The 144,179-nt window shown below is 33.0% G+C and overlaps 3 protein-coding genes across 6 annotated transcripts; 2 read left to right on the top strand and 1 right to left on the bottom strand.

The window, feature by feature from the left end:
• The first annotated feature begins 4,237 nt into the window (after positions 1–4,237).
• Positions 4,238–6,651, top strand: LOC143066254 (uncharacterized). The gene is made up of 3 exons (XM_076239246.1): positions 4,238–4,424; positions 5,331–5,461; positions 5,852–6,651. The coding sequence occupies exons 1-3, from the start codon at positions 4,264–4,266 to the stop codon at positions 6,649–6,651; spliced, it is 1,092 nt and encodes a 363-aa protein (XP_076095361.1). The 5' UTR covers positions 4,238–4,263.
• A 60,179-nt stretch (positions 6,652–66,830) lies between these two features.
• On the top strand, positions 66,831–88,595 carry LOC143067917 (neo-calmodulin-like). The gene is made up of 5 exons (XM_076241544.1): positions 66,831–67,306; positions 80,256–80,286; positions 82,542–82,685; positions 87,290–87,532; positions 88,264–88,595. The coding sequence occupies exons 1-5, from the start codon at positions 67,304–67,306 to the stop codon at positions 88,293–88,295; spliced, it is 453 nt and encodes a 150-aa protein (XP_076097659.1). The 5' UTR covers positions 66,831–67,303; the 3' UTR covers positions 88,296–88,595.
• Positions 88,596–105,871: 17,276 nt separating this feature from the next.
• LOC143067915 (uncharacterized) lies at positions 105,872–138,989 on the bottom strand. Of its 4 annotated transcripts, none has more exons than XM_076241543.1 (5): positions 138,751–138,989; positions 114,998–115,028; positions 113,561–113,704; positions 108,721–108,885; positions 105,872–106,456 (listed from the first exon to the last, which is right to left on the bottom strand). In XM_076241543.1, the coding sequence occupies exons 1-5, from the start codon at positions 138,832–138,834 to the stop codon at positions 106,416–106,418; spliced, it is 465 nt and encodes a 154-aa protein (XP_076097658.1). In that variant the 5' UTR covers positions 138,835–138,989; the 3' UTR covers positions 105,872–106,415. The 4 variants fall into 4 exon arrangements, with proteins under 4 accessions (XP_076097658.1, XP_076097655.1, XP_076097656.1 ...); XM_076241540.1 differs by having other exon boundaries at positions 108,640–108,885; positions 138,751–138,984; XM_076241541.1 differs by lacking the exon at positions 138,751–138,989 and adding an exon at positions 125,901–126,068 and having other exon boundaries at positions 108,640–108,885.
• Between the last annotated feature and the right edge of the window lie 5,190 nt (positions 138,990–144,179).

Below are 144,179 nucleotides of genomic sequence, written 5' to 3'. Positions count from 1 at the left end.
TATTTATAACTTATATAGGACAATGCTGTTGATTAAAAAAACTAAATTGTCAAATTGTTACCTATTGTAGTCTTTTAATCAGTAAGACTTTCTAAGATAACAATACGAATACTAAAAATCAGGACTAAAAATAAGGCGTATAGGTACAGTTTTCAATTTGTTAGTGGGTATGAAGTAAAACAGCGAAGCAAAGAATTCAACTTTATTTATAACTTATATAGGACAATGCTGTTGATTAAAAAATACTCCATTCCTATTTATAACTTATATAGGACAATGCTGTTGATTAAAAAATACTCCATTCCAGGACCTTTTGTTTTCCAAATAATTAATATTATTGTTTCAGTTCGACGGGTTCAAACAGAAAGACTTGAAAGCAGAGAAAAACTGTGTATCTTATAATCGGCATGACTTTATCAGATGACAATACTAATACTAAAATAAGGCTTGCGCATAGTTATATTCTTTAATTCAGTCACGGACCCGTGATATCACGGGTGTGTTCTAGTATGACTTAATTATATACTTAATTATTCTGTTTAAATATCAATCATACTTATGTAGAGATGGTTTTTTTCGACACCGTAAAGTTTAATTTAACAAAAGGATGGTACAATTATTACCTACATTAAGATACATACATATTTACAAGAGAAACAAGTCCAGCTCTCTAGATCTGTTATTCTAAGTCATAAAACTCTATAAAGATGATGAATATTTTATTGCTTTTTTTATCTGATTGAGCACAAGGTTATCTGCGAGGAGAGGTTACTTGTTTATATTTGTGACCCTCGCATTCTCGAGGTTGGGTTGACAGGATTGCTTCCCTTAGAACATGTGTTAGATACTTAGTCCGCCTTAGTCGAATAACGCGCTGCCTTATCACACAGAGGTCCCGGTAGAGACAAAGATGATTTTGTAAGATGAATCATTTTCTCCGGTTACATTTCGTGATGGTGTCAATAAAATTAACGGAGTCCTCCTCAAAGCTTTGTTGGAACAAGCAGTTTCTGTGTAAGGAGCACACTCCTGCATATTAAGTCCGTATAAGTGTGAACATGCACGAGTTTAACGTATCTATTGAGATATGCAATCACTACAAGACGGAGCAGGGGATATATTAGTACTGAGAACTGGAAAATTGATAATAGGGAAGTTGAAATCACCCGTTTGTCATAGATTTGAGTGTAAAGTCGTCCAACTGTGTTAATTTATTGGGAAAAAGATCAAGATATGAAGCAGTCCTTCAAGAATCAGTAGTATCCTTAATTTCTATAATAGGTTATTTGCGATGTAACTACTGACTTAAATATGGGTTTTTCAGTAAAAGGACATCATAATATATCTGAATGAATATCTAAATACTTTTCGTCTCCTTGAGGGTTCCAAATGAATTCTGCTTCATCAAAAAATCGCCCACAAGGGATGCACAGTAAGTAACCATTGGAATACAGACTAGAATAATCAATTCTTCTTGTAGATCTTTACAGCAGTGTGTTAAATCCATTCAGGTTTGAGAAGAGATGCTTTAAATTTTACCAGGTAAAGATGGCCGTATAATTATTCCTACACACTTTACCCACCCATTCAAAACGGAGTGTCCATAATCATATAGCCAAGTCAAAAGCTCACCACATCAAACGATTTGACACAACTGTCACATGCGGGACTCGGTACAGGCATTTTCTAATGTAGAAAAAGGTGGATCTAACCTGGTTTATAGCTAGCTTAAACTAGTATGACTGTCCCATTAAATTCCATTGTATTGTCAACGATGTGTGAACAAAGCAAACGGTAATAATAGTTAAATTTGTGAAAAATAGGGGTACAGTTGTCAACATTGTGTTGTCATCTTTATTGCTATAAACACAAACAAACATTTACCATGCCACAACGACGGGATGTATAAATACATAGCCACGTCATATGTGACCACGAAACATAAAAAGGCATATAGACCAAGCATATTAGTAACTATGGTCCGGTGTCGCTCACATTGTATTTTTATTTACATTTGATGCATGACATCATGCAACCGTTATACTTTTAATCTAGTTTCAGAGATAAAAGTCAAAACCTGCATCTTCCCCTAATGTTCTATTTGAGCCATATCTGCCATTTTGATTGATTGATTGATTGATTGTTGGTTGCTTAACGTCCAGTGGCAAATATTTCCTGCATATTCAGGACGAGAACAAGTTCACAATAAATACAATAGGTAGGTTGTTGTAATAGAGGCCATCTAGGATGATGGTCGGGGAAATTTGGACTGCCACTGGAAAATGAGGGTATATTGGATTGGGACAGAAATTTTGCCTTGCAACAAGCCACCTACGGACCCCTAAAAGAGTTGTTGCAAGGGTTCTTAACGTGCAAAGAGCGTGGCACTCTCTTTACACGAGGCATCCGATTAACGTCCCCTTCTGACGGACGTGACTGCGAACTTGATACATCTTGCACAGCCAAACGGACGCCCAACTTCAGCAAGCGTTTTACTGCCGGTCGGGAGAAGACCAAGTGACCATATTTCTATACCCCAGTCACCCTTGGGGTGTCTGCCATTTTGATTGGCAGGCAGGGTAATCGGACACATTTTGAAATACTAACTATCCTAATGCTACTTTGTGTTCAAGTTTGGGTTAAGGTCAAGTAACAGTAAATGAACGCCGTCTAGCGGATTCCGCGAAATGTTGCGACGTTATGTACGAGTTACGTCCCTTTGGCCAGATTTTGCAATGTTGAAACCGGCGACTTTCCGACGGGACAACGGCAAATTTGATGGGAAGTATGTAACGTCTAGAAAAATGAATTTGTTTCCTAAAATTCAAGATGAAGAAATGGAACAGAATTTTGTAAATGAATGGGAAAATAGTCCTGTTGACGATCTTCAAAATGACAATCAGGAACTTGACTGGCGTCAGGGCCGTAGGGTGGTAGAGCTTGGATACCTTGCTGACCAGTTAAAAACAATGTAAAAATTGTAGCTCACCACTATTTCTACATAATTGTGATGAGGAAAAACAGTGTGGTCTAGGCAGTATACTATATGTAGTTTGTCAGAACTGTCCGTACAGAAACCAAATTTTCACTGGGAAAAGACACCGTCCAACAGAAAATAAGAAGAAGGGGATGCAAGTTTGGGACATAAATACTAAACTTAGTCTTGGTAAGATATCCCCTTTTTTTTGAAAATTACCACACCAGTCGGAATTAGCAAGAATATTTTCAAATTCAAGAAATGGAAATGAACCACAAGTCCACATTATTTCTCAGCTGCGTCAGTCAGTCTTGAAACAGAGAACACAAAACTATATCATAAATATATTTACATTAACCTTCTACACGGTTGCAACACTAATTTAATATTTATCCATCATCAGTTTTTAGACTGTAACAAAGAAATCATAACAAAAATGATGTTTCACAACAATTTAGATACATCGCTGCATTTTGTATTCTAACGTTTTTTTTTTTTATTATGGTGCTTTCTTTCACGTCCGCAATTTTTCTAAAAATAGCTTACAAATCTTTAAGTGGATGCATGTATAAATAGTTTATGGTTTGAAGAGTTATTTACGTGGTATATTCTCCTACGAAAAGAACGTACAGTGGATTTTTAATGAATTTGCTGAGTATTGATTCGTATAGTTGTCTCCCCAAAGGAAATTGTTATATATGGTTAAAACATTAACAGAATAAATTATTTTATTTTTTTTCATTTAAAAGTTGCATTTCAAATATGGAACAGAACTTTTCAATTCTATTTAATCATAATACTTAAAAAGGGAGAACGAGATTCTATCGAGTATGTCGATATCACACTGCTATAAAGTATATACATGTACAAATGTATCTACTAAATAAAATTATATACACACACACTTTCAGTACCTAAAGTAAAAAAAAAATCCCGGAAGTAGTCAGTCCTTCAATAAGACAGCAATCAGACAACAACACTAGGTCATAAACAAAGTAAAAGTAAAAGCAATCTGATGAAAATTTAAGCTTTTGTGGAGATAAGACTTGATCAAAAGACAAAATTCGCAGTCATGTCTCAGCCTCAGCCTGTGTGCGACAGTTATTTGTTGTTGAATTATAGTAGGCATATTAAACATATTATATATACATGTACATCTGTTTTTATGTCATGTCTCAACCTTTGCTTGGTTTTCTAGCAAATGTTTTACACGATATATGTTAATTATTAACTCGAAAACGTAATGAGAAACATCATATCTTCATTTAGCCTTTGTAGATGCAGGAATGGGCCCAGTCCAAACTGTGAACTTTATAACTGCTCTCAACTTACCTGCTGTCAGTATTACCACTTTAAAATCCAGAGAGAGAGAAATTGGAAAAACCCTTGAAGAATACGCTAAATGGTCATGTCAGAAAGCTTTAGAAAAAGAAATAGCACTGAGCAAGTACGTAAAATATGTCATTATGAGTAAATGGCGTTACACAATCTATAAAACCAAATATAACACTGACACCAAATACATGTATATATATATATATATATTAAATAAAAAGCAATCGCTCACACATGTATGAGTGAAAATAATCAGGGACGTATCTATCCAGTTACAAAGTGGGGGTCCTTACCCATTATTAAAGGTGGTGTTCCAACTATAAGTCCCCATGCATTCAACATGCATTTATCGTTAACAATAATATGGGGTTCCAAACCCCGGACCCCCTCCTGGTTCCGCCACTGATAATGATTACAAAACTTACAAAGTATGTACTTTAACAGAAGGAATTGGGTGAACACTTGCATTGGGCATTTGAGCGGGTTGGGATGGGGATGCAAATAAAGTCATAGGGGCAAAATTCACTGGATTAGCCTTACCTGGATTTTGAAAAAGGATTATTAGGGGAAATTCCCTGTGATCTTTTTATATGAATTGATAAAATATTTTTAAAAAGTAAGAAAAACTGAGTTTTCAAAAATATATGTACTCCAATTTTACAACCGAGAAATTTGACCTTTTTTATATATAGTGTTCCATTTCGCTCTGCGAGACAATCCCAATTTCGTGGTCCAATGAACATAGAAAATGATAGTGCGAGTGAGGCATCCGTGTATTATGGACACATTCTTGTTTTTGTTTTTTTTTTGTTTTATATTGTATTATTTTGTAAACACATTCAATGGAAAATAGAACAAAATATTCTTCCTTTTCAATACTGCAACCTGCGATGGTCCATTATCGGATTGAATCCGTGTAAAAGAATTATCCAGTTGTCATCACAATAAAATTAGTGATGTTAGAAGGTATCTATTATTATATTAACATAAACCTAAGTTTAAAGTCTTTCTCAATTAGAATACCAGAAACCACTGCTAATATCGGAGGTGATGAGGAAACTGAAGTAGACGGTCAAGATGTAATACATGTATCGTTTGATGGTGCGTGGCAAAAACGTGGTAGTGGTAGATGTTATAACAGTCTCACAGGTACTTTAAATCATAAGTCAGAATAATTTAATGATTTCGAATTTAAATGCATGTACATAAATATAGGAAGATGTGTTATGAGTGCCAATGGGACAACTCTCCATCCAAGTAGCAATTTATGAAAGTAAACCATTAAAGGTCAAGGTACGGCCTTCAACACCGAACACCAAACTATAAAGGGCCCCACAAATGACTAGAGTAAAACCATTCAAACGAGAAAACTAACGGTCTAATATATGTAAAAACGAGAAACGAGAAACACGTATACATAAAAATACGACAATTATTCATTCATCGCATTTATTCTTATTCATGCCGTATACAAAGCAATTAAACTATTTTCTGTTCAAGACGATTCAATGAGTAATTTAATCATTTTTATTTCATAAGGACATGCAACGTTACTAGGGGAGACGACTGGAAAATGTGTAAACTTTGGTCTGAAGTATGGGGATTGCAGGAAATGTGACCGTGTAGATGAAAAAGGAGATTGCCATGATTGCAGAATAAATCACCAAGGAAGTGCAAAATCAATGGAATCTGAGCTAGCTGTACAAATGGTGAAGGAAATACAGAAAACAGGCTGTGAAGTAAGCAGCATTACTATGGATGATGACAGTACAACAATTGCAAGGCTGCGCAAAGAGGTTAATGCTGAAATAATGAAATTTAGTGACAGAAACCATGTTAGGAAAAAAGTGTCGCGAGATCTCATAGGACTGCAGGAAAAGCACAGAATGTCGATGAATGTTGTAAACTACCTTACAAAAGACTTTTCATATGCTCTCTCTCAAAACAAAGGAAATCCAGAAAATCTAAGAAAAGTGTTGAAATCCATCATCCCCCATGCTTTTGGAGACCATATATTGTGTGATAAAACGTGGTGTCAATATCACAAAAATCCTGACACGTACAAACATAAAAGTCTACCATACGGTAAAGAACTGAGGAACGAGCTTAACCAACTGTTCGATATATATGCATCCAACTCTGAAAAGTTGTCTCATTTAGGTAGTTCTCAAGGAAATGAGTCGTTGAATAATATGATCGCTTTGAAGGCACCAAAAGCGAAACATTTCGGCGGAAGTGAGTCTTTAGCGTTTCGTGTTGCCTCTGGTGTTGCCCAGAGAACGAGGGTCGCTCATATATTAGAGGCAAGTAATGCTATAAAGATAAATGAAATAAAATAATGGATTTCTTTTGTATTTTTTGCATAATCAAATTTATTTTTTATTTTATTCTTTTTTTAAAAGAAAAATAAAACATTTCTCCGTGTTTCTACATAGGCAATGTTACGCTGTGCATCAAATATAAATTTACTTGACACCGTCAGGATTTTTTACTTGTATGTAGACCTTTTGCAAAGGGAATTGTTACTATAAATAGATTTCAGTATCATTCTTATTAAAAAGAAAACAAGTTTTATACATGATTTAAATGCGTGCATAATTCTAAAATGAAATTTTGCTTTTATCTAAAATTAACAAAAATATGATACATATATATAAAAGAGGCGCAAAAGATACCAGAGGGACAGCCAACATCATAAATCCAAAATAAACCCGACAACGCCATTGCTATTGCTAAAATAGGAAAAGACAAACACAAATATTAGTACACAAGAAAAAACATAAAAGCAACACGAATCCCACCATAAACTGGGGGTTGATCTGAAGGAAAAAAATAAATTAATGCGTCAAAAATACAAAATTAGATTGATTGTTTAGTTGCTTTACGCCGCATTAGCATACCAAATTAGAATATTATTGTTTAAATCAAACTTTATTTTATTGCTTTCTTTCAATGTAAAACAATGTGATCTATACTTACTCAGGTGAATGAAATGCACCATCTGTCTCCTGGAAAATATACTGTATTACAAAGACAACGTCTTGAGAGGAAGCGAAAATCAGAGAGAGAAAAAGAGACCACAAGAACGGCTAAGTTGAAAAGATTGTCGAAAAAGGGCAGAAAAATCAAGAAAGAAAAATCAAAAGAAATAAGAGAAGGGAAAACTTACGAATCAGGCGTATCATCGGCTACTAGCTTTACAAACACTGATGACAATATCATTGAGTTTATACCCCCACCTGAACTAGAAGCTGAAGCTTGGCCCATACCATTAAAAGAAACGACATGTGTCTACCTTGACCTAGAAACAACAGGATTCGGTAAGATAATTCGCAATATCATATGTTGGTTTTTTAGGAATTATCAATACACGAAGAATTATAACTTATTGTACGGAGCGTCTAATTGCAGATAAAACTAAAGACAAATATTCTCGGTCAATACGCTTTTCAAGAGCTTGATTAATCGATCATAATTATTTTATTGAAAATAAGGCCGTTAGGTATCTTGTCTCCATTTTTTCACATTTATTATATACCCGCCATAACTTTGACATGTGGTCAGATATATATATATAACAAATACTGTTCAATTTAAATTTTGTATTTGATGCACTGTATTCTTATCTTTCTGACCCCTGAAATTTAATTGAAGTTTAAAATGACCAAAGGCTTAGGTTAATATTGTTTCCTGTTATTGCAACCCTCCTTTTTTGTCGCATGTTGTGCATCATGTGCTGGTTCTATATATACTTCGAACATGCACATGTACACCTTGGCCTTGGGAACAATAACCATGTAGTAATAATTAACGTTTCTATTCATACATGTACAATACATTTTATACAGAACAAAAAAGATATTTACAAAGATGTCATTTTGTATGCATGTTCAGTTTCTTGTTAAATTGCAGATGTATTAATAACTACACGACACTCTTTCAAGAATTTGTAGAATCATTGATATAACGGTTGTTTATATATGCAATGTCAACTTCTATCAATGTAAAATATTTGCAGAAACAGACGATATATTGGTATCCTTTATCGTTACAGGAATCTGCTCTGATATAATACAAATTGCTGCAGCATATGGACAGAACACGTTCTGTCGTTATATAGTTCCGAAACAAGCCATCACATGTTCTGCTGCTAAAGTTACTGGTTTTTCCAAAAGTGGCCACATATTATACCGGAACGGTGAAATCATGCCAACAGATGACCTGCTAGATAGTCTTAAAGAATTTATTAATTGGTTACCTGACAACAGTATATTACTTGCGCATAATGCAAAGCTTTTTGATTCCAGAGTTATAGTTTATTCAATGGAGAATAATTCGTCATTTAATAGTTTTAAACAAAAATGTAAGGGTTTTGTTGACTCGTTACCTTTAACGAGAACTGTGCTTCCAGATAGGAAACAAACGGGGAAACGATTTAACCAGGAGAGCTTAGTATTTGATATTCTTGGCGTAAAATACGACGCACATAATGCCGTGGGAGATGTCAAATCCCTACAGCAACTGGTAGAACATTTCTCGCTTACCAGTGAGAAAATTACACCACACTCGTTCTCGGTGGAATATGTTTCAAAATCTGTCAGACAATTGATTTCGTTGAACAAGAGACTGGCTTCGTTCACTATACCGGCGTCAGTTTTATCCAAAGGGATGGTGCGAAAAATGGCGAAATCTGGACTGGAACAGCGTCATCTAATAATGGCAAATGAACGTGAAGGGTCTGATGGTGTTGCCAATCTCTTATCGGAACTTTTTTTTGGAAAACCCAGAGTCACAAAAGACAGAAAATTTATAGCATCAGTTACATCTTTTTTTGAGTCTAGACATTAGAATGATTTCTATTTTTATGCTGTTATCGTACATTTGCTATCGTGTACTTTACAAAGTCTTTTCGGCTGACATAGTAATTTGTTTATAGCGTATATACTGATAATGAGCATGTCATATTTTTTTTACAACTAATGATTTCATTTAAAATACTTTTCCATAAAAGGGGGTCTGATTTGGGTTTACGGAACAAAGAATAAAGGACAAAACTTGCAGAATAAAATGCATAAAAATAAATAACAGAGAATAATGGGGTGCTAAAATATAAAGAATAAAAAATATTGGTAATACAAAATTAAAATGTATAAATGACGGACCCTTAGGATAAAAACAATCTATCAATACAAAACATATAATAATCATGCATAATCAACACCAAGACGTTAGAAATTCATAGTATGATAACTTGACGTTATGTAATAAAACTGACGACGTCACGATTTTTGATGTTTTTTTCTTGCAAAATGTTGAGGTTGCGTCGCTTCTACCGGGAAAACGAAGTCGGTGACCATATTTTTTTTTACATCATCTAATTGGTAAGACAAAGAAGAAGAAAATGTTATTATTAAAAAAAATTCTATGGAGTGATTCGTGTGATTTATATAGGAAACCGAAAAATGTAGAAGAAAAACAAGGATTTTCCCTATATATTCAACGTAATTTAGTACCTTCCCGGACCATTCTAAAAGTTGATTTTTCTCGAAAACGAAGTCGGTGACATATATTTTTTTTTACATTTTCGGATGTATATTTTCAATATCTAATTGAGTTCAAAATTTAAAAAAATTCTATGGACTAGTTCATTTACTGATCCTTGACCTTAATAGTTATCAAAGGTACCAGGATTATAATTTAGTACGCCAGACGCGCGTTTCGTCTACATAAGACTCATTATAAACGATATGTCAGCCATGTTGGTTGACAAGTAGGTTAATCGGACTTATTATTTAGCTAAAAGGGTCAAATGAGCTTTTCTTGTCACAACTGGGCCAAATTTAACCAAACTTGACCACAATCATCATTCGGGTAACGTATTTAAAAAAAAAATATGTCCGGTGACCCGGCCAACCAACCAAGATGACCGCCATGTCTTTAAAAAGTTAAATCACAAAAATACTCAACTCAGAGGAAAATCTAATCGGAAAGTCCATAATCGCATGGCAAAATCAAAAACGAATGGACAAGAAGTGTCATATTCCAGACTAGGTACAGATAGAACATAGGGGTAAAATGTAGATTTTGGTTATATATATCTCTGAAACCAAAGAATTAAGAGCAAATCTGACCGGTGCAAAATTGTTTATTAGACCAGGTTCTATCTTTCTTGAACCGGACAACCCCTTATTGCTGTCCCCTGAATTGGTAATTTTAAGGAAATTTTGCCGTTTTTGGTTATCTTGAATATTATTGTAGATAGAGATAAACTGTAACAACAATAATGGCCAACAAAGTAAGATCTAAAAATAAGTCAAACATGACCTAAATGGTCAGTTGACCCCTTAAACTGCTAAAAATGGAAGACAAGAATACAAACAGTATCATAGAATAAAGACGGGATGTGTAAGTACATAGCCACGTCGTATCGGACAAAGAAACACAAAAAGGCATGTAAGTAAAATGAAAGACAAGAATACAACAATTATCTCAAAACAATAGATAGTAAAAGAAATGATCATTTAAACACAATAAAAATACTTTAACACGTTATTAATAATGTGACCAAATTCGGTCCCAAGATTGTTTACTTCAAGACCATCGTGTATTTTTTTTGAAGTTGATACGGAATATTTATCAAACAGGTCTTGGTACCTACCGATGAATTTTTATTAGGAAAAGGACGAGATGTACTTGGATATACGGCCTGGGTCATCAACTTAATGCTCTGGCAAGGTTTTTTTTAAAGTCTTGAGTAGTTCTATAATGCATGGTCTTGAATACCTAATTTTTTACTTATGTTTTTTTCTGAAATAATTATAAGAAGTGGTCATATTCTAATAATGTTTTGAAATTTAATTACTGCAACGTAAACGTTTTTGTTGATATATGTAATGCACTCATAAAAAGAAATGTAAGTTATCACATATTAAAATCTTTTAAAAACAAAATCCTCTACTAGTAAGTTTCCTTGCGTGCTGAGAAATGTCAATGTTTATCAATATAAAGATTATCTCAATATCCTATTTATTTTACATTTTGTTTTATTAATCATACACTGAGGTCAGTTTAACATTAATCCCCTTAACCGCCGTTATCTGATTCTTGCCAAGCCGTACTAATGAACCACAGTGAATACTGAAGGGTTTCAAATTACAAAGATTGATCGGTATTATACAAGCACCATGTTTCTACAGCAACACATGACTAATCAAACAACAAGAGTCTAACGTATTTTGTAAAACAATAGAAAAATACAGATTTATCAAAATCCTATCATGCCCACAAAAGGAAGACTTCTTAGTGTGTAATTTTACGTTACATTGGGGCTGTATTCTGTATATGATCTTCACCTCCTTTATAGGAGATCAGTGATTTCTCAATAAAGTATAAATTCATGTATCCATCCACCACAATGTTAAAAATAATCCATCACCAGTTATATAACACCATGTACATTTGGCTAAAATCACATTTTCTATATAGTCAATAAAAGTGTCTCTCTATTCTAGTTATTTCATCGTTATTTAAAAACTCATATTTGTGATACGTGGATATAACCACGTAATGATTTTCTCTGTTTGTTTATGAACATATGAAATATTTTGGTGTCTTTAAGTTATAGTGTTCATTATTTTTTCCTTATGTTGTGAATTTTTCATCGCTAGTTCTGTTCTTTATACCCTGCGAAAATTTTGCTTATTCTCCTTTTTTCAGTTAAAAGTATTATGATTTGATGATGGTTTTCCCGCTTCATACCATTGTAAATTTTGTGATTTTCATTTCTTTATATGCTGTGGATATCTCTTGGTTCCAAATTAGCAAATTTTCCATCTTTCTTTTTTTTTCTGCTTCGTTGGTTGACATTTACGTGCACAATTATCTAAGATGTTACTAATTGTGATAATTGATGTTTCTATTTCCTTGTTGTTATTCAGTTGTCTTATTGTCTGCAAATTCAAGTTTTCAGGCTTCTGATCAACTAAGTTCTTATATTCTTCTTTATCTATCTTGTCCCATTTGATTTTTGGTTTAGTTGTACTGATGTTTTGATTTCGTCTTTTTTGTAGATTTGTTTCACACGATACAACTTTTGGGTAATGGTCAGATACATTTGAGTGTAGGGTTTTAATGATTGTCTTTTCAGAAAAAAATCCTTTCTGTTCCATAACTGTACATAACATAATCAATTTCACTGCATTCTTGTCCATTAGGGTTTATATATGTAGATCCATTGAAACAGACTTGTAAATTAAAGTCTTTTATGAATTGAAGAAGATATTCAGTTCTTTGATTTTTGTTGTTTTAGTTAAATCTTCATTTAAATCACCTCCAATCAAAATATCATGACTTGTGTATTTTTGCATAATTTCAAAAAGCTGACCAATACACTCTTTAAATTCATACAAATCATGGCAGCCTTGTGTCGGTATTTGAAACAATTAGTAATGGCTTTGACATGTTATCTAAAAATTCTACACATTGTATACGCTCGCCTCCGTCATCAGTAGCTTTTACGAGATGATCAGTTTCTTTTTTCCAAATAACTGCAACTCCCCCATATTTCCTGGGTACTTGGGTTGGATGTATGTGGTTGTACTTATCAACTGCTTTACCTTCAAAATTTAGATTAGTGCCTAATTCGTTAATTAAGTGTATTTGAAATTGAAACCACCAATGTTCTTGAATGAGAATTATGTCATTCTTCTCCAATAATTTATTAACTGCAGTAGTACTGGTTTTGATGTTCTGGCAGTTAAATGCTACTATTTTGAGAGTAGTAGCGTTATCTATGTTGGATTTAGTTGGCTGCCTCCCGGGTATAAAAAATGGTCCGAAATATTTTGTTGTTCTATATGTTGTGTTCTACTTGACATATTTCCTTCTATATTACTACCACCATTCCAGTTTGGATTTATTACTTTCATAACTTGCAGTGTTATTATCCTCGATTGCACATGATGAAGTTGTCATTGGGTTGAATTGGTTGGACTGTTCATGTTGGTTAATTCTATTTTTGCTGTCATTCGGCTCATGTTGAACATGCTCGATTTTTTAGAACTGTATGTCAACTTGACGCAAAATATAATTTGTGACTTTCTTGTGGATATTGTGAAGCCATTCAGTGTTCTGTGGATCGTTGGTTGTTCTGCCCTTGTCTTGTACATTATTATTTCTTATGGGATAAGAGTGTGTGTCTTCCATATATGAAATCTTTCTTTTCAATGTTCTAATTGTGTTTTCATGTTCTTCCTTCTCACTATCTAGTCTTTTTATATATGTTTCTAGGCGTATGTATCTCTCATTACTATCGAGCAAGCTTTTTTCTCGTATTTTCAAATCTTCTTCCCTTCTTAATTTCTTTTTGACGAAGTTCACCCATTTTGATGTTGGTTGTTTGTTGCTTCTTTTCAGTCTGTAGTATTGTTATAACATCCTTGTTTGTATTGGATTGTCTGATACTCTGAGTATTAGTATCTGCTATAGTTACTGGAGTAGGAATGCTTTCTTCAACTAATCCATCCGGTAAATCTTGTCTAATTACAGGTTGTTCTGGTAGTTGCATAACTGTACTTGTAGTACTTGATACTCTGATTTGTTGACTTTGTTCTTTTTCCTGGTCTTCAATCCCTATACAACTAAAACAGGTTGGCACCTTATTTTTATATTCTAAATTTGGTTGTTCAATAACAATATCACACAGACTGCAGGCATCTAGATCATCTCCACGATTTGTGGTGGCTATTTCTTCGTCTAGTAAAGCTATAGCTAAATTAGTATTGTCAGTTGATTAATAATCTCTGATAGTGTCTTGTTCTTTAAAGCAAGTTTTGCACTGTTAATCGGTCATTTTCAATCCTTTTAATTTCTGAGGGACTAATAATGCGTTGTGTAAAATCTTAATCAAATGAATTTCCATGTTGAAATGTCAATGTTCCGGATCTTCGCAATGAAAGAAGCAAAATGAGTCAACATAATGATTTGGCCAAGCACAGTTAAATAGTTTATTCATGAACAAAAGGGTAATTTTAATTTCTATTTTTGTTTTTATGCCCCATTTATGATCATTACGTTTTCTGGTCTGTTGATGAAGTTTAAGTCCAATCAACTTGAAACGTAGTACACATGTGCCCTATGATATGATTTTTCTAATTTTAATGCCAAATTAGAGATTTTCCCCCATTTTCACTGTCCACTAAACATGGAAAATGATGGGCGGATGGGGCAGCCGTGTACTGGGGACCCATTCTTGTTTCATAATAAATTTGTTTATTAATCTTTAAATTTAGTTAGTCCACGTGTTTTAAAAATCTGCGATTTCCCATATAAAAAAAAAGATCAGAGAGGGGAACTACTTAAGAACAAAATACATCAATTGAGATTTGGTTGGTGATGTCAAAATTAAGGGGAATTGTGTATCATGTATATTGTTCATACATAATTTCTATTGATAAAAAAGTACAATCTTTACAAAAGTAAAACGACAAAAAGGGAAAATGAAAATGCTAAAATACTATCTATTAATTATTTTGTCTATTGAACATGTGGATAACTGTCTTAACATTTGTCAGCTCTTTAAGTTCATAAATTGTAACAGTTCGTTCTTGTGTTGTACTGTTACACCTCTGTCCAAGGTAAGGGAGGATTGGCATCCCGCTAACATTTTTAACCCCGACACGTTCTGTATGCATGTGCCTGTACCAAGTATGGAGTCTGTAATTCAGTGGTTGTCGTTTGTTGATGTGTTAAAAGATTTGTTTTTAGTTCATTTTAGTAATGAAAGTAGACCGTTAATTCATTCGTTTGAATTGTTGAACATTTTTCATTTCCGGGCCTTTTATAGCTGACTATGCGGTATGGGCTTTGCTCATTGTTGAAGTCGGCAGCACGGTGACCTAAAGTGGTTAGTTTCTGCGTCAATTTGGTTCTTGTGGAGAGTTGTCTCATTGGCAAGTATTACACATCTATTTTTATATAGATCAAATATAATTTAAAACATTAAATACCATCGTTGTCACTTGCATACATAACAGATGCTTCAATGTCTTTATCCTAACGTTGTTTGTGTTGCTCGGTCGCTGTATCATTGACGTTAATACTTTGCTAGTATATCTTAGTTATCCACCTGTATTATAGCTTTGCCTATTGTTGTCTACTTGGTTTACATGTATTATAATTTATAGGGCTGCTGTGTCATTGAGGTTAACAAACAAACTTTTTTTATTAATATTGATTGTGCTTTACAAGTTGTTATAAAGATTACGTAGATTATCAAAGTGAGAAACAGACATGCACTTCAGTCATAGACCAGTTTAATGGATCAACAGCAAGCATCTGTCATTACAATCCTAAACACCGTTATTCAATTTGATACGGAAGAAAAATATTGATGGATGTTTCCATAAGTAATAAAATATTGAACAGTAAACGATTTCGCGAGAGGAATAATTTTATTGATCAATAGAGCATTTAATTAAAGCTTTCTTCATATTATCAGAAGAGATCATAAGTGACAAAGATTCACCCACACGCTACTAAAATAAACATTTCCGATGATTTAAGACAAAAGTAAATGTAGCAAATTGCATTAGTAAAATCATGACAGGCATTTCGTACTTATTGAAAATTATCCGAATTGAATTAAATCCGTTTTCATTAGTTTTGCATCCAATAGCAATCCGTTCCGGGTGCGAAATTCCTTCTTTTAATTTCGTCCAGACATGTATATTCTCTTGTGTAAATCAAAATGTCTGAAAAAAGATATATATTGCAGGTTTGATAGATTCTTTCCAAAGTATTGCCAATGATATGTCACTAAAATATCCTAACTAAAATGTTTCCTTTGTAATAAAGTTCATTAGTAGAGTATAACGTCGGGGTGGCATCGGTAAATAGTTACTATTACTAGTTACTAAAGGTACTAGGATTATAATTTAGTACGCCAGACGCGCGTTTCGTCTACACAAGACTCATCTGTGACGCTCATATCAAAATCTGTCAATTGTACAACTCTTCTAAATATAGACACAGCCGTGAACGTCGTTTTTAAGCATGATGTCTCTACATAGTTTCAGTTTTATATTCCTTCCGTCAATGAAACTGAAGCTGTTTGGGTGTATTAAAACAAAGTATTATCCTATCAAAGACAATAGTTCATCATCGTATACCATGATTTTTTGTCCTTATCTATGAAAAAGGCCATATAAGGACAAATCTTCATTTGATTTCTGCGTATAGACAATATATTATAGATTGATAGTAATCAAATTTTGTCTCGTTTATAATTAAAAAAAGGTTACCAAAATTATATATTGTACAAATTGTGCCAATTTTGTTATAAATCGATTTTCATGAAATACAGATTGTAAAAATAAATATTTTGGACAATGCTATTATTAAAGTTTTTTTTAAAGTTTTATTGATTATAACTAACACACCCAAAGCAATAAATCTAATCAGAGAATTGGTTTTGCATACTGTGGATTGCAATGATTCTATAATAACGTTTGCAAATCTTATTCGAATACCCTTGCCAGAGAGAGTGCCTCTTACACATAAACGAAGAATTTAAAGAAAGGCTTCTTCATTTGATATACAAAATAATGAAATATATTCTAAACGTTTTGAAAACATATGACAGACGTACAGAAAAAAACGTGAAATTATCGAAAATCAACTTGAAAGAAATCGACAGTTGGACCTTACAAAACCATACCAAAGGCAACATTTCAGAACTATTTATAACAGTGAAAATTATGCCAAGGAGACAAAAGCGTAAGTACCAAAACATCAGCCAATGACACGTGGTAAACGTGGATGGATGAAAAATTGGAATTGATTTGATTGTTACTTTCCTAATTGACAAAAACAAAGAGCCAAAGACAATGGTTGAAGGTAAGTTATAATTTATATTGTGCAATTATAGAACACAATCTTTCTCTATTATGTCATTTGTTTAACAAAATATGTATGTAGCTAATGATCATGGGTAGAATGCAATTTGGAATAATGATTGACACACATGTTATAAATGTAAATTAAATGATGGAACAATTTTTTTTAGAAAACATTAATGCACTGAGAATGAATATATCATAAGAACAAATCTTTTCATGTATGTTATGCCCCAGTAATATGTGTATCCTTACTTTGATATTAATGTGTTTAGTAATGAGTTAAACCCATACGTTTGGTTTTGTACTTTTTTAATACATTTTTTCTGTGATTAAAAACCATTTAATTTACTAAGTTTGCTGATTCAATAGACATATATAAAACAGGGGCGACAGATTCCAGAGCGACATTTAATTTCATAGATCGAAAATAAACTGACAATGCCATGGCTAAAACAAAAAAAGACAAAACAAACAAATAATAGTACACATGACACAACAGACACTCAAGACTAAGCAACAAGAACCCACCAAAAAATGCAGGTGATCTTAAGTGCCCCGTAAATATAAGCAGATCCTGCTACATATGTGGCAACTGTGTGTTGATCATGTCATTACAAACCGATATCTCTTTTTGTCTTGGAGAGTTAATTATATGTCAAGTTTTAGAGAAAAAAAAATCAAAATTAAATACTGCACCGTAAAAACAACAGGCAAACGGTTAATTGAAAAGCTTGACAACTCCCTAATATACACAAATGTGAATGACAATAGAACATAGAAGGATATGAAGTTGATTATGGCTTTGTTTGCATACAGTTCTATACAGCACCATAGTTCAAAATCCACACTCACTTTTCGATATTAATTTTGCTATTAAGCCAATTTTAGTAAATGAACCTCTCTTTGATTTGCATCTTCACCTACCGCAGAAAATATCGGATCTTGAAATTGAACAATAAGTGGTAAAAGCAGATGTTATCAAGGTTAAGGCGAGAGATAGATTTGGATCAGCACAGAAAGGCAAAATATATCGTACGACAAAACAAAATGTAAAAACAAGAATGTGTCCAAAGTACACGGATGCCCCACTCGCACTATCATTTTTCATGTTCAATGGACCGTGAAATTGGGTAAAAAATCTAATTTGGCATTAAAATTATAAAGATCATATCATATGGAACATGTGTACTAAGTTTCAAGTTGATTGGACTTCAACTTCATCAAAAACTACCTTGACCAAAACTTTAACCTGAAACTCCCACTTTCATTTATTATGTTCAGTGAACCGTGAAATTGGGGTCAAAAGACTAATTTGGCTTTAAAATTAAAAAGATCATATCATAAGCAACAAGTGTACTAAGTTTCAAGTTGATTGGACTTCAGCTTCATCAAAAACTACCTTGACCAAAAACTTTAACCTGAACGGACGGACGGACGGACGGACGCACAGACGAACGGAGGCACAGACCAAAAAAAAATAATGCCCTTCTACTATCGTAGGTGGGGCATAATAACTTTTTTTTCTATAAATGACAGAGTCTTGTTGAAAATGTAAGAAGGAACCATGAAAATGAAACTTGAACAACAGAGATATAAAGGTTCTTATATGATTACCGATTATAAAGAAAGGGTAAAGTACTTACTGAAAGATGACAAAACAGACACAACAAAAAATGATCGATTCAATAATTTAATTAATTTATTGCATTGAAAATACAATTATTTGTTCATTGCGTTTTAACTGTAGTCAGTTCATTAATTTCGGTTTGCTTTTTAAATCCTAGGCCTCACATAACCATACATAAAATTGGGCGAACGGCATTTGCGCCGATTTTTAAAATTTCATTCTTTCATTTGCACCGATTTTATTTTTTTCTTGCGCCGTTTTTAAATTTGCTCCTAATTGCATGTACAGTTTTACAAGTGTGAGTAAATATTGGCCATACATATCTGAAGGTCAGTGCAAATGATAGCGAGAAATGTATACTTATTTTTTCTACACACCTCGATCTTGAATGTCTTTGCAATGATAAGTCTGCAATATTTAAAGATGGGACTTTTAATTGCTGTCCGAAATACTTTTATTAGTTATATACCTTACACGGATGTAAAAATGGAAACTACGTACCTTTAATTTACGCCCTCTTACAAGCAAAGATGAACAGTGTTGTGAAATGATGGGGAAAATAATTTGCGCTCGCTGTCGTCAAAAAGAACTTTCCTTTGTGGCCGAGTTTATACATATGGACTTTGAACAAGCAATGCAAAACGTAATTAGATTGTTGTCGTTTTCATCTGGCTCAGCACTAGTGGAGGAAAATTCAGTCTGCAGGGCTGACCACAGATTATATAGACAAATTAAGCGACATTGGTAAATGGCTATCCCAATTGATTGACGATTGATAACATTTGTATAACTGGATTACGGAAGAGGTCTATGATAATAAATGAAAAATAACATCCACTTATTATTTACCTGTAAAATAAAAGAAAAAAATCAGCGCAAATGCAAAAATGAATGGCCTCGTCGACTTTGGTTATAAATAGGGGTAAATTCAGTAAAAAAAATCTCCCATTGACTTTCATGCTAATCTATGTATGGAAATAAATTTATACCTGATTTTCCCTTAGAAATTAGAAACTTTCATATATCATTCATGAAAGTACAAATGTAGCCCTATCATTTGCAACAATAAAAACATAGCGGTCATGCGGCATTTTGGGCAATCACATGGCCTTGTTTACAAACAATGTAGATTCGCACTGAATTCTTATACTAACCCCCATTACATTTCAACCCTGTAGGGGAAAAAAATTAGCACATTCAGCATTTATTTTTTATTTTTTTTTCAACTCTAGTTTTGATCCATCTACCAGAAAATATTTATTACAAACATTATCTACCAATCAGAAGAGCACATGACTTCAGTTTTGAACAGAAAGCTCTCCCCCAATTGGGCGGTCCCTGATGACGTATATTTATTTACTGAATTTACCCCTATAAACGTTTTCTGGTCCTATTTTTATTCTACGAAGACGGTCAAGGAGAGGAGAGGAGAATTAACAAAAATTCATAGAAGAAATGAAACTCGCCGGAGATAATGCCCAGAATAAACAATGTTTGTGTTTAACAACCTACACCTGCAACAGAAGTTGAACCCTAATGAAGAAGCTGCACAGGTAAGTAAAAAAAGGAAGACGAGAATATAAAAGACGTGACCTCCAACAAGCAGTGCAACCTGTGAAGACAAATATTCAACTCCACATTAGAAATACTTAAACAATTGCTGTTCAGGCTTGACCAGGTAATCCCTTATAAACTTACTTATCACTTGTTTATACCATGTGCAAATGAAATTGATAGCATTGTTTCGAATACAACATATGTTGCTTTTGATACTCTACTACACCAATTCTGATAGCAAAAAATGTGTTACTAGTGAAAGTGGAATGATTTCTAATAAGCCTTACAGGTTAATGCAATACTAGTATACAACATTGAATTATGGACTTGCGCATTTGCAATTTTCATTTTTTTTCAATTTGCATGTGTAATTACAAACCTTCTCCATATTTCCAAATTCACCGACAACTTTTCAGAATCTTCCGGAACTCTGCCCTTCTTCATGGCTGTATATAACAAAACTACTATAGAAATTTTGCTTCTTATGGAAACTTTTCAACAATACTGTGATAACGTATTTCGCGATTACAGAACAGAATTTATTTCTCAAAGAATTAATGCTGTTTGGGCTGAACCTGACTTGTTGAGGAAGAATCTGTCAAGTAAGTCTACTGTTTAAAGGAATGCTGAAGTCGACAAATCATTTGACAAATACAAATCTATCAATGACACATGTAGCAACAGCCGTCTCTATTGGTTATAAAGGAGCCAATCATGATAAAACCATGTTCGTTTACCTATCGATAAAACATGTGTTGACCAGGATTAAAGAGACCACTTGTGCCTTAAGGCAATGGTCAATAGCCGGTTATGATGGTCCATCTTAAATTTTGGGCTCTAGATTAATGGATAAATCGTTCAATTGTTAACACTGTAATACCGATTATACCAATAAATCTGCGATTCAAAAGAATGTGATGGAAAGCCACGATGAATGTGATATCAATGAGAGTAGAACATTTGGTAAGCTTTTATTTGCTTGTGCCTGAACTGGGTCACATTGAAATAAACATGGCAAAAGGCTGCTTTAAATTGCTTTGGCATTGCTAAAAGAATTATCTAATATGCTGGGATTCCGAACCATTAGGGCACAAAGTTGCGGATAAAAATGCAACCGACCTCCATAAAGCCATTCAAATGATAGAGATAGCTCTATTTGGCTTGGCCGATGAACTAATTTTCAAGTATTGCGAGTTTTGTAAACTGAATATTTTAGTTGGTTTGCTGATGTGAAAACGAAAATTTCATCTTTACTTCTAAAGTTACTTTTACCTACCTCCCCAGTCTTTACCTCTTTAGAGCTGCTGTGAGGCGAAATAACTCATCTCTAATTTTAGTATCATGGATGAAATTTGCACCACTATTTTATTCATTGAATATGACAACTACCAAGAACTACACTGCAGAGACACAATGGAAGTGACTATGCCAGCGGGTGTTAAAACATTAGTTAACAACAACCAGTCTTTTTTCTTCTACTGGACATCCCAGCAAAGGGGAAGGAGAAGACTTTATCCTTGAGGCTGAGAATAGAACAAAATGTGGATGCCATCTGGTATTCCATCTGAAGACAGATGGTATATATAGTGTGCAGAAACCCATACTACTATCATGTTCAATACTTGTACTTTCAAGATTAAGACTGTTATTGCTATTGCTGTGTTCATCGTCAGAGTAATTTTTCTTGATTTTGTAATTCTAGTAATAAATATAATAATAGTATTTAAACATTAGGTAAACGCAATAGAATCTTGCTTAATCATAATTACCATACGTGATTATTTATTTCTTGTTAATGATTACAGACATATCGGATTTCTTCACAGGACTTAAAAACGATCAAAAGACAAAACAATTGCTATATTCTACAATATTAACACACAACATACAAAACTCGTTGTCTAAACTAATTGGAATTGAGTTAGACCTCCATTTTTAATGATCTGAAAATGTCATGGGGGTAGAATATCCGCGTATGAAAAACAAAGACTAAGCAATACTAACCTAACCCTAAAACGTAAATGCACATACCTTGTACAACTCTGTCTTGAAATGCATCGGCTGTGAGCTTTTTGGTCTAACTTCAAGGAAGACATCACTGCCAGTAAACACGTGCAGTTCTGCTGCCTATTTTCGAGTAAGGATTATTATTATTAATGGGTTATTATACGAATTCGAAATATTACTATATATAGATAAATTATTTTCAGATGAAAGACGATATTACAAAAATGATAGGAATGTCTTGATTTTAAAAACGACATCTATCATTATGATCTGACGGAAGAAATATTTTAGTGGAGATGCAGAATTCGTAGTCTTGAGGCTAAGAATGGGAGAACAAAATGTGGATGCCACCTGGTATTCCATCTGAAGACAGATGGTATAGAGTGTGCAGAACCCATACTACTTTCAAGTTCACCTCCATTTTTAATGATGTGAAAATGTCATGGAGTAGAACATCCGCGCATGAAAACCAAAGACTAAGCAATACTAACCTAACCCTAAAACGTAAATGCACATACCTTGTACAACTTTATCTTCAAATGTAACGGCTGTGAGCTTTTTGGTCTTACTTCAAGGAAGACATCACTGCCAGTAAACACATGCAGTTCTACTGCCTATTTTCGAGTAAGGATTATTATCATTATTAATGGGTTATTATACGAATTCGAAATCTTGTTATATATTGATGAATTATTTTTAGATGAAAGACGATATTTTTTTGATAGGAATGTCTGATTTTAAAAAAAGACATCTATCATTATGATCAGACGGAGGAAATATTTTAGTGGAGATGCAGAATTCGTAGTCTTGAGTTTTTTTTGCGGAACCAACAAGGTAATTCCACATTTGACGCATGCACTGACAGAGACATGAAACTAATATTTAGAAAGTAATATTTAAAAGTAGATTAGTTATACACAGATGAACTGTGCGAACTCTAATATTTTATTTACTTTATTTCAGCTTACAGAAATTTAATTGCAAGCAAATCATAGGATTATGTACTCTTTTAAAAGAAAGCGTAAAAAATGGGTCTTAACGTTACTTATTACAAAATACTTTTTAACAACTGAAAAATCCATCACAAACATCAATGGTGAAGAAATGGATTACGACTTGGTCAACTTCAGCTTTAACGCAAAGGAAAACTTGTAGACATACAATACTGATTACAAGAATGGCCATGACTTTCGAAAAGGAAGGAAATTACAACCTATCTTTGTGTTGCAATCAGATAGAGATTTTTTTATCGATATTGCAAAGTAAGTTGAAAACTATTCCTAATTGCAACTTTTCAAATTTATATGTAAGTACGTTACTATAATCGATAATAAAAGATCATAAAAGAACATTTAAAATGATTTGAAATTACACTTATCATATAATCGACACAGGTATAACTAGTTTAACAAATTTTTACTGGCAGGCAGCTAAGGATTCCTTTGGAACCTTTGCTAATAAAAATCCGATTAAAAAAAACCATGGGGCCAAAAATAGGAATAAACCATGGTTTAATAAATCATGTAAGCTGAAAAGAAAACAATTTCACTCGGCTAAATATAAATATAATAAACAGAAAAGTATAAAAAATAAGAATTCACTGAAAAGAGCAAGTAAGGAATACAAAAAAGAACTAAACAAATGTTTTCAAAACTATCAGTTGAAGACAGAAAAAGAGCTTCGTAATATATCAACAAATAACCCGAAAGAATTTTGGAAAGTTTTAAATAGATTCTCTCCTTAACAAAAAATGGAAAGTCCAATTTCACTAGAAGTAATGTATGCACATTTTAAGAAGCTTAACGAAAGTGTGGCAAATGAGGAGGAAGAGTTTCAATTACCTAACCTAGAGTTAAATGAGTTCGACGAAATTTTAAATGGGCCTATTACCGAGGAAGAAATTATCAAAGTCATTAAAAAATTAAAAAATAACAAAGCCGATGGATATGATGGAATAAGAAACGAGTTTATTAAAAATTCCATGTCTGTATGTTTACCTCTTTATGTAAAATTGTTCAATTTTGTATTCGACACGGGGATTATACCCGAAATCTGGTCAATGGGAATAATTATTTCCATTTATAAGAACAAGGGAGCTCTTAACGATCCAGACTCGTATCGAGGTATTACACTGGTATCATGTTTAGGTAAAGTATTTACAGCTATACTAAATAACAGACTAGACAAGTTTGCCCAAGAAGTAGAATTACTCTCAAAATGCCAAGCGGGATTTAGGAAAGGGTACTCCACACTTGATAATATATTTAGTTTATACTGTTTGATTCAACTTTATTTACTCTCTGGAAAACGTTTATTCTGTACATTTGTAGATTTCAAGAAAGCCTTTGATACTGTATGGAGGGTAGGACTGTGGCAAAAGCTTATTTCTACTAACATAACCGGCAAAATATTTAAGTCTATTTATAACCTCTATTCTAATGTCAAATCATGTGTAAGACATAACTCGAGTTGTTCAAATTTCTTTCCGTGCGAAGTTGGAGTTAGGCAAGGTGAAAACTTATCACCCTTTCTTTTTTCTCTTTTCCTTAATGATCGTGAAAGCTATTTTATTCAGCATGATATAACAGGTTTAGAAAAGGTAAATGAATACTGTCTAAATGAACTAGGCATTTATATTCGAATTTTCTTGTTATTATATGCTGATGATACAATATTATTGGCAGAATCAGCTAACGATTTACAAATAATGTTAAACAAGTTTGATGAATACTGTACTGACTGGAAACTAAATGTAAACACTGATAAGACAAAAGTAATGGTGTTTGAGAAGGCGAAGCGTAAAAGAAATATGAGATTCATGCTAAGGGGCGAGGAGTTACAGCTCACCGACAGTTATAATTACCTGGGATTATTAATGAGATACAATTGTAATTTTAATTTATCAAAGAAAAAACTTGTTGAACAATCACAAAAAGCACTGTATGCATTATACTATAAGTTACGAAATGTAAACATCCCTTCAGATCTGCAGTTTCGACTATTTGATTGTATGGTCGCTCTTTATGGGTCGGAAATCTGGGGTCATGAAAATGTTGACATGATTGAAAAGGTGCACTTGAGTTTCCTAAAAAGAATCCTGAATGTTAGATCAACAACACCAAACTATATGGTCTATGGGGAAACTGGCAGATTTCCATTAAAAATTAATATCAAAACTAAATTACTATGTTTTTGGTCAAGGCTAGTGCAAAGCAGTAGTAACAAACTATCTGGGATCTTGTTTCAGTTAATGTATAACTTACATAACTCAGGCCAATACTCATTTAAATGGTTATCTTCTTTGAAACAAATTTTAGATGATACAGGATTTTCTTTTGTCTGGAATGCACAGGGTGATATCAAAAGTTCGGATATTAAAAAAGAAATAAAACAGAGATTGGTTGACCAATTCGGACAGAGCCTATCTGCTGATATGACAAACTCATCTAGAGGTGTGTTTTATGCTTCATACAAAACAATGTTTTGTTTAGAGCCATATTTACTCAATCTTAAAGTGGCAGATCGATACATCTACAGTAAATTTAGATGTTCAAACATCAAAATCCCTATAGAAGTTGGTCGGTGGAAAAATACACCAAGAGAAAATCGTATATGCTGTCACTGTAATTCAAATACCATTGGTGACGAATATCATTATTTTTTTGTATGTTCCAATAAACAAATTATGTCTTTAAGAGAAAGGTATATACCTACATATTACATAAAAAAATCCTTCCCAATTGAAATTTACTGGTCTATTATCACACTGTAACGTGCCAGTGCTAACAAAAGTGTGCATGTTTCTAAGACATATTGAAAAAATATTTTCATAATTCATAGCATGTTACAATAATTTCTAACCACGTTGCAATTAAGAATTTTGCAAACAAATCAACCAAATATAAATTATTTCAGTTTTATTGTATGATATCAATTATTAATCTATTGTGTGACTTGCTTGTAAATGTATAAGTATGTATGTAATTTTTAATGTATAATGGTAATCCTCTTGTAGCACCCTACGTGTGCCTAAGTTGTAATAAATTGTCTTGTCTTGTCTTGGTATATGATAAAAATTATAATTTTACTACCAATAAACTACAATTACTACTATATTACTACTACTACTACTAATTGTGTTTGATTAACAATTTATGATTTTTTTCTTTTTGATTTTGCAGCAAGCCAAAAGCTACAATCGAAAAAGAAATATTGACAGCTTTGTAAGAAATCGATATGACGCTTAGATGCCTAAACTATATAATTGTCCATACAAACAACGCTATTTTGCTGGATCTTCCAAGTGCTCCACGAAACCTCTTTCTAAATTATTAACATCTATTTTATCAGCAACCAAAGCCGGTCTTCAGAGTTTTTGTAAAACGGCATATTATAGAGATGGCGTGAATCTGAGGTGGATACTGACAAATTCCAAAGATCTTTTAGAGTACATACAACCTAAGACTCTTTCATCTTGCAATAGTATTAAAACATTTAACTTTTCTACACTTTACACAAGTATTTCATATTCCAAACTAAAAGACAACTTGAAAGAGTTGGTATTGCTTTATTTCATAAACTAGAGGCTCTAAAGAGCCTGTGTCGCTCACCTTGGTCTATGTGAATATTAAACAGAGGAAGCAGATGGACTCATGACAACATTGTGTTTTGGTGATGGTGATGTGTTTGTACATCTTACTTTACTGAACATTCTTGCTGCTTACAATTATCTCTATCTATAATGAACTTGGCCCAGTAGTTTCAGTGGAAAATGTTAGTTAAAATTTACAAATTTTATGAAAATTGTTAAAAATTGACTATAAAGGTCAATAACTCCTTAGGGGTCAATTGACCATTTCCGTCATGTTGACTTATTTGTAAATCTTACTTTGCTTAACATTTTTGATGTTTACAGTTTATCTCTATCTATAATAATATTCAAGATAATAACCAAAAACAGCAAAATTTCCTTTAAATTACCAATTCAGGGCAGCAACCTATCAACGGGTTGTCCAATTCATCTCAAAATTTCAGGGCAGATAGATCTTGACCTGATAAACAATTTTACCCGATGTCAGATTTGCTCTAAATGCTTTGGTTTTTGAGTGATAAGCCAAAAACTGCATTTTACCCCCTATGTTCTTTTTTTAGTCATGGCGGCCATCTTGGTTGGTTGGCATGGTCACGCCACACATTTTTTAAAGTACATACTCCAATGATGATTGTCGCCAAGTTTGGATTAATTTGGCCCAGTAGTTTCAGAGGAGAAGATTTTTGTAAAAGATGACTAAGATTTACGAAAAATGCTTAAAAATTGTCTATAAAGGGCAATAACTTCTATAAGGGTCAATTGACCATTTCGGTCATGTTGACTTATTTGTAGATCTTACTTTGCTGAACATTATTGCTGTGTACAGTTTATCTCTATCTATGATAATATTCAAGATAATAACCAAAAACAGTAAAATTTCCTTAAAATTACCATTTTAGGGGCAGCAACCCAACAATGGGTTGTCTGATTCATCTGAAAATTTCAGGGCAGATAGATCTTGACCTGATAAACAATTTTACCTTGTCAGATTTGCTCTAAATGCTTTGGTTTTTAAGTCAAATATAAGCCAAAAACTGAATTTTACCCCTATGTTCTATTTTTAGCCATGGCGGCCATTTTGGTTGGTTGGCCGGGTCGCCGGACACATTTTTTAAACTAGATACCCCAATGATGATTGTGGCCAAGTTTGGTTTAATTTGGCCCAGTAGTTTCAGAGGAGAAGATTTTTGTAAAAGTTAACGACGACGACGGACGCCGGACGCAAAGTGATGGGAAAAGCTCACTTGGCCCTTTGGGCCAGGTGAGCTATAAAGAATGGCCAACGTAGATGCAAGTATCTTATCTTGGGGAGCGATAAATCCTACTTTGTAAAGAATCACTTTGATTCAAACAAAAAATTCTCTGAAACTTGACATTATCAAGATGCTTGATTTAGAACATATTTGTTATGATTTGAGGACGTGTTTTCGACAGGCTGTCGGCAATCAGATAGGAACCTATTGTGCCCCTCTTTTTCCTGACTTCATACAGGAACTTCTTAGGAAGAAAGATATGAAGTTAGCAATAATCTTTAACTTTACTTTCCGCTATATGAATGATATTCTCTCACTAAATAATTCCCCTATTGAACGCATCTATCCCATCGAACGAGAGATAAAGGATACAACCGATACAGTAAGTCGGCCTCATATTTTGACTAACATCTAGAAATTGACAATGAGGGTCGGTTGAAAACAAAATTTACGACAAAAGAGATGATTTCAGCTTCCCAATTGTGAACTTCCCATTTCTAAGTAGCAACACTTAAGCAGCGCCTGCATACGGAGTACATATCTCCCAATTGATACGATATTCCCGTGCTTGTATTTTCTATCATGATTTATATATTTTTTGAAAAATCTACCAGTTTACATGGTCTTTACGACTAATTCTGGTTCAAATAATAATTTAGATATTTTTGTCGTTTAGTGGCAAATCAGATTCTGATGAATATGAACTGTTTCAGCATTAATATAGATTAGGTAGATGGTTTTTTAGTTCAAATGGATTTACACTAGTCATTTCTTGGACCCTTTATAGCTTATTGCTGGGTTTGAGCCAAGTGTTAAAGGCCGTACTTTGACCTATAATGAATTACTTTTACAAATGGTGAATGGGTGGAGAGTGGTCTCATTGGCACTCAACCACATCTTCTTAGGGATACTGTTAAATTGCATATTACAATTCTTCTTAAAAAGGTCTTATAGACAGATTAATTAAATTATCAGCCACGAAAACAGTAACGTTAAGGTTTATGACCACTTCTGTAGCCATGTGAATTACGAATTTTTCAACCTAAAACAGTATCAAAACCGCAAAATTGATGAATAATAGAGGTGGGCCATTTTGTACAGATACCCAGGGGAAACTTCGTACAAAGCATTATTATCGATTGTTTCAGATAGGCTATCTATTCATTGCATTTAATAGAAAAAGGGCATATGGTGGCAAATAAAACGACGACTCCTTTTAAAACAATCCACAGACTTTTCTTATAAAATTTAGAATTTTGATTATTCACTTGTTTTTCTATGATGAGCTAGCGTTTACAAAAAGTCCAAAACAACTGTTATATATTTAGATATATATTATTTGTATATGTGTAATTCAGTTTATATGTTTTACGGAACTGTACAAGTGATGTCCGGAAATGCCTTTTTGTTTTACTCTCTCTCTTATTAAAATGTCGTTAACGTAAGATGTGTTTTTGTTCATGAGCTAGTCGCAACCCCAACACTAGTATTAATAAGACGAGGCGATATCGTTACATGGTGGAGTGACCCTAAAAAGATTATTAGGAGACTTTTAACAATTTTATGAGAATATTTGCTGTTTTTAAAAGACATTTTACTGATTATTTTTGAAAATGTGACTCCCGTTGATAATACATGTAGACCCCATACACGAGGACGACACACGTGGTTAATTCGTCAATATGGATACATTATGAGAGCATTATACTAGTGAATTATTCGAACAAATATTTATTTTAAAGCTATATATCCAAACAAACATAGAGACATTTATTTTAATACATTGAATCGTCATTTATGCAAATTAGATGATTCTTCCCCGTGTCAGAAAACATCATGGACGTCCGTGGGTATATTCAAATATATATGGTCTTGTATAGACGGAATAAATTGAAATAATATGAGATTGCAAAAATAAAGATTAATTATAGTATGCATTGCCTGTATTTATTTTCATTTATGTAGAATGTGAGATTTATCTCATTTCTGCTCGTCTGCTTACAGCTGAGCGTACAGTATGTGAGATTTTTCTCATTACTGATTTTTCAGTGTGATATATATAAAACATTGTATTTTTATTGGGTAAATGTCGGAATCTGACAACGAGTCTGTATTTACAGACGATTTTCTATTATATAACCAAATAACAGACGACATAGAACCCGATATTGGCTATTTATTGCAACCACCGGCTTCTCCACTACAGTTAAATACTTCGTTTAGTCTGCCAAATGTAGAGACACCAATTACCCCTGCCTGGACACAATTTGATAAATTTCAAACCTCAGATTTTACCAATTCTAGTACGCCAAATACCGTAGTTTGACGACGAAGTTCAACCTCCCATATCAAATTTCAAACATAATTCTTTTCACAAAATGGAAAAGTTAGCAAATTGCCGTAAATTTGGGGGATACCCACATGAAAATGCATTCCAGTTTTTGAGTGAGTTTGAGTCTTATGCCGTGTTACATCATATATTACCGGAAGAGGATGCTAGAAAAATTGCCGCTTTTCATTTACACCTTTGTGGCCCAGCTCTTACTTGGTTCAATACTCTTCCAGCCGACAATAAGCAATTATGGCAAACTTTTGAACAGGTTTACAAGAAGCAATATATTGATATTGATTTTCGAAGTCCAACTATACTTCTTGAAGGTGAAATATTTGAAACATTAAAACTTTCAAAAGGGCAATCAATTGACGATTTTTATGCTCAACTACTTGAAAAAGCAACAATTTTGCACAAGAGTGATCACGAAATATTGATTAAATTTATAAAGGGTTTGCCTGATCAACTCGCCTTTTTTGTTCGGGCAGGTCACCATAGTGATAGCGCAAATTGCCTAGCAGCTGCCAAAATGGGCGAAGCTTACGGTTATCGAAAGGACGAAGCACCACTTGTAGCTGCTGTTACTAAATCTGCCAATAACACACCCGCTGAGGTGAAAGATTTAAACAATTTCAAAACCGATGTAGTTAGTGAATTACAAGGACAAATAAACAGTCTAACCCAAGCCGTGTCAAAACTTGCCACAAACTTTTCACAGCAACTAGATAATTCTCGTGATGTAAAAGAAAACGATCGGTTTTCTCGTCCACGAAATCGAGATCGTCAAGTATATCAATATGACCGCGGACTGTGCCGTAAATGTCAAGCGCCAGGACACTTTGCACGTGCCTGCAATTGGAATGAACAGGGTAATATAGATTCCTCATTTATTTGTCATATTTGTGGCCAAACGGGCCATAAGAGTCCACAGTGTGTAAACTATTCGGGAAACCGGAGGAACCCGGGGTTCACAGGGCAGGACCCCCGGGGCGGCGACTAGATAAAATTTCTGTACACGAGTCTGCCCATGTTATTAATAACATTTCTGATAAAACTGTAAATTATTCAGAATCAACTGAATGTACAAGTGACGACGATTCAACATTTGTTTGTAAATTTTTGCATATGCCTGTGCGAATTGCAAATCAGGAAATTTCAGCATTAATTGATACAGGTAGCTCAATAAATGTCATGTCTTCGCAACTTTTTAATTTAATACCCGATTCCATGAAGTCCGAGTTTAGTGCTACGAGTGACAAAATTACTTTAGCGAATAATCAAACAGTGCAGATTTATGGAACTGCTAAGGTTAAAATTTCTGTGCCCCAAGGAAAGCACTGGATTCCTGTATATATTTTAGCGCAAACATCGCATCCTTTAATTTTAGGAACGCATTATTTGTATTCCAAGAATATCGTTCTTGACTTTAGTGATTGTTGCATAAAATCTAAACAGTTCAAAGTTCTAACTCAAAGTCCTGCTTCTTTACCTCCGAATTCAGAAGTCCTTATTTGGGGACACGTAAATGGAAAAGTGCAATATGGAATGCAAGGTATATGTACTTCTAAAATATCTAAAGACCGAGGAGTCATAATATCAAAAGCTGTAGTGACAGTTAATCAAGAGAAACAAGTCCCGATTAAAATATTGAATTTTACTAATGAAACTGTACATTTGAATAAAGGACAGATTATAGCGGAGCTTGAACCATTTTCTAAGGATCATGTATGTATGCCTTTAAGTGAAAATAATGACACTCATTTTGTTCAAAATATTCAATTGTCGGCTGAACCGGTGATTAAAAATACTGAGATCGACTCTAAATTTATTTCTCATTTTAATATTCCCGAATACTTAACTGAAGTACAGAAATCGACATTGATTGAATTTTTACTTTCTAATAAAGAATTATTTGTGACCGAGGAAAACCCTGACTTAGGCTTTACCAATGTTGTTCAACACCAAATATGTTTGAAGCCCGACTTTAAACCGAAACACCAACGTTCATATCGTTTAACTCCTGAAAAGAAGGATATTCTAAGACATCATTTAGATGAACTTTTGAGACAAGGTGTAATTGCACCGGTAGACGAAACAGAAGATGTCCCTATTACAAGTCCGGTTGTACTTGTGTCGAAAAGAACATACCAAAAAGGCAAAGCAAATGCTTCATCGAAAGAGACTAGTTTGTCAAAATTTCGTTTCTGTTGTGACTCTGTGTATTTAAATTCCATGACTCAGCACTTTTCGTATTCAATCCCAGATTTACAAGATCTCACTGAATCGTTTTCTACAAAAACACCGAATTTTCTGACATCAATAGACTTATCGTCTGGATTTTTTCAGCTACCGATTTCAAAAGACAGTCAACGTTACACAGCCTTTAATACATGTTTTGGTACTTTTAAATTTTTAAGATTACCGATGGGACTGAGCTCATCTCCAGCATCTTTTCAACTGTTGATGGATAAAATACTTAAAGGATTAACTTTTAAATCATGTTTGTGCTATCTTGATGATATCCTTATTGCATCCGAAACATTCGATCAGCATATTGAAGATTTACGGAACGTTTTTCAAAGACTTTCGAATGCTGGTTTAAAGCTGGGACCCAAAAAGTGTACTTTTGCTCAGAACTCTTGCATATACTTAGGTCATAAAATTTCAAATAAAGGAATTGAGCCACCACCGGACCGTGTTCAGGCCATCGTTGATTATCCTATACCAAAAAATGTGAAAGAGTTACGCCGCCTTGTTGGTTTATTTAATTGGTTTCGGAAATACATCAAAAATTTCAGTGCGGAAATGGAACCTCTGACGAGACTTTAAAAGAAATATGAACGTTTTAGCTGGACCGATGAACAACAACGTGCATTTCAGAATGTTAAATCACTCCTGCTAGATTCTCCTATTCTAGCCTTTCCAAACTTCAAGTTACCATTTAGACTTGCTGTAGACTCTTGTTGTAAGGGGATTGGTTACGTGCTATATCAGTAAATGAGCGAAACTGATGAAATTCGTGTTATACGATTCGGATCTAAGGCACTTAGTAAATGGCAGAAATCATATGGCCCAACAAAGCTAGAATTACTTGGCATGGTTACCGCCGTTTTCGAATGTTCATCATACCTACGTACACAGCCGTTTGTTATAGAATGCGACCACCAAGCGTTGAAACCGCTATTTAGCAACCAACTGAAAGGCGCCATTTATGAGCGATGGATTGCTATTTTGCAGCAATATAATTTTGAAATTCAATACAAACCTGCGAGGGAAATGCAAGTTCCGGATGCTTTGTCACGATGCACTCAAGAGACTAATAACGCCTTTGAAAGTCCAGACGAGCAAGATCCGTACTTCCCATATGAACCGGAAAATACAGGTCAAATAATTGTTCCAGGAGGTATTCAATTGACCACTTTATTACATGACTCGGATACTAGCGACAGTAAAAATTTACAATTGAACAATATTTGTCTGCCTGCGCAAGTTCCGATGAACACCGTCGATAATAGTGTTCCACGCAAAAATGTATTGTTACAGGCACAAAATGAATATGATGCCGACACTGAAGACATTGAACAGCAGTTTGCACGTGTAGCAAAGAAACGTAAACCGCGAAAAACGATACAACTGTACCCACGAAAGAAATATAACGCAGTGAAAAAATCAGAACCTTTGAATAAACTGACCGATTGTGACTCAAAGCATACTCAAATATCGATTTCTGATCAGTTGAACCAGTTTGAAAAAGTTGATCAACAAATCACTCAGTCGACTAATTTACCAAAATCGGATCAAATATTTGATCAAAGTACTGATAGTGCTACTTCTCAATGTGATGCAACATTTTTCAATCAAAGCACTGAAGGTTCTCAAAATGAAGAGCCAGACAAAATATTTAATCAAAGCACTGCAAGTGATAATGTACAGGATTTGGACAAAATATTTGAGCAAACTACTGACATTAATGAAACGCAGGTTACTTATATTAGTGAAAATGAAATCACGAACAATTATACCAACAAACGAGACTCTGATACTGGTATTGATAGTGATCCAAATGTAAATATTTTGAAATTGATTGACATTTTTCGGGAAAAGGGATTTAGCATAGAGTCGATACATGAATTGCAGCGTAATGATACAAACTGCAGACCGTTAATTATGTATCTTGAAAGAAACGAACTACCAAAGCTGCAGAAAGAAGCGCGCAGACTTCTTTTATTAATACCAAATTTTCACTTGATCAATGGAATATTATTTCATACACGAAATAGAAAATCAGTGCGTGCAAAAACAATGAATAATTTTCAGCTAGTTGTCCCGGAAATTTCATTGAAAACAATAATTGCATTACATCATGATTCGACATTAGGTGGACATTGTGGTATACAAAATACTCTTGATTTAATCCAAGAACAGTACTATTTTCCGAATTTGAGTGAAAAAGTAACTGATTATATTCGTTCATGTCATGAATGTCAAAGCAGGAAAACTACCACACTAAAAACAAAAGCGTCCATTACGTCATTTCCTACGCCGTGTGCACCATTTGAAGTTTGGGAGATGGACCTTCAATATGGACCCGTCCCTGTCTCTCGAAGTGGCAATTCTTACATTTTTACTGCAATTGACTTATTTAGTAAATACATGTTTGCAGAGCCGATACCTAACACTGATCCGTTAACAGTAGGAAATGCTCTTGTTAGATTAGTCACGCAATTTGGAGTTTGTCGAACTATCGTTAGTGATCAAGGATCGGAATTTATTGGTAAATGTTTCCGAGAAGTTTGTCGTTTATTGGATATTATTCAGGAATATACCCCTAGCTTCGCTCATCATTGTTTGGGAGCATGTGAGAGACCTCACAGAACTTTATCGGAAAGACTAACACCGTTATTGTAAAAGGAAAACCATGGGAGGACGTATTACCGGGAATAGTATTTTCGATGAACAATACGCCAAACCAAAGTGTTGGATTTTCGCCTTTTGAAATAGTGTTTTGGAAAAGACCCCAATTTCCGTTGTCTCTACATATTAAGGACACCGACTTTTCGTCTGTACCTAAAGATTGCCATACGTATCTGAAACAGCAATGTGAAAAATTAAACATTATACGTACTGAAGTCGAGAAAAATGCTATCAATTCAAAAGTTAAAATGATGGACCGAGTAAATAAGGACAAAATATCAAATATTTCATTTAATGAAAACGACTATGTTTATTTGTTGAAAGAGCCAACCGGGTCAGGACAAAAATTTAAGAATAAATTTGCCGGTCCATATGTGATTTCTGCAGTAAATAGCCCTCATATGTACACCCTGAAGGACCCACACACGAACAAAATTCTATCAAAGTCAGTGCATATCAATAGACTGAAATCTGCGTATGTGAGAAAACCAAATCCGTCAAAATATTTTATGGACCCTGTTCATACGAAACTAGACGATGTTGAAGTGCAAGATTATACATCTATGGATGAGGATAATACGCCTGTTAAGGACAACCAGAACACCAATAATGACAATTTATCTGAAAATACTTCCGATTCTGATAATACAAGCAAATCAGACAATATTTTGATTGTTGAAAATAGTACAGCCATGTCTCGCCCAAAGCGCACTAAGAAATTACATGCTAGGTTCAAAGATAATAATTTCATTCATTTTAGTGAGGTTGACGTATCTAGCGAATCAAAGTCTGCAAGTCAGTTAAAAGTGAAAAGATTTCTAGCGCACAAAATTATGAATGGAAAAAGAGCGTATCTTGCTCATATAGTTGGTGAACCAGCCCAACACGCTATGTGGCTTCAAGAACATCAGCTTGGACCGAAAGCAAAGGCCAAATTAAAATCTCGACCTCCGCCAAAAATTTAAACATTTTTATTGTCATATCATCATCTTTATTTAATTAGCGTCCACCATTTATATACTCGTTAGATTTATCTCATGAGTACATGCGCGATACAACTGTATATATATATATTCACAAGTAGACTATTTGTCTGTGAGAGTTTTCTCATGACTACATGCGCAATACAACTGTATATATTCACAAGTTACTATTTGTCTGTGAGATTGATCTCATGACAATTTAATGAAGTAGCTATGTAAAACGTAACATTTATCGAAATTTGGAACATCGACTCATGATATTAATAATTCGTCAAGGATCTGTGTTTGCCGTCTGTATTTCATTCTTTCGCAAACTTACTTGTGAGATTTATCTCATAGTAAGATATCCGTTATACTGGATATCCGTAAATAAAGACCAAGAGGCAAAAGAAAAGAGAATTGTGAACATTTATTGTGTGTTCCCTATTATATTTTGTATTATTATGCATTGATGTTTTATTATATCATTCCGGCATCACTTACATATATGCTTATTGCAATATTTTGTATTGATTATTGATAACATGAATAATTTTGTTTGATAATCATGGTTTTTTTTTGTAATGAAGCTTTTATTAGAATTTAAAGGCAGTTAGCCTAAATTACTTTTGAAAGGCAAATTCCTTGACTTTAGAACATGTAGTTAAAAGAAGGGTTTTTTTGTGTTTTTTTTTCATTTTGAATATAGGATTTTGCGTATCGTATAAAACTTTTGTTTGTAATTTCGAAAGTTGCAAGGATTAGTTAAAGACTTAATCGTCTTGTCAAAACTTTATAAAGAAACTACACTTTATTTTAAGAAATGAACATTGTTTTTTCTGTCGTGCGGATTGTTAGTGAAATAAGTTTAATACCCCCAAAACATGGAAATTGGAATAGTAAGGCATAGATAACCAAATGAGATTGTATTAATACCTGTCAGTGACTTTTATATGTTAATCACGAATAACCTGAGTAGTATTGCTGTGAGTAGTATGGTTCACGAGAAATTCAGAGTGCATGAGAGTTTTATGATCAGTCTGGTCTTATATTGTATTTTTGTGTGAGACTCTTTGAAAGTGTGCATATTTTATCACGTTTAGCATTTATCTACAAAATAAGAGTAAGGTCTCTGGTGATTTCATAGTAATTTATATCATATGATATTAACTGTCACGTTTATGACGAACAAGATATTTTCTATACATGTAGTACTCTGCAATTTGTTACAAGATGCTTATTCCGCAAAGTTATCCATACCAGTTACTGGTTTGTTTTTATATATTGAAAGTTGAGAGAATTTTGAATATTATGAAAGTTAGAAAGATATATTGGTATTATTGATCATGTATTTTATTTGATTATGGTATGAATTCCACATATGCAAAAATTCATTAGGAATTTTCTTTCTGCCGGGGGATGTTATATATTTAGATATATATTATTTGTATATGTGTAATTCAGTTTATATGTTTTACGGAACTGTACAAGTGATGTCCGGAAATGCCTTTTTGTTTTACTCTCTCTCTTATTAAAATGTCGTTAACGTAAGATGTGTTTTTGTTCATGAGCTAGTCGCAACCCCAACACTAGTATTAATAAGACGAGGCGATATCGTTACACAACCTTTAAATTCCAAAAAACCTCTTGCTGAGTCACTAAAGTCGAATGCAATCTGGAAGGTGTGCTTGAATAGGTCCGTATTTGATATACCAATATCTAAATTTATGTGTTAAGGAAATCATTGCTAGCACTGCATACAAATATCCTCTATCTATTAAGCACCGAATGACCAAATATGAGAGTACAAGGGGAAAAGCTGTGGATTTTCTATTAAAATTTCCACATGTATAGCAGTGCATCAACACATGGGTTCATAATCCTCAACAGAATTGTAGTTTTTAGTGGTTCATTAACCTTCTGCACAAAGGCAATACCTGCAGGCCGAGCAGTTAGTTGTCGTTAATATTTGACCATGGGAAATATTTCAAACTTGTTTCGCTTTATTATGGTGACATCAGGTATGAACAATGATATGCGGGAATTTCTTTTGAAACAGTTCAATGTGATTCCGTATATAAATAAATGATCTAGGATGGATAGCAAATTCTTGATCTTGAACTTCATACAGATAGTGCTGGTTGACTAGGTAAAGGTTGTGGTGCTTATTGCAATGGTCAAAAGTAAAATCACAAAAATACTGAACTCCGAGAAAAATTCCAACGGCAATATCAAATGATAAATCACATCAAACGAATGGACAACAACTGTCATATTCCTGAATCGGTGCAGGCATTTTCAAATGTAGAAAATTGTGGATTGAACCTCACTTGTTTGACAGTCGCATCACATTCCATTATATTTACAACGATGCATGAACAAAACAGACACACTAGGTAATCTTGTCAAAATAGGGGTAAAGCAGTCATCCCCTTGTCAAAATCTCAGTCAGAAAAAAAAACAAACAAACATTTAACAAAAGAAAAACAAAAAAGCATATATCAAATTTAACAACTATCGTGTACTTGGCTGGGGACTATGGTAAGCGCAAGTAACGAGAGATGAATAAACTGTACGTTGTTCAAATCAATTTTTATTACATGATGACCATGCTCTTGCATCGGCAGACGACAACTCAACGTAATGATAATAGCTAAAACATGTTTTCTTACATAATAGTATAAATTGTGTGAGGCAGTCCCGATAACCAGAAGACCCAAAATAGGAATATAACATCCCCGCCCCAAATTATAAAACTTGGAAAATTTTGTCTGGTTATTGAAAGTGCCGAACACATTACAATATAATTTAGGAATCCATTACATATTTCTACTTTCATACTGAAGTATACTCTGAGACATTTTATACCATTTCTTGCTATTATTGCTTAAACAAGCATACATGTTTATGGATAATAATAAAATTGATGTGTCAATACTCATGATATTGTATATTTTGTGTTCCTATCTTTGTGAAATTAGTAGAAATCTATAATCTTGAATTGACTTCAAATGAAAATATCAAACTACAAAACCTTACAACCAGACACGCACACATCACTCACTCACACACACATACAAGACCAACATTATCATATGAAACAGTAGATTTTATGTCGCACACGAACTTAAGTACCAAGCACAATTTTATATTCCCCTATATGTGTCTTAAATGCAAGTAAATTTGGTTGACAAAAACCAGTTAGTATACAGTTATAAAATATCGGCATAATGGTAGTTGTAGCTTAACGCAGTCTTCTTTTATAAATCTCGGAGGTGCAATCATCACCAATAAAGCTAAAACTAATGTTTTAACGACAGGTTTTTCTCTCTGACTATAATCCATCCTAATCGAACATATAATATAGGCGATACAATTATCACCAAACAAAAACGGAAACTAAAGTCTTATTACAACGGGATTTTCATTCTAACTGTACACCAGTATAATTGAGCACTTATTTACTTATTGGCGATACAAGTATCACCAAACAAAACTGAAACTAAAGTCTTATAACAACGGGATTTTCTTTCTGACTATACCAGCATTATTGAAAACTTATTATAACATTGGCAATACAATCATCACCAAACAAAAACGGATACCGACCTTCCTGAGCTTTCGGTGGTAATTGTGAACCTGTAAGCCACTCGGCGTTATCGGCGGGTTCACCAACTTTTTGCACGAGATATAGAAATCCTCCCATATTTCGCTTTTTCGCCAAAATAAGTTTGACTTTAAAAACGCCACCATTATCTGTTTCCGACGCAACAGAATCTAAATTTGTAAAATCAGAATCTTGATATCTTGCCAGTAAACGATTTTTTCTAGAAGAATGTCTAAGTTCATTTACATGTTGCAGAAAAGAGGGACGAAAGATACCAAAGGGACAGTCAAACTCATAAATCTAAAACAAACTGACAACGCCATGGCTAAAAATGAAAAAGACAAACAAACAACAGCACACACGACACAACATAGAAAACTAAAGAATAAACAACACGAACCCCACCAAAAAACTAGGGGTGATCTCAGGTGCTCCGGAAGGGTAAGCAGATCCTGCTCCACATGCGGCACCCGTCGTGTTGCTTATGTGATAACAAATCCGGTAAATAGTCTAATTCGGTAGGTCACATTCATGAAAGGGAAGGGGATTGTAGTTACGACGTAAGGAACGTATCCGATATCATTTGTGAAACGGTTATTCCATAACAGTCAACCAACTCGTGATGGAGTCCGTAAAATTTACGACGGGATGATTTCAACTTCACCCTTTGGAACTCTTGGTTTAATAGCTTCCTTGTGAGCAGCAACCCTCTATCAAGAAAATCATGATAGGAAATGCAAGCACGGGAATATCGTATCAATTGCAGATCAAGTTCATCCGAATTATCGTTGCCTTGTCTGACAAAATATCGAACTGAGACACTTCAGTTTCTGTCGTACTTTGAAAAGAGCTAGATGTGTCCCTTCGAAAATATGGTTTAGGGTTAGGTTCCCGGATATTTGCAAGTTTTAATCGATTTATGTGTACTGGTTGTTTAAATTGACGTTTTCCGTTTGGATCCCGCAAAAGTCTTAAATGTTCACACGGTATGTTCGTGACTACAAATGGACCATCGTATTTTTACATCAGAGGCCCCTGAGGGGCCTCGGGTGTATTGCCATCGCCTACTTTTCAAAAATCAAAGAGATGCATATATAATTAGTTTTGGAATGATAACCGACATTATAGACCCGCGGACCTATATAGTGCAGAATAAAATTCCGTATCGCTTCTTTTAAATTTATGTTTTCAATGGATACTCAGTTTTTTTTAATTTTTCTTAATGCAAATTTATATGAAAATGTTTTGTCGTTAGAAATATTTGTATATTAATCAAACGATCTTCAATATCAATGACGTGTCGAAAAATTGTTGTTGCGGATGAATACCACGAGTGCGCAAGAGGGCAAGAGCGAGCGTGTAGAAAATCGAGAGGAAATCAATTCACACATTTATACACAGAAAGGTAATTATATTTCAATTATTTGATTTGGAGTAACCTTTTTAAACCGTGTGTAGCATAATTGTATATCATATTATCGTAGCAAAACCAGGAATATTTAATCTGGCACAATATGAAAATAATTTCTCTGTTTACGTTTCCTGTCGCCATTTTGAAAATACCAGCCAAAGGGGGGGGGGGGGGGGTTCCAACTATATATGTCCCCATTCAAATGCATTGATCAGCCAAAAATGTGGGGTGCCAACACCGGAACCCCCCGATGGATCCACCAATGAGACACACACACGTGGAACTATTTTCTTTTTTTTTAAGATACTGTTTCGGATTTTCGTTCCTTCTCCGACTAAGTTTGTTGCATTAGTCATTGTTAGTATATATGTAAATTATGTCCCTTGTAAAAACTGGAATGAAAAACAGAAATTTATAATGACTTTGAATATGTAAGTTATATTTAATTATTGGTTGATTTTATTGTTTATATTTATATGTCATATTCATAGAATCTTCGTCTTACTTTACACTGAAATGACAGAGTCTGGGTAAATCAAATTTTACAATACTGAATTACCATACATGTCATAAGTGATGGTACACAGGCAATTGTTTGTCGATGTGGTGTTTAGTTTCTATCCACACCCTTACGAAAAATCAAGTGATTTTGTGATTTTTCAAAGGGTGTGGGTAATAAACCCCTCATTGACAGAAACAAGTGCCTGTAAGTCCCTACCTAACTTACTAGCCAAAAGATATATTGGTAGTCCAAATAAATATGACGTCTGGCAAGGCTATTTTAATTTTTTCTGGGACGCCTTCCTACGACGTCATAACGCTGAAGCCATTTTTTGGTATATGATTGCTTTCAAGCAATCTGTAGACTTATACCGGTGGCTCATGGCATTGCCCTCACGTCAATCGTTTTATTCTGAACATTAAGGAACATCTCAGATTCTCATGATTGTCTTGCTGTAAAAGGTAAAAACAAACAAAGGGATTGAACTTAAACAACTTTCCTATAATGTTCTTTTCATAATCTTCATGTTTGATAATTCCCTTGACTTATATGCATGTACTTAACAACACGGAAAATCGGAATTAAGCAGTATTTATATTTAGTGTATTTATAAATTAAGAAACACGTCAGAGGGAATTCCCAGATTTTGATAAAATGCAAGAGTTCTCTGAATTCCGATAAATCTATATATTTCTGTCATACATGTATAAGAACTGAAGTGGAGTTTTTCTTATATGTTACCGTTATGAAACTGATATTTGAGTATGTACTTCCATGAAGAAATAGAGAACCATCTAGGTCGTTTAATATATGTTCTTGCTACAGGGTTTGTTTTGGAAATTATGCGCATGCGTATAGTTTTCTTGACTTCAAGGGGTTTTAGATTGAATGGTTGCTCTGGATATCCCACTCAATTAATTTATAACTCATGGGATCTTTTCTATGTATGTCTGCTATTGAGGGTTATTGTTGTTGCATAATTTTAAATCATACGCATCATTTAAATTAAAATAAATATAGTCCACATCGTAGAGCACCCCTTCAGGCGAAATGGAGTCTTTTATATTATCGTTTCGAGTTGTCTCCCTTCCGGAAGTAACTTCCGTGAATTCTGAATCAAAACAACACATCGAGTATTAGCCCGTTCTGTCAATAAATGTCGTATTATATTAAAAACGATCGCAATTTAAACTCATAAATGTGTACGGAAAGGAGTCATGATCACTGAACCAAAGGAAATTAAATATTTAAAGAGTTAGGAATGGGGTTCCTCCTAGAATTAACGTAGGAAAATAGGTGATAAGATACGAAGTGAAATACCTTCTCTCACTCTGAGTCTCAGTGACTGCTGTGGAAAGTAAACTTGGAATTGATAGTACAAAAATAAAACACAATAGGCATAGTTACATTGTTCATACACTTTTATCCGTGATTGGCTATTTTGTAACTATTTTACATGTGCAGTTGAATTAGTTTTGAAAATAATATTATCCAGCTACATGTATACATGTGTCAATGAAACAACGGCAATCGTATCCCTCAAAGCAATCTGCTCTTTGATAACGTCTGGATTCTAAGAGCAAATTTTGGGGGGGAACTTTGACACCTAATTTTGACATGAATTTTTCATTGCCGGTGTCATATGGTATTTTGAACCCCCTAAAAATTGAACCCGGGGTCAAAATACCATGCGGTAAAATGACCCTGGATAACAAGCACTTTTTTTACATTTCAATATTTTATGATGTATTTAAATGAGTAGCTATTGTTTGCAAACTCCATTAGAAATTTGAATTGAGATCAGTTTTGGAATAAGGGAAAGGGGGATGTGAAAAAAAATTGGGGGGGGGGGTCAATTTTTCTATTTCAGATTTCATAAATAAATAGAAAATTTCTTCAAATATTTTTTTGAGAGGATTAATATTCAACAGCATAGTGAATTGCTCAAAGGCAAAAAAAAATTTTAAGTTCATTAGACCACATTCATTCTGTGTCAACTATTTAATCACAATCCAAATTTAGAGCTGAATCCAGCTTGAATGTTGTGTCCATACTTGCCCCAACTGTTCAGGGTTCAACCTCTGCGGTCGTATAAAGCTGCGCCCTGCGGAGCATCTTGTTTTATATTTGTTCTTAACAATTTTTTGTTTATTTAAAAATATAGGGACAACAGAGTGGGTGTATGTGGGTTCGATTCCCACCCTAGGCATTCATTTATATTGGGTGGTGCAAAGCGGGCAGTTTAGCTTAGTGGCCCCACACTGACTCTGTTGTTCATATGTCACTTAAAAAAATCAGGCCTCGTTCAGGTCTTGCCATCTTTATTTTTCTATTCGAAATCATACACAACAAAACCATTGAAAAATTGTGAAAACTATACCACAGATAACTATGGTAAAACTTTAATTGTTTTTGGCATAAATAACCTTGGTTGCCATCCAAGATCCACATTTTTTTTATATTGATGAATTATATATATATATCAGATTTGTATTCTTTTGGTTACAAAACATGTTGGATGGTAGGTGGCGGCCAAATCTTTATTCCTAATATAAAGGCATAAAGTTTTCAGGTCTGAAAATTGCCCCAAATCATCACATTTTGACAAATTTGGAACATAAAATGTGCTTGTTGTTCGTTGTGAGCCAAGGCTCCGTGTTGAAGGCCATACATTGACCTATAATGGTTTACCTTTTTTTAAATTGTTATTTGGATGGAGAGTTGTCTCATTGGCACTCACACCACATCTTCCTATATCTATTTTATGAAAAGAACTGATTTATTGAGCGTTAAGACTTTTGAAATGGACCCATTTATGAACCAAATTGTGAATTTTTCGAAGTTTTATGGTCATTTTGGGCAATTAGTGAAGCTTGTCCTTTGAATCAGTGGTTAACCAATAACCATAATACTAAGTATCTGTTAGAAGATAGCTCTTTCACAGTACATTGTTAAACTTAAAGATAAATATATACCAACAATTACCAATATTAATGATGGAATGAGATTATACATGTATATATACTGTTTTAAGTTGTTAAATGTACATGTACATACATCAATGAAAATTAAAACCAAACCAGCTCTAGACAAAATGATGAAAAAGAAATAAAGCTTACCATACAACATTTTTACAATCAGAAAAAAACTACATAAATCAGTTAGAAGTAGCCATGAAATGACAAATGTTAAACAATATTTACAAGAAAACTAATGGCCACATCAATGAACAAATGGAAAATCAAGATATATATACACCATAAAATTACAAGCCCTGTCTTACAGGCTTCTTACTAAGGACCAACACATTCATATGGTAGTTTTGAACTTCTATATGTATTGTGCAAAATTTTCTCATTGCTAAAACCAATGGTATCCAAAGTATTAAATCCAGAACAAAGTAAAAAAAGACTATAGCTAACAGTTGAAAAGCTATCCAATTGTTGTGAAATTCAATTAACAAAAATACCATCATTAGCGTAAGGCTATCTACATATAAAACATTGTAATATTTACAATGAACCATTTAATAATTAAAAAACAGAACCTACAATGTACATGTATAGCTGCTAATTTTTTCTATTTATAAAAAAAATATAATGGATAAATGATTGGGCCATTCCAGATAATTTCTGACAGGTGGGGATGGATGGGGAGATTTCTTTTTATACGTATCAGAAAAAAACATCACGAAATACTACCTATCAGATATAAAAAATTAAGACCTATCAGATGAAGAGTTCCTGTTCATGTTGAGTGGATGGGCTTTCATGGAAAAAATGACCTATCAGATTTTTTTACTGCAAGGATTGTACCCATCAGAATTTAAAAAACGATACCATCCATCCCCCTTTAGCAGATATTAACTGGAATGGCCCATTGCAATTGACTGTGTTAAAATAAAACCAAGATAAGTCAGTGAAGCTATTTATAAACATTTAAAAAGTTTGTGGTGACTGCAACAAAAATCTAAAATAAGGGATAGTAATCTTGCTGTGTTAACATCCATTTAATTAGCAATTGATCCAAAAGCTAAATGTTTCAGAAAATAGAAGACCTGGATACTAAATGTACAAACATTGTTAATTAATGCCATTTGTAGAGTAGGATCTGCTTGTACCCATCCGGAGCAACTGAGATTACCTCCAAGGATTGGTGGGGTTCGTGTTGCTCAGTCTTTAGTTTTCTATGTTGTTTCTAGTGTACTTTTATTGGTCTGCATGTCTTTTTCAGTTTTAGTCATGGAATGTAAGTTTATTTTCGATTTATGAGTTTGCTGTTCATCTGGTATCTTTAGCCCCAATATTAGTAATACAATTTATCTGTTTTAATGTGATTGTCTTGAACCTCTTTTTCATAGTTCAGTGAGTGACTATATAGTTACTCGAAGAAATGTTTGCTATGTTGATTCTCTATTATAAGTTATATGCTAACGATTTTTGTATGTGTGCAACTATATGGTCATTATGCCAATCTAACAGTTCTCATTTGACCACGTAATCATTGATAATTTACAAAGTTAAGTTTCCTAGTTCAAGACAGTATCTCAGATATGATAGCAAATTATATTATTTGTACTATATTGTAAGGTGAACATATCTGTCTGGCAGGTATAATATAAACACCTGTCATTTATCAATAATTCAACATAACTTGAGGTCCTCTGATGTTCAGTACTTCAGTACTTTGATTCTACCTTGTCCTTGTTGCTCAATTTGCAGATATACGTAGTCGCCAACTGATAATTCCAATTCATTTGTTCTAGCATGTGTCGCCTTTTTCATCCTATCTTGTGCCTCAATAGAATGTTCTTTCACTGAAGTTCAAATTGTGTCGAGACAATTCTGTTGTGCCACAATGTATGATTTTGTATCGGCGGGTATATTATTTAAATCTGTTAACGGAAATGCGGATGTCTCTTGCCGTATAAAACTTCAAAAGGGGAATACTTTGTACTTTGATTAATTGACGCATTGATTGAAAACACAACAGCTGGTAATATGAATTCCCATTCTTTCCATTTTTCTACATATGGGGTAATGCGTTCCGCTAGTGTTCTGTGCGTTCGTTTGCATAGCCCGAGACAATGATACATAAAACTCGGTATAAAATCCTGATGAACACCAAACAATTTACATACTTCTTGTGTGCAACTTCCTATAAACTCAGAACCTTGGTCTGAAATCAGTGTTTCACATACTCCAAATTGCGATACTAGACTAAATACTGCATTTGACACAGTAAGCATATCCTTATTCCGAATAGGCAATACTAATAGATATTTTGAGAACATATCGCTTGCAGTGAATAAATATTGGTTTCCGTTCGGAGATGTTTTGAGCGGCCCAAACAAATCAACTTGCCATACCTGAAATGGCTCACTTGGTGTACGATACGGAACAGTCTTTGCCTTTGTTTTTAGATTCGTAACTTTTCTGGATTGACAGTCATGACATGAAGCAACATAATCTGTGACAATTTTCCCCATCCTAGGAAAATAAAAATCATCTCTCAAACGATCCAGTGTATTTTGAATACAGCTATGACCACCTAGCGGCGAATCATGATCCATAAACAATATCATATAGATCATTTTGTGGGGAACAGCTAACTGATAGGCGGAGTTGCTCTTATTTCGATCGGATTTAGCTTTTCTATTGCGATACAGTACATCACTTATCAATATACAATACGGCTTCTAGTAGTATGCGCCGTGCATGTTTTTGAGACAGAGGGAGTTGGTTATCCTCAAATATTCAAATCATTTCGTTGTTCATTTTTGACTTTTGCCACTTCCTTAACCCCATTACACAAATCAATATGATTCTTATCGTAAGTTTTTTCCTCATTTGTTGACTCCGAAGAATTTACACTTTTAGCACTGTCCGTCACTTGTAGGCTTATTTTTGATATTTCGTTTCCTAGTAACGTTCTTTCTGTTTTCCTTAACCGTAGTCTCATCAGTATCGTCGTCATACGGGTCCTGATTTTTGTCGCAAAATAATACATTGTAATACTTGAACTGTCGGTATTTCTTTCCAGCATGTACAATATCGTTGTCGGACATGTCATTAGACGTAGATTTCTGATGTTTAAATAATTCCGCAAAGTCTTGACCCCCTGGTAATTCAATTTCTCCGACTTCATTAGTTATATACGGGAAATAAGGATCTTATTCCGTTGGACTTTCAGCTAGTAAACTATGTGGGTTTTCACAGCGAGACAAAGCGTCCGCAACCTGCATCTGCTCAGCAGGTTTGTACTCAATAACGAATGAAAATTGTTGTAAACGGCAAGTCATCTTTCATATATGACCCCTTTAAATTGTTTCTGAAAAAGAGGTTAAAGCGCCTGGTGGTCACATTCCGCTATGAATTTAACACCCCTTAAATAATCGGCACAATCTAGTACGCTCGTCACCATGCCCAAGAGTTTCAACTTTGTCGGTCCATATATGATTGTTGCCAAGGCTTTACAGATTTTGAACTAAAACGGATTATTTTGGGTTGACCAATTTGTGAATCTTTTTGGTAAAGCATATATCCAATGCCTCGAGAAGACGTATCTATTACCAATCGAAAAGGTAGGTCAAAAGACGGAAAACTTAAAATTTCAGAGTTAACGAGACGTGTTTTCAAATCATTTAATTCCATACTTTGCTCAGATTTCCATTCAAAACGTTGATTTTTCTGCAAAAGTCTATTAAGTGGGTAAATCAGGGCACTAAAATTTGGAATGAATTTCTTAAACCAGTTGAACATGCGAGCTGTTTAACATTTTTCGGTTCCGGGTAATCCGTTAAAGCATAAATACGGTCCTTGGCAGGGCGTAGACCAAGAAAAACGCATTTCTGGTTTGCAAAGTAACACTTCTTTGCACCTAACTTAAACCCTGCTGATCGAAATCTTTCGAAAATCTCGTTCAAGTCGATTAAGTGTTTCTCAAATGTTTCCGAGCAGAGTAGGACGTCATCCAAGTAACACAGACAGGTTTTAAATTGCAATCCATGGAGCACCTTGTCCATTAACAACTGAAAAGTATTTGGGGCCGTTTTCAGACCCATCGGCAATCTCTGAAATTTGTATGTGCCGAAGCAAGTGTTAAAAGCCGTTGATAAGGAGTTGAATCGGGTGATATTCCCATTTGCAAAAATCAACTGGAGAGATCAATTGATGTTATAAAATTTGGTACCAAATTGGACAAAGATTCCGTAAAACTCTTGCAAATTTGGAATTACGTACTTAAAATCCTCTGTTTTGGCTTTCAAATGACGAAAATCACAGCAGAACCTGAAATTTTGAGATTCCTTTTTATCGGCATTTGCACTGCGCTTTGTTACTAAAACGACGGGGCTGGTGACCGGCAATTCCTGTGATTCACTAACGGGTTTAATGATACCTTGTCGTAGTAAATCGTCCAATTGTTCCCGTAATATTTCACGCTTATACGGTGGTAACCTATATGGATACCGCATTTGGTTTGAGATTTATTTTTGTTCAATATTAAAGAGATGTAAATCCGAGATCTGGGTTCTCTTTCCTTAAAACAAATCTCGCTGTAGTTGTACCAGTTGTGGTTCAGTCAAATCTTCGAATAAATGAAATTCTTTGCAAAATTCGGCAACCATATTCACACTTGAATCTACTGATTTACTCGGGTTGAACAGAACGTCCTGTCCTTCAACAAGCTCAACGCTTTCAGTCACAAGTTCTAAATTTTGTACTTTAAAACTTTCTGTATTGTCACTCATCCTAACATATGAATTATCATTTTGATAAAACAGTAAATTCTGCAATATTTTTGCTTTTGGGCAGTGTAATACGAACGTTACTTTTAATATCTTTATAGGAACCCTGTGATTAGGTGGTACAACAACAAGCGATTTCGCTATCATAAGGCCCTGATGTAACGCAAATTGACTATTCGAGCACACCCCTTGCAACCCTAACATTACAAAATTTGGCACTTTGCCGTACGTCAAAAGCTCGGTGTTTGGCTCAATAAAGGTTTTCTTAGTAGTCTGAACATGTAGTTCATTTGGTTTCCCTGAACTATATTACTAATTGTAAAACAAAAGGCTACAGTGTGTCCAAACTGATGACATAGTTGACATTGAGCGTTCGGCTGTGACGGACCGGCACTGTTCCAGTTGCACGCTGCGTTATCAAACCTGGACTGACGGGGAAGGTCATTGCTTGGGGGCATTTCATTACGTGTATTCATTTTAGAAACAAGAGCTGTAAGCAACTTTATTTGCTCCTTCATTTCGCTGAGCTCTGAAGCTTTCTCGGGTGGTTTCACATGCTGGTGTTGCGGCTTATGTTTCATTGCATTAACAACATCATTGTGTTGGCGATAGCCACATGCCTCGGCCAATTTAGCTGCTGTTAAAGAACTTTGAATGTCAATTGGTTGGCCAGCACAGACAGAAAATGACATCTTATCTGGAAGCCCACTAATAAATTTAGCTACTACCTCATGATCTGGCTGTTGCAAAATTTGTGCTTTTTCTAGTATCTGACTATAATCATCCTCGAGCGACTGACCAGTGGACAAGACCAAACTTTGAAATAATTCGCTATCCATAATTACAGGGGCGCTATGTAAATTAAAATTTACTTGTTTTTCTTCAGCGGTTTGCAAAATTATTACGATTGACATACTTTGGTAGGATTGCTACGGATGATTCCGACAACAAATGTAGGCATGTTATATACCATTGTAAAGATAAATCTATTTAGATTTACGATATAACAAGTTTTGGCGGGGTTGACAGCCTATAAAGCGGCATATAACGGAACTTTGTCACCACCTGACATTTTTTTAAAATGCAAGTTAAGTACCTTGTGTTATAATAAGGTATATAGGAAATTTTTTTCTGAGACAAGGGCCTGTGAGTCACATATGTTTTATACAAATTATGACCTAATAATATGTGGCGAGTCAGTCCTCACCAAACGGACTTAATTTGACCGTGGTATATAATATTCGGAATTGCGAAGCAGTCTTCACCAATTAATACATTTAATAAACAGATTTTTGTTGTTGAAACAGTTATGGCGAGGCAGTCCTCACCAATTAATATCAATTCATAAAGAAACATAGCCACAATGGCTAAAATGGAACATAGATATAAAATGCATGTTTTTATGAAAAAAATATGACATACAAAGAATATTTACATATTCATATACTTATATATATATAGTATGAATTATACAGTAATTAAACACCTGTTTACAGGACGTATTATGGTATACTGTTGTGTGTCTGTCCATCCATCGTCATCATGTTGGACATAAGACTAAAAAACTCTTTAACCAATTAGCATAAAACTTTGATGAATTGTTGATATCTAATGACGTGAGCTCCCGTTTATTTTATATAAATTTTAGATTTACATTTAATACTGAATTATATTGTTTTATTCATTAAAAAAGAGTTATCTAGTTTTCCAAATATTACCCAAATAATACTTTCAGCAGTTTTCATGAAACATAAAAAGAGTTGATTTCCCAGTTTTAAATATTGTGAAAATGTTTATTTTGATTCAATCACTATAAAAAAAAAAGCCAGCTTTCTTGATCTAATTCTTTTGTTTATTTTATTTTTTTTTTTTTTAGATCAAACTCAGTTTCCTGATGGTAGGTCACACCCATGAGATGGTCGACCAGTTTTCTCTAGGATTTCTGTTAAATGCCACCAGCAAGCAGCTGTCACACTTCCTGGCCTACACCAGCTTATATCAACGTCAGTGAAGCCTATGCCATTTATTCAACATATCAACAGCCTTTGGGACTTCAGAAAATTATCAACATCGGACTATTCACTTTGTGACTTTAAAGACATCCACCATTTCGTAAGGCAGATGACAAAGTGACTTTAAAACTTAAGAACTGGCCACTGCACTCTGAGCCATACAGAGAACTTTATGTTACAGATGCCATACCTGACCTGGAAGTCCCATCAATAGTGGAAGGCATACCCCTCAAGTTTACCTCAATCGTGACTAACATGAGTGGAGATCTTGAGACGTGGATGTCGACTGGAAGGTATGTAACATCAAATTTTCAGTACAGTTCTTTGTTCTGTTGATATTTTATAAATTAAGGGAATATTGAATATAACTAGTTATCACCAACTCGTTTAATTTCAATGGAATAAGAAACAAGCCTTTGACAAGTATGATTATCATTATAATTAAATAAGAAGTGTTGATATACCATCCAGTTTTCAACACTACAAAATAATGGGGTTTTAAAGTATTTGACCCATTTGTTTGTCAGTCACTTTCGAGTCTGGATGCTTGCTGTAAATATTCCATATCTGATAACAACCATACTTGGATATATGCTCACACCTAATACAATGGATGAATTCTATGTATTTTGAGGTTAACACATTCTGTGTGCATATCTCTTCAAATGCTTCCTCAGGTCTACCATAAGAGAATTAAGTTTATCAATGTTTGTATGCACAGTTTACTTTTAATATCTATTGTAGGCATACTAAATCATTTATCACTTTTAATGATGTGCTTTGTCAAAGAAGTATAAGTATCACTTGTTGAATATTTAACTAATTTAAGGAAAGATGTAATGATGTCATATATCGCCAGTGAAATTAAAATATTTATTCAGGTCTTAGTAATTGTGTGTCATGTGTCATTGACAATAATATTCAATATTTCAGAAATTGTTTATGTTTTCGATGATAAACTCACTTGAAAATACTTATTTGCCAAATCCCAGTTCTTAATTTCATATTTCTCATTTAAGGTTTATGCTGGAACATCTCGATTGGTGGAAAGACTATCTCGAAAAATTCAGCCGAAGAAAAGAACGACCTAATGTGCCTCTTCCAACCAATTTTCCAAAGTTTAAAAATCTTAAGAAGCAGACACCAACTTTGGAATCCAATGTCACAGATGTCATTGACAAACATTTTTAAAAATGCCAGAAGAAATCTGTGATTCGCCTTGTCAAGAAAAGACGTTAAGTAATATCACCCATGACTGAATATAATGTATATTGTTATAACTTTTCTAAGGGGTGTAGGTGAAATTTTAAAAATGCAGAGTTTTATATTAATACTATAAGTTTGAAGAGCATTGGTTAGCAAAATAAGCTAAAAATATTGAAAGGTTATCATGGTTATTGAGATCCTTTTTGAGATATCTCATTTTTAAGAAATGGTGGAAAAAAAGCTGATTCTGACTTTAATCTTATATTTGCATATATACATATACTATTGGGGTCTCAAATTGAAAAAAAATTATACAATCTTCTAAAATTTTTATACATGAACTTTTATGAGCTGTTTAAGTTTTATATGAAAATAAATAGTAAGATCAGTTTTATATGAAAATAAAAAGTAAGATCACAAAAATACTGAACTTAGAGGAAAATCAATTCGGAAAGTCCATAATCACATAGCAAAATCAAAATAAAAGTGGGTGTTATGGGGCATTAATTTTACCATGTATCCTAGGGGAAAAACAAAAGTCTGAACATCTGACACAGATTCATAAACCTGACCTAAATACATCCTTTGATAAGAACATTATCTTAAAAATGATGCAAAGAATGAGATTAATAGCATAGGATAAGGGTTACAGTATATATTCATACTCATACCATTTCATTTGTTACATTAAACTTTCATGTTTGTTCATGTTATATTGTTTTTTTCATATACTAACCTTTTCATTATTTATGTGTTTTTGTATATATAACAAATTCATATATCTTAAGTCCTGTGTAAATACAATCAGCATGATCAGTAAAAAAAAAAGGAAAAACATATGAATAACAATAATAAACAAGTGAAACTGCGAGCTACTGCTCACTGATGATACCCCCGCCGCAAGTGGATAATATTAATAGTGTAAAAATATGCAAGTGTTCGGTAAACAGGAAGTTGTCGAGTGATGAATCTGAAAACGCATCACACGGTATAGCTGACTTATATGTGACGAAAATTATCAACTTGGCTATCATGTGTAAAATCAGACAAGTGTTCGGTAAACAGGAAGTTGTCAAGTGATGAATCTGAAAACGCATCACACGGTATGGCTGACATATATAAATGTTGATACCAAATTACAGAAAGGGTGGATGTGTAGTTCCTGAGAAAAATATGACGAAAGTTTCATGGGACGGACTGACTGACGGACGGACGGACTGACAGACAGAGGTAAAACAGTATACCCCCCCCTTTTTTTTTAAAGCGGGGGTATAATGATTAAATGCAAGCTATTTGTATGATATATTTTTAATTATGAAACTAAAATAAAAGTGTAATGGCCATGATTGAAATTTAATGGTTGTAATTGTGTAATATACTTGCTTTTGTGTTACAACCATCTGAATATGTATCAATGGATATTTCTGTTTCTATAGATAGTTTATTCATAGTTATTATAGGTTACAACTTGTTTTTTTCCAGTATGATGCACTTACAAGCAAACTGACTAGCTTCAAATGTATACTATTTTATCAAATTCACAAATGGGAGCTTTGCTTCCTTTCAAAAATTATTCACAATTGCAGTATTGAAATTTGTAATGTTTTGTTCATATTGATTGTTTATTGTATATATAAGTCCTTTCTAAATTGATAGAATATGTCTACATGTCTACATAAAACTATATTGTAATTATTAATGTTTTTTTTTGGGGGGGGGGGAGGAGGGGGTAATATATCTTAGGGGAAAAAAAGTTTGCAAATAAAAGGGGGAGGGGTAACTTGAAGAAAAACAAATATTATGGAAAGTTATGTTTAGCCTTTATGTTAGAGTTTAAGACTTGATTATATTTATAAATATTTTTATTGATTTTAAATGTTGTAAAGAATTGTGTTTTAAAAAAGTATTAATAATTCCAGAATAAACATATATTAAATGTGTTGTTATTTAAATGTTTAGTTTGAAACAGTAGTAGAACAATATATTGCATTAAAATATCCAAGGAGAAAAATATATTCAGCTATGAAGAATCATCAACCATAAAATCAATACTAAGAGATTGATAACCGAAACACAAAAAAATCTAAGAGATTGATAACCTAAACACAAAAAACACAAAAACACTACTTAATTTCATTGATGTTTAAAGAAAATTAATCATCCCATGGGATTTATACATTTTATAATGAACTATATTTATCCCATGGGATTTTTTTGGTCCTTGGGATATTGAAAATCCCATGTTTTTTATAAATCAAATTACAAAACATATATATTATAATAACAGCAGAAAACCAGTGAAATTATTGAATCCCATGTAATTCCGCACATTTTGGTTATATACACACCTTTGTAGCTCTTATTTGAGGCGGCGGTGGATTTGCAAATGAGTGTTTTGCAAATTAAAAGTGTCCAGTGTTTATATACCAGTTGACAATGATAAATGACACCAAAATAAACACAAATTAAAGAGCTATAGTTGGTTGTTTTTTTTTAAATTTTATATGAACATATCAATCAGTCTAAGCACAGTCTTTTGCTATAAGCAAATTCGTAGTAACTAGTAGCGAGCTAAAACCCGACAAGGGTGAATTCCATCTCTGTATAGAGCACCAAATCTGTACGTATATCTTGATGTTCTTCTTCTTCTTCCGAATACGGGAGTAGACTCCTAGGTAGGAGTGTAAAATTTCCCGGAACTTGTGTGCTATGTACATATGGACTTAATTTAAAATATATGACAAAGAAAAATCGTTAAAAATAACATATATACATTATGTACAGTGGCTTTGTAGTTTAATAAGTTGTTGTGGATATGCCACTTTTGAAGGATTCCATGGTGTCAGACATACCTATTGCTTCAGGTAGTGAGTTCCAGTCCGAAATAGTGCGAGGATAAAATGAAAATTTATAGAAATCTTTTTTTGTTGATATTTGCCTAAATTTATGTTTTCCCCTAGTACGTCTATCAGATATTGTAAAATTGTCCTTAGGAACTTCAACTAACCCCCAATTTATTTTATACAGCATAGTTAATCTAGCTTTTGTCCTTCTTATTTCTAAATTTTCCCATTCCAATGATTTAATTAAATTTGAAACCGCTCCAGGTGATCTGTCTTTATAATCATTGAAGACAAACCTGGCTGCCTTACGCTGTACCTGCTCAACCTGAGTGATGTGTTGTTTTTAGTACGGATCACAGACAGGGGAAGAGTATTCGACGACTGGACGGACAAGTGATTTGTACGTAAGGTTTTTAACTTTACGTGTGCAGTTCTTCAAGTTCCTACGAAGAAAACCCAAGGTTTTATTTGCCTTACAGGTAATATTGTTTACATGTGTTCCCCAATAAAGATCATGGCGTTTAGTTACGCCTAAATATTTACTGTCAATATATAATCAAAAGCGGAAGGTTCACTTTCTTTTAGAAATATGAATTACATAAGGCAGCAACCATTTGATTTTCTGGGGGGGGGGGGGGGGGCTATGGATTTTTTTGGGAAAAAAGTTTGTTTCCAGTTTTTGGAGAAAAAAATAATTTGTTTTTGATTCTGAGAAAAAAGAAATTGTTTGTTTCCCCCTCAGCTGCCACCATATGTAATGCTAAAATTGAAAGAAAAAAATGTTTTTGAGTCGTCGCGAAAATCAAATGGTTGCTGCCTAACATTTCTCAGGATTAAAATTCATTTGCCAGTCCTCTTCCCATTTTACTACACTATATAAATCTTTTTGAAGTAATTGTGCATCAGAACTATTATTTACATTTCTATACAATAAACAGTCATCTGCAAAAAGTCTTGCATTGCAAGTTGCATGTTCGGGTAGGTCATTAATAAAGAGTAAAAATAATGTTGGGCCTAAAACGGTTCCCTGAGGCACACCAGAGTCAACAGCTAATTTTGAAGATTTAACACCATTTAATAATACTCGCTGTTGCCTGTCAGCTAAAAGGTCATTTATCCAATTTAAATTTTGATTTCTAATACCATAAAATTCTAATTTCTGGGCTAATCTTTGATGAGGGACTTTATCGAAAGCTTTGGAAAAATCTAAAAGTATGACATCTATTTGGTTACCATATCCCAATGATTTTGCAAGATCTTGTATGCTGATGATAAGTTGGGTCTCACAAGACCTTAAAGTTTTACTTCTAAACCCATGTTGACTATCATTTAATATGTTATTAATTGTAAGATGTTTCCTTATGTTGCTTGTTAAAATGTGTTCTAGAATTTTGCAACACATTGCAGTTAATGAAACTGGTCTATAATTAATAGCGTTATGCTTGTCACCTTTTTTAAATATTGGTACATTAGCCACCGTTCTGTATGGATGGTGTGAATAGTCAATACATCTGTTTCGTCGAGAATTTTGCAGATCTAAAGCAAAACGAGGGGAATGTATTTGTAAAATTCTGTTTGTTTCTCGGATGAACTGGTTTACTGTCTCGATCTGACCACACAAAGTAAAATCGTCTCTTTGAAAAATATGATGTCTGCGTTGATGGGATTTATTCCAATGATAAACTGAGTAGGGTGGAATCTCTAAAAAGACCAAGCTGACACTATTAAAGCCTCTAACAAACGAATAAAGATCTCGAAAAAGGTTCATCAGTTCCATAGCTGCAGAAGAATGACTGGATTTTAATTTATAAACGGACTGTCTGTATCTTTGACTGTCAGGTCGCAAGTGCCCAGCCAAACGTATAATACAACTGACTCAAACTGTCGAAGCTCACGTTCAAAGCGATATTTAAGCCAATAATACTGATGCCTTGTTGACCCGCCGGCCTCACTCCACCAAACTAAATCTACTTCAAAACCTCTCTGAATCTCTAAAATTGCGCGTTTGAAATTCGCACAGGTAGACATGAAATAATTTTGTAGTTCAAAGTATGACGGGATACATAAATACAGTCAGGTAAAATAGTTATAACAAAAACTGACTTAACAGTAAAAGTAATAATAAGAAATAAAAAAAATAGTGTGGTTAAAAGTATGACGGGATACATAAGTACGGAGTCACGTCAAATGTATATCACAGTCAAAGTAATATTAATAAATAAAATAATTTTGTCATTCAAAGTATGACAAGAAACACAGGTACAGAGTCGCATCATAAAATGATTTAGTCGTTCAAAGTATGATGGAATAGCTTATTTATGTTTGTTACCGTATAGGGATCCCATACTATAGCTCCATATTCCATCGTTGATCTGACGAGATGTAAGCTGGTTTTTTTTTTTTTTTGCAAACTGTTACTGGTATGTTCTTCCTATCTAAGGAGCACTCCCGAAGGATAATAATATGATTATATTTACATGTATATGAATATTTACAGGGACCTGTTAGTAGCACCATTACCCATATAAAAGTCATCACGCTGTACAATATATTACTCAAGTTCTGATGTCTGATTTCTATAATACGACACAATCTTTATACATACAATGTCTTTTGATACTTGTAACTCTTTCAGAATATCCTTCCCTTTGAATTGTCATTTTGATAAGGGATACTGCTCTTATGTGATAAATTTATAATCCAACCAAGCCTTGGTCTGATTTAATATTATAGTACGTTTTATATGAAGGCTGTAACATAATGTTCTTGTTGTTGCTTCAATATCTTTACAGTTTGATTTCTTCAGATTTAATAGCTCTTTAAACTTTGTTGCTGATGGATTAAGAATGAATAGTACAAGCAATCCTTGTGCCTCTACTTTGTCAAATGTTCCAACTGGTGTGTTGTTCTTCAAGTAGGATTTAAGAATTGAAAAATGGCTATCTCGCTATGTCTTTAAGGCAGTACACGTTATCAAAAAGTGATGTGTATCTTCACGGGTTGTTTCTCATAGCAGGCAGTTGTCTTTTTCTCGACCTCTTGTGACTTTTTTTCTGTCAGATTGTAGAGTGTAGGTTCTTGTAATTAACCTTGCTTTAATTTCAGCCTTTTCACTTCGATAATTGTATTGGGTACTAGCTGCCAGAGCTGATGAGGCTTTCAGATAGGCAGTAGATTTATTTCCAGATATTGCATAGTGGTTTTATTTTCTTTCTCTTCTAACCACTGTTTTCCCCAATGCATGTTGGCAGTATTTCAAGTTTCTTCTTTGAAAGCCTAGTGTTTAATTTGCTTTCTTTGCCACGTTGAATATTTTACATGTAGGTCTTCCGAAATTTGTAGGCACTAGATACGGGTTATGCTTGACTTGTTCTAGCATGTGTCCATTTAAACTGTATATTTTTGGGCTTTTGTTTCTGATGCTTAGGATGTAGATTTTTTGCATTAAACCGCATTACCCAGTACATCCCCAATGTACAAGCTTCTAACAAAATGATGAGGCCTTAGAAAGAGTTATTTAAAAGTGATCATCTTTGTCCTTTCTCCATCCATTTGTGCCTGAACTTGGTAGCATAAGAGCCAATCACAAGTCCAAATGGACGTGGCAAGGTACTTCCACATCCCCACAACAACAAGAAAGACACTTAAGTAGTAGTACTCAGCATCAACAAATGATTCGGACAGTATGATAATTTTAAAACTTATAATTAATTTGGGCTAAAACTACACTGGAATAATTTATTAAAGAAAGCATGAAAGTTCGACCTCAATTCAAAATGTTACATTCAATGTTTAAAGTTAACAGTTCAATGTATTGACAAGTCATTTTAAGCGGGTTCTTGAGAGAAGAGAAATCTATTACAATGGACTGACAAATGGATTCATTTCCTTCACTGATTAGGATATATAATTGAGTCTCTTGTAGAATTGTCAATTACAAATCTGTTCGAAGAAAAGTTGTATCAACAAAAAAAAGTCCGATGCAAATGATATTTAGATACAAAGAAAAACAAGAAAAAAGACGAGGCAAGAAGAGATCGTATTTTATCCTCCACAGAATCTAATATAAAAATAAGGAGAAGTGGTATGATTACCAAAGCGACGACTATCCACCAAAGTTAAAATGAGAAAAACACTTGCCGTAAAGACGGCTACATTAGGTCAGACATGAAAAACACGAAATAATTCAATTGAGAAAACTAATGGTTACATTTAAAACATAACAATTTACAAAATACTAATATGACAGATATGAAACAACAACAACTCCTGAACTAAAGGCTCCTGACTTGGGACAGACACACAACGAATATAGTGTGCTTAACAAGTTTGAAGGCGTCAACCGCCCTAACCTGGTTGAAAGGGCTTAATTCATGAGATTTATACTGAACAGAAGCTTAACATGTCTAGATACACAACCGCATATTTAATAATAAAAAAAAGATTTAAAATCACCATGGAATTGGTTTACATGTGTCCCTATTATTATCAAATACGAAAGGTACCATGGTCGACAGCACTTAAAAAAAAGAAATGGCTAACAGTGTCTAAGCAGAAAGTTGATGAATAAGGGGTTTATCGAAGAAGGTCCCGTCCTTTTTTAGGAAATTTTCATCGGAAATACTTACGGAATATTTATTATCAACAAGGTCTTATCAACTTCACAACTAATACACGATGGTCTTGAAGCAAAGATTCTAGGTACTGACGTGTTTTATTATCTGAATAACGCGTTAAAGAATTCTTTTATTTTTTTTTTGTAAAATGTTACTTGTACTGTTTAAACTATTTTTGGCAGTATCCATTTGATGTGGTTCAGTACTTGTAAATTCCGTCGGTGTTATGGTAAGTTTGTGTCTTTCGTTTATGCTAATGTGCTTTGCCTATATGCATTTTTGTTTGTCTTTGTTGACATATTTGCTTGTTTTTGGTATGATTAATGCTGAGCTCATACGTAATTTCGAATTAGATTCGCATTAACTTATTCCAATTAGTTTCGCATTAACTTATTCCAATTAGTCTAATTCGCATTCGAAATGTTTTACGCCCTAACGTCAATTCCAATTCGAATTGGAATGCGCGTCAAATTCGCTAAACTGTCCCAACGACGTTAACTGTTATTTCGTTTTAACAAAAGCGTGTTTCTAATGCGAATTGGATAATTCGATTCGAATTCAATTCGAATTAAATGTACATGTGAACGACGCACGAGATTATAACACAATGTTGACTGCTGTACCCCTACGTTTTGATATTTTTACTTATTATGTCTCTTTGGTTTGTTCACATCGTTATCAATATACGCAATTTCGTAGGACTGTCATACAAGTTGGAGTTTTAGCTGACTGTAAAAACAGGTTTGGTCAACCATTTTCTACATAAGAAAATGCCTTTACATGACGGATTTGAGCTTTTGATATTGCCATTTGCGTACCGACTTTCCGTTCAGTGTTGTCCTCGAAGTTGGGCAAATTCGTGATTTTACTCATGGAAATACAGTTATGTAATGACGTTACGCGCGATGTTCGTACATGTAAGCGTAACACAACGTCACGACGTTTTTATCTACAAAACGTCGCATTTTAAAACTATTTTTACAATTATGTGATTGATCATAAATACGTGTTCCTTTGTTTTTTGTTTAGAGTAAAAAATAGAAACAGGGAATGTGTCAAAGAGACAACCAGACCAAAATGTACAAAACAATCAACGGCCAACAAAAGGTCTTCAACAAAGTGAAAAATCCTGCATCCAGAGGCGATCTTGAGAAAGACTCGAAACACTATAATTGATGTATTGATCGAGGAAAATGTTTGTATGTGAACAACACACCTTCTATTTCTGGTTGTTTTAAATATGATCAGTTTGTGACGAACAATTATTTTGATTCCTTCATTGTTGATTTATATTGTATGAAAAAAAACCGAAAGCCAGAATCGGGAGCTAGCTTGTTTGGAACGTATCGCTTATCGCACAAGTATTTCCAATTTCTTTTTCACTTTAACATATATTAAGGACATTCCATGGATATGTACTACTTAATCTATATTTATTTCTTTTTTTTTTAATAAATCAAAGATTATAATTTGTCATAGTAAACTTTATTACATTATCTAAATAAACTCATCATAGATACCAGGACTTAATTTAGTATATACGCCAGACGTGCGTTTCGTCTAAAAAAGACTCATCAGTGACGTTCGAATCCAAAATAGTTTAAAATGCCAAATAAAGTACGAAGTTGAAGAGCACTGAGGACCAAAATTCCTAAAAGTTTTGCCAAATACAGCTAAGGTAATCTATGCCTGAGGTAGAAAAGCCTTAGTACTTAAAAAAATTTGTAAACAGTTAATTTATAAATATAACCATATCAATGATAATTCATGTCAGCACAAAAGTGCTGACTACTGGGCTTGTGATACCCTCGGGGAAATAAATCTCCACCAGCAGTGGCATCGACCCAGTGGTAGTAAATAAACTCATCTAAGCTCAGCTTTCCATTTCATCTAGTACAGATAGTATGTTTAGATGCACGTTTTCGGGAAGAGTAAGTGCAAATCGAGAATTCACTCTTAACTATGGTAAGATATAAATTACAGATGCCTCTGGTACAATTGCCTTTTTTGTCTGATTTGAAGTACTGACCTCAAATGATTTGTGCGTTTTTTCTAAAAGAAACACCTCAATCGTCAACTTCACTTGTTCTTAGTTTTTCAGGACAAGAAGATGCGCGCAATAAATAAAACTCGTAATTTTCTTCATCAGTATAAAGGGCGAGTACTGTTCCCTCTACGATCAAGTCGGACATTGTATATTCATAGTCGGTTTCGTCGTCTATAGTACCTTTGTCATCAGGTCTAATAGGCACACCTCTTTGCGACCAATTGCGTTGTTTGTACACATGTTATAATTTCCATTCAACCATTCTTCACACGAATAACATGACATATACCTAACTGTTATAGTTTTTCCGGTTCTTAATTTTTTTGACTTTGTGTGTAAACTTCTTATACCCGAGATAGGTTTATCCACTTGTATTTTTGTCCATCTGATAAGTTAATAGATAAAGGCAGATGTGGTGTGAGTGCCAATGAGACAACTCTCCATCCAAATAACAATTTAAAAAAGTAAACCATTATAGGTTAAAGTACGGCCTTCAACACGGAGCCTTGGCTCACACCGAACAACAAGCTATAAAGGGCCCCAAAATTACTAGTATAAAACCATTCAAACGGGAAAACCAACGGTCTAATCTTTATAAACAAAACGAGAATCGAGAAACACGTATATATTACATAAACAAACGACAACTACTGTACATCAGATTCCCGACTTAGGACAGGTGCAAACATTTGCAGCGGGATTAAACGTTTTAATGGATCCAAACCTTCTCCCTTTTTCTGAAACAATAGCATAACATCACAACATAGAAAAACATACGATAAAATATCAATTGGCAGACTTAACTCAATCAAAAAACGTATGATTACACAATGAACGAATAAATTTGATATGCGATATCTGAATACAAATGCAGAGTTAAATAAATATTAGAGACAAACATTCATGACCAAAAAGCTGACAAACAAATTCAAACACACTGAGAAATATTTAACCAATCAATGTTCACTATAGAAAAAAACCGGTTTTTTATAATCTTGAAGTTTATACAAATGTTGTAAGAATAAGTGAAAAATTGAGGATATTACAAATAATCAAAGCTGGTGTACAGACAAGATCCATATAAATAAAAAATAACAAAAAAAGCATTATAAACAGTATCAACAGATCGAATTAACAAGAAAATACGATTTGAGAGTACTCGCAGTTACTGACAGCTAGTTAAAAGCCAAAACCAATTAATAGTAAAATATCATGCATCAGATACTAAAATCGACTAAAACACATCACAGGGATTTAGTATTTTAACGTCATTAATAGTCAAAGAAGACATGACTTGTGCAATGCCAAAAATAAATGTATCGACAGGTAGTAGTATAGTGAAGAGCGACTTCTATAGAAACAAAAGTTAACGTGTCTGTGTCTCTATACATCTCGCCTCAAAAGATAATGAAATTTAGTTGTGTTTTAATTTGCTAATGACAAAATCAATATTAGTGCCAATGTGAACTATATTCAGAGATCTAATTACAATATTGGTACGATAACCCTTACTTATAAATTTGTTTAAAGGTTCGATGAGTTTACAAGGATCACATAGTGATTTCCTCGCTTTAAGTACAATATTACCATAAAATTTAGGATGTGAAATACCATTTTTAATAAGCTTTCTACAGGTATAGCCAAGTTTACTTATCAAATCTTTGTATCTATGAAAGAATTTAGTAACAGTTTAAGCCTTTTTCAACTGATTTTTATAGTTCGTTCTTATGTTGTATTGTTATACCACTGTCCCAGGTTAGGGGGAGGTTTGGGATCCCGCTAACATGTTTAACCCCGCCACATTATTTATGTATTGCCTGTCCCAAGTCAGGAGCCTGTAATTCAGTGGTTGTCGTTTGTTTATGTGTTACATATTTGTTTTTCGTTCATTTTTTTACATAAATAAGTCCGTTAGTTTTCTCGTTTGAATTGTTTTACATTGTCTTATCGGTGCCTTTTATAGTTCACTATGTGGTATGGCTTTGCTCATTGTTGAAGGTCGTATGGTGACCTATAGTTGTTAATGTCTGTGTCTTTTTGGTCTTTTGTGGATAGCGGTCTCATTGGCAATCATACCACATCTTCTTTTTTATATTATATGCTTTAACCGAATCACTGTATCTACAAAGCGAAATATTCTCCTCCTACAATAATGTGACTTCGTATCCGTTAGGTTTTTTTCACAGTAGTTAAAAAAATTATGCGCATTTTTAACATTTTGAACAAAACTGCTAAATCGACGTGATTTATAAAAAGAAAACTCCAGCAGCGTCCTGAGGCTCCTTTGAAATTTTCTTATAAATATATCGTAACTATTTTCAACACAAATATTTCGAAAAGTACCGAAACAATTGCGAGATTTATATTGCACGGGACACCCGTCCGTAAATTGGTGAAAAAAACGTTCACTTTTTACCTTTTCGAGTCAAGATACTCCATAACCAAAGACTGAATATTACTAGTAAAACACTGGTCATGTTTTTCATCAGAACTGATAACAAAGAAATGTTCGGTTACGATACAGGGATCATCGGGAAAACTTTAAACACCATTAAGCTCTAAAACAGAATGTCTATAAATAACATGAATCAAGCTCTAAAACAGAATGTCTATAAATAACATGAATCGTGACTTCTGTTCTCTGAAAATATGTCGTTTGCACCTCCACCCTTTCATTACATGCATAGTTTTCTGAATAGTTATGAATCACAATACAATTATTTTGGGGCTAATTTTCCTTCAGAGATTTGAGTTGAGAATTTTGCCAGTGTGCGCGAAATTGATGACCTGTAAAATGATCTAAAACATATTTAAAGTGTGCAAACATTTCAGACGGCTTTGAGCATTTTCGTACTAATGTGAGTTTTCACTGTTATATACTCGTATTTCCCCCAACTTACAATTGGAGCATCTGGGTGGTCTCTAAGTTCCTGATCGTTGAAATCAAGTAAGTACACACCACATTCGGTGCTTTTTCTATAAGACAGGCTATATTAAAACAGTCATGTGTTGTGTCTTTGCCACTCAAAGTAGCAACCGCTATGTCGGTAAGATGCTCATATACAGGGAACTTAATTTTTTTTCTTCCGATAATTGCGGGTGAATATGTTTCTTTCTAAACTCCATACACTTCAGAAATAAGGACTTAGCCTCGACATGACTTGCATCTTGCCAACTACACCGATTTTCCAATGAGGTACGAACATCGCGTGTAACGTCATACAGTATTGTATTTTGGATACAATTTTTTTACATTTAGTTAGCAATGTCTTTCGATGCAAAATTTCAAACTAATTTTGAATATATTTGATATGTAAAATTCTGAAAACATGAGTTAATACTTCGACTTCTTGATCCGATGCCTAACATTCGATCATCGTAAGTCACCTAACCCGATTTTCTTAATTCAGTGATGAATACTTTTTTATTGTTAATCTTCTTACGATAATTGCGGGTGAATAGGTTTCTTTCTAAACTCCATACACTTCAGAAATAAGGACTTAGCCTCGACATGACTTGCATCTTGCCAACTACACCGATTTTCTTATGAGGTACGAACATCGCGTGTAACGTCATACAGTATTGTATTTTGGATACAATTTTTTTACATTTAGTTAGCAATGTCTTTCGATGCAAAATTTCAAACTGATTTTGAATATATTTGATATGTAAAATTCTGAAAACATGATTTAATACTTCGACTTCTTGATCCGATGCCTAACATTCGATCATCGTAAGTCACCTAATCCGATTTTCTTAATTCAGTGATGAATACTTTTTTATTGTTAATCTTGCGTCGACCCAGCTTTTTATGAATGCAGATAAAAAAAATCAGTAATATAAAATTGACTTTTTTGGTATTATTGTGCATGGACAGATTTAAAAACTTCAACTTTCAAATGTTTATTTATTTGTTCACAAAATAGGTATTTTAAGTTTTGTTCACACCAAAAAAAAAACCAATATGGGCCGAATAGTTAAAAAGCAGCTGCCTTGTTCCAGAATGTTTAGCGATAAAAATGTTTATAGTAAACGATGCATGCACTTAAAGGCACATCAAAGATTAACACACATCGTTTTATTTTTCATTTATTTTCAAAACATCTTTATTAAAGTACAATGTACAGTTAATCTTTGAGCATGTTCGGTTTAATTAATAAAATGAATATATAGCTTATTCTGTTAAAGAAGACAAAATAGTAAGAACAATAACAACGCAATAAAGATATTGTTTAAACGTTTTTGAAACATCAGCGGTAAGGGTGTATCACAGAATTTCACGCTTACTTAACCTGATATATGTATCTGTAAAGGCTAAGTAATTAGTGATCGTTCTCGTTATAACATCTGTGTTTTCTACATTATCACTAGGCAAAAAGCTTCTAATTTAATGATAATCATGCAATGTTGATGATCGTTCCGTATTCTGGTTTCTACGATAACAACAGTCGATGGCTTCTATTCAATAAACGATTTATTATTGTGATTAAGACTTCAGTAAATAACAATTTTTCAAGTTAATCTGGATTTTAATAACTGTTCTATCTTAATCAAAACGCCATTAAAACTTCAACGTGTGTTTATCGGTTAAGCGTTGATTACGGTAATACATATGGACGTAATGATTTCTATCTGCACTAATCACTGTCTATGTCTTGACGATCTATACTGTTCTCCTCATAACTAATACACGGGCAGAGGAAACGTGTTATGTCCTCCAGGATTTTTGTCATTGTTTACGATAAATATTCAATAGAGATTGATTCCTATGTAGGAAATCTATAACAAAAAAACTTGTATATTCATCTTACGTATTGTTATAACAAAGAGAACTAGGAAATTGAAATTTATATATATTCAGATGGTAAGTGGATTTTAATCTTCTTTATTCTATAACATAAACATGAAATTACCAGTAAACTGTTTATGCTTGTTAATTTATTGTAGTTAATGTTTTAATGAATGAGAACATATTTGTTCAAGATGCGGAATAAATAAATGAACATCCATCATGCCACGATCTTCTACCTGATATCATGATTTGATGACATACCCACATTTGTTTGTCTGAAAGAAAATGCACGTTCTAGTGAATTAAGTATAAGGTTTATTATCAGTCAATAATGCCTTCAAAGATCTGTTTGTTTGTTCTAAGAAGTGGTATACATTGCTATAATTAAGTGCAGTTGTTAAAGGGGAAAAAATCACAAACACGAGTATACATTTCACCAACTATAACTTCTCTGAGATAGTAATTAATAACTTATTTATAAACACGTACAACTGGCTATGACCGGTCTATGTAAGTGTCGGAACTCTGTTTATGAAATTTTATGTTCTGGTTATAACGGTGACACAGAAATATGTCACGTCTGTATGTAAGTTTCGTACCAAGTTGTAAATATTGAAATAAAATAAATGTTCTTTACTCTAACATATAAACTATGCATAATATATAAATTAATAGACATCACCACCACTGAAGGTATAGGGTTAAATGATCTCTGTGAAAATGAGATATGCCAATGCTAATACAACTGCATATCTAATGCTATTGACTAGCTAAAATAGCCAAACATAAAAGAAATGTTAAGTTTGTCTTAAAAGCTTCACACATGTTCTCGTAGCTGCAAAATGCCAATATAAATCATAGATTTGACAAACTCACAAAATCATTTATAACCAAACTCATTTCGTTTATTAACCATCCATGTATTTCATTTCATGTACGTACTTTTACTTTCAAACATAAGAAAAAGATAAGAGCAATTGGTACAATTTATTTGTTGTCAGAAACGCAAGAGTCATTAGGTGTAATATCCATAAAAGTTCTATTAAGACACAAGTATATATAATTACATAATTATGTAAAAGATTCTTCGTTTTATGGAAATGAATATTGTAGGGGTTCCTTAGTTTATATCATCGTACTCTGAAATTTGTTATGCTTTTATCTTTTTCAGTTTCAGTTGCATGTACGAGACATGTGTGTAAGATATAAAACTATTTGATTGTACAATCTTTTAAAGGACTTTTCCATCATGTTTTTCCTTCTCAATTTAGAATAAATATTGTCTGTTAAATATTATAATAGCCCATAATTATGATAACAATTCAAGGAGAGGGATATACTAGTAATCAACAAGTACTAAACATTTTAAAGATGACTTGTAATAGGGCCTTTCTATACTTTGTATAGAAAGTCCCTGCTTGTATTAAAAAGCTTTATCCATTTTATTGCTTCGCACCACGGTGCGCACTATTTGTTTCATGCGATATTCACGATATATATCTTGGATAATATCGTAACAAATATCAGTTCTCATGTGTTGCTTTATAGTTTTGGCAAGAATGAGATATATAATTGGGAATATGTCCCGGACAGGAGTAGGATATCAAATACGAACAAAATTCCAGCATTGGTAGTATAGATCCGATCTTATATCCGCTCAATACATAACTTTGCGTTTATTTATTAGTGTACCAGACGTAACCATGCTTTATAATGTCGTGTTAAATTCATGTTATTGGTAAAATATTCTTTGAACAATTTTATCAGCAGACATGTATTCCCTGTTTTAAAACCAAATAATAAATTACAAAAAGATAAGCCAAGACAATGGTATCCCCAAATTGTGCATTAGAACTGTTATAATATCTCACATATTTAGGAAGCATCTTATATCGATTTAATGCATGAAGATATCCAAATAAATATTGTGTCAAAAATGAAGACTTGGCTAAAAGTGCGAAATAAATGAGTGTTTGTACTAATGAGATGAATAACTCTTCTCCAATACTTAAACATTCATATCTTACTTTTAAAAACATTGTAAAACAGCGAAGCCCCCCAAAGCTTTTCAGAAAGCTAAAACTTAAAATTGAGAAAGGAAATGGTGAATATGTCAAAGCGACAACCACCCGACCATAGAGCAAACCACAGCCGAAGGCAACCAATGGGTCTTCAATGTAGCGAGAATTCCCGCACCCGTAGGTGTCCTTCAGCTGGCCCCTAAAATATGCATAATAGTACAGTGATAATGGACGTCATACTAAACTCCGAATTATACACAAGAAACTAAAATTTAAAATCATACAAGACTAACAAAGGACAGAGGCTCCTGACTTGGGACAGGCGCAAAATTGCGGCGGGGTTAAACATGTTTATGAGATCTCAACCCTCCCCTATACCTCTAGCCAATGTAGAAAAGTAAAAGAATAACAATACGCACATTAAAATTCAGTTCAAGAGAAGTCCGAGTCTGATGTCAAAAGATGTAACAAAAGAAAATAAATAAAATGACAATAATACATAAATAACAACAGACTACTAGCAGTTAACTGACATGCCAGCTCCAGACCTCAATTAAACTGATTGAAAGATTATGTCTTCATCATATGAATATCAGGTACAATCCCTCCCGTTAGGGGTTTAGTATCATACTATCATAAAATATATGAGAAGAACATAACCCGTGTCATGCCAACAACTGTTTTTTTAGAAATAAATGTGTTTAGTTCCGATGCAAAGACCCTATCAGTGAATCAATGTTAAAGCCAAAATATGCAATCTTTAATGACCTGACAACAGTATCGTAACTATATCCCCTTTTAATAAGTCTATTTAAAGGTTTTGTTAGTTTCTGAGGAGAATACTGACATTTTTGTGCTTTATAAAGAATATTTCCATAAAATTTTGGATGTGAAATACCTGAACGTATAAGATGTCTGCATGTTGAGTTATATTTACGAATTATTTCCTTATACCGGTGATAAAATTTAGTAAATGTTTTGACCAGTTTGTGATATCGAAAACCCTGGTGTAATAATTTTTCAGTAATACATAAATTTCTCTCGCTAAAATCTAATACATTGTTACATACACGAGCGAATCGTACAAGTTGAGATATATAAACACCATAAGATGGTGACAAGGGAACGTCACCATCTAAAAATGGATAATTAACAATAGGAAATGAAAAATCATCTCTTTTATCATAAATTTTTGTATTAAGCTTCCCGTTTATGATATAGATATCAAGATCGAGGAAAGGGCAGTGGTCATTGTTATCATTAGCTTTATTTAAAGTAAGTTCTACAGGATAAATTTCTTTAGTATACATACTGAAGTCGTCATTATTTAGAGCCAATATATCATCCAAATATCTAAAAGTATTGTTAAATTTTTGTATCAAATGTTGTTTTGATGGGTCTTTGCTAATTTTAGTCATAAATTGTAACTCATAACAATACAAAAACAGGTCCGCAATAAGTGGTGCACAGTTAGTCCCCATTGGAATTCCAATAACTTGACGATATACGGAATCTCCAAAGCGAACAAAAATGTTATCAAGTAAAAATTCAAGTGCATAAATAGTATCAAAGCATGTCCAATTGACATAGTTCTTTTGTTTATTGCTACTAAAAAATGATCTAAAAGAGTTTGAACAAATGTACTCGCATTCCGACTTTTTAAATGCCCAGTTAATTAGGGATGTGAATTTTTTCTTAATAAGAATATGAGGCAAAGTGGTATATAGGGTAGAAAAATCAAAACTTTGAACAGATTCAAAATCACCAATATATGCATGCAATTTATCAAGTACTTCCAACGAGTTTTTGACACTCCAAAAGTAATTAATTCCACTATTTTCAAAGGCCTTATTTGAACAATTTATTATCAGGTTTTTTATTGTACCAAGTGTACTAGTAAGTAAAACAGACAATTTAGTAGTTGAACAATGGCTGGAAGATGAAATAAATCTATATTTGTAAGGTTTTTTGTGCAGCTTCGGAAGCCAGTACATAGTTGGGACTTTCATTGTGTTTGGTTCTGCTTGTAAAGAAGTAGCTAAAAGTTTATGTTTGTTACAGATGTCGTTTTCTGAAAATGAAGTAAGTTGGAATGTTGGTGAATTCGTGATTTCCTTTTGCAGAACCTCTATATAAAATTTACGTCAAACAATAATGATATTATTAGCAGCTTTATCAGCCGGGACAAAAACAAATTCCTTGGCTAGTTCTGTTAGTTTATTTTTGATACGCGAAATAGGGTTTTTATAGTTTTTGTTGAGGGTAAAATGTTCTTTAAAATGTTGTATTCGAATATCAACTATCTTCATTACTGAATTAAAAAAAGAGTCCAAAGATTTTTTGTCAGCTTTTTCCCGTTTTACCCATTTCAAACAGTAGGCGCGGAGTGAGTCGTTGATGATATTACGACACTCATTCCAGTTAAAAGTTGACGGGGGACGATATTTAGGTCCTTTACTGAGGAATGATTTTAACTCTCGGTCGCGAACGATGTTAAGGTCTCCTGTTATAACATGGGAAATTGGTCCATAGGTGTATTCTGAATTACTGCAATTACACGACATAGGTGTATTTTCAGTGATATTTACATCTTTACACAATTGGCCATAATTAAACACATATTTTCGGGTAGATTTCTTGTAAATATAACAAATGAGAGGGAGTTCAGTATTATCAAAATATCCAGGAATTTGGTCTTTAACAGAATGGTCGTTAAAAATACCGGCAATATTTACAAAATCAAAACCTTTATTGACATACTTTATTTTAATAAAATGTTTTTTATGATCTTCAGGGCGATCAATTTTTGGAAACAGTTTAGAATAACAATATGCCATTATAATTTGGACAATTTCATACTTAGGACTGTAATATGAAATTGTGTTGCAATCCTCTAAAATTTTATTTAATTTATTTATAGGTAAAGAACAAAGCTTGGTTAACAGATAATGTCTGCCGTTGTTTTTTGAAATGGAAATTAGGTCCGAAATATTTGTATGGTTGGTCCGAAATTTTCTTTGATTGCGATTTTTTCTGCGTCCATGAGAACGATTTTTACGAACAGTTTTAGAAACTATATCCAAAATGTTAACAGAATCGGTTCTTGATATATTGCCAATTCCCATGATATTATCATTAAGACCGAGAGGGTAGACTGTCTGTAATTTTTTAATCCAATTTAATTCATTTATTTTTCGTGATCGTACAAACTTGGAATGAGATTCACCAGGCTGCTTATTTACTACTTCTAAAGGTTGAACTGTTAAATATTTAATAGGATGACTGTGCTTCTTAAGATGTTGATAAATGATACTTTTGAATTTATTGGGTCTTTTAAAACGATACAGGTGTTCTTGCGTGCGTTTAGATAAATATCGCCCAGTTTCACCTACGTACTGAATACCGCATCCCGGTTTGTTTCATGTGAGTAAATAAATAATACTGTTTGTTTTTCAAGTAATATCAGTTTCAAAATTTAGAGAAAATGTGCGACCATTAAATGTGGACCTTACTGTATTGTTGGTGGAAAGACGGGGACACGTAAGTCATTTTTTGGCATGACACTTATCGATAGAAGGGTAACCACGATTTTTATTGTTAAAAACGTTAGCTATGGTAGTATTTTTAGATAAGCGATTCTGAAGATTGAGACGTGTAGATACCCTTTGAACGAGTTTAGTATTTAATATTTTTCCATTTCAATTTTGTGTTTTCAAATGTGTTACTCATTTCATATGTTGACCAACAAAAACATGTCTTATTCGACCTTTTGCACAAACCCTCTGTTAATAAATTACGATTATTATTGAGTATTTAAAGGTAATATTACTCATACTGTCAACATGGTTCTGGTATTTCAATCATCTTGTTTAAAATTTTAGTTTCATTGCAAAATATTTCTAACTGTATTACCATGATACCTGAAAATAAATATGTTATTTTTTTTTTATAAACTTTAATTTATTTGGAGGGTAAAATCAATGAAATTAAGTAAGAAAACTTCGTTCGTACATATTTTGCAGGATTATTTAGAGAGAATATTTTGAATTAATACTTGCAGATTTTGTCGATTAATAAATGCAAATAAACAAATCTATGATTAGATCGGCAACGTAAGTCCTTCTGGGAAAATCAATCAATTTATAGTTTACTTTACCATCAAATCGAAAATAAATAACATCTACCAAAACTAACCACTGCTACTATTTCTATGCATGTTTTTTGTATTATATCGGAAGCATGTTACAAAAGAAGAAGAGTTGTTGCAAGATTTTTTTAAAGATCTTATTCATATAAGAAAATTCTGCTTGATTATGCACGTTCTTGATTCTGTAATGATAATATCAACGACTTATAAAATTTAAGTTGGATATCATACATGAATGCATTTAACTGGTTGTAATCAAGGCTCAAGAAAAAAACCTTTATCTTAATCAATGCATTATTGCTTTTTGATAACTATTTGCTCCTTAATTCTTTTCATTTTGAGAGTACATTTATTGCTTGAGCAATAAGTGTTCTAAAATTTAGACAAAACTTTTTATCACCTATTGAAGTAATAAGTTGGTTTTATTAAACAATTCCCATCAACGCATACCAACATTAGTATTTATTTTTGCATTGAAGAAAAGAGCAAAATAACAGTACTTTATGTAACTGTCCCTACCAAACGATTGCGGAACAATCAAAATATGTACACGAAATTACTAAATTTGATAATGTCTTATTTAACAGAAAAATAAAAAAAAAAGTCCTTTAATCTAACGTAATGTTGTTTGTATATTATTCAAATACAAATTGTACATAAAGCCTGAGACTTCTATAACACTATGTGTTATAGTAGTCTCAGATAAAGCCGTTTGTCCGTGTACACCTCAGACTTACGCCTATCCAATAACACCTTTACCCTGATCCAATGCAAACACGATATATTAAGCCTGGCATTTTTTCTCTCAATTATTCTAATTGCAGGAAATAAATGAAGTTGCGTACTCAGGAAACTAATTGGACTAAACTATGTACTTATTCAAAGTAATAATGCCGTCTATGAATACTTACATCCCTATACGTATCTATTTGGAAATATCAAGAGTTCGAATCATTGAAGTTGTTCACAATTAAATCTGGACTCTTATGCAATAAATTGGGTTTTTTGGCCATATGAATTCTGTGGCGTGTATGGATTGTTTTGTCTTTAAATTTATGTATATAGATATATATTCATTTTGTTTTCAATATACACTGTACTACTTTGTATTTGTTTATACCTTGTACCATCAAAAATTGAAAAGATTTGTTTTATATGATTGACCATCTATGCCAAATACGTTGTGATATGACGATGCTCCTAGTAGTAAGTCCTCTAGTACTGGCATAATTTAAGCAATACAATGTTTTATAATCTTCAGTTAATATGTATAAGAATGTGTGCCAATAACACAACTTTCCATCCAAGTCACAATTATTACAAAGTAAACCATTTATTTATATATCAAAGTATGGCCTTCAACACGGAGCCTTGGCTCACACTGAACAGCAAGATATAAAGCGACCAACAAATGACTACTGTTAAACCATTTAAACATGAAAACCTACGGTCTAATATATATACAATACGACAACCACTGAACAACAGGTTCCTGGCTATATTTCAAAAATGTATTTGTATTGAAAGTTGTAACTCCCTCACACAAAGTCTATCGTAGACGGATTTGGGGTTTAAGTTCCCAAAAGGTATTTAGGGAGGACATCAAAAGTTCAATGCAGAAAAGAAACTTAATTCACATAACTTATTCACTGACCCCAATCCCCCTTCTCTCTCTCTCTCTTAACTTAATTTGGGAAAAATTAATTGACCAATATGGATAAATGTAAAATCGTTTTTGGATTAACAAAACTTGCAGCAATTTTTACCACCCCGCTCCCAAACTATTTGATTTAAAATTTGTATCCTACATTGATCTTTTGATGTCGTCCCTTACAAGGTGCAGATTAATTTTTGTCGTTTTAATTTTTTGCATCGGCATTGTTTTTTCGTCTTGACTTATGACTTTGTTATTCTGTTGATATAAAGCCTCTCTTTTATTCCAAAAGAGTTTTCTATAGTATGGGTTTGATGCAATGTCTGAATCTTCAACGATGTCATTACCTCTATATTGTTTTGAGATTCATCTGATATTTTTCGTTGCTATAGTTTCAATATGATTACAATAATTTGTACTAATTACTAGTAATTAGTGTTTATGCTATAATACGCTAGACAACTACTTTGTCAGTATTTTTTGGCTTGATATAACCTCCAGAAGCCCTCACGATCTTCTTAATCTTCAAAAAATATATGTAATAAATTGATCTAACAGATGCCAAGTTTTTTCATCAAGGTTGATCAGATGTTAAGTTCTCCATGAATTCATAACAATCTGCTTAGCTAAAGCATTAAAAAAAGTCCCGAGTCTGTCAATCACATCTACGATTTAACCTTTGTTCTGTCCATTTCTTTTTTCAAACATCAGTTTTACCAATTACACAACATAATCTTTATCATTTAGATTTTTGACCGTTCATCAAAAATTTAAACTTCTGCCGAAATTTATGTTTACATGTCGATCTTTTTAGTTCCTAAGATAGACATCAACATTTTTTTGATGATATAAAGAAAACCTCATCAAATTTTATATCGAAAGTTATTTTTTATGACTATCACATAATTTTTTGTTGAGCAAACACAAATGCAGAAAATCTTCTTTTTGAGGGAATTCAGAGAGCGGTTTATGAAACCAGTTTTTCGAATAGTTTTGGGGTTTAAAATATCGTGTATGACTGTGTAATGGCGAGAAATTAGCCCTTTTACTGTGTGATTAAAGAATTGAACTATGTTAAACTGAAATAAATGATAACACATTGAGAGTAAGGTCTATTGCTCATCTTGAAATTGGCAGTTCTGATCAGAAATTAGTATTTTTGCCCATTGAAAACTGATCTTTATAGCAATATTCTAACAGCAATTTCATATGAAAAGAAATTTTTTAGTTGATACAAGAATCTATGATTTATAAAAAAGCTTAAAAATATATATTACACATCCGTACACCGGAATAGGATTATAATCAATCGCAAATATACAACACATGCAGATCATACCGTGACTTTAGATGGTTTGTTATCTTCTGTTCCAAACGATCACACTAAACTGTTTTCCATATTATAAAATGTCACCATCGGAACCACAGAAAATTGACCTTGTTGAAGAGGCGACAAATAAATTAGGATTAAAACTACGGTAGAAGATAAAAACCTGATAAAACAGGTCTTCGCTTAATAGAGTGACCTTTAAAGCAGGTTTTACTGTATTTCTTACATAGAAATTCGATGATAATGATTCGGATGATATCAATAAAAACAATATCTTAAACCAAGTTTAGAAAACGAGACTTGATTACTTCAATTATTACAAACTACACATACAATTTCCTATACCTATACCTAACCAATTGCCATCTGACAATTTTCTAGCAATCATTATTTTACATTTTCATTTTTTGCAATTGCATAGTTGAATTCGGAACAGGTAATTTGAAGAAAAAATGGGTTTCCAATAAAATACTGTATATCAACCAATGAAACTTATCATAACCGAATGAGGAGAATGAAAAAGTCAAAAGTCTGTTTATGGAAGTTGTTCCTGACATGATACAATATGAACGATGATTGCCTTATGTAAGAGTTGTCAATGTCAATTGATATTTTAGGTAAACAATATGCATATGGTATTTGCGATAATAAATATCGAGTTTTCTGTGACATTTATGTCATATTGCTTTTAGTCTTGATGACTTTCACGCACAGAATTTAATCACAGATTATTTTATAACGAATATAATAGGCCATAAGCAGAAACCCAAAGTGTGTTGCTCTGATAAGGAACTTTTCAGTATATTTTTTTAACACAGTGACCAAGATACTGTGTTAAAAAAATACTGAAGTGTTCGTTATTTGAGAAACATAAGACAAGTCTAATCAAGTAGCCAAAAGATCAGCACACAACCAATCATAAACATGCCCATTTGTAAAAATGTAAACCTAACGTAAAGAAAAAAATCGAGCGAAAGTTAAACATGTACGGGCTTTCACGACAGATAGTTATATGTTTAATCAAAGTATGAAAGTATAGCTCATACAAGCTTATGTTTTAATCTTGAGACGCTGATGGAGCACCTGAGCTCTTGGTGAGGTTCGTGTATGTTTGTATTTAATTTCCTGTATGTTTTCAGGATCTTTTCCTCGATTTGTCTTTTCCGTTCATCATGGCATTGTCTATCTTTAAGTCGGATAATGCTTTATGGGTACCTTGTTATCATTCTCCCATGTTCTATTCATTGGCGACATTACTCTGGTAAATAATTGTAACACTGATACAAAAACGTCACAGATATATTCGAAAAAAATGAGCTTGGTTAATTATTTCTCGGTTGTATATTTCCAGTATACACATATACGTAACGAAAAATGTTTACTTAAATACTCTGATTTTAAACTAATAGAAGCTTTTTGATCTGAGCCGATCTGAAAAGTGTGAAGAACAAATAATTTCCACATTCAGTCTGTCATATAAAGGAATGTGTGAGGCATTTGCCTGTTTGTTTTGTATCAAGAAAGAGAGTCTCGTCACTCCAACTTTTTCTGTTTTTTTTTCAAATTTCTGCTAAAAGCATATAAGAATAATTATCTTCTCATATTTAAAATATAACGCGTTATTAATATGGGTAATTTCAGTGCTGTTAATCATTAACTATGATGTAACAGATTTAATGTACACATAAAACGAATGAGAGATTCCGGATGTTTCTAGTTATATTTTGCAGTTACGGACTCAGATCGTGATAATATAATGAAGTACTCTGATTTCAATTGATTGATGATATTAATGGTTGCTTCCCAGCAAATTCATCCTTCAATTACATGTATCGAAGATTTGTTTCCTCGTATCTAAATACTGATCACAACAAACTCAATCTAGTCTTGATACTTATTTGGGTTCATTTCTTTTCCGAAACTGAATAACATTTGTATACCTAGATTGATTAGAAACACCGAATAAGGCAATGCAGAGAGTGGTAATGAGATGGCTGATTTTTAAAAGGCATTCTTCCTTTATTGCAATGTAATGTCATATTTTGTTTCCAATGAACGAGGTCAACAGGATTCATATTTAAACTGATTGGTTTGTTGCTCAGTCTTCAGTTATCTATGTTTTGTGTTTTTCTGTCTTTTTTTTATAGCCATGGCCTTGTCAGTTTACTCGAGCATCCTCTACAATAAAGGTGCAAAGCCACTATAACAAATCGTCACATCCGTTTGTTTTATAAAATAAGTAACAAAAAGTTATTCATTTGTTTACTTGTTGTTTCGTTAAATATTTTTAGTAACCTGGGATGACCTTGTAACTTATGCTTGCAAACAGTGAAAACGAGATTAGAAACTTTCAGCGAGGATTATTATTCTTTATGCAATTATCTGAAGTTAAATTGTTTGCTGTATGACTAGTACTAGAAAGAATTAATTAAAATTTGAATTTTACAGTTTCTTATTAATGAAACAAAGGTCAACTAATTTCCCCCTATTTTGGACCATAAAAGTAACCCTTTGGTAGGTAAATATGTATGAAATGGTACAATAATAATTAAATGATACGTAAAGCAATTTCGATTACAGGGGAACCATTTTTTGTGCCTCTACAGAACCTACTGAAAACTGAAGTTTAACATAACACTTGCTGGAAAGTCTAAGGGTTCACATAAGATTGATATGGAAAATTCATACAGCATGAACATTTGGTGACATATTACATAACTTACATTTATTGATTGTATAAATGAACAATACAAGAACTATGGTTCTCCTTATCAACTGTTATAATGTTGGCAAGATGAATATTTGGTGATTTCCTGATCTTCGCTGCTACAATTTATCATGATGTGGTGTTCCAGTGAGTGACTTTTACATGTCTTTTTTCTTCGAAGTTGATTCTAGAATTGAAATGATCGATGTTTTATTTTGAACAGTCATCAAAAAACGAAAACAACAAGGAATGATACATTTCATACATCTAAAGGGCTTGTATTGATTTACCTATAAATGATGAAGATAAACGTATTTTAAATAGAAAAAAAAACATAAAGTCAGGAAAACAATGAATAGATAGGACCTACCACACTTCAGCACTTTCTAGGTGTTATTACTGTTGTAGATACTTGTTTTAGGTCAGTATTTTTCTGATTTTACTTTATTTTTACTTAATTTCGAGATTGTTGTTTTCATTAATCTCTGATGATATCACAAGCTGAGTAGTCAGTATTTTGGTACTGGCACGATTTAAAACAATCTAAATTCTAAAATTGTTCGTTTATAAATTTTGAAATTATAAAGGAAATGTCGAATAGCATTAATACATACTTTACCCTTAGATATTGAATGGGTTTCTTAGTTTCCAAGGGTCAAGATTGCTATACATTTCAGTTTTTCCTTTGATTGTCGAATAGCATGAATACATAATTTACCCTTAGATATTGAATGGGTTTCTTAGTTTCCAAAGGTCAAGATTGCTATACATTTTAGTTTTTCCTTTGATCTGCCGCAACTTCACCGTGTTACATCTACAAACTACATCAAATACCTTGTTTGTGTTTACTTCCTTAAACATTGAATGTAAACTTTGATGTACACGTCGTATTCACTGACATTAATTGCAACGGCTAACCACCACAAAAAATAGTAGAATAATTTTAATGAAACCGGCGAATCAAATGATTTGAGTTGTTAAAATTTAAAGAAAAAACGTGTTACACTTATTCAAACGTTATTAAGATTATGCCGATTGAAACCTTGATGACTCGGGCCATTGGAATTTCTTGTGTTTCACTGCTAAGCTCTTTATAATAACCAATTAACATTTTACTTTTTCTGTATCTAGACTATATTGGCTGTATTTGTTTTTTTTTCAGGCTGGTCAGTTTTCAGAAGAAACGATAAGTGGTAAGCATCTGTATGTGTGTCTAACGAATATTTAAGTGCCAGTCGTTGTAAGAATCATGAAACTTTGAAAATATCAAAACAGAAAAGGGACACAATTGATATATTCGTGCACTTTTCTTAATTTTGAACCTAAATTATTGTCATCTTGAGTGGGTTTTTTTTGTCATTTTTCACCACAGCCTAATTTTTAGGCAGATTGGACCTTGATTTTGCTGGTGATAAATATTTAGAAAGGATATACCCATTTTAATAGCAGCGTCAACAAGATCATGTAAAAGCGCACAGGTTCACTTGTCATATCGTACGTGTTATGTGGGGTCGCCAAAGGTTCTAATCTGCATATGCTTTACTCTTTTAACTGTTAAATTCCCAACTGGAAAGCTTCTGACATACTGAGTGAGCGTAAACTCACTGTTATCGATAGCCGATGACACACAAGTTACAGGTAAAAGATTAAGTTTATTTACCAACATGTGTTATAAACATTTAAAATGTGGTGTCGCCAAAGGTTCTGAATGACTAAATCAAATAATGCGAATAAGGGGATTTTTTTTTGGGGGGGGGGGGGGGCAGGAGGATTTTGCAAATAAATAACTCAGTCTTGATTATCACAAAAATAAATGGTCTGTACTGTGGTAGTTTGAAAATAGATTACCTGACTTGCAATGTATTGAAAATAAATAACTCAGAAGATCTAATCGAAAGTATGAGATGGCTCAGATTCTTCATAAGTTCATCTTTTTCCAAAAAAAAATCGGGAAACATATCTTTTAATAATAAAAGTATAAGTATTATTTGAATATACTGGAAATGTCTGAAAATTGGTTTCATTTAACTTGGGGTATATTTTCTCAGGAGCACTTACCTCATTTTTTATTACAGGGCCGTAACTACATTGAGGCAAATGCCTCATGTAGGAAATTTCAAAACCAAACGCTTGTCTCCATATCAAATTGTGTACACGGCGAGTGCCTCACAAGAAGCACGTTATGTTCTCCCTCAGAAGAAGCCCCTGATTTTTGAAGATCAATGTTTCTTATTTATTTGTCTTTTGTTCATTGATTGCCCTTCTGTTTTCTGTTGGTGTTGCATTTCTTTTGAAATTTAGTAATTTTCTTGTTAACTTCATCATGAGTTTAAAAAAAACAGACTTAACTATGTGAATTACATTTTTGCTTTATCATGCATATTGGTCTTTTGATGTTGTCCCTAGAAACTTAAGTCTTACACTGAATCTATACATTTTGTTTTGAGACCAAAATATTGTCAAAAAATTATTAAACAGAACTTGCATTTTTTAGATTAAGAAACGGTCTGGGGAACACCAAGAAAGCATGATTTTGCATCATTTGTTCTATAGCTTCTTGGGCCTTCAGTGGCTCCAAAACCATTCTAAAAAAATTTGCCTCGCTCCGCTCGCCATGAATATGTTTGCTAATACTTTTAAAAAGGCTAGATACAACATAACTTTAATACTGTGTATGTATGCAATACATGTATATGCAGTCAGAATATAGAAGAGTAATTTCTGCAGAGGATGATGACTAATTCTGATTAAATGGTACATAATGACATGACTATACATGTAATATTTGTAATAAAAAATATTCGAATAAAAATATAGTTGTGAAAATAAATAATCAGTCCCTTGCTTTAACGAAAATGAAAAATCTACAATAGTGCAGAAAATAGATAATCTGTCCTCTTAGATTACAAAAATAAATAACCGATCCAAATCAAATCCTTATCCGATGACAAACAAGTTACAGATAAAAGATTCAATTTTATTACCAACATGTATTACGGTTGTCCATATGGAAATGATTTTGAATGTCATTTATTTATACTGAATTATAAACGTAAACATGTTATCAAAATGCCCTGCATTACAATGGACAAAGCAACACCGTATTCACAGAATTTTGATTAGATCGAGGAAAACATAGCTTCTTAAAGCAGATAGAATATGCACATAATATTAAATAAACAAAAATATGCAATTGATGAAGTAATCTTTTACACCAAAGAGAAACTCGTAATTCAGGTTTATACTTGGTACTACTTACTGAACCAGAAATTAATAAAATCTGCATTGCATTGTGTGTGTGTGTGTGCATTTACATGACAACAAACATGCTTCACAGTAATACTTTACGGCATGTAGGTACATATAAACATGTATAACGTGAAGGTTTTTATCAACTATATCAACTGTATCGTTCATCATTGTTACTATCATTCATGTTTTTTGGCAGACTGGCGAGAGTCGTTTTCATTGTTCGACAAGAATAGAGACGGCGTCATATGCTGTAGGGAATTGGGAGGTGTGATGAGGTCAATAGGTCAGACACCAACAGACGATGACGTTCAGAAAATGGTTTCAGACGCAGACAAGGACGGTATATGCCTTTTAATTTCTGATACTTGCTATCATTAATCGTATTAATATGCCAATCAAAAGATAATTACACAAAGAGAACACAAAAGGATATCAGACTGGATGTTGTCGAAGCATTATTTGTTTATAATTGCATTATCTCGAGTCTATTACCATTATTAAAAAGGCGACCTTGGTATTCGGGTATAAATACTTTCTATTAATGTTATTTCGTCGTTGTGTTTTTTTTTTTTTTTTTTTTTTTTTTTTTTTGGTGTTGGTAAAAAGTAAAAACACAAAAATACTGAACTCCGAGGAAAATTCAAAAAGGAAAATCAAAAATCAAAAGGCAAAATCAAAAGTCCAAGCACATCAAACGAATGGATAACAACTGTCATATTCCTGACTTGGTACAGGCATTTTCTAATGTAGAAAATGGTGGATTGAACCTGGTTTTATAGCTAGCTAAACCTCTCACTTGTATGACAGTCGCATCAAATTACATTACATTGTCAACGATGCATGAACAAAACAAACATACTCAAAGAGTAAAAATGTCAAAAATAGGGGTACAACAGTCAATGTTGTGTTATCATCTTAATATCACTACATAAACAACAAATGTAACAAAGTAGCACAAAAAGGCATACATCAAATTCAACATTCTCATTTTGCTTTTCCTATACGGCTGAATTTATCTATGTAAAGTCTACCCATAAATGAAAGAAGGTTTTCATTACTGGTGTAAAATTGCGCGTTTGAAATTCGCACAGGTAGACATAAAAATAATTTTGTCGTATGACGGCATACATAAATGCAGACTCACGTAAAGTAGATATAACAAAAAACAGACTTACAGTAAAAATAATAAATAAAATAATGGTGTGGTTCAAAGTATGACGGGATACATAAGTACAGTTTCACGTCAAATACGGCTGAATTTATCTATGTAAAGTCTACCCATAAATGATAGAAGGTTTTCATTACTGGTGTAAAATTGCGCGTTTGAAATTCGTACAGGTAGACATAAAAATAATTTTGTCGTATGACGGCATACATAAATGCAGACTCACGTAAAGTAGATATAACAAAAACCAGATTTAACAGTAAAAGTAATAATAATAAATAAAACAATGGCAATAAAACAAGCGATATCATCAATGAGCATAACACAAATTTCAAAAATAATTTCTTTGACGTCAGCCTATTTTTTTGTCGTGTTTTCTTAAATCTGTTGCTGAAATGGAGTCACCAAATTAAATTTAATTGTTTCTTTCGTGTGGTTAATTTTAAAATGTTTGAATAGGCAAATACTGTGCTGGGAATCGAACTTTCTCCTCGAAATTGTTAATTTGTGACTAATATCAAACACATCGACATAACCTCTCTGTCAGTTATTGCTTAAATCCAAACAAATAATGACATGAATGTATATCAATATGAGGAATCTTTATTATAATTGTATGTAATCTAAAGATTCCATTTTATTTGAAGGAAAATAGTGGTTTTAAGATTGAATTAGATTGACCGATTTATATGTTGTCCGCCAACAATTCTATCAACATGAACAAATGTTTAAATATTATACTCAGCGTTTCAATATTGAACAATATTCGATATCATCTAAGGCGACATTCAATATACAACTTCTATGTAACTGTTTCACATATGCACAATATTAACCGGACTGATTATCTACACTTATGATAATTTGCGCAAAGCCAAACAAAATTAAATTAAACAGTTATATTTTGTAGTCATAAGTGTAGGCAAGAAATGAGCTGTTAAATAGACAGCAAACAGGGTTTTCCGTAGTTTAAAGGTTTTTTTCATTTTTGATTGCCATTAACCGCGTTTTGTTCATAATTTCCAAGTTATCAAGGATCATAACTCCTGAACGGCAAACTAAAAAAATCATCAAATTGAAGTTGGCCTCCACTTCGTCATTAGTAACCTCATATGAAATATGATAAGCATTGGTTAATACTCAGAAATGACATACATAAATTAAATAAAAACGGTAATAACTGTCCTTTCCTAGACGTAGATATTTCAGATTAACACTGGAAACACTAAACAAACTGGACGATTTTTTTCCGATTGTTAGTTTGCCTTCTCTGGATGGTAATTTTTCTTTTGGCACCATCTTTCTGTGTTTATATATCACCACTCGGTCGCTATGCCCATGTTTGTAGTGCCGTTCTGAATTCAATGAATTTATGTTTTAGCGGTATACTATCAAGTCTGATATATTGTTACCACAAATCACTTTAAAGCCTTGACTAAATTCATCCATATATTATTATATTTGGTTTGGCATAGCATATCTTGATTTTTATTAAGATGCTCGGAATTTTAGATACGATTTAGGTAAACTTATTGGAAATCAATTGTGCCCCTCTTCTTGCCGACTTGTTTCTTTATTATAATGAGGTTGACTTCATACAGGAACCTCTTAAAAAAGAAAGATAAGAAGTTAGCAATATCCTTTAACCCTACTCTCCGCTATATAGATGATGTTCTTTCACTAAATAATTCAAAATTTGGTGACTATGTTGAACACATTTATTCCATCGAACTAGAGATAAAGGATACAACAGATATAGTTAAGTCGGCCTCATATCTTGACTCACATCTAGAAATTGACAATGAGGGTCGGTTGAAAACAAAATTTTACGACAACAGAGATGATTTCAGCTTTCCAATTGTGAACTTTCCATTTCTAAGTAGCAACATTCCAGCAGCACCTGCATACAGGGTATATATCTCCCAATTAATACGATATTCTCGTGCTTGCATTACCTATCATGATTTTATTGATAGAGGGTTGCTGCTATCAAGGAAGCTATTAAACCAAGAATTCCAAATGGTGAAGTTGAAATCATCCCTTCGTAAATTTTACGGACGCCATCACGAGTTGGTTGACCGTTATGAAATAACCGTTTCACAAATGATTTCGGATATGTTTCGTACGTAGTAACTACAATCCCCTTCCCTTTCATGAATGTGACCTACCGAATTAGACTATTTACAGGATTTGTTATAACATGAGCAACACGACGGGTGCCACATGTGGAGCAGAATCTGCTTACCCTTCCGGAGCACCTGATATCGCCCCTAGTTTGTGGCGGGGTTCGTGTTGCTTATTCTTTAGTTTTCTGTGTAGTGTCATGTGTACTATTGTTTGTCTGTTTGTCTTTTTAATTTTTAGCCATGGCGTTGTCAGTTTATTTTCGATTTATGAGTTTGACTGTCCCTCTGGTATCTTTCGTCCCTCTTTTATTGATCCGGGAAATACATGTTTTCTAAAAGATAACCAGGTCAACACTGTAATGAGATCTTTGAATATTGTCTTTATTGGTATAAATATTGAATTTGATATCAGTTAATTAAAACCAAACTATATAATTGTTATGCATATGCATATTCTCGGTTCTACAATCTGTCAATACCAGTATTTTGGCATTTGGAAAGTCGTGTAATTTATGCCCAACCTACGATACTAGTAGAGGGGCATTATGTTTTTGTTCGTCCGTCTGTTCTTTCGTTCGTCCGTCCGTTCGTCCCGCTTCAGGTTAAAGTTTGTAGTCAAGGTAGTTTTTGATGAAGTTTAAGTCCAATCAACTTGCAACTTAGTATACATGTTCCGTATAATATGATCTTTCTAATTTTAATGCCAAATCAAGAGTTTTTTAACGGTCCACTGAACATAGAAAATGATTGTGCGAGTGGGGCATTCGTGTACTTGGGACACATTCTTGTTTCTATATTTGTTAATGACTTCTTTACACTTAATCTATAAGATGTGTACTGTCGATATTTTAGTCTTGTTTAAATAGTTGTTATATGCTTTGACCTAGCTGTCAGTAACTGTGATTGCTTTCAGATCTGGACTCAAGTGTCTTTTTTGTTGTTGGTGATTACGGATCATGAATAAATATCCTGCCACGTCAGGTCTATTTTTGGTTTGGTGTTGTTTCCTGCTTTCAATCGATCTAAAGACGAACCATGTTCAACTGATTTTTTTCGTTTGAAGTAGTTTACATTTTTCATTTATCATTTTGGGCCATATTAAAGCTAACTATGCGATCTTGGTTTAGCTCGTACGGTGACCTATAGTTGTTTACTTCTATGACATTTGGTCTCTGGTGGAGACTATACACAGCGCAATCTTAAAATTATCAAGGACATTAACTCTTGACGTTAAAAGTGAAAATCGTCAATATTGAACTTGACGTTCATTTTATAATCACTGACAACATATTAAAATTTGAAAGCATTGATTGGTTGAACAGTTCATAAGTTATCGTACTGAAACTACGTAAAGTGTCGTTTTCCAATATATTAAGAACAATAACTATTATAAAATTGTGAATGGTCAATATTGACACCTTATCTTTTAAAGTATTGGTTGAACGGTTTAGCAATTGAAGAGTAAGTTAATTTGTTAAGAAGTTATTGAACGGAAACTGTCTGTTGACATTGAATTTCATTTGCCCGCCATACAACATCAAATAAATTTGATTTTTACTCGGACAAACCCGGTTGAAAAACTATAATTGATTTTTTTTTTCTTGAAACTTTCATAACAAATCTAAAATTCACATGTTTAGATGTTATTTTCAGGGAATGGCACTGTCGATTTTGACGAATTTGTAGCAATGATGTCTCGTTACTATTCGACTATGGACCCCGAGAAAGAAATGAGAGACGCATTCCGTGTATTCGACAAGGATGGAAATGGTTATATCAGTAAATCAGAATTGAAGTCAGTTATGCACAGTTTAGGAGAAAAACTAAATGACCAAGAAATTGAGGAAATGATCCGTGCTGCTGACGCTGATAAAGATGGTGCAATAAATTATTCAGGTACCCTGTATATTGCAATTATAATGTTTTAACTCCAAAATACCTGAAACATTTGAAATTCAAAAAAACATACATCTCCATGGTCTTGATTCTCTTTTTAAAAGACAGCTTTTTCTACCTTAATTTTTAACATCGAACCACACAAAAATGAAAATAATTGAAAAATTGCTTCATTATTTGGGTAAACTTGATTAACTGTTAGAATTCTGGTTAACGTTAAAACAGTCATCAACAATAATTGCTACAACCTCTTATTAAGATATGTAGAGAGTTGATTCTAAATAAGACAATAATCCTTTTATATATAAAGAACCCCTTGTTACCAAAGAAATAATACAATCAAGATTCCTTTAAAAATATGCTTTATAACGTTATATCATCAACAAAAAGATTTAAGAATACATTCATATGGCATAACAAATATTGTATACTTTAATAAGACTAACGAGTTGGAAATGCATATGTTAATTCAATGTTTTCATTGATTAAGTTCCGGTGCAAAAAAAGTGAAAAACTAGATAGGAATTACTATAAGTATTTGACACAATCCAACATCAAAATTTTAAAACATTAAATAAAAGTAAAATGATAATATCGTGCGAGTCAAATTTACTATGTTAATTCAATGAATTTGTCATGCACCAATTACGATACAAATTAAGATCCAGTGGTTCGTAACCCTGAAATTCTACATTTTTTATTTTAAATTGTCTACTTTCTTCTTTTTTTAGAATTCGTCAAAATGGTATGTCAAACGAAGTGATGTTAAATGACAAATTCTTTAAACTGTAACATATCTAACATATACTTATCATTCCCAAAGAACGACGAAAGTTTCCTATCAAGACACCATCTACCTAGCAAGATATCACCACCATTATAACCAGTAATTGGAACTAATAACTACACATCAAACAGTATTCTTGTTCAGTGACAGTGACATTACTATATCGATATTGAAGGTTGTAATGTTTGTTTGTTGAGCGAAATGTATATTGAATGTATGTCAACTTCCTTTTACAATAAAGTCAAGGCTTGAACATGCTGTGTATATCAAAATTTATATCCTTGCACTACATGGTTTTTTTTTCAATCAAAATTGTTTGCTACTTTTGCAACAATATTTTCTCAGTAAAATGACAATTGCAAAATGTCGCTTATTAAAAGTTTCGTTAACAATGGTTAGCTCCTGTCATGTAATGTTGACATTTTAACGATATATTCAACATTTCCATTAATGCTGGAGGTTCGGCATGCCACAAAACCAGGTTCAACCCAACATTGTTTTCTTAAAATGTCCCGTACCAAGTCAGGAAAATGGCAATTGTTATAATAGTTATTAATTGTACTAGGATTATAATTTAGTACGCCAGACGCACGTTTCGTCTACATAAGACTCATCAGTGACGCTCATATCAAAATATTTATAAAGCCAAACAAGTACAAAGTTGAAGAGCATTGAGGACCCAAAATTCCAAAAAGTTGTGCCAAATACGGCTAGGGTAATCTATGCCTGGGATAAGAAAATCCTTAGTTTTCGAAAAATTCAAACTTTTGTAAACAGGAAATTTATAAAAATGACCACATTATTGATATTCATGTCAACACCGAAGTGTTGACTACTGGGCTGGTTATACCCTCGGGGACGAAACGTCCACCAGCAGTGGCATCGACCCAGTGGTGTAAGTAGTTATCAAAGGTACCAGGATTATATTTTAGTACGCCAGACGCGCGTTTCGTCTACATAAGACTCATCAGTGACGCTCATATAAAAATATTTATAAAGGCAAACAATATAGTTCATTTCTGAGTGAGTGCCATTTTAATGTTGTGTTTTTGTTGTGTCGTAGTTCTCTTATATTTGATGCGTTTCCCTCAGTTTTAGTTTGTAACCCGGATTTTTCTCAATCAATTTATGAATTTCGAACAGCTGTATACTACTGTTGCCTTTAAGTCATATGAAACTTCATTGTTTTTTAAAAAAGTTAAAAACATGAAATTTACACCAAATTTAAATAGTAAAAGCTGTCCTTTCCTATATTTAGACATTTTTGTTTTTAAACGGGAAACTCCACACTAAAATTTACGGCAAAAGGGACGATTTTTCGTTCCCTATTGTTAATTTTCAATTTTTAGATGGTGATGTTCCTTTGGCACGATCTTACGGTGTTTATATTTCACGGTTCGTTCGCTATGCCCGTGTCTGTTGTGACGTTTTAGATTTTAACGAACGTAATCTATGTATTACTGGTAAATTATTAAACCAGGGATTTCGTTACCATAAAATTACTTAAAACCGTTACTAAATTTTTCTATAGATATAAATATTTGGTTTTGAAGTTTGGTTGTACCTGTAGAATACTTATTTTAAACGGGATAGCACGTAATCATTTTTACGGAAATGTTGTTAACCGTTACTGATTAAACTGATTTTTATATTTCGTTCTTATGCGGTACTGTTATACCACTGTCCCAGTTTAGGAGGAGGGTTAGGATCTAACATATTTAACCCGCCACATTATGTATGTTCGTAGCTGTCCCAAGTCAGGAGCCTGTAATTCAGTGATTGTCGTTTGTTTATGTGTTGCATATTTGTTTTTCGTTCATTTTTTGTACATAAATAAGGTCGTTAGTTTTCTCGTTTGAATTGTTTTACAATTTCATTTTGGGGGCTTTTATAGCTGACTATGCGGTATGGGCATTGTTAAACAAACGACAGCCACTGAATTACAGGCTCCTGACTTGGGACAGACACATACATACAGAATTGTTGTCAATATATAGAAACTTTTAGCATCTCTCATACAAGTGAGAGGTTTAGCTTGATTTAAAACCAGGTGTTATCCACTAAAGTCCATATTATGCAGGAGGAAATGTGTTTGAGCCTTTGATTTAATAATTTGATAAGGGTCATTCCGTTTTGAATTTTTCTTTCCAGTCGGAAATTTTTCTTATTTTGCATTTCATGTATACAACTGTACACCATAATGTTTTCTGGTTTCATTGTATATATCTTTGAACCCTATAGCAAATGAATGAAATCAAAATTCTGTTCAGGCAAATTATTGATTTCTAAATTTGTCTGTCGTCATGTGTAAAGGTTTATGATCTAAATTAGTTTATCTGTTATCGGAATTAGTCTATCTATTATTCCTTGGTATTTGCTATAACAATCATGCAATATTTCATTTTTGAATTTCCGATAACGCTGCTTGAACACTGCAACATGATGGAGATTTGGTTGTAAACGAGAGAATGTTAAAATATTCCAAGAGTGTGAAGTCATCAATATCAGCACGACGTAAAACATTCTCTGACTATTGCTAACCTTTTCAATAATGGAATCTGTCGTTGAAGTGAAAGGTTTTAATGATAAAATTACAACACTTGCCAACAAAATTTATTATTTACCATTTTCATGAATAATAACGTATGAATTTGTCTGACAAAATTACTTTACGCATGCAACAGTTGGTAATGTGATATTATTTTTCAATATTTATATGTTAAATACGTTAATATGATATATTTGTGTCGTCTTCTTTCATATATTGGCGTCGGTCTTTCAAACTGTGTTAAATAGAAAGAATTAATCAAATATTATTGAAAAATAGTAGTAAATAATATTAATATAACGCGATTTTTGTTTTCATGAATTAAAATATAAACTTTTGTTTTATTATACAGTTCAACTAATAGACGCATAACACCAATTCACAATACTCGAATTAGGATTGATGCAAATAATCTCCAGATACATCGAGCAAGCAAAACACGTGGGTATACCTCAAAGAGACAACACAACAAAAAAATCAGATGATGTACACAGCTCTATAATACCGGTAGTATAGATAAAATAATAGCCCAAGAGTTTTGCAATTATTGAAGAGAGCATTACCATCTTAATATGTGATATTTTTACGACAGACGTTCTCCATCGGATAACCTGTGGTTTAGTATATAATTATAAAATTCCTACGAAATTAAGCTCAACAATTTTACAACTGCAAATTGTTAGGAAATTTCTGTTCTTCCCTCAGCGGCATTAAAACCCCTGCATCTAAAACATCATTGTAACAACTCCTTCACTGTCTAGATTCAAAACTCGTCATTGGTTGTCTGTTTTTTCTTAAATCTTAATAAGATTTTTCTTTGATAATAAGAAGAAATAGTTGATGAGGTGTATCTTTAATTTAAAGATCATGTTACATTTATTCAAGATTTCCAGACTTTGGACAATTAATCTCTTGATATATTGTTTTGATTTTGCCTTTTGCTTAAGGACTTTCCGTTTAGAAGTTCAGTATTTTGTTATTTTACGTTTTTCTTATCGCAATAAGTGTTGACTGTCCTTATTTAGATAACTTTTATTTTGTAACTTTCACATTGTAAATAAATTCATCATAGATACCAGGATTAATGGTATGTTATATACATACACTTTGTATTATGCTGAAAATGTTTCAGAAAATAAACTTGTCATTTCTTTGGTCTATTTGAATTCCTTTCCGGTTTGAGGGGACATTGATTATTAAAAATAAGTGTTGCTGTTGAGTTGCGGTTTCATAATTTTTAATCATATTTCTTTTAATCTATATATTTTGTAATAAGTGTCACAGTACTTTGGTTGAAAGCAACACACCTTTTGGTATCATCTTTCTTTGCATGATTGATGTGTAATTAGTAAATCTCGCCTCTGCCCAAAATCTGGATAATTAGCTCCAATTACCTGGCTCTCTACTCTCGGAGTTTAGCTCTGAGATATTGATTTCAAATTCTGAAACCTACATTTGTAAGACGGTTTAACATTTTTTTTCTAAAACAAAAATTTGGAGCAGTTTTAGAAATTAACTTACGATCTATGAAGCATTTTGAAGATTAAAATAGGTAATAGGCGGAAGATATGAAGATTCTTCATTTCTCCACTGCCTGCCCATGCAGTGCTGGAACATTAAAAAAAAAACTATATCTCAACTTATTGCAAGAAAATAATTACCAAACGTTTTGATAATTGCTATACGCTTCAGGAAATATAACTTCCGCTTTTCCAAAACAGAACACATCGGTTTACTCAAATCATTCGTTTCTACACACATCAGTTATACAGGATTATTTTTATTTGATTTTATAAGTAAGTTAAATGCACACATCCCGTTAATTTATATATGATCCAGAAACAACAACTTCTGAAATTCCAAGAACATTATTTTTTTCTATCTTCGTGGTCCTTATGCTTAGGTTCTCTTTGTTTGCAAACTAAAGCCACTTTTGCCTATCAGCATTTATTTGGTCTTGCAGTTCACACAAATCATCAAAATTGCAATACATAGTTTCACTTGCAGATGTAATTCATAAGAGTCAGAAATGAAAAATAATAACGATTACAAAAAATTAATATCTTTAAATGTGATTCATTTTTTTAATATTCCTTTTTCGAAAATGTGTTGGTATACTTTTACCATTTTGAAACTAAGCATTCTTCCAGCTAATTACTTTAGGTTTTTCTTTACTACGAATATGGATTTCATATCGGAAAGTGATTTATTTTCATCAGCTAGATCTAAATTGATCTGATGTCTGGAGATCTTGTAACAATCGCCTATTCCATGTTTGTAAATGCAATTAAGATAACTAAACGTTATTGTAGAATTTGATCTTTCGTTATTTAACTTTTGTTATGGTAATTGTAATAATAGCGTAACGTCAAGTGCATGATTTCTCATTGAAAAATATTTGGTCGTTTGGAAGATCAGATTTTCAGCAAGTAATCAGTATTTTCATTAAATCAATTTGGACGCCTCGGTAACTTTATTCACGAGGCACACTTTAAACAGGAGCTTCTAAGGAAAAATGAATAGATGATAGCACTATCCGTTGAACCTATAGAAAGGTCAAAGACTTGTATTTTTTGTTCTCATAATGATATAGAAAATGAGTTTCATTTTTTAATAAACTATCCATTGTATAATAAATGTCGGGAATCATTGTTTGCACAAGCTCATGAGCACTGTCAAAATATTAATAACTTAGACTGCAAATCAAAGTTTTTATGGTTAATGACCACTGAAGGTAAACATATACTTAAAAAGTAAAGTATTTTTCTAATCCAGAGTTTTGTATTGAGATCCACAAATTCTATAAATGGCTAAATCTCTTTTAGTTTATCCATATATATATATTTTCAATTCAAAAAATTAAATTTAAATAAACATTTCTCTATCTTTGTGTATGCATATTTCATCTATTAATATGTAAATGCTTAAATATGCATTAATAAACTGCAGTCAAATCTCTAAGGTGCTTATCATATTCTTGCAATTGTAAAAAAAATATAATTATATACAAAAGTATCTAGTAATTGGTTGCTGTGTGTACGTGGGGGAAAATACCCTTATATCTAAGCAGTTGGGGCTGCATTTCATTTTTATGCAGCTCAAAACACAATATCTGTTTAAAGGGGAATAATCCTTACAGAAATTGATTGTCTCCCATATTACCTTCTCTTCCATGTGCATGCTATAGGTTACAAGAGCGCAATTATTCGTAATGCATTTTCCATAGGGTACCACTATTGTTCCGTATTTTTTTCTTTCGAAGACTACACAAACTAGGGAAAAACGGGTAGCAGTTCCTGTTACTAGAAATGCTAGTGTTGCATTACAACCAAAAAAATATATAGGGTCATGCGGCTCAAATTAACTTAAAATGCAGTTGAAAAAGTTCGTCTCCTATTTTCGCTTAATGAAAAAGGCATATTTTTAATGGCTCCGACGTGCGGAAATGGAAGATATTTTCTATACTTTCGTAAAATGTGAATATGATTTTCGGCAATTTTTAAACCTAATTGGATAAGCTTTCGATTAAATGTAATTATACCCCCGCTTTAAAAAGGGGGGTATACTGTTTTACTTCTGTCTGTCCTTCCGTCAGTCCGTCCGTCCCATGAATATTTTTCGTCGCATTTTTCTCAGGAACTACAATACGAGGATTTCTGAAATTTGGTTTCAGGGTTTATCTAAGTCAGCTATACCGTGTGATGCGTTTTCAGATTGATCACTTGACAACTTCCTGTTTACCGAACACTTGCATATTTTTACACTATTAATATTATCCAATTGCGGCGGGGGTATCATCAGTGAGCAGTAGCTCGCAGTTTCACTTGTTCCAATCCTGTATCAACCAATCAGAAGCCGTATATGATTCTATTCGGAGTACCATTTTGGGGTAAAAAAAACTTTAAAAAAACTTGCCGGTTAAATGTAAACAAATAATTGCGCTCTTGTAACCTATAAGTGTTTTATTGTGATGTGTTTCATTTTATTATTTCATTGTTATAACACAAATCATTGTAATCATTGTATGAAATCTAAAACCCGCAAGGGTCCATAATTGGATTAATAAAGTATTCTTATTCTTATTCTTAACTCGCGTTCTGCTATATAGATGTTGTCCTCTCACTAAATAATGCAAAGTTTGGTGATTATTTTTAACGCATCTTTCCTATTGAACTTTAGATAAAGAATACATCAGAAACAGTAATGTCTGCCTCATATCTTGATTTAATCCTAGAAATTGACAACGAGGGTTAGTTGAGAATAAAACTGTACGACATAAAGAGACTCGTTTAACTTTCCAATTGCGCGACTTTACATAACTATGTAGTAACATTCAAGTAGCGCTTTCGAAGCACCAGAGATCACCCCCAGATTTTGGTGGGGTTCGTGTTGCTAAGTCTTTAGTTTTTTATGTTGGGTCTTGTGTACTATTATTTGTCTGTTTGTCTTTTCCGTTTTAGTCATGGCGTTGTGAGTTTATTTTCGAACTATGAGTTTGACTGTCCCTCTGGTATCTTTCGCCCCTCTTTTGAATATAAAGTATATATCTCGCAGGTAAAACGATATTCCAATACATTTTTTTCCTACGATGATTTTTTTATAGAGGGTGCTCACAATGAAGATATAAATTAATTAAAAGTTTGAGAAGGTTAAGTTAAAGTCGTCCACTCGTAAAATAAACGCCATCAACAGTTGTTCATCGTGATAGAATACTGATATCTGTATCGCAGATGACGACAGATGTGTTATAATTATCGTAACAATAGTATACCGGTGTTTAAAAGTCATAAATAGATTGAGAAAAAAACAAATCCGGCATGTTTCTGCTGTGCTACATTTAAAAAATATCTATATCCAAACGGTAAAGCTGAATCTTTGCAACAAATTGAAAAGTTTAAGCTAGATTTTTTCTATTTGACATTTAAGTTAGCATCGATGCAAAATTGTTCTCTATCGACATATTTTTGTATTTTCGATAAAAAAAAAATGAAGAAACTTTGACATTAAAATTGATTTATAATACGTGCTTTGATACTGAATAACAATACCTATTTCCTCTTTTTCTCCATGCATAAAGTCAGAACATAGGCATTTCAGGAATCGTTATTTATCTTACCTTCTATATATATCTAGGAAAATGTTTGGTTAAAAGCGTCCGCGTGAAGACCGTGTATAATTCATATTAGGTTTGTAGGGAGGCGGGGCTTATTTTATACGGTTAGTAGTGGTGTTACGTCCCTTTATATTCCTTGTTAGGTGAAAAGGGGCGGGGCTTATTTCATACACGGTTAGTAGTGGTGTTATTTTCCTTTATAAAAACAAACCGGTACGGAGAAAAAAAAAGGTTTCAACAGACGAAGAAATTGAGGATTAAGATTGAAATAAATTCTTAAAACACATCTAAACCTTACAAGTTGTTATTGTGGCATCTGTTTTTGTAGGATCATATGTGCTAACAGTATTAAAGACTTGTTCATTTTGATATGTCACTAGTCTAAATTTCACACGATAAGATAGTCGGTAAGATAAATTCGTTACATAGTGTGCTAGTGACCTAATACGGTATATATCCCATATATTCCGTATTAGGTCACTAGGACACTATGTAACTAATATCATGTGCTCATTAATATTCATAATTCTTCAAGATGGAATTCGAAACTTCTAACCACCACGTGGATATTAAAATTTTAATTCTAAGATTTGTTTTTTTTGTGTCTGCAACCCAATATTCTATTATAGATCGTCTTGAAATATTCAAGTCTTAAATAAAGCCAAAAGTAGTTTACAGCTAGTAGTTTTACTCCGATGGTTTTTAACAGCTTTTGGGAGAAAATATAATAAATACTAACAAGGAGCTTAGAAACGAATAACTATCAATTTTATAATAGTTAGGGGACGACCATTTGATATTCTTAGGGGCCTGGAGTATTTTGAAAATAGATAACTCAGCCTTGGTAATCGCCAAATTAAATGGTTTGTTCTGTGGTAACTTGAAAATAAATAACCTGACCTACAATGTTTTGAAAATAAATAACTCAGCAGGTCTATTTAAAAGTATGAGATGGCACCAGAATCTTCATAGAATTCATCTTGTTTTCCCAAAAAAAATCGGGGAAACAATTCCCAAATCTTTTTAAAGTATAAATATTATTTACTATACTTCAAATGTCCGAAAATGGGTTTCATTTAACTTGGGGTAAATTGTCTCCGGAACACTTACCTCATTCTTATTACAGGACAGTAACTACATTGAGGCAAATGGGCTCATGTAGGAAATTTCAAAACCAAAAGCTTGTCTACAAAGCAAATTGTTTCACAGAGAGCGTCTTGCAAGAAGCAAGTTCTGTTCTCCTCGGACATTGCCTCTGGTTTTTTTTCGGGATCAATGTTTCTTATTTATTTTCCTTTTGTTCATTCTGTATTCTGTTAGTGTTTCATCCCTTTTGTTATTTAGTAATTTTGTTCATGAGTTTCAAAAAACCAGCAGCCACATAATTATGTATGAGAATTACATATTTGCTTTATCCTACATTTTGGTCTTTTGATGTTGTCCCTAAAACCTTTTAGTCTCTTGCACTAAATCTACACCTTTTGCCTTGAGACCAAAATATTGTCAAAAAATGATTAAAACAGAATTGCATTTTCATATTAAGAAATGGTCTGGGAAACACAAAGAAAGGAAGATTTTATAGCTTCTTGTGGGCCTTCAGCGGCTTTAAAACCCTTCCAATAAAAATTATTTGGCAATACTTTTTAAAAAGGCAATATGACCAAACTTTAATACCGTGTAAGTAGCCAATACATGTATATGCGGTTCGGAAGTTTCATTTCCGCAGAGGATGCTGATTAGTTCTGATTAAATAGTACATAATAGTTACATGTATTATTTATAATTAAAAAATGATTTAAAAATTGTATGTTTTTAAATATTAATATAAATATAGTTGTGAAAATAAATAATCAGTCCCTTGTTTTACTGAAAATGGAAAATCTTGATTCAACAGTGCAGAAAATAAATAATCTGTCCTCTTAGTTTACAAAAATAAATACCGATCCAAAACAAATCATCCTGACCCCGCCCGCAGAATATGAAATGAATATATAACTAAGGAGCTACAAAGAATAACAATTTTGTTGACCTTTCTGACCCACAAACAGTCATTATCATACCTATACAGGTAAAACGACGATTTTAGAATATCATTGTATCATTGTATCATTAACATGAAAACATGATTGTAGATGGCGTCTAGTACGCATGAATTGCAGAAATGATACAAATAGTCCACGCATTGTTAATTATTCTATTATATTGGTTTTGTAATTTGGATTTACATTTTAGTAGGTCATCCATAAAATATATAATTTTGGGTCAAACTGAATTTTTTGTATTAAGATTATAACACACAACATGGACTACTGTAGCTTAAATCTTTGACGTTTTTACCTATCATGTTTGTCTGTTTTGTTCATACATTGCTGTCAAGACATTTAGCAAGCTGTAAAACCAGGTTTAATTCACAATGTTTCTACATATGGAGATGACTGTTGGGATCTCATTAAAAGATATTTGCAATAGGTATCGCATTCTTCCCAGATTCACAAATACCTTTTATAAATAAATTTGCCGTGCGAAATAAATAAACCAGCCTTGCAACGGTTTAAAAATGAATAATCTAAATGACTGCAAATCTTTGGTATTCACTGTGAACGTATTAATCCCTTACCTGAGTAGACTCATATTGATTTAAGCTTGATGCGTCTTTTTGACAATTGTTTAGTGTGTGTATACCTTTGTATGTTATTTCCAGTTTTATATTATTTATGTCTTAAAACCTTTTTTTTAACATTTTTTGAAATTAAATGAATGGGAATTGGTCGGTATCTTATCTGCCGGCTTCTTTTTCACGTTTAGAGGATTTCTCATCCTTTTATACAAGATTGTTGTTTCTTTCTTGAACTTTTGAGATTCGTCTATTTTATCGTAGATTTGCTTTGAGTAACTAAAAGCGAATGGAAAAAGAGAGACAACTATAGTTGTGATATTTGTTAGATAACATAATGAGAGTCAATAAAAACGCAACACCAAGGTATGTTTTCAGTTTAATAAAAAAAAAAATCTAACAAAGGGGCTTTCATAACCAACCAGTGTAAGATTGTGATGACCTCATACAATTTTGATGTCACTAGATTTCTAAATTCCACACTCATTTAAAAAAAAAGGAATTGTTCTCTTGATGGTTGAATTCAATCATAGTTACCTCTACAACAAGTAATAAAACAGTGATGAATGATCAATTATCAGTAGTATTAGATCCAGTGTGATTATATCAAAATTAAAATCCGAGTTTTACTTTTCTTCCCTATGAGACTATGGGAAGAGTGAAAGTGCAATTGCCTAAATATGTCTAAAATAAATAAGACATGTGTCTTCGTGATCTGAGATCTAAACTACAAGAGTTGTCGTCTGATCAGTAAATGAGCCGATTGAGTCGGATTCCAGATTGTCACTGAGTGGAAATTTGCAGTGCGAGTATTACAAACATAGTTAGAATAGCTTATCCTGTTCAAGCATCAAATTTCGTCGTTTTGTAGAGAAGACGTATGATATACAGTTGTTGTCCGTCTGTCGTCAACTCTTCGATATTAATTCAAAAACACTTTCGCCAATTTTTTATGAATCTTTGCTGAACTGTTTTATCCATTGAAAAAAGCTCCGTTTACATTTTTATAAATTTAGATGTTATTTTTCAATATTGTAGGATATTTTTCATACAAAAATAGGGGACTTTCCAGTTTAACACAATAACTCAACAATTATTTTGAAACTTTGGTGAATGTTTGTATATATTGTAGGGATATCAACGAGTACTCGAGTATCGGATACCAAAGTAATACTCGACTAATCTGTGTCCTTTGGGATATTGGTCTTTTCATACTATTAATTTCTTGAGAACATCCCTCGGGAAATTAAATAGTAATCACGGATTAGTATTAAAGTGTAAAAACATATACATTTGTTTGATGTTGATCATTTAAAATGCCGCCGAAATTTTCTGATTGGAAATATTTTAAACTCAGTATTAAAGGTAAAACCGTAAAATGTCAACTTTGTGAAGTTTCGCTGACTAGTGTGGGGAAACTACAAACATGTTAAATCATATAAGAACTAAACATCTTACCGAAGAAAAAAATTATGCTAAAACCGACAGCAAGACGGCAATAACGAGTTTTGTAAATTCTCCGCGGAAGGTAAATAATGTACTTCATGAAAACATAACCATGGCTATAACTAATATGATTGTGAAAGACTATCTACCACTGCGTATCGTATAAGGAGAAAGATTTCTGAATCTGATGAACACTGTGATCCCAGATTATCAAGTACCATCGCGGAACACAATCAGATCTAGGATAGATAATTTGCACGATGAACAAAAGAACAATCTAAATAGAGAATTGAAAAAAACTAATACATGGACTTCTACGTCGAATAACATTTATTTAACAGTTACGGAACGCCATATAACAGAAAATTGGGAAAGAAGAATAACGTATTGTGTACCCATGAAATGCCGGAGAAACACACTGGATTAAATATTGCAGAAAAGTTACAATCCATTGCCAGTGAATTTGACATTATAACTTAAACAGATACTGGTGTACACGATAATACGCTTAATATGAAAAATGTAGGTAGCAGATGCCCTGAATGGGGTGATTTAGGCTCTAAAATTATGCATTAAACCTTCAATTTAGCTAGGTTCTGTGTCCAAGATCGTAGCTAAAGGACATTAGCTGCTGAGATGGGAAAACGACAGAAACTGTTCAATGCACCACAACACGAATCAATACAGGACGTGATAACAAGATGGAACTCAATTCAACTCATGATTGAACGCCCAGTCGAGCAGAGACGAGTTCTGACGATATCGTTCTAGACCCCTCGTGTACAAAGAAACAAGACATGGTACTGTTATTAAAAGTTCGAATAAAGTGTCGGATGTTTCCACCGTTTTGAAGGATTTTTCTAATGTTACAAAGTACATGTCTACTGAACAGCATATTTCCACTTCGCAAATCTACCCTATCGTGTGTGGGTTACTGGAGAAAAGTTTGAATTCCAGTGATACCGACAACTCGGTTGTTCGTCAAGTTAAAAGTACACTTGCTGACGAAATCAAACAGCGATTTAAACCCACCGACGATAATATTGGAAATCAAACACCAATTGTGGCATCTATCTTGGATCCTCGTTATAAACGCTTAACCTTTCTGGACAAAAATCAAAGTTAAACAGATGGTGATGCATTGGAGTCAAAGCTAGATGACATTTTGTTAAATAAAATATCAGTGACTGAAAAAAATTCTTAGGATTGCAATGACGCACCAAAACCTAACCGACAACGAAGACCAAGCGCAATTGATTTCCTAATTTACGAATCTCCGGGAAAATCAGAAATGGATAACGATGAACTCAATAATTCTTATGTCGCTGAAAAACGAATCCCCGAGACGAATCCGTTACAGTGGTGGGCTTCAAATGAGAACAGTTACCCTAGGCTAACAATTCTTGCAAAGATTTTATCAGTCATTTCCGCAAAATCGGTATCGTCCGAAAGAAATTACATTCCTATTATATTGACATAAATTCAGTTTTGATTGTAACAGATTTCTGATTTTTTCATCTATCTCTTGAAATATTGAAACTATATGTATAAAAGCTGGGAATGTTACAATTTTTAAACAATAATACAAACCGAGGAGTTGTCATATAACTTTGGCGACTTGATAACTTTCAATTTCTATGTAGCACATTTTTGAAACACCTGCCTATGTTTATATATCTCCTAGTTAATATGATAACCAGGGGCTTGTATTTAAATCATGACTTCCTTGATATAGTGTTGCTGCTCACAATGAAACTATTAAACAAAGATATCCAAATGGTGAAGTTGAAATCATTCCTTCGTCGATCTGACGGATGCTATCTCATGTTGGTTGACCGCTACGGAATATATGCTTACAAGATGACGACGGATATGTTCAGATTGTCGTGATTACAATCCTGCCCCCATTTCCCCGAATAAGACTTACAAAATAAGACTTATCACGATGTTTTACTAACACGACCAACACCACGGGTGCCACATATGTAGCAGGATCTGCCTACCCTGCCACAGCACCTGAAATCAAATCAAGTTTTTGGTATTGTGCGTATTTTTTACTCAAAAATCATTTTTTATGTTGTGTTTTGTGAACTGTTGTTTCAGCTTTAATTTTCTATGTTTTGTTTTGTGTACTATTGTGAATATCGGTACGCTAGTGTTGCATCTAACCAAAACTGGCTGTAATATTCCCGACGATTGTCCCTGGCAAAGCAGGATGCATGTTTTTGCTTATATTTTTGTTTTATTGGAGTTCATTCTTAATCAAAATTTTAGTTTTTCTCGCATAATGCACATGTTTAACTATTTGGCGATATACCTTGTGAAAACATTAACCAGAAAATGATAATTAAGGATCTGCCATCAAAAATTATAAAATTTTCTCGAATGCTTCCAAAGCAGCAAATTAAGATATAAGATAAAAGACAACAATTGACGAGACTCTTTAATTGAGACGGACATACACATGAACCCTTCCCCATTTAATCTCTAATAAAAGAATATGCAATAAATTGCACGAAATGTAGTTTACTTTAAAACAACGGTGTACAGATAGCATATAAAATATGTTAATTACCAATGAAATATCGGATCAAAGAATGTTAGTAGTTAATGTTTGTCATATCTGCATCAAATGCGTTTAATAACAAATCTGTTTTTAAATAGAAAAGTACACCGTTTCTCGTGATTTGTTTGTTATTTGTTTCATAAACATTGTTAGATTTACACACATTACAATACATCATCATCATATTTTTGAAAACCAGTCTTTGTTGGTTTTCTTAACTTTTGATTTGTTAATATCTTCTTTCTCATTATATTGTCTTTTATATTTTATGTGTTTCCTTTGGCTAATTTTTAATCGTCTCCCTTGGGCATTTGTTTATTATTTATTTTGAAAAGAAATATCAGATAATATTGCTATTTATAAGAAAATGTATTTGAAAAGATATGCTGTTATTTGATATTTCAAATTGTTACTTGACAACTGTCAAATTTGTTAAATTCAAATTAACCCAAATTCACAGGTTTGTGTGTTCAAGCGTTATCTTTATGCAGTTTTTGGACACTTTTGTGGTGTTATTTCCAGCTTATTGTTCATTACATTTTGGTTCTCTTATATCTGAATTTGAGAACGACGGATCAGAAATAAGAATTTCATAATGACAAAAATATATATGTATAATTAAAAACCAATTGTTCAGAGAACAATTGAAGGTCTTTCCACATGAAAGAAATTTTGAAAAGGAGCTAGTTACTATATACTGATGCGATACATAAGTAGTTTTGATATACTTTTGAGTGAAATAAGGGAGATAATTTGCTACTTCCGGTGAAGTAAATGTCTATTCCGGTCTCATATGATAGCTTGTTTCACACTGATTCCAAAAATATATAGTTTATATATACTTTAGCCTTAAATCAGGAGCAAATTGGCAACTTCCGGTTGATCGAAAGTCATTTCTAGTCTTGAGCGATAGGTTAATGTATTTAAATGACAACATATATGAATTCCGACTACTTTTTCATGAAAAAGTGCAAAAATTGCAACTTCCGGTTCTCTCAAGGTCATTTTCGGTTGTCATTTTTCAAGGTCATATGTCACCCAACCTTTTGTAAAAGGTGATATAGCTCTATAATGAACCAAGTTGAAGAAATAATCAATTAACCTTATAATTAAACATTTCAGGAACAGTAACTCCTATAAGATGTCATTGGATTGTTTCAGACCAAATGTAACATATCTTCATTACAACAAAGCAAACAGTTTACACTTGTTCTTTTATATATATGTTTAAAAGTGTTTGAAAAATGCTAAAATAAGCAAACGTCGAAATTTAGAATTTGACCTTGACCTTTGACCTTGACCTTGACCTTGACCTTATTTTTTTAAGTTAGGACCTAGGGACTTTAAATTAAAATGTTTCAGGGTTATACGGTTAAAGGTTTATGAGTTAAAAAAACATACGGACAAATTTATTGTGTAAAGGTAGATAACTCCTATAAAATTTCATCAAATCGCTTTGATTCAAATTAGCTAAAAATTCCTGAGGATGTTACGAACAATTTGTAAAAAGAATTTTGTTAGAAAAGTGGAAAGACCTAAATATGTCGTTCTTCCTATGAATCTTGTATTCTAAATGAATTATCTTATGATTTGATACATCTGTATTTTAAACCATGAAAAAAAAAACAAAATAAATTGTGCGGTATACTTATTTTATGTACAACAATAGTTTATGACGTTCAATGTACCTGATAAACTTCTTAAAAAGAGTGACATTGAAAAAGAACATATAAGAAAATTTTCTCAACGATTAAATAAGAGCGACAGTATTTAACCCATGTTTAAATCTCTTAAATTAACCCTATGTATGTGTATATTTTATTCTGAGTAAAGCCGGATAGTGAATCACATCACACCTCATGCACTAAGCTTTGTACAAGAAATGAATTTGAATAACATTCAAAAATTCGGTAATAAATAAGGAGATGTAGCATGATTAGCAAATGACATAAATTGAAGCATTTATAACAGGTGTCATGACATAACAACACGTGGAGCAATTCAGACGAATATAAAAAATAAACATAAAATAAACTTGACAGGAATCCGGGTTTAGGCTTCTTGAAACAATTGTTGTATTATCTCATAGGATCATATATCAAAATCAGTGTGAATCCATGATAGCAGAAATAATGGGTTTGATTTGTTAGATGTAAATTTAAACATAAATGACAAAAGAAGATAACACAAAATATCCGAATCAAAATTCTAACATACATGCTTTTAAAAACAGATTGACAGTGTTTAAAGTCATAAGAAACCTCAAATTAAAAAAAAAAAATGCATATGTTTTTTTATAACTCAATGGATAGTTTACATTATAAAACTTACATATACTTTTTTCTGAAGAAAATTCTTTAATTTATTCATATTTAGAAGAAGTTTACTTTATTTTAATTGCTTCCTTCCAGGAAGCAATTCCCCCTACATATTTTCCGTATGCAAAGTGACCTCAGTGTGACCCATCTCGTAAAAATCCGGTGATCGCAATACGCATGGGTGTCCTTAAAATAAACTATTATCTGAATTTACATGTTAAACACGTTCTCAATTTCCATGCGTTTTTGTTGATTTTTTGTTGATTGTTGACAAACAAGTGACAATCGCTAAACTTCGGCTTCAAAATACGAACTTTAATTACCTGCCATATTTTCACAACACTGACCGATTGAAAAAAAAATTGACGAATATACGAAATTTATGCGAAAAAAAATGAAAAATTCTTGAACAGAAGACTAAGTTTATGATGCTTGTATGCATTGGTTCAAGAATTGGAAGAATATTATTTTTCACCGGTCACTCGTGTCTTATGACTTTAAGACAATTTTTTTTTCCTTTTTATCATTATTTCTGATTCGTATACAGCATAATCACGTTATATTCTTGAATATCTAAGTGGAATTTGTCGCTGGAATTAAACAGTTATTAATCACTCAAACTGGCAATCTAAAAAAACATAAAGCATTGTAAGCTGAATGGTCTAGGTCGTTAGACACAGTTCAAGCTTAGTTACCAGGATGTCCGAGACGACCAGCCTCTGCTCCTATTCATAAAAGTCGCAAACCAGGTGGTGAAACAACACATTTGTGGGGGTTGAGGATTAAAACGACAAACTGTCATTATCAAGGTGACCACACTACCACGAGATCAACTAGACGGGTATTATAAACAGGAAAACGTATTTTTAGTCAAAGGCATTTATCTGGCTTTATTCTAGATTGGAAGGCGCTATATGTTTTTTTGAGTGCAAATTAATAGCAAGCTGTGAGGTGTTAAAGCTTTTGTTTATTATAAATTGTACAAAAAAGTCCCGATTTTGAACCAAACAAGTAATATTTTATTCTTTCTACAACTGTACGCATCTGCTCAACTTGCATAAATTTTCATATATACACATTAACATACATAATGTTGGTGAATGACAATATATAGTTAATAAAGATGAACAGCCATTTCGTGGTACAATGTAGCAATATGAAGAAAAGAAGATTGTCTTATTCAAATCGCTGCTGCACTGGATTGCAACACTCAAAAACACAAAACAGAAACACATTCCTAGATACCGGTAGTTCGTTGTAATAGAGTATATTGATGTTTTCCGAATTTACGATTTCATGAAACTGAAACAATTCAAAAGATGTCCTGCTGTTTGGCACTTCTTATGTCAGTTGAGTGTCTGGACAACAGATATGACGTATAACTTTTAATGATATTAGGTCACGAATATCATGAATAAGAATGTTGAAGTAGTTGGCTGGTGTGTACTTTTCTTTTTATTCCATATTTCTATCACATTGCTGGTAAAAATATCACATCAAAGGGTATTTTGTGCACATCAACTTCACAAATTCTGCAACAAAATGATATATAATTATGTTGATTAATAAAGAAAGAGAAACCACACTGTCTAGATTGCTAGTACATAATATCGCGTCGAAGATTTCATTATTGCCTTCACTAATTCTATTTGTATCGCTGCCAGAGAAAGAAATGTCGTGAACGTTTGCTGTAAAGATTTACTGTCATTAATTAAATGAAAACACATTTCGTTAATGAACTACTGTTTGGTATTATAATTAACCTCTTCGAACGTGCCAGACAGAAACTTTTTCTAATAGTTAGTACTAAGAAACTGTCAACAACTAAGACAAAACAAAAGCTGATAAACTTATCAGCATGATGCTTAGAATAACATTACAAGGAAGATAGGAACACTTGTGTAAAGAAATAATTGACACAAGTCAGCCAACCGTTTGATTTGGTACACAGGTCTTGCAGTACGTGTGTCTTTGTAACGAACAAATAATTAAAACCGAACCATCACTGAAATAATTTTAATTGAATATGCAGTTTGTGTTCCGTCCTTTAGGGACACCATTGTTAACACCATTGCATTCAAAACAGAAACATAAGATTTGTTCTTTTCAAATTTGTTATTCATTTACGGGTAATGGAGTTTTGTTTCTTAATCATTATGTTTGTATTTTGAAGGACTTTGCCATCACTTACGCTTATAAGATAAAATCGCTGGAGATATTATTAAAATTTTGTTTTGTGATTGATTATATTTATTTAATAATAAGTTCATTCGTATTGTAATATTAATTTAATAATAAGTGCATTCGTATTGTAATATTAATTTAATAATAAGTTCATTCGTATTGTAATATTTATTTAATAATAAGTTCATTCGTACTGTAATCATTTTTTAAAATGATTAAATAGTATTTAGTCCCTAACCATTTAACTAAATAATCATTTGATTCTGAAAATAAACAACAATTTTTCAAATAGAAAATTATCGTTAGTGTTTTGCTCCTCAGCAGAACAATTGATAACTAATAGTTTAAGCGTTCCTTTAAGATGTTTTAGATTAACATTAATTTGTACAGTTATCACTTCACAAAAAAAAAACAAAGTAATTAGATTTCACCAAAATGAAATATTCAATAATTTAAATAACCCTAAAATAATTTTGTACTCTTAGGAATTTTATTCAGCAGCAAACGACAAAAAAGTATGTTCACTGAAAAGAACGGTGCATGCTGAAATAAACATTAAATTTCTAGCGTGAGCCACCACTACTTCGTGTAGAGTTACCCTTAATCGATTAAAACTGTCCTACTTAAGCTTATGGTTTAATGCTCTGAAACGTTTAACTTATTTGGATTTGCTTATTTTTTTATGCTGAGCCGAGAACTACCTACGTAAGTTTCTATAACAGAAATTCGTATTGTGCGCATCGTAATAAAATCATAGGTGTGCATCTTTTTTGGTTTATTTGTTAAATTTAAGTTATATGTTTTGACGTGTACTTCCATATTCTGAGAATTTTTTTTTTTCGATTTGCCTAACTACTATTTCACAATTCTATCATTACTTTGGAATCTGACGGTTCTGTCATTGATTGACAGAACAGCCAGAAAGCGAACTAACTGTTATATACGAAAGTTTGATTGACAGAACAGCCAGAAAGCGTACTAACTGTTATATACGAAAGTCTATACATCAAACCCACAATCGAATCTATTTTAAGCGTTACCAAGGGCAAACAAATTTCTGACGATCATAGAAATTGATATTCCGAGAAGTAGGCATTTGATAAAAGATTGAATTTAGCAATTGAAAAACATGAAATGGCTTTGCTCATTGTTGAAGGCCGTACGGTGACCTAAAGTTGTCAATTTCTGTGTCGTTTGAAGAGAAGAGTTGTCTAACAAAACGTTCATATAGTTTGCTTTTAAATATGAAATTTATATATGTATGAAAATTCCTGACTTCGTGTCTGTTTCAATATGTTATTTGGTTGCAACTTTGGATAATGTCTCTTGAAAACTCTCCAATACTTGTTCTCGATGAATTCATTAATACCTCGTGGTTTTATTGAGGACTCACTATGTGTTTTAAACTGATGTTCAGTGAAATACATTTTTGAATATGAATTCTGATCAAATGATGTAGTTTGTTTTCATATTCCAATAGTTACGACTGTAATGCAACTTTCGTATGAACTACTATTTCCAATAACTTTACCTTCGTAATTCATTCTTCCGTCGTAATCAACATCAACTTCTTTAATCATTTCTTCAACTTCATCTAATGTTAATTTCTCACCAAGATTCATCATACACAATCTAAGTTCATCAGCGTCAATGTAACCATTGCCATCCCGGTCAAACATTTTAAACGCCTCTTTTAAGGCTAGTTCGTGATCCTCTTCATCGAGGTCTTTACTCATCACAACCTCTAAAAAGTCTTCAAATTCAACTGAACCCGTTCCTACAAAATATGTGATTTGGAGTAATAAAGAAATGCATATTTATTCAACTGGCATGACAGATATGATGGCCGCATTAGTTGTTACCGTTCAGTTGTAACTTTTAATGTTTTTTTATAGTGAGTACATCGGATTTTATGAAGATAGAAAATTGAAAATGGCAATTACGAATGCGTCAAAGAGACAACAACCCGACCAAAAAGCAGAAAGCAGCTCAAGGCAACCAATGGGTCTTCAACACAGCGAGAATATCCGCAACCGGATGCAAGCTTTAGATGACCCCTAAACAAAAATATGGACGTCACACTACACTCCGAAACCCACAAATATTTTTTTTTTAAAACATACAAGACAAACAAAGGCCAGAGATTTGCGACGGGGTTAAACATGTTTCAAGAGATACCAACCCTCCTCTATACCTCTAGCCAATGTAAAATAAATAAACAACCAGCATTACGCACAGTAAAACTCAGTTCAAAAGAAGTCCGAGACCGATGTTACAATAGGAAAAAGAAGAAACTAAGCAAAATGACAATGAAACATAAATTAAAAAAAGGACTAAAAGCAGTTACTGAATTGCCAACTCTAAACCCCAATTAAACTGATTGAAAGATATTTTCGTCAGAGGTAAATGAACCACAAGCCCTCCAATTAAGAGTTTAGAATCATAATATCGTAAAATATACGAGAAGAACATAATTCTGATCATGCCAAAAACTAGTTGAAGAAGAAATGTGTTTTTTTCCGATGTAAATACCATACGAGTGAATCAATATTAATACAAAAAGTGCTATCTTAAATGACCCGACAACAATATCGTAACTATATCCATTCTGAATAATTTTGTTTACAGGTTTGTTTAACTATTGAGGTGAATGGCGACATTTTTGTGCATTGTGTGGAATAATATTCAGATTGAATGCGATATACCTGAACGTATAAGATGTGTGCATGTTGATTTATATTTACGAATGGTGTTTCTATTATCGATGATAAAATTAAGTAAATGTTTGTGATATTTAAAACCTTGATGTAATCGTATTTCAGTAATAAAGAGATTTATTTTTGTAAAAATCCATGACGTTATTACATACACGAGCATAAGATGGTGACAAGGGAATGACAAAATGAATAGTTAACAATATGGAATGACAAATCACCCAGATTATAGTATATTTTGGTATTACATTTCCCGTTAAAGAGACTGAAAACGACACTGCATAAACATATTTTATCGTCGCTATCATCAATAATGTGTCTACTCATTTACGACATGTTTTCACGGTCTTCGATCTTAAAAAACCAGAATAATCGCTTGATCTGAAAATATATCGATTATCTCTCATTCCCGATTGTAACATTTTGACTGAATGTACTTTCGCATAACGGGTGATGCACGCATAGACGATACATACGTCGATCTATCGGTCGTCCAACAGTATATAATGCTGTTCAGCTCTGAATAAAATTATATTTCACGGCTTTGTGACGTCAAATAAGTTGAACCGGACATATCACCGACGTCATAATGTTTGAACCGTCGTTAATAAGTATGACCCGATGATAATAAAGTTTGACCCGAACTTATCAATAATAGTTATCAAAGGTACCAGGATTATAATTTGTACACCAGACGCGCGTTTCGTCTACATAAGACTCATCAGTGACGCTAATATCAAAATATTTATAAAGCTAAACAAGTACAAAGTTGAAGAGCATTGAGGACTTAAAATTCCAAAAAGTTGTGCCAAATACGGCTAAGGTAATCTATGCCTGGGATAAGAAAATCAGGAAATTTATAAAAATGACATCATTATTGATATTCATGTCAACACCGAAGTGTTGACTACTGGGCTGGTGATACCCTCGGGGACGAAACGTCCACCAGCAGTGGCATCGACCCAGTGGTGTAAATAGTTATCAAAGGTACCAGGACTATAATTTAATACGCCAGACTAAAATAAACTCATCATAGACACCAGGTTTGAAATTACGTTTCGTCTACAAAAAACTCATTAGTGACGCTTGAATAAAAAAATAAGTTTAAATAAAGTACGAAGTTGAAGAGCACAAAAACGTCTTCCGGTTAGATGATCAAACAAAAAACCGCTTGTTTTTAGCATGCAAAATACTCTATTACACGCCAATAGATCGATTATCTTGTAGTCTGCTTGTGGGTATTGTAGATTAACAGTTGCTCAACCCAATACAAAGCTTTTTAAAACTCGTTCGCTACGCTCACTCGACAGACAGATCAATATTGTGACTTGTAGCTGATATTGTATAATAAAAGTACGCAGACAACCTGATATCGGTACGCATTTTTATTCGAGATAACAGATAAACAGATATGAGATCTTACTGGAATTACATCGAGAACATGATAAACGAGCCAGAAAACCTAAAAACGTGTAGTTACATCAACACATGAAAAATGAGAGTGCAGGCATTGCAGCATTAAGAAAAGATGGCATACTTACTGATAACACCGACGAAAAGGCCAATATACTAAACAACTAATTTCAGAAGGTATTCTCCACAGAAACATCCAGTGAAACAATACTTGACATGGGAATTTATAACCATCCAAAAATGAACAACATACATATTTCAGAGAGAGGCACACTGAAACTCTTAGAAAAAGATTAACCCACACAAGGCCACATGGCCAGATGGCGTATATGGGCGTGTCCTTAAAGAACTTAGTACTGACATAGCACCCATAATAACATTTATCTTCAAAAAATCCCTGAACACAATGTATGCCCAGTATTTCAAAAGGGAGATTAACATAATCCTATCAACTACAGGCCTTTATCACTAATATGCATCCTATGTTAGATCATGGAGCACATATTAGCAAGTAACATCATGGCACATCTAGAAAATAACAACAATCTACATGATCCTCATCATTGGGTCCGCTCCTCAAGATCTGGCGAAACCCAGTTAGTATCATTCATACAAGAACTTGCAAAATATAACAATGATAACATTCAACCTGACGTAATTGTAATGGACTTTGCCAAAGCATTCGACAAAGTCCCTCACGAAACGCGCGTCTGGCGTACTAAATTATAACCAAGACAGCACTCGCACCCTCAAAGTGGAAAGGGATTAATATAAGTTGCAAAACTTGTTTCCCGATCCACTATAAATAAATATGTTTAAACTAAACTCACAGTCACTCATTCAGGGACATACAGGCAAACGAAATTATCATTCTATCCAAGGACAATCATCCAATTGAACCTAAAAAGATTATCAGTTATTGATGTCCAATGCACCACAGTTGAAGCCTTCCTACATCTTTTCTCAACCAATACTACACCATATAATTGTAAAACCTTGTAAATAGTTTTATTTTATATGCACAGTGAAAATAAAAAACAAGTTATTATTTCTTTATTTATTTTTGATCTAAATATATATTTGTAAATTTTACCCACGTATGTATGGCACATAATCATCAATATCATGATGGAGTGCGGAAACTGAGAGAAGAGAAGAAGCATCCGGTCTAGCTCTTTCGGGTTTATACTTTGACTTGTATCATCTTAGTCGATTTAAGAGATTTGACAAATATTAAAACAAATTGATTCGAATTTAATCTATAGTATTGCAACCGGCTCCAAACTTTTGCAAATAAAGAAAAAAATTAATATTTGGCAAAATGACCCGATTTTAGAAAGTACCCCTTTGACATAAGACACGAGTTTAATTAATAAGATGTTTTGACACAAAATGTCACACAAAATTGTATTTTCAAGAGCCCGTATCCTATCTTCTATTTTGTTCAAATGTTAAAGTGTTCCGAGGCTCAAAACATACTATTTTCACTAAATGTTGGCTGTACTTTGCTGTTTATTTGAGAAAAAGTATTTGTCATTGAGGTTGAATTCTATAAAAAAAATAATCTTTTACGTGTACTTAAAGTGTTGAACCGAAATAAAACTAGACAGTAAATTTTGTGTCATGGGTAATTTTCAGAAAATAAAACCAAATCACTGATCTTATCCAAAGCCATTAAAAATCGGCTAACAGCAGATAGAAATATAGTTAAGGTGTCAGACCACCAATAACTCCCTCCAATTTAGAACGTATGTAAAAGTAGCCCTACTCTGACACAAAATAGAGCTTTTGATGTCCTTGTTTACTTGAACTAAAAGACAAATTTGCAGAAATGAAACTTTTGGTAAAAGAGAAATATATCTAGACCATTTTGAGCCAAAATTTACTTGTCTATGAGATTGCATTAAAAATTGCGGATTAATGCGCTCCATAGTATAATTTAAGATTTCCAGAAAACCAGTGATTATTTTTAGAGTACCTCTGTTCAAAAGTCAGTTATTTTGTTAGAAGGCTTTAAAGGTATGGTGAAAATTGGCATGTAGAAAGCTGATACATGTAACATTCATGATATACCTGGTTTCTATGAAGTTAAACTTAAGGTAAAATATTTAGAAAGCTGTGAAAATTGCAAAATTTGGTTGAACAGATAGGAATTTTTAATTGGTGGTCTGACACCTTTAAAAATATGAAGGTCCATGTAAATAAAATCTTAGGCAATTAAATTGCGTTTTTACTTTTCAGTTTGCAATCTTCAGATAAAATCTACGCCTTGCATTTTAGTAACGACTATTTTGACACCAAACTCTCTGAAACTGTTTTACTCACTGTCATGATCAACTTCGTCAATCATTTCTTGAATCTCGAGTTCTGTTGGGTTGTGTCCCAAAGATCTAAGTATGACACCTAGTTTATGTGTAGATATAACGCCATCATGGTCTTTATCGTACAAATTAAACGCTTCTCGATATTCTGTAATATAAAGTTTTACATATTAAAATAAATATATTGCAAATTACGTTTGTCTAAAGGTATCTTTTAATTGAATGATGTTTTTGCATTTCATCAAGCAATAGGGAAAAGTTGTTGAGCTTTAACGTGCATGTAGGATACCTCTGAAGTATTATATCTCTGTTGTTTACCCCTGTTCTGTGACAATCAAGCGAGTTCGTCTTTCCAATTGTCAACTTTTCACTTCTCAGCAGTAACATACCTGTGCAACATGCATGTGTTTGCGGATAAATTTTAAGGTACAAGAAACGTCGTCTGCTATTTAAGTTGACTAATTCATTCAATTTCCTCAAGTTTGAGATATGAACATGTGTGTTTAATTTAAATCTGCCAAATTTTCATTTTTCAAAGTCAAAATCTTCGTTAATAGTTGGCTTTTGTTTTATTTTTTTTCCCCATTTTTTGCACTGTTGATGTTAATTGGAGGTCATTGAGTCAGTTCAAATTGTTCACATTCTTGTGAGGCAACTCAGTTGTATATATATTTAGAATGAAATTCAAAACAGTGTGGCTGTGGCCATTGAGTGACACATTAAATTCATCCATTGACTGGGACAATTTACTTGAACGTTTGTCTGTAACGACTACTGTTCACGACGTACCTACGATAGACATTTAAACTGTGGGGTCACCAAAGGTTTCTTAACGCCTTTAATTATAAAATAATTCAAAAAATTAATCAGGAATAACCTTTATGTTTTGATTTATATAATTGATATAAATCAAACATCGTGTTATTTCTGATTAGTTTTTCGAATTACTTTATTAAGGTGTTGAGAACCTTTGGTAACCCCATAGTTTAAGTGTCTTTGAAAGTACATAGAGAGCAGTGGTCGTTACATACAAACGTTCACCTAAATTGTCCCAGTCAATGGATGAATTTAATGTGTCAATCAATGGCCACAGCCACACTGTTTTGAATTTCATTCTATTTATTTTTTTTGTGTGCGTGTGTTTTTTTTTTTTTTTTTTTTTTTTTTTTTTTTTTTTTTTTTTTTGTAATGACGGCTATTTAATTGGTCTGCATCATCATCAGGAATGATATAGAAACAAAATTCCTTAGAAAAACTTTGGTCTAATTTACGCAGTTGTTTAAATATTCTGATATTATTAATAAAACAGCACATGACGACGGATAAATGCAAAAAGAAATCAACCAGGTGTCAAAAAAGATATCAACTCTTTGCAATGTGAGTACTTTGAATTGAATAAAAAGAAGCACGACACAAAACATAAGTAATTTAAGATGTTTACCTCGTACTTTGTCTTCTTGTATTTGGCTTAGCTGAAAAAAAGAACATTCATTAAAAGAGAGGCGAAAGATACCAGATGGACAGTCAAACTCTTCGATCGAAATAAAAACTGATAACGCTGATTAATCTACACTTTAATATTTTCAATTCATTTCTCGTATCTTCAAATTTTCCAATATAAACTTACCTGTGAGAAGAAAAGCAGCTGATGCTTATTTAAAGATGACATTCCACAATTCTGACAATTTATTAATACTTATCATACGTGTTTATCGCATATGGAAAAATGGACAATTGTTTAATTTTATCACACTCAGGATTAATTGGGCAATTCACCCCCGTAATTACAATATACACGTTGAAATTGATTTTCTCAGTCTATATAGAATACTTAGTATATCTGGGTTCATTGCCAGAATAAATTATTGTATACAACATCATTCGTCAGTTTGAATAAGCCTTTAAAACTTTAATACAACACATTTGAAAATAAAAAAAACTAAAACATGTGTAACATTAAGATAAGATCATTTATATAGTTTCTTAAAGTGTCACCATCAATTACAGTATTAATTATACAAAGTCATAGGAACTTAAAATTTAGTGAAAGGATGCTAGCCGAAAACGACTTATGAGACACTGGCATTAAAACAGACATCTAATAGATACATAAACAAGATATCCTTTTTACATGACAAAAGTAATTCGTATATAAAACTAAACAAAAACATATATAAATTCTAGATTACAAGATGATATTGCAGATTTAACTATCCTAGATGCAATGGATTTCCGATTGAAAATTGAAATAACCACATTTTATTTGAATAATATCAACAGCATTTGTTCAAATGAAATTTGTTGCTTTTTACCATACACACTTTTGGTAATGATGATATGATCATTCAAAGACGATCACAATATTTGAAAGTACAAATTAGCAGAAGACATTTACAAAACTTTTGATTTTCTAACCCTGTATACCACCATTCCCCATGTGAAATTTTTAATTTGAAAATACTTCGTTCGACAAAATTATTTTATATTTCTTCCTGTGTGACGTCTACATTAGAGTTGATATGAATGCAGTCACAGGACTTCAAATATTTCAATCATTTATGGGTTGGTTTAAAATACATATATAAGTAAGCAATGGATGTGGTTATTAAATTTGATAGATGCTGTTTGTGCTTTTTGTTAAATATTTGTTTGTTATTGTTCTAATTGAGATTGTGACACAGCGGTGACTGCTGTATCCCTATTTTGACCATTTAATCTAGAATGTCTATTTTATTCACGCATCGTTGTAAATATAATGGAATTTGAAGCGACTGTCATACAAGAGAGAGGTTTAGCGCTATAAACGCAGTTTCATTCCACCATTTTCTACATTTGAAAATGCCTGTACCAAGTCAGGAAAATTACAGTTGTTGTCCATTCGTCTGATGTGTTTTATCATTTGATTTTTCCATATGATTAGGGACTTTTCGTTTTAAATTTCACTCGGCGTTCATTATTATTGTGATTTTACTTTTAACAAGGCCGTGCAACAATAGTTTATGATAAACAGGTTTCCGACTAGCTCCATACACTCTAACTTGTACAACAACCAATAAATAATTCATCAACTGGTAGGTCACAGTCAAAATAATCCATAACAGGACGAAAAACCTATACTAAGGCTTCCGAAAGGTCACACTTAGATTCTATGGGAGGTTGTTGGTTTCATTTCATGTTAGCCGGAGATAAATACTAGTAATCGAACTTAACAAAAGTCAATTAAATATTTCATTATGGTTAATCTCATTCAGTGGGTTTGACAGAAGTTATAAATTAAGATTGGTATTGCAATCTGAACATTTTTTTACCATTTGAAATGTTGAACTAAAAACGTGTATACCCACAGATAATTGCCAACAATATCGTTTATATAATCAATTGTATTTAATTGTTAGTGTTTTTATGATGATACCATTGACATTTGCTAGCATGCATGTAGTATGCCTGTACTACTGTGATCAATACAGTATTAACGTTTTCAATAATTTTACTACAGTTACATTATTCGTAAATATTCTATGCTTTTAAAAAACATGTTTGCAAATTCCTCAGCTAGGACGAAAAGGAAAGATTATCAATGTAGGCTAAAATAATTGAACTCATTTCATTTTTTAATCAGTCGTCCTTGCAAAATGTTTAAATAATAACTTATATTTAATATCTAATATAATCTTACACAATCATCCATTCAAAGTACAATTTGAAGCGTCGTTAAATTCCTAAAAAAGTAGGAACTTAAATATATTTTATCATTATTCAAAAATGTTCATTTATACAAAATATACTTACAGTGCCCGAATGAAATACTACTAAATTAAGGCAACGGTATTATACCGGTGTTCAAAAGTCTTAAATCGAATGAGAGAAAACAAATCCAGGGGAAACACATCAACCAAAGTATAAGAGGTAAACAAAAGAACAACACAAGTGCAACAAAAAAAAAAAAAAAACTCAAACATACATAGAAACGATCTATTTGATAACAACTTCCATATTCCTGACTTGGAACAGGACATTTTAATTTAAAAATATCGCTAAAATGCAACACTACGTGACAGAAATACAGCTCAAAAACACAAGAGCATTCACTACAGAGAAACGCATAAACAAATAATATAATATTCGAGACAACATACAAGCCGCAGCGAACATGTTCCATCAACGACACCACAGGATATCACAAATAGTGACGAGCCTTAAATAACTAACATGCAATTTTACACTTAGTAATGTAATGTAACTGGACTAAACGAGTTATCATCATTCTAAAGATACAAAATGAATGGGTTTCTTATTTCTGTCAATGTAATGACAAATTTCTCAACTTCAATTTACGACACGATTTGAACCCTCTTTTTTGTGTATTGAAATTTATGTATGCACAAGACCGTGTTTGGTACAGTACATGACGTTGCATATTTATATTTACCCGAGAAATGAAACAGCCTATTTTCGATTGTAAATAGGCATGTTTTTATTACTTATGTTCTATTTCTCTATTTCGCAGGTTAAACCGAATTTTAAGCATTCCTTTACTATACACGGCTCAATGACACAAAACACAACAATTCTGTGGGATGTAGATTTCCAACATTCAGTCGTTTAATAATGAAGCAAAAACATTAACAGGTGAATGGTTGAATGACAGGTGTTACGTAAATAGCAGTCCTTATCTCATTCTTGTATCTACAAGTACGTTCAGCCTGTACAATCTACAAAATACATTAACACAAAATATATAAATCCATTCTCAACTATATGAATAAAACACAATATTATAATATTTATGTGTAGATTTGTATGTTTTTATATATACAAATCGGAAAAGCTGGTTGAAATTATGTGAAAGACAGTACAAATGAGAAACAACTGAACTCGAACAGACCTTCGCAGCAATATTCAATTGAAAGGTGTAAAAGTGATTGAATGCAAACCGTCAAATGATTTAATTCCCGATCAGATGGCACGGGTTTGTACAGCAAAGAAACCGTTACGGATAACAAGACTCATTTGTTGTTTAAGCAAGCACATTGTTGTACTTTTTGCTTTCTTAGTATAAGAAGATTTATAAAATGACAACCAATAAACGTTTTTCGACCTTTTTACTAGAAATTTGAAAAGACTCTTTCTCATACTCGTATGTGTCTAAACATAGTTTAATGTTATCAATGTCTAAAAGAAAGTACCTCATTTGTTGGTTTGTTGACTTTTCTAGGAAATTGCAGTACCAGAGTCTTGTGGCGCAACAGTAGTAACAAGTTTCTTTGGGAGATGGCCAATCCTTCCGTGCTTTAGAGGTTGTGGGACCAAATCTTGAGGTAAGGAATATTATCATTGCGAACTGATGTTGTATCTTGCTGTTTATGTGGTTCACTAAAGTCACTGATGGGTTTTTCTGCTGCTATTTTGTGTGGCCATTCTTAATTTGTGTCTGTCTGTATTGTTCATATAACCCTGGTTTCTTATTGTCGTATACGGAATTTTTTTCATCCTATTTCTCAACAAGAGGTTTACTTTCATACTCCCTGACTGTGTCCCAACCAAGTGTGTCGCCAATCTTGATAGTTTTGTTGCAAGCAGCGAAAGTTTGATGGACTTTTTCTACAGTTTTATAGCAAAATCCTAATAGTTTAAAGATAAAGCGGCTTTACATATTAATGTCATGAGTTGAGTTCTCAATGTTTTTATTTCTTACAAATTTAAACTTAAAATCGGGCTTACAGGCAAATGTTTATGGCTTGAATTTCGCTGCAAGGACTTGAAATCTTCATTTTCTGTTTAAACAACAACAACAAATCGTCATTTGTAGGATTGTTTTCAAATTCACAACTGCTTGGCTTTTGCAGATGCACCCTGTGTCAAATTTTAGTTTTCCTCGTCAATTTTGATGAAACATAAAGTCAAATAGACCTTAACAGCAATGGTATTTTAACGTGTAGACTGTTTGAATGCACATCGTCGAAATATGTAAAATCCCGATAAGAATGTACATTTGAGAAACAACTTAGCATTACGGGCCTTGTAAAAAAGTAATGTATGAACTTTCTTTCTTCAGTGAATGCCATTATTTCATGTTTTGGTATTGTTTTTCTTATACCTATGTTATTGAGGTTCTGTTATACCAATATGATGAGGTTTTAACAATACTAGTATGTGTATTCAACGTCAAAAATCTATTTTACCTTATTAAATGTTAATGTATGTATTCAACGTCCGGAACATCGCAAGTTCAGTTTATTTCGCTGGTTGATCTTGAATGTTTTGGTGAGATAAGTAGAACGTTCGGAAGTCTGTACTTTTTTAGCATTAATGGTTTAAACTTCTCATCTACTAACCATTTCTAATGTAAGAATGTAGTTTTTGTTTAGTGTATGGTCTTCACAGAGACAAACTAGCATGCATTCACCACCAATATGTTGGAATTCATTCTTACTACTGATGATTTATCAAATAATAAACCATAACATACACTTTTAATCTCTTGTATAATTGACAGTATTGTGAAATTAATTCAATACAATTAAGTTTAAACGGTCAATTCGATCTTAACATCATCTGAACATAAAATCGTTTCAAATGATTGTTCAGCTGTTTTCTAATTCTGTTCAGACGTTTCCCTTGCATTTGATTTGGTTCTGTTAAAGATTATGTGCCCATGTGTTGATTCAATGCTAAACATATGGAAAGTTTATAGAAAATCCACAGCCTTTATCCTTGTACTTTCATATTTGGCAATTTGATGACTGATAGATATGGGATTATTGCATGCAGTGCTAGCATTGATTCCCTGAACACAAGTTTATTAATGTAGTTATTGGTTAAAATAAATAAAAAAATATGAACCAAATCACCTTTAACGGTGCGCTCGACTTTAGTGACTCAGCACGAGGTATTTTGGAATTTACAGGTTGGTTAGAACATTCAGTAGAAAATGAACACTAGCTCATCATAGAAAAGCAAGTGAGTAATCTATTTTTCAAATTTTATAACGAAAATCTCTGTATTAAAGTCTGTGAATTTTCTATAAAAATCTTGGTTTATTTGCCACAAAGTACTCCTTTTCTAGTAAAAGCAATGAAACATTAAATAATTATGCTTTCCATCAAGTTTCCCCTGAGTATATGTACTAAATGGCCTATCTCTATTATTCATTATATCTTTAGTTTTGATAGAATTGAAATTTGAAAAATTAGTACAAAAATGGCTACAGAAGGGCTCATAAACCTTAAGTAGATACCATGCGATTCAATATACTTTTGTTTTGTACAGGAAAAGCCGAGTGTTCAGTCTTTTTAGACTTGTTCAGATCAAAATGGCAGTTTCCGTTCAAAACCAGTTTACTGGTAAAAAGGTGTGTTTTACATAAGAATAAGACGCTATGGAAGGATTACCAATGCGACAACTATCTAAAGTTGAAAAGAAGTGGAAGAGATTAAAGCCACCCAAAAGGAACCGCATCCATGCTTTGCCAGAGATGTTTCCAGTCGGCCAATACTAATAGTACGGCGGCTTTGTGAAAAATTGTGCATAGACCTTCCTCAACTATTTCTCTTTTATTTCAGATAGAGAGGTATTTGACAAAAATGTCTCATTTCAGGTAAAATCCAAAATGGTGGACATCATACTTAAGTTAGCCCTATATCGAAGGCTAGTATGTGAAAAGGTGTTATTAACATGCTACTATCATAATATTTGGTACCAACCTTTGTTATATACTACTTTTGGATAAATAATATAGATAAGATGTCTTCAAAAACACTACTTCCGGTAAAATCCAACATGGCGGATATAGTACTAGAATAAGTTTATTTTTAGGGAGGGTAATTGAAATGTGTTTTAAAGTATTGCTACTATCATTATATTGTGCAGGAACCTTTCTTTGGTGCTTTTCATGGATACAATGTATAAGACATATGTCTTTGAAACCCTTAATTCCGGTGATATCCAATATGGCGGACATAGAAATATTGATAATTTTTCATTTTAATTTTTTTTTTCAATCATTTTTCAAAATGTAAATAAGCTGGTCATTAAACTTTTGGCTTTACGTCATCCTCAAAACCACTAATTCTATTCAGCTATATATGTTTAAATACAAAATTAACACTTCCGGAAAAAAAACAATATGGCGTAAAGTACAAAGATGAGTCCTCAATCCCTATCTTCGATGTACAGTTTTGGATATATTGATTATCACTAAAGTTCTTAAACATCTTTAGAATGACTTATTTATGGCCGTAAATACATGTTTATTCAAAATGGGAGAGCTTATTTTCCAAATTTACAAAGATCGTGGTATTGTTTCTTACATCTATAATGTACAAGCTCCTGATAAAGAGTTGTCCAAAAGGGTTCCCATTGATCATATTTTTCCCTTCGCCATTCATAAGCGATGGACTAGTTAGCATAGGAACCAATACCAAGCTTGTTACTCATTCGAACCCGCCATGGTATATTGCACGTTTTACTTGCTGAAAAAGACTAGACCGAGTCGTGGGAATAGCCTCAATAAGTATTTCCTCTTCCAAAAACACATTTTTTCTTGCTTCGTTAGGGACGACATCAAAAGTTAAATGTAGGATAAAAAAACTTAATTCACATAGTTTTTTCACTGACTCCCCCACCCCCACTTAAATTAATTTGGGAAAAATTGATTTACCAATAGGGATATATGAAAAAATTGATTTTAGATATACAAAACTTGTAGAATTATAACCCCCCACCCCCAAAGTATTTGATTTAAGTTTTTTATCCTACATCGATCTTTTGATGTTGTCCCTTAACCCCATCTGATAAGTTTGTTCGATCTTACAACAAAACCACGTATCGTTCTATCAATGACATTGTCAAATCCATATCTGATGATGTTGGCTGATCAATCATAAATGATAGAGTCACATCTTTAAACACCATCCATGTCACCAACGCAGTTCCTTTTCCAGCAAACGTGTAATCTCTCAATGCCTAGTGTATTTGGAAGGTCATGGATAGATATATATCTGAAGCTTTTCCCACTTTCAAATGCAAGCCAAAGTTTGTCTGCCCCTATGTCACTGAAAAGCGAAACAGCAAAGACAGCAACATCAGTATCGACTGTTCGAGTCATGACTCAGTTTATTCTGTGTTTCACTGCATCAGACACTTGCATCTTGATTCAAGTGTCAGCCTTTTCTCGTGAGCATGATGCTAAGCTTGAAACATCACCATGTGGTGGATAACATACAACATCCTGAGCAATTGTTGATACAACTACCCTTTCCTCAAAATCTATTGAGCAAGCTGTTGCTAATGAAAACTTAAAAGTTCTTTTTTTTATTTTCCTAATCTTGTTTTGTCTCTGGATTTGTCTGTGTATTCCCTTTTCCCCTAAATGTAACTCTTGCTTCTTATAACAAATGCTCATGATATTCTATCTTATCTACCTCGAGTTGTATTTCAAATTTATCACCATGTTCACATTAAGGGGCTGACAATAGAATAATGGTGCATGTGTCTGATGCAATGAAACACGAACTAAAACGAGGTATGATTCGAATAGTCGTTACTTTTTCGCTATTCCTTGACAGGGGTAGACGAACTATGGATTGTGTTTTGGAGGGCAAAAAGCTTTGGATAAATATATATCAATGACCTTTCAAATGCACCTGGCAATGAGTGATTACACATACTTATTGTGATCCATGTCTTTACCAGTTGTGATATGGTTCTCTGATTGCTTGAAAAGGAAAAAAGACTGCGTGGTTGATGGCATTTGAAAATGTGATTTTGACGTAAAAAATGATGATTGATCAGCCTAAATCACCGAGGTTTAACTATAAAATCACACAAACTTATCAGATGGGGTTAACATGGTTAGTGAATCAAGAAAGTAACTATTTACGCAAAAGGGAAGACTAATTGAGGGTATTTTTTCAACTTGGTCTATTTTTTCCAGCATGTAAAACGTGCAGTATACTAAGGCAAGTGTTCAGGGGGACGAGCTGGGAATTGCCTCTTATGTTACCCAGATCAGTCTCTAATGGATGGCGAAGGGACAAAGAGGATAACTTTTAAATAACTCTTTCTAAGGCCTCATCATTTTGTCAGAAGCTTGTACTTTGTGGATGTACTGGGGAATGCGGTTCAATGCCAAAAAAATGCTACATCCTAAGCATCAGAAACAAAAGCCATAAAATCTACAGTTTAAATGGACGCATACTACAACAAGTCAAATATAACCCGAACCTAGGCCTACAAATTTCGGAAGACCTCAAATGGACCACCCACACATTAAAGTGATAAAGAAAGCAAATTCAATACTAAGCCTTCAAAGAAGAAACTTGAAATACTGCCCACAAGATTGCAAAAAACAGCTTACATCTCGCTCGTTGATCAAAGATGGAATATGGATCCATAGTATGGGACCCCTACACGGTAACAAACATAAATAAGCTAGAAAGGATACAACGGCAAGCGGCAAGATTTATCACCATAGATTACAAATCAAGAGAGGACGGGTGTGTCTCCAATATGCTTGCCCAACGGGAACTACCATACCTCCAGACAATTGCAAGACTAAAAAGCTAGAAATTGATATTTATGTACAAAGCGGTTTAGGGGCTGATTCCCGCTATTGAACCAGATGAATTTCTAAAAAAAGAGGACGTCCTATGAGAAGCATAACTGCCAAGAAGTTCGAAAAATACCATGCAACAAATATTGTGGAAAAGCAAGTAAATAATCACTCTAAGTGTTTTGACATTCCACTCAGCAAAACACCACAATACTCAAACTCATTCTTTGTAAAGACAGAGATTGCGTCGAATCAGCTAGACGACACTGTAGTGCGTGCATCAAGCGTAGAGAACGTCAAATCTTCTCTAACGCTTCGTCAATAAATCGGTGGCGCTCTCTCAAACCGTTATATTAAAATCAGAATTGGTATCGACAACGTATGCATACATATACAGATAAGAGGATGTCGCGGTCGTTGCTAATGTAGAAAATCGGGTCTCCCGTGCACTACTGTGTTTGCATGTAGTGATGACTGTGAATAAACATGTATTTTTAGCCAAATAGTAGTAATTTGAAAAATGTTTTAGTACTTCAGTAATTTCATTTTGTTTTAACCAATCTATCTAAGACTCATTTTTGAAATTTACACCATATTGGGTTTTTTTTACCGGAAGTGTGATTTAAAAATTTACAATAGAATAAAATTAGTGGTTTTGAGGATAACTAAAAAGCAATAGTTTAATGACGAGCAAAAAAAAAACAACAACATTTTCTTTACATTTTGAAAAAATGTTGAATATTAAAATAGAAAATTGATATGTCTATGTCCGCCATTCTGGAAAAGACCGGAAGTAAGGTTTTTAAAGAGATGTCTTGTACATTGTATCCATGAGGAGCACAAAAGAAAGGTTCCTGCCCAATGTAATGATAGTAGCAATACATTAAAACACATTTCAATTACCCTCCCTAAAAATAAGCTTATTCCAGTACTATATCCGCCATGTTGGATTTTACCGGAAGTAGGGTTTTTGAAGACATCTTATCTATATTATATATCCAACAGTAGTATATAACAAATGTTGGTACCAAACATTATGTTAATAGCATGATAATAACAGCTTTTCACATACTAGCCTTCGATTTAATTATGATGTCCGCCATTTTGGATTTTACCGATCGTGAGACATTTATTTTTTTGCCTCCCTTTCTGAAATAAAAGAGTAATAGTTGCGGAAGGTCTATTCCAAATTTCATGCTTGTAGCAGGATGTGCACAATTCGTCTGAAATATGCTTGTAGCCGCCGGATTATAAGGAAAACACAGTAGTAAGCATTAGGTGAATACCCATGCTTGTGGCGAATCAAAACATAACCCCTCACTTTCGTTCTTCGTTTGCCAAAATAAAATAACAAAAAAGGGGAAAATAAACGTGCTAGTAAGACCCTGGTAAGGTCACAGTCTAAAAGTTAAAAGTATAGTTCCTTTTAAAAACTGTACTATCTTGTGATAGAATACCTGAGTGTAGAATATGTATAAAGACTTTGATCTAAGCAAGAAGACCTGATATGTAACTGACAAAAAAAATACTAACAAACATAACCAGGAAGTGAATAAAAATACTCTGTTTTTTTCAAATCGTCAATGTTCTCTTTAGTGTCGGTAATTTTTCAAGAAATGCTTATAAGAATACCAAAATGATTTGAAAGTTTTAAGATAAGACAAAATCTCTTTTCGAACTTACAATATTAAGGAACTGATTGGAAAAAGCAAAGGGAAATAACTGGGACCCGATCTTCCTAGACTCAAATTACACTGATAACAAAACGGTTGGTAAATGTGTGATTACTTACCACCGAGTTTGCATTCCATTTATGTCCTTCATCTTTTGATGCCATATTATATCTTTATCCATATCTATAAACACACACACGGTAGTGATATTTTGTCCATCACACAACCTTACACACAAGTAGTGTCATCTGAGGAGATGCATATAATTATTTTAGGTACAGACGCTCTTGTGTGTATGACAAACAATAATTACATTAAATATTATCTGCATACGTCAGTTCGAACTTATTTTTAGAAAGTTTTCATCGCTTTCTGTGCTGTCATCCAAAATAAACAGATTATAAATACGAGTTAATTACCGCATGCAAAAACCATGATACATGTTTTAAAAATAAAAACAATATCAGCCGCGCAGTGCTCATTCGAACTTGCATGACAGTTAAGATACGAGTCTTGTTTTCGTTTTGCCATGAATGCAGCTAGATTTAAATCTGTTTACTTAACACTTTGTATATACGTTTTGATTTTTTCACTGCCTTGATTACTTCAACTGATGGAATATTTAATATAGTATTATGGGAAAGATAACATATAAAAGCAGTGCTGAGGAAGTACAATCAAAGTACAATGCATGCTCAGAGAATGCATGAGCAGTAAATGGAAAGTGCAGTTCATTTATTTGTTTCCATACAATAAAAACAATGAAAGGATCAGCCCTTAATTGACAAAAAATGTATGACCATGCATTTGCCGCTTTATTTGACAAGGAAGTCGCAATCCATATCGCCTGTTCTTATTCACTTATAAGATTCAACTATGGAATTTGAGTATTGGAATATCTGAATTATAAAAAGTCCAAATATTTTAATAATTAATTTTCTTACACACATCCGTTAAATTAAAATGTGTAATTTATTCATTGCATACATGATGACGACAATCTTTGGAAAAATCCAAACTTTTTATATTTTGACGTTTTGTTGAATTGTAATGAAAATATTTAGAAATCCATATACATTAAGTTGTATTTGAAAGAAAATAAATGGATATGTTGGTAAATGGTTTTAAATGTCCTTCGTCGTTCATTTTTATAATTTTTATAATGAATACTTCATACATTTAATTTGTCAATGCACTTTTTGCAGCATTTAATTAATTGGGTCTATCAGTCAATGAAACCACGAACTAGTGTAGTAGTTGAAAGACTTTCTAAAGTATTACCGACATTCGATATAATACTGCCGTTGAAAGTAGTGCAAACTGGAGTGTTAGGCATAACGTTCTATTTTATTAATTTTAGATATATATGTATATAAAAGGAAATTAGTTTATGTCATACTATTTTCCTTAGACAAGTATTACAAGATCATCGCTACATTTTAACAGCTCGTTTGATTGAATTTCTTATATTGTAACTTTTGTTTGATGAAAACGTTATTTATTCCCTTATGTCTGTAGTTTATTTTGTAAATAAGCATTCTGACAAGTTCATGTAGAGTGGGACGCCCAAATGTCCCGGTAAATTATATTTCTGGTCTCTTTTCAATTTACTTTTTTAACCCCAAAATGTATTTTCAACTACAAGCAACAATCGGCTCAAAAAATAGACCAATCGATCAGGTACCCGCTTGTTAAATTTTAAAAAAAATAACCGACCAAGTGTCGGTTTACCAAGTTACTGCCATTAACATAACATTATATTGAATGGCTCTTGTATGTTATTATTAATTTTATTGTTTACATATGTGCGTGGTAGTAATGTTAAATATTGGCATTAATTGATATGGTACAGGAATGAAGAAACTGTCTTGCATGATTATCTAACAAACATTGAGATACAACTGCATACTGCATATAGCTAAATAGTTCTGGCAGATATAACAGAAGGGGGTATTCTTTTTTATATCTAAGTACAAAATATTGACCAAGTCTCATATAAAAGACAAAAAATACTCCCATTCCCATTCATTTGACACTATGAAAACGCTTGATGCATTATATTTATTTAGTTTGAGCAATTATTATAATATCTTGTCGAATTTTATATTTAAAAAAAGTAGATGTGATACGATTGCCAATGAGACAACTCTCCACAAGAGACCAAATGACACAGAAATTAACAATATGTCACCGTACGGCCTTCAACAATTAATAAAACCCATAGTCAGTTATAAAAGCCCCGAAATGACGATTCGAACGAACAAACTAACGGCCTAATGTATTGCCGTTTGTTTTCGTGTATTCAATTTTTTTCATAAGTTTATGCGTCTAATATGAAATCCCCTTAACACCTGTATGTATTAATCTATTTTCTTCTGTTGTTCCTTATAGTCTTTTAAAGCATCAGTACATTATGTCGGAATTAATAACTGAGTATGGAGCATACCGGACAACTCATTTGCCACGTTCGCTTAAGAAATAGAAATAGTGTCTCTGTTTCGTTGTAATGTTTGGCTTTATAGCTAGTTTGATCTGAGCGTCACTGATGAGTCTTGTGTAGACGAAACGCGCGTCTGGCGTGTTAAATTATAATCCTGATACCTTTGATAACTATTGAAGATATCTTGGTTTCTTTTATTTAGAGGAAAATGATTACATTTATAAGAAAATGTGTTTATATTTCAATTCGGTGTCATTTTTACTATTATATACTGCTCTTAAAAAGTTTATCAACATAACTTCTGACTATAAATATAGTTATAAACAGAATCTGGACTTATCTTTCAAGTTTGTGTTTCCTTAATCTAGACTAACCATTTGGGTTTTCAAAAGTACTACAGTTATAGACATTTATAACGTTCTAAAACTTTGAAGAAAGGTGTCAAAGTTGTAAGTCATAATTATTTTAACATTTTTTTGCACATGGTCTATTTAAAAATGACAATTGACGAAGTGGTGAATCTGATGGCATAATTGGTTTGATATGAACTGATAACTAACTTTTGGCATACAAGAAAATCAAATTAGTAAGGGCACTTTTTTTATCCCCAAAAGTTTTATAAATTTTTAATTTTCTTTTTAATCACTTCAACATTCTTTTAAACAGGAATGTTGTTAATTTCTGATCATTTTGAGAATTTGTTTTACAAGACATGAGCCTTCAAAATTGGACCCCAATGTCAATTATTTGACTTTTTGTATATACCTATCAGAACTTTTTTCTTGTATAAGCATCAACAAAACAAAAGGAACATTACTGTCAGCTTAGGTCGTATTGATTGTCCGAGAGTCCTTCCTTTGTTTTGCCTTAATTGCCTTCCAAACTTTGCGCATGCATATACACTAAGTATGACGGCCAAGTATGATATATATAGCCAATAAAAAAATAACGGAATTGTTGACATAGCAACATTAGGAACTGTGTTTACATAAAACTCATATAACCTACTGTTCTTATCGTGTGTTAAGTGCTTAAGAAAACATCACTATTGTACGATGGTAACACTAATTTTGTTTTTGTTTACAGCTCTAACTGTGTTTGTATGTTCGTCAGAAAGACGTGGACTTACAGATTATAATTCTACTCTCCTTTTGAACCGTACTTAATTTTGCAATAGAATAAATTGACATATACATGAACATATTAGCATAAACAATAGTTAAATGATTTTATAAACGTCATTTGCAATTGGAACTGATTTTTACAGTTTATGTTTATGTTATGCTATAAAATCACTTTCCCAGGTTAGGGCAGAGTTAAGCGCTAACAAACATGTTTACTCCCACCACATTTTTATGTGTCTGTCCCAAATCAGGAGCATGTGCTTTAGTGGTTGACATTGGTTAATGTCTATCATTCTTAATTTTCGTAAATTGTATTGTATAAATTAGACCGCTGGTTTCCTCGTTTGAATTGTTTAACATTTTTCATGTCGGGACATTTTACACTCAGCGTCTCCTCATCGGTTGCAATAGACTTGCTACAATTCCCTTTCTATTATTTCTCTCTTACTATTTTATATGTTTACTGATAAGTGCCAGTCTACTGATTGACCTTGGAGAAAGGCCTTAGCTACCTCCTGCAGATGTCAGTATAATTGTAATCTCCTAGTTATAGTGGTAAAATTATTAAAGGGGCAAAATTGAAAAAAAAAACATAATTAGGAAGGGACATGTAGCAAGTCTACGGTTGCAAAGCAACTTGTCGAAATCAATTTTATTTTGAACCAGTAGCCCACTACGGAAGCCGATAAGGGTAACGTAAGAAGGTAACCAAAGATTTTGCCAAGTGCAAATATTAAACTTTACAATATAAATAAATATTTTTGATTAATGAATTCAAGTAGCAAAAGCTATAGATGCAATTAAGAAATATATACCTATTTAACTTCGTGTAAATTATTTAACAATGAAGTACATTAAATATGAAATTTGGAGTTTTACCAAAGGAGCTATACGGCATTTCGGGGACTCGCCCTCTGGAATCTTTCGTCTCTCTTTTATAGCTGACTATGCGGGGGCATTATGATGACCTATAGTTGTTAATTTCTGTGTCATTTAGTCTCTTGGCAATCATAATACATATTCTTTTATATAAAAATAGCGATGTCGTTATTACGACATAGCTATGTCGTTACAACGACATAGTGATGTCGTTATTACGACATGGTATGTCGGAATTACGACATGCTATGTCGTAATTACGACATAAATTATTTTTTTGAATGGCCCTTATCGACTTCTACGGAAGCCGATAAGGGCCATTCAAAAAAAAAATTTTATGTCGTAATTACGACATAGCATGTCGTAATTTCGACATAACATGTCGTTATTACGACATCGCTTTGTCGTAATTTCGACATAACATGTCGTTATAACGACATCGCTATGTCGTAATAACGACATCACTATGTCGTTAAAACGACATAGCTATGTCGTAATAACGACATCGCTATATATAAAAGAATATGTATTATGATTGCCAAGAGACTAAATGACACAGAAATTAACAACTATAGGTCATCATAATGCCCCCAATAATTAGAAAAGCCCCCGATTAGTCAGCTATAAAAGAGGGAGGAAAGATACCAAAGGAAGAGTCCCCGAAATGCTGTGTGGTATACAGTGTTATTAATTAATTATTAGCTCCCTTGGTAAAACTCCAAATTTCATATTTAATGTATTTCATTGTTAAATAATTTACATGAAGCTTAATAAGTATATATTTGTTAATTGCATAGCTTTTGCTATTTGAATTCATTGGTTAAAGATTTTTTATTTATATTGTAAAGTTTAATATTTGCATCGTCGCAAAATCTTTGGTTACCTTCTTTGGATACCTTCAAGGAGAAACTTATATATCCCGTCTTAGTTTTATATGTTACCTGTCGTGAAGGGCTGTATAGCTAGAAAAGTTTGAAATAAACAATTAAGACGTGGAAATTATGAGGACTGACATTGCATGCCAAGCATTCCACCTCCATTTATCTAAGCGCAAACTACATGGCTTCTTGTAATAAAAATATTGATAGCTCTATTTCTACTTTCAAACGTTTGGCACGATATTCCTACAACACGACGTTACACTTTTTAAACATGCGGCGTCGAAGAGGGTTTTTGACTTCGTTTAATTTTTGCAAGTTTTATTCGGTTTTTTATATTGTTGGTTGATTCTGGTTCTTTTCGTTTTGTGATGTCATTTTATCAAAAATTACCTCGAGTTGTGGAAATCGATTTAATAATGTTTACCTTTTAAGTTATTTCAACTAAAAATGCAGTACTGTCGCAAGTAATGTAGGAAGGAAAGATGGGACGGAAGTACATGTATACGGTTTTCCATATTTTTGTTTTATCATAGGATGTTTAACTTTCAAGGTGCATATCATCTGTCATTGTGTAAAATTTCTATATTTTAATTCAACCAATACAAATATATCTGACACTCTGAAAGTAAATCAAACATTTTACCATTGGTTAAATTTGAATAGAATTGTATTTTCCCTGGCACATAAGTTGTCGAAATACACCCCTTCAATTACTTGAACCTTGGCTTTATTTCCCAAGTCATCTATAGCGTTTTACTTCTGATATACATTCTAAAATATAGTAATCTACTCCTGGATCGTCAGCGAAAATGGCAAATATAATCCCGGGTTTTTATTAATTTGATGAAACGGTTTTCGTCGCTGTTTGGGATTCGTCTTTCAATTACCTTCATTTCATGCACAAGTTTGTATTGACGAAAAGTTCCAGCTTCGCTAGTACAGGAATTATTTTCATCACGACCGTTATAACATGAATAGCAGGACAAATCGCGAAGTAAAACATTCCGTGAACTGGTATTAAGTCTTTTAATATTGGTGATTGCACCTTACTGAAGTGACGACTTTAAATGATCTATTTCGGAGTACTTCCGTAACATAATTTTCAATTCGCATTTTACATTTAGAGGACTGTCTTGGTGTCTCCAATTTGTCTTTGCAAAAGTTGGACGAAGTTCATGTAATGGGATGTTTTCCCCATTTCCCAATTCTTTTAAATAAATCGTTAAAAGCTATAAACGATTAATAAAAATTGCAAAATTTAACCTGTGTCGAACCTATGTCCCCGGGCGGAGTCTATAGCAACATGCACTATTCTTTTTTTTCGGCAGCAATCATCAACCTCTTTTTCCAAATTTCATAACACGATTTGTTTTAATTATCATGAACATTTAATTGAAACTTTAGCACATATAACGTCGGAAATTAGCGTCTTTAGGATTTTAGACGTTTTCAGACGTTTGGACAAATTGGCTACCGTTTTGTAATGTGTGGAAGCATTTTATTCCTTTAAGACCCAAATATGTAGGTAATAAGAAAAGAATCTTGGCATTTTTTACTCTTCGTGTATCTAACTTTTGTTTTTATCAATTATAAAAAATACGCGTTAACTGCTTTGAAAAATGAAATATCAACTTGGACAAAATGGCTACCGTTTGAAAAACGACTGTGTAGAGAAGATTTTATTGAATCAGCAATATTTGAACTCACATGAGGCAAATATTTGTACTTTTGTTAGATATTATTATTGTCTTACTCTTTTTATTCATTGTCTGCTTTATCTACTTATAAAATTCACTTTCAGTCGTTGAGTTAATGAAAAACGTCGTTGGACATTTTTCTTATTCCAGCTTAATATGCAGCCACCGAGTCAAATGAAATTTGGCAAAATAACGGCTTTAACGGCACAGAGAACCAACACATGTCGTTGTTCCTGCCAAGAATCAAGAAGATCAGAGAATAAGAAATAGGATCACTATACATAAGAGTTAAAACAGTTTTTCATAAATGTAACGTTGGACATCCGTTTTTTTTTTCACATAGCTTTCTTATTTTAATCCTCAAATATACTAGATATTACTTAGTATATGATCAGGAGCTGTAAAAACATAATTTAAAACATATACTGAATTTGTTACAATATTGTTTCGTGCTTTCTAACATTTTTATTTTTATTTTGTTTTGCGGATGAAATTTCGAAGATTCTGTTTTAAATCCTAGGCGTTGTAGGAACATCGTGCCCACCGTTTGAAAGTAGCAATAGTGCAATCAAAGACTTGAATTCAACTTTGATACAAAAGGCTTGAAGTTTTATAGGGAGATGGATAGCTTGGCTTGCCATGGAAGGAATGAATGTTACAACAAACATACACGGTCGATATATGTTACAACAAACATACACGGTCGATATAATTACTTCGGATCTATAAAATATATAAGTTTCTCACTGAATCTATTCAAAGAAGGTAACCAAAGATTTTGCAACGATGCAAATATTAAACTTTACAATATAAATAAATATCTTTAACCAATGAATTCAAATAGCAAAATCTATGCAATTAACAAATATATACTTATTAAGCTTCATGTAAATTATTTAACAATGAAATACATTAAATATGAAATTTGGAGTTTTACCAAGGGAGCTAATAATTGATTAATAACACTGTCTGCCACACAGCATTTCGGGGGCTCTCCCTCTGGTATCTTTCCTCCCTCTTTTATAGCTGACTATGTGGGGCTTTTCTAATTATTGGGGGCATTATGATGACCTATAGTTGTTAATTTCTGTGTCATTTAGTCTCTTGGCAATCATAATACATATTCTTTTATATAATATATAGCGATGTCGTTATTACGACATAGCTTTGTCGTTATAACGACATAGTGATGTCGTTATTACGACATGATATGTCGAAATTACGACATAGCGATGTCGTTATAACGACATGTTATGTCGAAATTACGACATAGCGATGTCGTTATAACGACATGTTATGTCGAAATTACGACATGCTATGTCGTAATTACGACATAATTTATTTTTTTTTGAATGGCCCTTATCGGCTTCCGTAGACTTCCGTAGTCCACAGTTTCCACAATAAATTACCTTTTGGGGTTGATGTAACTGTGTCCTAAAACTATGACAATGTCGTTATATAAATTACATTGTTTCGACTACCGTCGCACGCCAATCTTATCATAAAGGACAGGATAACAGTGATAGATAGCCACGCCTATATCAAACTGAGATGATAAAAAAATATATTGATATCTCTTATAGTTTCAGTATTGAAAGTGTTGAGTAACGTAGTTAATTTTAGATTAACGTGGGAAGTCGTGTACATCCCCGTTTTTCTTAGTTATTCGAAGAAATACAAAACAAAACAGCTGTTTTTGTGTTGTTTAAGAAATTTCAAATATTTAACAAATTCAAATTATCATACAAAACTGATTCCCCCCCCACAACATTGGCTGCTGAAGCGAAAAAGAAAGGGGTCGCCCGTACAAGGGATGTCATCCCGAATTTCAGGAAGAAAAAAAACGTTGACCACTGAAATGCCGAAAAAAAAACATTTGTTTCCCCGAATCCCGAAAAGTTAATAATATATTCCTGAGTTCCAATTCATGTAAATCCCAAATTCTCACCAAAATAAAGGTCCAACCCGACGTTCGAAAAAGGTCTGTTCTATGGGTCAGTTTAATTTTCAGAAATTAAAAAATCATATAAAAATGTTTCACACACATATTCGTCAAGTAAAAAACTGTTATAATTACGAATTAGTAGTTAGTTGACCTGATCGCATGTTTTATCAATTGAAAAAGCCCGATCTTCACTCGAAAAAAATGGACAGATTCACTCGAAAAATCACGATCCTAGCCGGACACTATACCTTCTGTGATCTCATTGTTAAATACATGTACGAAGACTTTTAAAAAGCTGTTACATTCGTCATTTGACCTCTGGTTGATAGTTCAATCGTACCACATCTCCGTATTGTTATGAAGTTTGATGAAGTTACCTTTAATACAGTTCCAGAGTTATGCAACTTGAATTATATCTAAATAGTACGAACATTGAAGTACAACTTCTCATATGTCAGAAAAAAGTTCGTTGCTAATTCCATGCTCAAAGCATTCTAGTTATAACTTCTCTTGGTATCAAAAGAGAAACCGTTCTCTTGACATCTTTATAGAAGAGTTTCTGGAAGAAACTTTTCTATCCTAAAACAGATTCGGCCAGTTACTACCTAGAACTGTTTTGGGACAGTTCTATCCTATTCATAGAACAGATTATGCCCCCAGAACGCTTTATTTATTTGGTTTGATGATTACTTTTATTTATAATATATTTTTATATCTGTTTATTTCAGATTTCATTTTAATTATTTGAAGGAAAATATTTTATTAAGAATATTATTGATACTTTTCATGACATTTTTTTTTTTTGTTGATATGAAAAAATACAAACAGTAACATGAAGTATAATTACTATGAAACAACTAATTCCTATTAAAAGAAATGAAATAATTTATTTAGAATTCTGAATATGTTAACATGTTTTATAAGCACTGTAAATGAACATATCAATGATATTTCATGTAGACAAAAAAAAGTGCTAACTTCTGGGCTGGTGATACCCTGGGAGACGAAACATTCACCAGCCGTGTCATCGACTCAGTGTTTGTAAAAACGCATCAAATATACCATACTTATCATTTGGTATGTCAGATGCGCCTTTCGTGTACACAAGACTCATCTGTGGCAAATATATTTCTTTTATTGTTATTTATGTATAGAAAACATACTTTGGTCTTTCTAAGAAAAGAAAATAACAAAACTAACTTACATACATGCTCTAGTTTACAAAGTTAAGTAATTAAGTAATTATAGTTCTTACAACCAAAAACCAAAATTAAGGCCAGATTAAATTACACTACTAAGTATCTTAAATATGTATGACCTGCTAAAACGTGACCAGTGGCTACTCTCATTTATTTTCTTCATTTAGAAATGGTCTTCATCGTGGCAATTCTACTATGGCATGGATTCTGACAATTCTAACTTGAACCACCCACGTGAGGAACAAACATAAATACTTCATTGGGACGGGGATTATACGTTGCCGACCGTGCAAGTGCTGTAAAGCCAGTCAAGGTCGTTAAAAACTGTCATTTGTTGATTATACATTAGTGTCCTTGTGCCAGAATAGGAATGTGACAGTTGTTATCCATTCGTTTGATGTGTTTGAGCTTTTGATTTTGCGATTTGATTAGGGACTTTTTTTATGCCCCACCTACAATAGTAGAGGGGCTTTATGTTTTCTGGTCTGTGGGTCCGTTCGTTCGTTCGTCTCGAGGTAAAAGTTTTTGGTCAAGGTAGTTTATGATGAAGTTGAAGTCCAATCAACTTGAAACTTAGTACACATGTTCCTATGATATGGTCTTTGTAATTTTAATGCAAAATTAGACTTTTGACCCGAATTTCATGGTCCACTGAACATAGAAAATGGAAGTGCGAGTTTCAGGTTAAAGTTTGTGGTCAAGGTAGTTTTTGATGAAGTTGAAGTCCAATCAACGTGAAAATTAGTACACATGTTCCTTACTATATGATCTTTCTAATTTTAATTTTAAATTAGAGTCCACTGAACATAGAAAATGATAGAGCGAGTGGGGCAGCCGTGTAATGGGGACACATTCTTGTTTAACGAACCTCAAAGTTCAGTATTTTTGTGATTTTACTTTTTACATAAAAAAATATAGTTATTTACATAACTGTTATATTAATTTTGTAAATGCAAATTTAGTTAGATATAAATTGTTCGCTATCAGTACAGCTAGCTACGTACAACTTCTATTATTATTATTCCACTTTCTTTTGGATGTATATTTGATAAAAGCACATATTTTTTTTTATAAAGTTTCTCTGAAAAGAAATTAGCAGCCCGAGAATGCATCGACATTGGACTATACATTTCTTTTTATGCCAGGAAATATTCGTAATGAATATTAATTGCTGACGCATTTACGTTCATGTCTCGAAAAAAAATATTAAACAAGGATCGTTAAAGGCCCTTTATTTTTTTAACTTCGAGCGATCCTTTTATTCAATAGTTATATTACCTGAATTTGAACATCGAGATTCGAAATTTCTGCAATATCTTAAACTGACTATCTAGAAAAAAATCCTTTTCAATTAGTAGCAAACTGTAAAGGTATTTTTTTTAAAGTCCAATTGGATTATTATAACTTACAATTTGTTAATTGAGGGTCGCTTATCTATTAATATGTAGGTTCATCAATTGGCAAGAGCTATTGGGACGAATTTTCGACACGACTAATGCCTTCGAAAGATATATTCTTACATGTAAAGTTCACTACATACAGACGAAAAAACTGACTGATTAAAAGTTTTTAAAAAAAGTCTCGAACAGACAGAAGATATAGATATACTTACAAAAAACCTTAAGTGCAATGAAATCTTTTAGAATAAAACATAAAAACATAATTGTTCGTAAACAATTAATAAGGTTCATCCAAAATATTAAATTAAGGATTATTTTTTATCTTTTTATCAGTGTTGCCCTTGTAGTGGAATCTCCGGTATCTTCCTATACTATGTTTAGGGCAAAGACTTTGATTAACATAATGTATACTATAAAAATTGTTTGATTGGTCGCAAAAAAAAATTGACATATATTATATATATAGCATTAATTTGACGCAAACTTTAAAAAAAAAGTTACATTACAATTTAATAATTGATGCTGTCTGTCGCGACCTCCATATACTACGTGTGTGTTCTTGCTTATAAATTTTACACGTACGATTGTATCTGTTAACTAAAAATTAATCAGCCATGTGGTCATATTTTAAGACAAAATACAAGGGAATTCTTTTAAATTTGCACAATTAATATGAATTAATTTTCTTGTCAATGAACAATCGACTGCTTGTACATCCGGTTATCTTCATGCATACGAATACGTGAATCTGGAAATTCCACGAGACAAATTGCAGAACCAAATATAATAGGTATCCCCCTAATATCAACTTCCAGAATACAAGTATAACAGCAAACAAATCGAAAAAAAAGAGACAAAAAATAAAATATTATTTCATTTCTCTCATTACTAAGAACTTACGTTATTAACAAGACTGATTTTGTGCACAATTGACATACAAAATATCTAATAAATTTTTAACTATAGATAATGTAAATCCTTTCCCCTTTTTTAAATTCTAAACCCACAAACATCACCTGCAATATATTCGCAGGTCCCACATGAATAGTAATAAGCAAATGAACTACAGACCTCTTCCGATAGGACATTCACGAAATTAGATTTCAAATCTTGAAAATAAAATTTATAATATTGAGTCCCAAATCTTGAATATCAAACTTCAAATAGCCAATTAAGAATTATATTGTAAATACTCATGTCGGATATGATAGGCTGTAATGAAAAATAACAAAATGTTCGCATGGACAAATATACGTATTCCTATGTTGTCATTTAGGTCTTTGTCCATTGAAAACTTAGAGAAAAAATGTTCTGGTAAAAATAATTATGAAATGCAGAAACAATGGATTAGACAGAGACAATGAATTAGTATTTTTGTAGGGGATGTAATTCCAGTTTACTTACTATCATTTTATGGAACATTTCAGTATGTTCCTTGCTACTAGCCGTTGCATCCAACTGAAATCCCACTGCATTGTGTGTGTTCATTCCGAAGACATTTAAAATTCAAATAGTAACAAAGGCAAAGAAAAGGCAATGATTTCACTATATATATATCTACGTGCACGAGATCTCTAGAGTCGATACTATGTATACACTGACCAATGCTATTAATGATAATGAACGAGTTGCGTCTCTGTTTTGAATTAGATGCATCGACAATATTAGTGAGAACAGTCATAACTTATAACCCTCCTGCTAATTACCATGCATGCCAGTAGTTTTTTAATTACCTTACAAGTAATTGTATATACCAATATACTGTATTAAGTAGGGTAATTGGAGGAAAGAGCCACAAAGTGGAGACATTTTGGGAAAACACAACTGTGTGCCAGTAAGTTTTGGTTAATGTAAACGAACTACTAGAAATGACAATTCATTCTAACATGTTAAGTTAATTAGTAATAAAGGTTAGAGAAAATCATCAACATTCAAGTTCTGTCGTTAACTTGACGGTTTGGCAACAGTCCTATCACTTATGTAATTTGTTTGCAATGATTGTTAGGAATAAGTGGTTATTTCCACACGGTTTTAATCAATGCCATCAGACCGGGGTTTCCAATTTGTGTCGGTCTTTCATGCAAGTACAGTATGACGTATATACATGCTTGTACTTGTTTACGAATGATCTACAAAAGAAGCAATTGTTTGCAGTGTTTATAAATATTTTCAGGTTTATGTATACATCCGCTTCAATGAATTTTTCAATTAGTAAAAAATACAAATACACGAAAAACATGTTAAATGAAGGATATGTATTATAATGTATTCTATTAATCTAACTTATGTGTAATTGTCAATGTAAAGGAAGACAAAAGCAACACTTTCTTGTTATATAAGTGAACTGCAAAATTACTATTTCCTTTTCATATTAGTTTGTTTCGGGACAAGTCAGTAGAACGGTAAGCAAAAATCAAAATGTATAGAAACATACCTGATTTCGCAATTGAATTGTTTCATTTTTTCATATCGGGACCTTTTACAGCCGACCACACGGTATTGATTTTTCTCTTTGTTGAAGGCCGTGCAGTTGGTTTTAATTGCATGAACTTCATTTGAACTTTGGTCGATAGTTGTCTCATTGGCAATCATACCACATCTCCATACGTTTATGCTGATTTAAAAAAGCGTTTACCTTTTGATAAATATTAAACTCTCTCGAAAGCATATACTAAGCCTGTAATCTATTGCTAAAGTTTACGTTATTAAAGGGGCACTAGCTACGAGATATATAAAACGAATCTAAAATATGATTGTTCAATCATTAATGAAAGTGAAAAAGTGAAATAGTTATTCGATTTTAGCAGTCAGTATGGTTCAATTTTGTCAAAATAAGGTAAGAAACATGGATGATGAATTATTCACTTAAAATTGAATAATTCGCCCTCATTGAATCCGTATTCATGTGAACTTCAATTTGACCCCTTAGCTAGAGATTGATAACACACGAATTGTTCGTGTGAAGTTATTTAAGGCATTTAAAGAACGTCAACATTGAAAGTGAAACAAAGGTAAATCATTGATTGACTGATTCGATCCACACACAAAAAATCATTCTTATACAGGTCGTTTTGATGTTAAACAAATATTTTTAATCTATAATATGAAATTAAACAGACCTAGAAAAAAAATCCAATTGCACAAGTTCGCTTAATCTTTTTATATCTATATTTATGTTTACATCGCTTATATGGTCATTGGAGGACTTCGGAGGACTTCGGAGGTCAACTAAATAGTTATTTAGATGGCGTCTAGACTGAGATACACACGAAACGAAGCTACATATTATCGAGCCCTTGTCCTATAAATTGTTTATTTTAGACTTTTAAACGTTTAGATAAATGTTTTACATTGTTATAAATCAAATATTAGAATTTGAGTCAAATCGGTGAACATGAATTTAACAGCTAGTGTCCCTTTGAACATTTTGTGTGCAGCAGTTGAAAGATTCCTATAAAAATGACTGCCATAATATTTTGTAGTCTTACCATGGATGAAGCAATACAGAAGAATGTGTTCTAAATGTGATTCTTTTATTTCAGAAATGAACAGGAAGTTCTTGACTGTACGTGCATGTTTTTTGGTTTACTTTGTGTGCTTTATTGATGGAGTGACTTCGCAACACAAGGACATTGATGTGGGCGGCGGTGGTGGTGGTGGTGGTGGTGGCGGTGGCGGTGGGGGAGGGGGAGGTGGTGGCGGAGGAGGAGGAGGAGGAGGCGGTGGGGGAGGTGGTGGTGGAGGCGGAGGAGGAGAGACCAAAAAAGAAGAAACACCAGCCATAAGCACTGGAGGTGGCGGTGGCAGTCACGATTCTGCTGGACCAGAATCAACGGACGTCGATGTAGACTTTAATCTTCAAACTCCTAACTCTGGTGTTAACATTCTTAGTACTGTAGGACTGAAAGGAAGTGTGAATCCGATTATTGTGGGAGAGGGTCTTCACAGTAACCCTAATGCACCTAAGCCAGAAAAGAAGTTCAACAACCGAAAAGGTAAAGAATGTCTGTAAAATTTGCAAATTTATCCCAGTGAACAGTCAATTCCTTTTTATTTCATCATGACAGTTATTTAATAAGGTGGATAAATCCATTCACGGTGTGTATTTTCCATAATGAGACTGTAATAGCATGTAAGGGATAAATCATACGTTTTTATATATGTTCATGGTCGACTCAAATACAGGTATACAAAACGAAACATAAGTTGTACGGGAAAATGTCTGTCTTCAGTTACTGCAAGTACTCTAAGAAAGGTAATTTGTATTTTCATTCATTTTGTTAATTGATTTTAGTGCTTCGTGTTGATTTGATGTAGTGGGCCTTTCCAATTGGGTTCTTAATTCAAATAGGGGGACCCAAATACATTTTTTATGTGCCTGTATAATTTGGACCGTATAATTTAGGTACCTGTTATTCAGTGAATGCTGTCTGTCATATTTTTTGTCATTCTTTAAACAAATGGTTTTTCCAATTTTATTTACTTTTTTCAAATTTTGTCATGCCTGGGTCTTTTAGTGCTTCTTATACGGTATTAAGCAGCACTTATTTTTTCTGTTGCTCATTCCTTTACATTGCTTTACCCAAACGGTTTTCTGGTGTGTAGAAATAGGAGAACCACCTCCTCGAACCCGTCATCTTCTCCTTTTCGGCACTAAATATATTCAACGTTTGTTCAATTATTTTTCTTGTTCTTAAGTTGATTCCATAAATACGTATATACAGGTAATCGAGGTGACTGATATCAAATTAAATAGAACATTGCTGTGAATGATGTTTATTCATGGCATATAAACCATATGGTACGTCAATTTAATATATTTCCTTTGTTTATTTGACATTATTGCACTTTAAAAATGTTCACATACTTTTTGGATAAGGGGTCATATAAAAAATATATATACAACTCTACACATGTTTAAGATTCTTTCATTACTTTTGTTTACATCCTTAAATATGCCACAGGAAAATCTTAAACTCGAGTCTTTAGTTATTGACTATCTAACATGCTAACGGCCTGCCTAAGAATACTTCCATGGACATGATTCCCCAGTTTTTTGTAACAGAAATTTTGATTTTTACTTTCAGGACTTGCCCAATTGATGAGTATGACAAAGATGTTCTTGGAAGGACAATAATTCACAGAAAATGTATGACTTCCTTCAGTAAAATACAGATACTTTAGTTATTTTTTTCTTATAATTTATTTGAAAAGATATCATTCTGTACAACTATTACATATTATAGAATTTAGAATAGAAATCGGGGGTGAATGGATCAAAGAGACAACAACCCAACCAAGACAGCCCAAGGTCAGCAATGGGTCTTCAACACAGCGAGAAAATTCCGCACCCGGAAGCTGGCAACAGCTGACACCTAAACACAAATGTGTACTAAGTCAGTGAAGATAGACGTCACAATAAATTCTTAAGCATATAAAAATGACTTAAATGAAAAATATACACGACTTACAAAGGCCAAAGGCTCCAGACTTTAGACAGGCGTAAAATGTATTAGAAATCAGCCGATGTGGTAAGAGTGTAAGTGAGACATTCTCCATCCACGTCACAATTTGTAAAAGTAAACCATTATAGCAGTATAGGTCAAAGTGCGATCTTCAACACGGAGCTCACACCGAACAGGACGCTATAAAGGGCCCCCAAAAAAGACTAGTTCAAAATATTAAAACGGTCTAATCTATATAAAAAACGAGAAACATTTTTGAACCACATCAACAAATGACAACCACTGAACATCAAGTTCCTAACTTAGTACATGTGCAAACAAATGCATCGGGTTTATACGTTTAAATAGGTACTAACCTTAACCCTTACCTGAAACAATAGTATAACATCACAACATAGAAAGACACACTATAAGATATCAATATAAATGGCTTAACTCAATCAAAAGACATATAAAAACAAACAAGTGAATATACACTGAACGAATACATTTGATTAAGTTATATTTGATTCTTCCGATATGACCAAATTATTAACGGTTAAAAACAGCTCTTAGCTGCAAATTTCGCTGATTTGTGGTAAATATTTAGAACTTATCAACAAAACGTAAAGGAAGAAAATTCTTATTAAAAAAGCAAACTTCCATTGGAGGTGAAAACATATGCGGTCAGTGCATAAAAAATAACATACATGCTTCGATGACAAATTTAACAATTATAGCATCTAAATTTCAAATTTTCTTTTAATAGCAACACATACACCGAGTTATATTTTTATTTATATAGGTCTCACAAATCAGATCTTGTACACATGTAAAATATATATTTTTCTTCAATGGAATTGTAACTTTTGAGAATGTTTATTATTTCTCTGTTCTCCATATTCGACAGGGAATGCCATATCAAATATAAATGCTGCAGCCACACGGTTAAAACTGATTATAATACACCAAAAAAAAAACCAAAAATAAAGGTACCAGTAAATAGAATGAAATTCAAAACAGTGTGGCTGTGGCCATTGATTGACACATTAAATTCATTCATTGACTTGGACAATTTAGGTGAACGTTTGTATGTAACGACCACTGCTCACTATGTACTTTTTAAAGACACTTAAACTATGGGGTCACCAAAGGTTCTCGACACCTTAATCAAGTAATTCGAAAAATTAATCAGAAATAACACGATGTTTTGATTTATATCAATTGTATAAATCAAAACATAAAGGTTATTCCTGATTAATTTTTCGAATTATTTTATAATTAAAGGCGTTAAGAACCCTTTGGTGACCCCACAGTTTAAATGTCTATCGTAGGTACGTCGTGAACAGTGGTCGTTACAGACAAACGTTCACGTAAATTTTCCCAGTC

This window comes from Mytilus galloprovincialis, chromosome 3 (genome assembly GCF_965363235.1).
Source record: "Mytilus galloprovincialis chromosome 3, xbMytGall1.hap1.1, whole genome shotgun sequence".
In the NCBI taxonomy this organism is placed as follows: Eukaryota; Metazoa; Mollusca; class Bivalvia; order Mytilida; family Mytilidae; genus Mytilus; species Mytilus galloprovincialis.
The sequence above is the reverse complement of the archived record's forward strand: the minus strand, read 5'-3'. Positions and strand labels throughout refer to the sequence as shown.

What these genes read in the sequence shown, in the direction of transcription:
- LOC143066254 (XM_076239246.1), top strand. Translation starts at nt 4,264, where the DNA reads ATGGGCCCAGTCCAAACTGTGAACTTTATAACTGCTCTCAACTTACCT. An exon ending in AAAGAAATAGCACTGAGCAA is followed by an intron (nt 4,425 to 5,330) that starts GTACGTAAAATA and finishes TTTCTCAATTAG; the next exon opens with AATACCAGAAACCACTGCTA. An exon ending in ATGTTATAACAGTCTCACAG is followed by an intron (nt 5,462 to 5,851) that starts GTACTTTAAATC and finishes TTATTTCATAAG; the next exon opens with GACATGCAACGTTACTAGGG.
- LOC143067917 (XM_076241544.1), top strand. An exon ending in TTCAGACGCAGACAAGGACG is followed by an intron (nt 82,686 to 87,289) that starts GTATATGCCTTT and finishes TGTTATTTTCAG; the next exon opens with GGAATGGCACTGTCGATTTT. An exon ending in TGGTGCAATAAATTATTCAG is followed by an intron (nt 87,533 to 88,263) that starts GTACCCTGTATA and finishes TTCTTTTTTTAG; the next exon opens with AATTCGTCAAAATGGTATGT.
- LOC143067915 (XM_076241540.1), bottom strand. Translation starts at nt 138,834, where the DNA reads ATGAACACACACAATGCAGTGGGATTTCAGTTGGATGCAACGGCTAGT. An exon ending in ACAAGAAGACAAAGTACGAG is followed by an intron (nt 113,705 to 114,997) that starts GTAAACATCTTA and finishes TTTATATTACAG; the next exon opens with AATATCGAGAAGCGTTTAAT. An exon ending in TGACGAAGTTGATCATGACA is followed by an intron (nt 108,886 to 113,560) that starts GTGAGTAAAACA and finishes CATATTTTGTAG; the next exon opens with GAACGGGTTCAGTTGAATTT.